At 43.6% G+C, this 144,179-nt stretch overlaps 1 protein-coding gene, 4 long non-coding RNA genes and 2 pseudogenes across 7 annotated transcripts; 4 read left to right on the forward strand and 3 right to left on the reverse strand.

The window, feature by feature from the left end:
• Positions 1-40,477: 40,477 nt before the first annotated feature.
• Positions 40,478-64,943, reverse strand: LOC141370062 (uncharacterized). Its single transcript, XR_012373758.1, has 3 exons — positions 64,830-64,943; positions 45,335-45,427; positions 40,478-40,575 (listed from the first exon to the last, which is right to left on the reverse strand). It is a non-coding gene; the product is annotated as an uncharacterized lncRNA (long non-coding RNA).
• Positions 62,625-71,028, forward strand: LOC141370061 (uncharacterized). Its single transcript, XR_012373757.1, has 3 exons — positions 62,625-62,818; positions 69,545-69,688; positions 70,717-71,028. It is a non-coding gene; the product is annotated as an uncharacterized lncRNA (long non-coding RNA).
• Positions 71,029-77,501: 6,473 nt separating this feature from the next.
• Positions 77,502-79,003, reverse strand: LOC112833211 (C2 calcium-dependent domain-containing protein 4A-like). The gene is made up of 2 exons (XM_025884230.2): positions 78,863-79,003; positions 77,502-78,668 (listed from the first exon to the last, which is right to left on the reverse strand). The coding sequence occupies exon 2, from the start codon at positions 78,626-78,628 to the stop codon at positions 77,597-77,599; it is 1,032 nt and encodes a 343-aa protein (XP_025740015.1). The 5' UTR covers positions 78,629-78,668; positions 78,863-79,003; the 3' UTR covers positions 77,502-77,596.
• A 2,300-nt stretch (positions 79,004-81,303) lies between these two features.
• Positions 81,304-105,576, reverse strand: LOC141370006 (uncharacterized). Of its 3 annotated transcripts, none has more exons than XR_012373653.1 (4): positions 99,799-103,283; positions 96,971-97,041; positions 93,115-93,299; positions 81,304-81,390 (listed from the first exon to the last, which is right to left on the reverse strand). It is a non-coding gene; the product is annotated as an uncharacterized lncRNA (long non-coding RNA). The 3 variants fall into 3 exon arrangements; XR_012373652.1 differs by lacking the exon at positions 81,304-81,390 and adding an exon at positions 104,572-105,576 and having other exon boundaries at positions 91,496-93,299; positions 99,799-99,903; XR_012373651.1 differs by lacking the exon at positions 81,304-81,390 and having other exon boundaries at positions 91,496-93,299.
• A 3,912-nt stretch (positions 105,577-109,488) lies between these two features.
• LOC112833512 (U6 spliceosomal RNA) lies at positions 109,489-109,587 on the forward strand (annotated as a pseudogene).
• Positions 109,588-129,830: 20,243 nt separating this feature from the next.
• Positions 129,831-138,846, forward strand: LOC141370063 (uncharacterized). Its single transcript, XR_012373759.1, has 3 exons — positions 129,831-132,092; positions 137,610-137,769; positions 138,579-138,846. It is a non-coding gene; the product is annotated as an uncharacterized lncRNA (long non-coding RNA).
• Positions 136,015-136,409, forward strand: LOC112833087 (large ribosomal subunit protein eL33 pseudogene; annotated as a pseudogene).
• Positions 138,847-144,179: the final 5,333 nt, after the last annotated feature.

Below are 144,179 nucleotides of genomic sequence, written 5' to 3' on the forward strand. Positions count from 1 at the left end.
ATTTCTTTGTGTCTTCCTCAATTTCTTTCATGAGTATTTTATGGTTTTCTGAGTACAGATCCTTTGCCTCTTTGGTTAGATTTATTCCTAGGTATCTTATGGTTTTGGGTGCAATTGTAAATGGGATCGACTCCTTGATTTGTCTCTCTTCTGTCTTGTTGTTGGTGTATAGGAATGCCACTGATTTCTGTGCATTGATTTTATATCCTGCTACTTTACTGAATTCCTGTATGAGTTCTAGCAGTTTTGGGGTGGAGTCTTTTGGGTTTTCCACATACAGTATCATATCATCTGCAAAGAGGGAGAGTTTGACTTCCTCTTTGCCGATTGGGATTCCTTTGATTTCTTTTTGTTGTCTGATTGCTGTGGCTAGGACTTCTAATACTATGTTGAATAGCAGTGGTGAGAGTGGACATCCCTGCCGCCTTCCTGACCGTGGGGGAAAAGCTCTCAGCTTTTCCCCATTGAGAATGATATTCGCTGTAGGTTTTTCATAGATGGCTTTTATGATATTGAGGTATGTACTCTCTATCCCTATACTCTGAAGAGTTTTGATCAAGAAAGGATGCTGTACTTTGTCAAATGCTTTTTCTGCATCTATTGAGAGGATCATATGATTCTTGTTCTTTCTTTTGTTAATGTATTGTATCACGTTGATTGATTTGCGGATGTTGAACCAGCCTTGCAGCCCAGGGATAAGTCCCACTTGGTCGTGGTGAATAATCCTTTTAATGTACTGTTGGATCCTATTGGCTAGTACTTTGGTGAGAATTTTTGCATCCATGTTCATCAAGGATATTGGTCTGTAATTCTCCTTTTTGATGGGGTCTTTGTCTGTTTTTGGGATCAAGGTAATGGTGGCCTCATAAAGTGAGTTTGGAAGTTTTCCTTCCATTTCTATTTTTTGGAACAGTTTCAGGAGACTAGGTATTAATTCTTCTTTAAATGTTTGGTAGAATTCCCCTGGGAAGCCATCTGGCCCTGGGCTTTTGTTTGTTGGGAGATTTTTGATGACTGCTTCAATTTCCTTAGTGGTTATAGGTCTGTTCAGGTTTTCTATTGCTTCCTCGTTCAATTTTGGTAGTTGATACATCTCTAGGAATGCATCCATATCTTCCAGGCTATCTAATTTGCTGGCATGGAGTTGCTCATAATATGTTCTTATAATTGTTTGTATTTCTTTGGTGTTGGTTGTGATCGCTCCTCTTTCATTCATGATTTTGTTGGTTGGGGTCATTTCTCTTTTCTTTTTGATAAGTCTGGCCAGGGGTTTATCAATCTTGTTAATTCTTTCAAAGAACCAGCTCCTAGTTTCGTGGATCCGTTCTACTGTTGGTTTCTATTTCATTGATTTCTGCTCTGATCTTTTTTATTTCTCTTCTCCTGCTGGGTTTAGGCTTTATTTGCTGTTCTTTCTCTAGCTCCTTTAGGTGTAGGGTTAGGTTGTGTATTTGAGACCTTTCTTTTTTCTTGAGAAAGGCTTGTATTGCTACATACTTTCCTCTCAGGACTGCCTTTGCTGTATCCCAAAGATTTTGAACAGTTGTGTTTTCATTTTCATTGGTTTCCATGAATTTTTTAAATTGTTCTTTAATTTCCTGGTTGACCCATTCATTCGTTGGTAGGATGCTCTTTAGCCTCCATGTATTTGAGTTCTTTCCGACTTTCCTCTTGTGATTGAGTTCTAGTTTCAAAGCATTGTGGTCTGAAAATATGCAGGGAATGATCCCAATCTTTTGGTACCGGTTGAGACCTGATTTGTGACCTAGGATGTGATCAATTCTGGAGAATGTTCCATGGGCACTAGAGAAGAACGTGTATTCCGTTGCTTTGGGATGGAATGTGCTGAATATGTCTGTGAAGTCCATTTGGTCCAGTGTGTCATTTAAAGTCTTTATTTCCTTGTTGATCTTTTGTTTAGATGATCTGTCCACTTCAGTGAGGGAGGCGTTAAAGTCCCCCACTATTATTGTATTGTTGTCAATGTGTTTCTTTGCTTTTGTTATTAGTTGCCTTATATAATTGGCTGCTCCCACGTTAGGGGCATAGATATTTACAATTGTGAGATCTTCTTGGTGGATAGACCCTTTAAGTAGGATATAGTGTCCTTCCTCATCTCTTATTACAGTCTTTGGTTTAAAATCTAATTTGTCTGATATGAGGATTGCCACCCCAGCTTTCCTTTGGTGTCCATTAGCATGGTAAATGGTTTTCCACCCCCTCACTTTCAATCTGGGGGTGTCTTTGGGTCTAAAATGCGTCTCTTGCAGACAGCATATTGATGGGTCTTGATTTTTAATCCAATCTGATGGCGTGTGTCTTTTGATTGGGGCATTTAGCCCATTTACATTCAGGGTAACTATTGAAAGGTATGAATTTAATGCCATTGTATTGCCTGTAAGGTGACTGTTACTGTGTATTGTCTGTGTTCCTTTCTGGTCTGTGCTGCTTTTAGGCTCTCTCTTTGCTTAGAGGACCCCTTTCAATATTTCTTGGAGGATTGGTTTCGTGTTTGCAAATTCCTTTAGTTTTTGTTTGTCCTGGAAGCTTTTTATCTCTCCTTCTATTTTCAATGATAGCCTAGCTGGATATAGTATTCTTGGCTGCATATTTTTCTCGTTTAGTGCTCTGAAGATATCGTGCCAGTCCTTTCTGGCCTGCCAGGTCTCTGTAGATAAGTCTGTTGCCAATCTAATGTTTCTACCATTGTAGGTTACAGATCTCTTCTCCCGAGCTGCTTTCAGGATTTTCTCTTTGTCTCTGAGACTCGTAAGTTTTACTATTAGATGTCGGGGTGTTGACCTATTTTATTGATTTTGAGAGGGGTTCTCCGTGCCTCCTGGACTTTGATGCCTGTTTCCTTCCCCACATTAGGGAAGTTCTCTGCTATTATTTGCTCCAATATACCTTCTGCCCCTCTCTCTCTTTCTTCTTCTTCTGGGATCTCCATTATTCTAATGTTGTTTCGTCTTATCGTATCACTTATCTCTCGAATTCTGCCCTCGTGATCCTGTAGTTGTTTCTCTCTCTTTTTCTCAGCCTCTTTATTTTCCATCATTTGGTCTTCTATATCGCTGATTCTTTCTTCTGCCTCATTTATCCTAGCAGTTAGTGCTAGGATAAGTGCCATTTTTGATTGCACCTCATTAATAGCCTTTTTGATTTCGACTTGGTTAGATTTTAGTACTTTTATTTCTCCAGGAAGGGTGTCTCTAATAACTTCCATGCTTTTTTCAAGCCCAGCTAGTATCTTTAAAAGCATGATTCTGAACTCTAGGTCCGACATCGTAGTAATGTCCGTATTGAGTAGGTCCCTGGCAGACGGTACTACCTCTTGTTCTTTTTGCTGAGGTGATTTTTTTCATCTTGTCATTTTGTCCAGAGGAGAATAGATGAATGAGAAAACAAAATGCTAACAGGTTAACAACGTCCCCCAAAAATATACTCTAAACAAATCAGAAAAGACCTGAAACCAGGGGAAAAGAAAGGGAGAGAAAGAAAAAAGAAAGAGAAAATAAAAAAGAAAAAGAGAAAGATAAAAACAAACAAAAACAGAACAAAACAAAAAAAACCAGAATATGATCAAATATGATCAGACTAGTGCATAGATCAGTGCCACACACTAGATTTTGGGTGATTTTGGTCTGTTAGAAGAAAGTGCCTCCTAAAATTTTAAAGAAAGAAAGACTTATATATGTACAAAATAAGGGTTGATACAATGAAGGGATGGAAGATGACTGTAAAGATGAAAAGTATAAAAGATTTTATAAAAGGACTTGATAAGAAGTTGTTTGAAAAAAGAAAGAACATGATTTAAAAAGAAAAAGAAAAAGGAAAAACAAAAGGGAGAGAATGTGATCAGGCAGGAGACTAGAAGAAAGCCATACACTAGTGATTTAGGGTATATTTTGATCTGTTAGAAGAAACTGTATCTCAAAATTTTAAAGAGAGAACAACTTATATATATATGTCAAAACTAAGGGTAACTACTATGAAGGGATAGAATATGACTCTAAAAATGAAAAATAAAAATTTTTTTTTTAAAAAAAGAGGGATTGATAAGATGTTGGCTGAAAAAGGGAAAAAGAAAAATTAAAAAAAAAACAGTTAAAAAAATTAACTTTGAAAGACTAATGAATCATGGTTAAAAAAAGCCATGAATTCTATGTGCAGTAGTCCCCTAGCGCTGGAGTTCTCCCGTTCTCCTTGATTGGTAAACTTGGTCTTGGCTTGCTGGCTGTTCGTGCTGATCTTCTGGGGGAGGGGCCTGTTGCTGTGGTTGCCAAATGTCTTTTCCGGAGTCGGAAATGCCTCGCCCTTGTTGGTCCAGTCTAAGCAATCTGCTCTGGTTTGCTCTCGGGAGATTTTGTTCCCTGCATGCTTTCCATACAGCTTTGGAGGATGAAAGTGAAAATGGTGGTCTCTCAGTCTCCACCCGGAGGAGCTGAGAACTCGGGGCCCCGCTCCTCAGTGTGCCCACAGAGAAAAGCAGTCAGTCACTCCTGTCTCCCTGGTCTCCGCCGCACTCCGTGCTCACCCGGCCTGTGACCGAGCGTTTCTATCTGTGGCACCCGACCCCGTGTGGAGTCTCCAAACCCAGCAGATCCCTGCGGTGCGCTCCTGCGCCGCTCCTCCCAGGGGAGGAAGGGGAGTCTCCCCGGCTCTGCCGCTTGTTGGGTCCCTGCTGGAGGAGCAGTGGCCCGGCTGTCACTGATCACAGTTTATGGCAACCCTGAGCTGAGAGCCTGTGCCTTGGCTCCATCTCTGCAGCCAGCTTCCCCACTCCAATACCCGGGAGCTCTGCTGCACTCAGGCACCTCCAGTGTTTCTGTGACCCCGAGGATCCTGAGACCACACTGTCCCGCGAGGGTTCCACCCCCAGCTTAGCCACTGGAGTGATGTCCCTCAGCAGAGCAAACTTCTAAAAGTTCCGATTTTGTGCTCCACGGCTCTATCACTTGCCAGATGCGGCCGACGGGGCCCCCTCCTCCGCCATCTCTCCTCCCGAATATCGCCTCGGATTCACTTCTCCGCACGTCCTACCTTCCAGAAAGTGGTTGCTTTTCTGTTCAGAGAGTTGTTACTATTCTTTTCTTCGATCTCCTGTTGGGTTCATAGGTATTCAGAATGGTTTGATCCCTATTCAGCTGAATTCCTGAGACCAGACCTAATCCAGGTCTCCTCCTCCTCCGTCATCTTGCTCCGCCCCCTCATTACCATTTTATATCATCTTTCTAGTTATACTCATTTGTCTTATAGTTGTTCAGTGTTTGTTTTCCAGAGTCTTAAATGCTACTGAGAAGCCATTGTTCTGACAGATCATTCAGCAAATCATTTCATGATGAAAACAGAGGGAATCACACTGATCAGTGTGCAACCTGAAAACCAGAAGTCTACAAATGAAACCACATCTTTTAGGAAAATCAGTGATAGTGAGAAAAATCTGGACATACCTTGATACTCTCTCTTGTAGCTTTGGCTAATGAGGACCAAAAGGGAGAAACTGAGAATAAAAATATTCCCACAATTAAAGACCTAAATGTGAGACATGAAACCATAAAATACTAGAAGAGAGCATAGGCAGCAATTTTTCTGACATTGGCCATAGCAATGTTTTTCTAGACATGTCTCCTCAGGCAAGGGAAATAAACTATAAGCAAAAATAAACTATTGGGATTATGCCAAAATAAAAAGCTTTTACACTATAAAAGAAACCATCAACAAAACAGAAAGGCAACCTACGGAATGGGAGACAATATTTGCAAATGATATATATAATAAGGAGTTAATATCCAAGATATATAAAGAACTTATACAACTCAACACCAAAAAATCAAATAATCCAATTAAAAAATGGGCAGAAGACATGAACAGACATTTCTCCAAAGAAGACATCCAGATGGCCAACAAACACATTAAAAGATGCTCAACATCACTAATCATTAGGGAAATATAAATCAAAACCACAATGAGATATCATCTTACATCTGTCAGAATGGCTAAAATCAAAAACACAAGAAACAAGAAGTGTTGATAAGGATGTGGAAAGAAAAGAACCCTCATGCACTGTTGGTGGGAATGCAAACTGGTACACCCACTGTGGAAAACAGCATGGAAGTTCCTCAAAAAATTAAAAATAGAATTACCATATGATCCAGTATATCCACTACTGGGTATTTACCCAAAGAATATGAAAACACTAATTCAAAAAGATATATGTGCCCTAATATTTATTGCAGCATTATTTACAATGGCCAAGATGTGGAAGCAACCTAAGCGTCCATCAACAGACAAATGGATAAAGAAGATGTGGGGTATATATATATAAATATATATACGTGTATATATATATATATTATTACTCAGCCATAAAAAAGAATGAAATCTTTACCATTTACAACATGGATGGCTCTAGAGGGTATAATGTTAAGTGAAACAAGTCAGTCAGAGAAAGACAAATACCATACGATTTCACTCATATGTGGAATTTAAGAAACAAAACAAAATACAAAAGGCAAAACAAACAAACAAATAAACAGACTCTTAAATATAGAGAACAAACTGGTGGTTTCCAGAGGGAAAGTGGATGGAGGATGGGTAAAATGGGTGAAGGGGATTAAGAGTACACTTATTGTAATGAGCACTGAGTAATAGATAGAATTGTTGAATCACAATATTATACACCTGAGGCTAATATAACACTGTATGTGAACTACACTGGAATTAAAAAATAATAGTAATAAAAAAAATTTAAGTTAAAGAAAATATTTCCACAAACTTGAGAAAGGATTTACTGTTCTCAGGCCCGGTAACAAGAAGGCACCCAAACTGGTTTCAAACCTGTTTAGTTGATCAACAGCTTGCCTCATTGAACAGGCTTCTGCAAGCCAACCAATTAGTGTCAACCCTCACTTCTAAAGGTCAGCCAGTCAGAGATGGACTCACCTCCATCAACATGACTGTGAGTTAGCCAATCAGCCAAGTAACCAAACTTCTGCAGATCATGTCAACAAAAGTTTTGCCTCTGAAAATCCTCCCATTCCTGAACTCCATGCTTCCCCAAACTCCTATATAATATTAGTAGCTTTCTCTGCTTAAAAAGAACGTGCCTGCCTGACATATATGTCCTGCCTTACTATAGGATACAATAAATTCAGCTTTGTTTTTTCATTTCAGATATCGAGTGGTGGTCACCTCACCACTGACCAATCCAGTCATGAAAACAGAAACCTCTCTGGGTATTTCAAACAAAGGTAAGATAATACAGGGAATTGCTTACAAAGGGTGGGAAGGACTGTGAAAACAAAAAAAGGATGGTGAAGTAGGCCAGGGATAAGTAACTCCAGATGAGGTAAAGTTTCTGAACTATTGGTTAAGTGAAAGTATGTACTTAACTCATGACAATCCCTCTTCCAGGCGCTGGGATGCAGCAAGGAACAAGACAGATGAGATCCCAGCTTTCAGGGGGTCTACATTCCAGATGGGGCTGGAGACAGTGAATGAGTTTAAAGGAATAGATAAACGAGGTACAGGAAGGGAAGTAAGGTAAAGATGATAGAACAGAGATGTGATAGATTGGGAAGGTCTGTCTTAGATGATGGTGATGATGCTGAGGCAGCTCAGGCCAACCCAGCCGGGCGTGGCGGGCAAAGCATCCCAGACAGAGAGGGAACAGCCACTGCTAGAGGCCTTGACCACTTGTCCTAGAATGACCACCATTACAATGCTGTGTCCCCAGCATTACTAGCTAAGCCTTTGGGGAATTTTCTTCTTTTTTTCCTTTAAGTTGGAAACAGGGACACCTGGGGGCTCAGTCAGTTAAGTGCCCGACTCTTGATTTCAGCTCAGGTCATGATCTCAGGGTCGTGAGATCAAGCCCCACGTTGGGCTCCACACTGGGGATGGAGCCTGCTTAAGATTCTCTCTCCCTCTCCCTCTGCCCTCCCCCACCGGGTCCCGTGCTCTCTCTCTCTCTCTCTCTCAAAACTAAAGATAAAAAAATAAATAAAAAAATAAAGTTGGAAACAAGACAAAGTCCATAAAATATATCTATGACTCTTGCTGGATGACTGGTCAACTGTTGCCCTGCTAAGATACCATAAAGGAAAAAAGAAGAGAGGGGTAAACACCTTCTGTGGAGGAAAATACAGAACAGATGGCGATTACTTCATTCACCTTTGCATATGTGAGAAATGCTTGCAAAATTTCTAGGAACTGGGTGTTGCCAGAAGAAAAAAATATATCTAAAAGCTAATTGCTAGCAATAACAGCATTAATAAGCCTAATCACACCTGGGGTGGTTGAGCTGGAATAGAAAACCCAGCTTATCACATACTTCACAAACCTGTCACTTGCAGTAATCAGGGCTTGAAAAAGGGAGAGGGGCTGTTCAGAGCACGGCTCCTGCTACTTTTTCTTAGTGGTCAAACTCCTGACTAGACTATTTTTTTTTAAGGATTTGTTTATTTATTTGAGAGAGAGAGCAAGTAGGGGGAAGGGGCAGAGGAAGAGTGAGAGGGAAACTGAAGCCGACTCACACCGAGTGCAGAGCCCAACTCGGTGCTTGATCTCAGGACCCTAAGATCATGACCTGAGCCAAAACCAAGAATCGTTGCTACCCAGGCACCCTGGGAAATGCTGCTTCGTTTAAAAACAGATGTAAAGATTGAAGGCAAGAGTAGGGAGGGCATTTAGGTGGGAATGATGAGTGAACTAGACCGAAGAGGCGGAGAGGTGGGTCATCCTCTGGTTCTGCTTTAACCAGGTGTGTGACTCCTGTGGGCCCAGGCTCCTCCATCTTTATAAAGGGAGCATTGGATCAGAGTTGGTGTCTACATGGACTTTTTAGCTGCTGAATCTTTTCTTTGAATGGAATCTTATGCAGAATCCTAATATCAGAGAAAAATTTAAAGAGGAAATTGCTGTGGTTGATGAAGATGTGATGGATCTGGAAACCCATTCATGTACTCGCTCACTCCCTCACTCATTTATTAATTTATACACTAACTGAAATCCTATTTTTGAAATGTTGTTTATTTGTTTATTTATTTATTTATTTAGAGAGGGGGCGAGAGAGAGGTGGGGGAGGGGCAGAGGGTAGGGGAAAGAGAGACTCTTTTTTTAAATTTTTTTATTGTTATGTTAATCACCATACATTATATCATTAGTTTTTGATATAGTGTTCCATGATTCATTGTTTGTGCATAACACCCAGTGCTCCACGCAGAACGTGCCCTCTTTAATACCCATCACCAGGCTAACCCATCCCCCACCCCCTCCCCTCTAGAACCCTCAGTTTGTTTTTCAGAGTCCATCATCTCTCATGGTTCGTCTCCCCCTCCGATTTACCCGCCTTCATTCTCCCCCTCCTGCTATCTTCTTCTTCTTTTTTTTTCCTAACATATATTGCATTATTTGTTTCAGAGGTACAGATCTGTGATTCAACAGTCTGGCACAATTCACAGCGCTCACCGTAGCACATACCCTCCCCAGTGTCTATCACCCAGCCACCCCATCCTTCCCACCCCCCACCACTCCAGCAACCCTCAGTTTGTTTCCTGAGATTAAGAATTCCTCATATCAGTGAGGTCATATGATACATGTCTTTCTCTGATTGACTTATTTCGCTCAGCATAATACCCTCCAGTTCCATCCACGTTGTTGCAAATGGCAAGATGTCATTCCTTTTGATGGCTGCATAATATTCCATTGTGTATATATACCACATCTTCTTTATCTATTCATCTGTCGATGGACATCTTGGCTCTTTCCACAGTTTGGCTATAGTGGACATTGCTGCTATAAACATTGGGGTGCACGTACCCCTTCAGGTCCCTATATTTGTATCTTTGGGGTAAATACCCAGTAGTGCAATTGCTAGATCGTATAGTAGCTCTATTTTCAACTTTTTGAGGAACCTCCGTACTGTTTTCCAGAGTGGTTGCACCAGCTTGCATTCCCACCAGCAGTGTAGGAGGGTTCCCCTTGGAAAGAGAGACTCTTAAACAGGCTCCAAGCCCAGGGTGGAGCCCAACATGGGACTCGGTCTCATGACCCTGAGATCATGACCTGAGCTGAAATCAGGAGTTGGACACTTCACCGACTGAGCCAGCCAGGTGCCCTGAAATCCTATTTTTGAAATCCTATTATGGGCCAGCCAATGTCCTAACTGCCTGGGAAACATTAGTGAACAAAACAGACAAATATCCCTGCTAGAAAATTTAATTTTCTAGCAAGGAGAGGCAGACAATAAACAATAAACATAGTAAATCAACAAACTACAGGATATGTTAGAAGGTGATATCTATAACAGAAAGAAGTAAAGTAAGCCGCAGGAAGGGGAGTCCAGAGAGCCCGATTGTTGTGGGGAAAACCGTAAGAGACAAGGAAGCCGGGAAAAGCCTCATGGAGAAACTGAGGTTTCAGCAAAGATTTGAAAAAAGAGGAAACAGCCAAATAGATGTCTGGGAGAAGAGCATCCCAGGTAGGGGGGCAGCCTGAGCGAAGACCCTACGTGGAGACACACTTGCATGTCAGAGGAACAGCAAAGAGAGTGCAGCGGCAGGTGTGCGTGCACGGGGAGGGGAACAGTGGGAGAAGAGACTGCAGGCATAACGGGGCTGGACTGTGCAAGCCACAGTCTGAGTCTGGGCACAGGAATTTGGCTTGCACGCTGAGGGAAATGGGGAGCCACTGCAGGGTTTTGAGCCAAGGAGTAGCCTGATGTGACTTCTGTTTTAACAGGCTCACTCTAGCTGCTGTCTTGAGAATAGACTAGATGGTGAGGAGGACGGAGGCGAAGAGCCCAATAGGGGGCTGTTGCCTCATTCATAGCGGAAATGAGGTGACTCAGACCAGTGCGGTAGCAGCGGAGGGGTGAGAAATATGTCTTAGGGTGCGGACATGATTTCAAGGCCCCACCCCCTCAACCTCCTAGCTGCTTCCAGAGTACCTCCTGGAATCCCTTGGTCTTCTGGGACCACAGTTTGCACATCCATGGGCATTTTGACTTGCAAGTCTCCCTCCTGGCTCCCTCCTGGTCCCCATCTCCAAGGGATCTAGAGCACCAGTGTTTAGGGAGCTGCCTAGGGGATGGTGAGACCTGCTGAACCTAATTTTTTCCCAGCCCGAACATTTAAATTTTGGATAATGAGAACTATTTAGGCTGGCAAGTCATTACTAGAGTCTAGTCCAAGCCAACCTCCACGCCAGCAATTCCGGCTCTGAGGGCAGCCTCCTGTGCCTCACCGTAGGGAAGAACTCCTGTGAAGGCTTCAAGCATGTGGTCCCTGGTGGGCATGTTCCATCCCTCCTCCTCCAGGTGACAGAAAGGAACCAGCATCCATTTGGCACCTCACCTCTCAGACCCCTCCACAGATTGCCTCTGTGCTTTCTGCACTGTCCTATTTGTGAGAACTCCGTGGGTTACATATAGCAAGTTCTCAAAGGAAACAGTTTGTGTCGATTTAAATTCATGCTGATAGCGCCACATAAAAACAATATCAGAAGCAGCAAATTTTCAAAGAGCTGCAGGCGAATGGATGTTTGTTTCTGTTCACTTTAGTTAGATTTTATTGGCAGCTTCTTGTTATATGATCTGAGGGGCACAGAAGGCTTACCTTGCCAAAATTACCTACCCTATAGGTTTCTACTATTCCTGGAATTATCCAAATGTAAGCCAGGATGCCAAATAATAATAAGCCAGGATTGATCTGAAATCCCAAATGTGCTCAATTAGTAAAGGCTGTCTGGAGCAGTGTTGAGAAGAATAGAGAAGCCAGTCAGCTTCAACAACAAGAACTGTAATTGGTAAGTAATGACTGTCATGGGCACATGGTAAGGAGGTATTGCTCCATATTTTATCCCTGCTTTAAGCCTTTCTTTTACATGAAAAGGCCCCGTATTCAAGACACCAGCTAAAATACAAACACGAACAGAAGAAGTTACCAGGAATGAAGCCAGTTGAACATTCATTCCGATATTACCTATGTTTTGAGGGGTAAGCGCCATTTCTCAACTATGTATCTTAATTCTTAAATTGAATATATTCCGCCTCAAATCTCTTTGGTTAGGAAATAATTGTTAAATGTAAAGCTGGTAACATTCAACCTAGCCGTTTTGTTCATTGCCTTTGGTATCATACCTTTCAGGAAAGTTACTTTTTGAGCACCCAGGACTCACAAGGCGCAGTTTAGGTGCTTTCCATTTATTATCTCAAATCCTCACCTCAGTCCAGCAGAGCAGGTGTGATTTATTTCCATTTTACATAGAAGACTCCGGAATGTCACACAGCTATGGATGGCAAATAAAGGTTCTGAACCCGGCTCTGTCCACTTGCAACACTTTGCCCTTTCTCTCTTTTAAAAATTTGGAATCAGCCCTGTAAGCTCCTGCACAGCCTCATGCAGAGGAAAATTACTCACTAATGGATATCTCCAGCTGCCAAATGATGAAGCTGTTCTTCTCAAAGATGATTCCAGTAGCTTAAGCCTGGTGATCTTTGTGATTTCACTAAGTAAAGCCCCAAGGGCAATTAACACTGATTCAATAAAGGCTGAAACCCTTACCAAATCATTTGTTTGCATCTCTTCAATAAAATGGAAATGTCAGCTGGACGTGACGCACCTCATTCTGCTGGTGATATTTTGAAAGAGATGACTGTTTTCTCAGAGCTCACATTTCCTTTCCAGTCCCCTCCCTTGCTCACTCCTCTCCAGGCCACCTCCCGTTGGCACAGTTGCTGGGAAACGTCAGGTTTCCAAAGCCTGAGCCATGAGTGGGAAGTTTCCCAGAAAGTGTGCCTGTTTTCAGGTGTGCATTCTGATTTTTAGAGGACAGCGACATTTAATTGAAGGCCGCCACTGACACAGATAATATGAATTTAGGTCATAAAAAGCAAAATTCCAAATGAGCATTCATGTCTTATGCATCTTTAATAATGCTTACAGGAGGGGACACAGAGTCAAAACATGGCAGGCTTCACCCATGAGAATTCAACCCATAAATGCCTACCGTGTGATCCCTACCACACCAGCCTCTTTAGAGGATGCCAGAGGAACCAAGGGACCCAACGTTCATAGAGCTTAAACTCTACCTGGGGAGGCAATGTGGAGAACATGGGGTTGATAATAGGTAACACATAGCAGTTTTTCACATGACACATCCTGCTCTAAATGCCTTACATAAATCAACATGTTTAATACTTCAAACAACATCAGGAGCTAAGTACTGTTTTTTTTTTTTTTAAGATTTTATTTATTTGAGAGAGAGAGCACAAGCAGGGCAGAGGAAGAGGGAGAAGCAGACTCCCCGCTGAGAAGGAACCCCCGACATGGGGCTCCATCTCAGGACCCCGGGATCATGACCCGAGAAGGCAGGTGCTTAACCAACTGAGCCACCCAGGTGCCCCGCTAAAGTACTGTTTTTATTCCCATTTTACAATGAGTAAAGGGAGGCTGGGGTCACACTGCTAGTAGGAGGCCAAGCTAGAATATGAACCCAGACTCTTAACCACAACTCTGTACTACCTCTCATGTTAACCACTTGGTGAAGTGGCCACAAGCATAAATAAGGCTAGGACCTAGGGAATTCAGTGTAGCATGTGTAACGCAGGAAGGCTTCAAAGAGGAGGCATGAATTCCTGTGTCTGCATCTCTCTCACACTGGAAGCCTAGAAACCTGACTGAGGCTCTGAGGTCTGACTTCCTCAGCTTAAATCCCACCTCTCCTTCTTACTAGCTTCATGAACTTGGACACATTTCTTAACCTCTCTGTGCCTGTTTCCTCAACTGGTAAGTAGAGGTAGGGATTGAACCTGTAAAATTCTAGTGGGGTTGTGAGAATAAAACATGACGGGGGTGGGGGGGTGGGGAGGAGGCAAAGGCTTAACACATCATACAAGCTCAGTGAGTGTTCGCCATTATTGTGAGTCTTATTGTTTACAATTGATAAGAGGGCATAGATAACTGACACCGGACACTGGCAAGGAGTATGCACACGGGTACTGTCAGGCAGGGCAAGGACATGGGTCTTCAACAATGCCGGGCCGCAGCAACCGCCATCTATGGTTCTGTTTCTCTCTCCATCTCTCCCTCTCCTACTGTGATAGGCTTCTTGCAAGGAATGGAGAGAATAGTGGGTGGAGGCAGTGACACCTAACAATTTCCAGCACGTGTCAGACTGGCCTGGTGACCCCAGAAAAAGGAAGAGCAACACAATTCCTAGGAAAGCTTCCGATGGGCCAGGATTAGTCATGTGACCCTCCCTGAGCCAATCACCACGGTGAAGGTTGGGCGGCTGGAAGGGGTGCCAAGAACCTAGAGCTCCGGCGAGCTGTCCCAGAGAGAGAGCACAGGGATGCAGAACAAGAACAACAGATGTTAGTTCTCCAACACCCACCCTTAGTATATAAAAATAAGTTTGCTTTGTCACACATGGGTACATAACTTTATTAATAACCAAATAACAGGGGCGCCTGGGTGGCTCAGTCGTTAAGTGTCTGCCTTCGGCTCAGGTCATGATCCCAGGGTCCTGGAATCGAGCCCTATATCGGGCTGCGAGCTCCTTGGGAGCCTGCTTCTCCCTCTCCCTCTGTCTGCTGCTCTGCCTATTTGTGCTCTCTCTCTAGCTCTGTTAAATAAATAAAAATCTTTAAATAAAAAGAAAAATAACCAAATAACATAACTTCTTCGTGATGAAAGAAAAGTTACCATGTATATCAACCTAGAACCTCAAAATCAAAAGCAACAAAAAGCAAAGAGGATATTCTCTCAATAAACAACAACAACAAAAACCAAATTTTAGGAGCGCCTGGGTGGCTCAGTGGTTAAGCGTCTGCCTTCGGCTCAGGTCATGATCCCAGGGTCCTGGGGTCGAGCCCCGCATCGGGCTCCATGCTCTGCGGGAAGCCTGCTTCTCCCTCTCCCACTCCCCCTGCTTGTGTTCCCTCTCTTGCCATGTCTCTCTCTGTCAAATAAATAAATAAAATCTTAAAAAATATAATATAATATAATATAATATAATATAATATAATATAATATAATCTTGGGGGGGGGCACCTGGGTGGCTCAGTCGGTTAAATGTCTGACTTCGACTCAGATCATGATTGCAGGGTCCTGGGATTGAGCCCCGCAATGGGCTTCTGGCTCAGCCAGAAGTCTGCTTCTCTCCCTCTCCTTCTGCCCTCCCTATTCATGCTCTCTCTCTCATTCTCTCACTCGCTCACTCTCTCTCAAATAAATAAATAAAATCTTAGAAGATACATATATAATCTTGGGCACCTGGGTAGCTCAGTCGGTTGAGCGTCCTACTCTTGGTTTCGGCTCAGGTCATGATCTCTGGGTCTTGGGATTGAGCCCCACGTCGGGCTCCCCACTCAGCAGGGAACTGCTTGAGATTCTCTCCCTCTCCCTCTGACAATTCCCCCTCTTGTGTGCACGCACTCTCTCTTTCTCTAAAATAAACTGATAAATCTTTCGTGCTCGTTTGGCAGCACATATACTAAAATAAACTAATAAATCTTTCTATATATATATATATATATATAGTATAATCTTATCTCTTCAGTGGGAGGAAGGTCCCTGGGAGGAGAAACCAGGAGGGCTCTAGGGTGCTTGCCCTGTTCCAGTTCTTGTCTTTTAATATTTAAACTAATCTTACAGTAAAAATGACTATTTTTTCTTTTGGTGTACAGTTCTATGAATTTTAACACATGTGTAGATTTGTGTAACCATCACCAAAGCAGGATTTGGGGGTTCTATCACCCAAAAGGCACGCTCGTGCTAGCCTTTTACAGTTACCTCCTCCCCAACCCCTTTACCCCTGGCAATCACTGATCTGTTCTCCATCACTTCTAGTTTTGTCTGTTTAAGAATATCACCTACAGGGGACACCTGGGTGGCTCAGTCAGTTAAGTGTCTGCCTTTGGCTCAGGTCATGATCCCGGGGTCCTGGGATGGAGCCCTGCATCAGGCTCCCTGCTCAGCGGGGAGCCTGCTTCTGCCTCTCCCTCTGCCTGCAGCTCCCCCTGCTTGTGCTCTCTCTCTCTCTCTCAAATAAATAAATAAATAAATAAATAAATAAATAAATAAATAAATAAAATCTAAAAAAAAAAAGAATATCACGTACATTGAATCATACAGCATGTAACCTTTTGAGACTGGCTTCTTTTACTTCTCATCATGCCTTTGAGATTCATCCAAGTTGTTGCATGTATTAATAGTTCTGTTTCATTACTGAGTAGTATTCCATTATGTGGATATACCACAGCTTGTTTATTCATTCACTCATTGAAGGACATTTATGTTGTTTCCAATTTTGGGTGATAACAAAAAAAGCTGCAATAAATAGTTGTGCACATTACATGTTTTCATGTAAGCATGTTTCATTTCTTGACCCGGGTGGTGGGTTCACAAGTACTTACTTTTTGACTAATCCTTGAGCTGTACCTTTTTGTTCTCTTGCTCATTTCTCTATGATGATATATTTTACAGTAAAGGGGCTTTAAAATATCAGTCTGCTAAGTATAAGAGAAGGGACATTACCTGTTGGAGGATATGGTTGATAAATAAATGTCCATTTGGCCTGTACGTTTATAATATTATATGATTCTAACAAAGACCTTCACATTCTCTTGACTCAAAAGAGGTCAGGTATTGAAGAGCTATCATCGTGACAGTTCTTTATCTTTGCTGATTGTGACAAAGGCTTTTGAGGCCTCTACCTGAAAGGCTGACAAAGTTCAAAGCTCTTCACAGATGCTCTGGACTTATGTGTGAAATGGATGCATGATCTCTTGGAGCATTATAATAACCCAGGTGGGTTATACTCTATCCCAATAACCTAAGGAGTAACTAATGAAAGAGGGGCAGCTTTTGGCAGAAGTAGAGGAAATCTGAATTATACAGGGTAACTCACTGATCCACGTCCATATTAACTTTTTAGTCAGTGCTATATAATTTGGCCTTACAACTGCTCAGCCAGTTAGGAATTAGGAAGGAAGGATTTAGGTTATTGTGCAACTGATGGATAATTGATTACCCAGAGGTCATTAGAGTAGAACATAGATGTGCTTTGACAGTTATGCTGTTTTCCTCCTGTGTTGTCACGGAAGAACAAAGCCAAATCAAAATGTGTACAGCAGGACCATAATGCTGTGGTCAGATTTGAAAGAAAATCTAGCTACAGTTGGTATCCATTCAAGTACAATTTTGTTTCAGGACTAATATAATTAATTATATACTCATTTTAATGTACAGTCACCAATTTGATGGCTATGATTTATACAGTTGAAACATTAATACCACATTGACCTTCCCTGGCCCACAGACTGAAGTCCACACATTGGCTGCGTTAGCCTGGGGACGATTCTGTGGCCAGCTTTCTGTGGGCGATATACAGAGGAAAGCTACCAGAGGATTCCATACCATGAAGGAGTCAGCTCTTTAGCATCTGAAAACTAGTTTAATGGGGCAAGAGTCTCTGACAGATTGCTCAACAAGTTTCCATTCATCTGGGGATGGGGTAGCCTACTAGAACTGAGCGCTCACTGTAAAGAAATGAGAGTGGGGACGCACTGTTGGTGGACAATAGAGAATCACTTTAGGTTCTTGATCAGGGAATGAAATGATGAAAGCCATAGGCTGGCAATAGGAAACCTGGTGCCTCAAGTATTGTCTTGGTTTTTTTGAGTTAAGATATACTTGACATAGAACCTTAACACTATTAATTTTAGGTGTACAAAATAATGATTTGATATATATATATATTGCAAAATGATTACCACAATAAGTTTAGTTAACATCCATCACCATATATAATACACAATTTTAATTTTTTTGTAATGAGAATTTCTAAGATCTAGTCTCTTAGCAACTTTCAAACATACAGTACAGTTGTATGTATTATTAACTATAGTCACCTTACATCCCAAGGACGTATTGACTTATTTATCTTGTGACTGGAAGTTTGCTCCCCACCCCCTGCTGCCCGGTGCCTCCTCCTCACTTCTAGCAACCTCCAATCTATTCTGTTTCTATGAGTTTATTTTTTTTTCCAGATTCCACATATGAGTGAGGTCATACATTATTTGTCTTTCTCTGTTTGACTTATTTCACTTAGCATGATGCCCTCAAATTCCATTTCTGTTGTCCCAAATGCGAGGACTTCCTTCCTTTTATGGGTGAATAATATTCCATTATGTAGCTATCTCACATTTTCATTATCTGTTGATTCGTCGATGGACACTTAGGCTGTTTCCATGTCTTGGAATGTGGGTGCAGATATATCTTCAATGAAATGTTTTAGTTTCCTTCCGGTATATACCAACAAGTGGAATTACTAGATCATATGATAGTTCTGTTTGAAATTTTCTGAGAAAGCCTCACACTGTTTTCCATAGTGGCTGCGCCGATTTACATTCCCAGGTTTTGGCTTCTTAAGCAAGGAAAAAGGCATTTATTTACAAACATGAGCTCTTGGACAAGCATAGCCGAAGTGCTACTTTGGATGTTTTACATTTTTTTAATTTTAGAAAAAAAGGGATACTGATTTTAAAAGTGATGAAGATAATCAGTTGAGTAAGACAAAACACATTCCTGTTCCAATTATTCTCCTTAGTCATTCCATGAGGGAAAGGAATGTTTGTCTGACTTTATGGCCTAGCGTCTGAACCATCCTCCTATGTTTCATAATTCCCTTGAATTTGATGTTTGGTAAGATGCAGAGCCCAGCTGTTACCAGAGGCTGAAAAGACCAGACTCATTTTCCCAGCCCTCTTTGTAACTAGAGCAGGAGTCCCTCACCTGGGTGTAGCCAATCAGATGCCTCCAGATATGCACTCAGAGAAGCAGGGCCAGGGGTGCCCACAGCACCTGCTCTCCAAGGCAGTGGGGGGCAGTGGCAGCATTCGGGCTTATGGTGACTGCATCAGACTCTTTGTGAGACTGACTGAATGGTGGATGTGCCCTTGGCTCTTGTTCTGACTATATAGATCCTCTCCTTCACCCCCTGCCACTCCATTTTACAAGTCTGGTTCTCTAGCCTTCCTAATCCCATAAAAATATTCCATTAATGGGGTGCCTGTGTGGCTCAGTTGGTTAAGCGAGTGCCTTCGGCTCAGGTCATGATCCCAGGGTCCTGGGATGGAGCCCTGCATTGGGGAGCCTGTTTCTCCCTCTGCCTCTGCCTGCTGCTCCCCCTGCTTGTGCTCTCTCTCTTTCTGTCAAATAAATAAATAAAATCTTTTTAAAAAGATTCTATCAATAAATTCCTTTCCTGCTTAAAGGACTACAGTCGGTTTCAGTTGCTTGCAACCAAGAACCTGACTAGTACAGTGAAGCATCCCCTGCCAGTGTTCCTAAGGACTTGTGCATGGCTTGCTCATCTTTCTATGATGGGGACAACTTTATTAGTGCACTTGAATCATGTTGAAGAGTGTTGAAGAGCTCCTAAAGGAAAATATGATTGTTGTATTTTTGTATTATTTCAGACTAATTAAAGCCATCCATTTTTTTCTTATTACAAGTTTGTAGTTTTCCCTGAGAAGGGCACATCCTATGTGCATTATCAGCTAAAAAGCAAAAGGAGCTCACCAGGAAATTGCTAGAAGAAAATTCTCAGTGGACACCCTAAAAAGTGCTATATCTTCCAAATGGCCTCACGACAAAATTGCGTCTCTTAAAATGCAAGATTTTACATGTTCCCAGCACGACTCGGGTTCCAAAGTTGCTATGTTTATGTAGAAGAAAGTCATGTTAGCCCCTACTTTTAAAATGTCTAAGTTAGGGGCGCCTGGGTGGCTCTGTCAGTTGGGCGTCTGCCTCCAGCTCAGGTCACGATCCCGGGGTCCTGGGATTGAGTCCCGAGTCGGGCTCCCTGCTCGGCAGGGAATCTGCTTCCCCCTCTCTCTCTGCCTCTGCCCCTGCTCATGCCCTCCCTCTTTTCCTCTCTCTCTGACAAATGAATAAAATCTTAAAAAAAAAATGTTCAAGGTACCTGTATTTTTTTTTCCAAATCATCATTTCTCAAACAATTACTATGACATTGGTAGGAGAATCTGTGTTGTAAAACCATCTGCTGTCAGGTGAATCAAATGATCTAACATGAAGTTGCTGACCCAAGCAGGAGCCGGGGCAATATACAGCACGCTATCTTTTCACAAACTCAAGTGGTAAGTTTTTTCAGGGGCCATGTCTTGATGCCTTCTAGATTTCCCTCTCGGTGTTGAGCACAGAGCCTTACACATAGTAGGTGATCAATAGGTACTTACTAATTTAATTCAGAATCAGAATGATTACAAACAGCAACCTGAGCAAAACCAGGAGGTAGCAGTGGCCTGAGTTGTACAGAAGAAAAGGTTGGGCAGATTGTGCACTGGGAGTGGGGGAAAGGGAACATTCACGTTGTAGACAGTACAGATCTATACATTTATTATGACAAAATCAGTGCATTAAGGCATTTTTCTACAAAAGTGTCCAGGATGGGTGCCTTGTAGGATCTATAGGAAGGCATCATCACGACCACCGTATGGGCTAGGAACAGCCTGGGCGGCGCCTGGGTAGACGAACTGATGGACAGGCATTTAGATAAGACATCTAGTAATCACATTAAGCATTTATTTTAGGGTTCTGTTTTTTTCATCGTATTCTAATAGTGACCCTGAATTCTACCTCTGAATGACTGTTCTTTTTCCAGTCCACCTTTTATTCTCCATCACCTACTGAAGTATATGGTCCCTGAAGTGTCTTTCATGTGCTAGAGATGGAATTTAAAAAAAAAATAGTCAATGTGTGGCAGGATTTCGATATAGGAAGTATGCTTTCCATGAAACTGTCACTCAGTCCTATCTCATTATAAAGGCAATAATTGATACTATGCTTATAAATAAGTCCCAGCTCATTAAAAGACTGTCATACTTCCTCGTTTTCTCTGATATGTCCGTATGTCATTCGTCTTGCCATGTTAGCCCTACTTCAATTAAGGCTATTTCCTGCTTTTGCTTACCACAGCTAAATAACTCTGGTCTGCTATTATGTATCCTAACACTCACTCCTACTTTGGTGTCCTCCACAGGACCACTGCTCTTTTACTCTCCCTTACAGCTTGTGTACTGAATGGCATCTTACCTGCTTCCTTTTCTTAAAGCTCGACTCATGTATTATGCATGGGTGCAACCAATTCATGGCTTCTTATGGAATCAGACCTCACCATTTACATGAAATAAATGTTATTATTATATTTATTTATTTCTCCATTATATTATGGTTGTATTATATTACTTTTTGTTAAAGTAACTAAATGTAGGTAAGCTTAATAAAGCTTTGAATTTTGTTTCTGGATATATTTCATTTGTTATAAAAGCAAAAGAGACAAATGAACTGCCAAGGCCAGGGGAAGAATATACCTTGGCTGGAAACCCCAGGGTATCCTAGGTTCTTGTCCTTTTCACAACCAGGTAAGACCTTTACTTGGCCCACAGTCACTGGACAGGATTAAGTATGGGGCAGTGGGGATGATGGTGGAACCCTTCCTTCCTTCCTTCCTTCCTTCCTTCCTTCCTTCCTTCCTTCCTTCCTTCCTTCCTTCCTTCCTTTCTTCCCTCCCTCCCTCCCTCCCTCCTCCCTCCCTCCCTCCCTCCCTTCCTCCTTTCCTCCCTTCCTCCCTTCCTCCCTTCCCCATTCTTAGCAAGATCCAGCTAGCCCTGGGCTCCAACAGTGTTGCCTGTCCACTGCATAGAGTCAGACCCGGGGAGCAGTCATGATGCTGCTTGCAGAAATAGGTCATCCAAGATCCAGAGCCTGCATCTGCCACATCATATACACGTCAGTAGGTTCTCAGACACTTTATTGATTATTTACCCACTCACACGGCCATAATTATTTGTCTTCAGATAAATAAGTAGCAAAGAGTTCCAGCTGAACCTAACTGGGGTTCAGAGAATGGCTCTGGGCCAGTGCCCCACCCACCCCACTGTATCAGTCAGGGTCCAAACAAGAAAATAGAAATAACCCCAGATATTTCAAACTATGGGATTTTAATGCAGGGAACAAATTACACAGGCATTGGAAAAGCAAGGAGCCAATGGAGTGTGATAAGGCAGCTCCAAGATTAGCAATAACAGGCAACCACTATGCTATGACCTCTGGACCGGGGACAAACAGGAGAAACTGGAATTATGGTGGGCCCGTCCAACTGGACCTGGAGCCACAGAGGAAATGTGGAGTTGCTGGAGATGCCCCCTGAATTAGAGGAAGATAAAGAAAATACTCCGCATTCTCCCTCCCACGTACCAGTCTTCTGCCACCAGCACCTCCTATTGGTAGAAGCCCATTTAAGAGCCTTTGATACACAAACTGCAGGAGTCAGCTACCTTTCCTAGACCCCCTACTCTGCTCCTTAGGACCCTCCTCCCCAACGGGGGAGAGAACAAGGAAATCTCCGAAGAGCAAGCGAGCCCAGGATAGGCAAACCCACCCTGGTATCTCTGCGTGTGTTGAAAAGCATTGGGAGGGAGAGAAAGAGAAGAGATTAGAGCTAGAGACGGCAATGTATCCACCCTCTAGATTAAGGAATGTATGAGCCAGGGAGAGGGGAGGCTGCTAGAACTTTCCATGACATAGAGCTGTGAATTGGCCCTGGGTGACTATATATGACAGAAATGCCTCCAAGCCTGAAATAGAGAGGACACTTTTCTCCGGTTTCAGAGTTGATGCAGAATGCCTCCTACTTTCATCTTCCTTAGATCATTTGAGTCAGTGGCTAGGAAGTGTGGGCCCCTGTGCATTAATCCTTCACCTCTGTCTTCCCCAGCATTCTCCCAGTAGATCCAGACCTTTATGTGTGTGGGGCAAATTCCCAAACAACCAAGTCCAAACAGTTCCGATCTTCTCCAAACCTAAATCAAATAGATTTTAAGAGCATCTTAATTATCCTTTCATTAAATGCTGCACTAATTTTTTTCATTAAAAAGTTGTGCATAAGGAAAAGAAGGCAGGCCTAGAGGGAGATATTTGCAAGTGGTATGATGTTAGACATACCAACAAACAGTTTTAAACCCTGGACTCCTCAATGTTGAAATAAGGATATTTTTCCTTACCTTGAAATTAAGTTATGTGAGTCACCTTGCATACTATCAGGGATGTAGTGGGTATACAACAAATACTAGGTATTATTACCAAAAATAAGCTGTGACTGTATTCGATTTTCACTGAAATTTGTGGCAATAGATGAAGAGAAACATTTGGTAAAACCATCTTAACAACAGGAGTCCTCAAATCCAGTGGCTTTTCTGTTTCTTTGGTTTTTTTCCTTAAAATGATCCACAGTAAGTAATACATTTCTATCATAATGCATTTCATGTATGAAATGAAAACAAATGTTGCAGGGGACATCCCTTACTCTTACTACATGTGACGGACGCTGATGTTTTCTATGCTCCACATGAATGGAAAATTCTAATTCACTAGATCCTTTTTTAAAAATGTGTTTAGAAGGAAGTCTGGCTAATTCATTGACGTCAGAGGAAGTCAGGCAGCTGTGGACAACTTAAAAAGAAGTGATTGCTCCCTAGGAGGTGAACATGAAGGTAAATCCCAGCCTTGGCTACACTCCGTGGGGTTGGCCACCAGAACACAAATTCTAAATCATGCTTTACAACTGCTTGTCATGTAACAGTTGGCCAAATGTGGAGGAGTCCCATTGACATGGACTTGTCTCTGCCTGAGTCACTAAAAATGGCATATGTCCCAACATCTCTATTTGCGTCCTCCTGGAGAGCATTAGTGATTTTTCTATTTTAAGCAGTGAAAGATGTGCCTTTGCATTCTGAGGCAATTTCTGTGCCCTCTAATTGCCAATGGGTTTGGTGCAATAGGTAGGCACTTAGTGAAATCACATTATAAAATGAGTTGCTCAAATATTTAATCAGCTGTGCCTAGCAGCCCAGCCACATGGTTTCCTCTGTAGAGCATTCTATCTACCAGGGCTAGGAGTTGCTCTGGGTTATAGCTTTCCTGTCAAATATGAGAAAGCTAGATTTGAGAGATGAGTTCCAGAAATGTCTTCCTCTTGACCAAAGAAAGATTGGCACATAAACCTCTTGGGCCAACCGTCCAAAAGTCATGGATTTTTGTCATACCTGTTTTTAATAGTTTACTGGCAAATCAACTTCTTCCTCCATTTCATTTATTCAGAAGAAATAGCATATATTCTGCACCAAGCATGTGCTGAGAGCTTTCATAAAGGTTCAAATAATTTGTTCAAGGATATCTATCTAGTGAAAGAACTAAGATTGCAAACCTAAATCTGCCTAGCTTGCTTTGAGTGCCCATTCTATGCCAGGCTTTTTGGGGGGAAAATATAATATAAGCAAGATCTTTGGAAGGAGCTAAAATCTAGTGGGGAAGATAGATCTGTAATCATCCCACACAGACTGAGAAAAAGGCTATCATGATCGGAATGTGTCTTAGGCTTTCATGATCTCTATGTAGAGATGGGGATGTGCAGTGTCTTGTTTTGAGAAAGAAGATTAATAAAATTACACATCAGACTCCCTTGAACATGCAACTTATTTTTAGTAATGAAATCCTACTATTTTCCAAACCTTGTCTTTTAAGAAGAACCCTTCCAACGCAAGTGTTCTAGGCATTAAGTGTGACTTAAAATATATGGGCCACTGGTTAATGTTTATAAACCTTTCTGGCTATGGAGATACTGGATTGTTTTGCCCTTGGCTGGGCCCATCATTTACTCTTAAAGGTCAAGGGGCTAAATGTCTCCCTTTTCTAAGAAAACCAAATTCCCTTTTTTGTTCATCTTCCTCAGTTCCCTTTTTGGTGTCTTCTCTCCTTTGGTAGTAACCTGATATCTGTCAACCTAACAACAAAACATGGATTCCCTTTTCCCAAATATTAGACAGGTAAATTTAGCCCATTTTCTCCCTCTCTCCAAACTGGCTCACACAGTCCTGAAATTCCTTGGACACTTTTAATACTTTATCAAACCTCACACCTTCTCAGGAGAGAGTAAGCATCTCTTGCCCAAAAGTTTCAACAAAAGACTAATTGAGTATCATGGACTCTGACTGAGTCTCATGCCTATCCCAGAGTCAAAGGTGGTGGCCAAGAGGAATGTAATGTATTTCTAGTCTTCGATATTGGATATGTGCTCCAACCCAAATTTTGGAGGTGGGTCCCATTTAACTATAGAGATTCAGAGTAGGGGAGGGGAGGAAAGACCAAAAATACTGTTGCTAGAAATACAGTGAATAAATGCTGAGCTACCCAAAAATGACTACCATAAGTATATGATACACTACCCAGGGATTGCAAAAATCATGGGGAAGCCACTTTATTTTTTATAAAGCCTGGATCAGGAATTTGAGCCAAGGTCTTACTTAGAGTTTAAGAGACAGGGAGGCATCATCTCATATGTTTATGTCAGGGAAAGGAGTGAGGTAAGAGGTAGATCTATCATGAAGCTAATGAAGGTTATGCTTTCTATATCTGACCGCAATCCTAAAAATGTTAGGTGACATTACCAATAATGAGTTAGGATACTGAAATAAACCTTTCTTTTTTTTTAAATTTTATTTACTTGTCAGAGAGAGAGAGCACACAAGCAGGGAGAGTGGCAGGCAGAGAGAGAACCAGACTCTCCCCTGAGCAGGGAGCCTGATGTGGGACTCAATCCCAGGACCCTGGGATCATGACCTGAGCCGAAGGCAGATGCTTAACCGACTGAGCCACCCAGGTGTCCCTGAAATAAATCTTTCTAAAGCATCAATAGCAAAATATTTTAATCATCCATATTAAAAGAAGGACCATCTTTTTATCCTCTCTATAAAAAATGGTATTACTAAATCATAATATAAAGAGGTGATTAAATAGTCTGCAGCCAAAACCATGGAAAAGTACTTTAGAGGTGTGTCAGATATTAATTAATAAGAATGTACTGTTTACCTGGCTTTTGTGTTGTTTGTGGTGTGGGTCTCTGAAATTTGTAATTTGTTAGGAAGTCTTCCCTCATTCTAGTTAAATAATAATGTTTATACTTACTTATGTATCTGTAATTATGTATTCATTTTCTTAAAGAGATCACCCAAACCATACCAGCTACACACCTCACAGAACCTGCATGCATTCCTGGATTCCCTTTTGGCAGGACCCAGAGGATGGCCCGGAGCTCCCAGGTCATTTCCAGTATCCCAGCAGCTCCTGGCCACACCTGCCCACACCACAAACCCAAGGAGGAAGATGTATGTGTGGTCCTGAATTCCCAGCATAAGTTTCCAGTTTCTTTTTCTTCCACGAGTTTTACTACCCATCCCTTTGAACCAACCACCCTGTGGGGAAGGGTATGTTGACTTGTTTAAGCCAACCATGGCCCATTCCTGGGCTGGGGGTGGGATCAATCCCACTGGAAGTACACAGCGGAGAATAAGAGACAGAGGGGATTGTTTTCAAAGGAGACTTGGCATACTGGTAGAAAGAAGGAGGAGACCAAATGCTGGGCAGAAGCACTAAGTATTCCAGTGGGGGGGACTCCCCTCGGGTGTGAAATTTAAGGAAGCAGCAAAAAACCAACCACAGGGTAAATAATATTTTAATACAATATTGTTAACTGGCCAACTATTGCCTGCAGGCCAGCCGGCTATTTTTATAAGTGCACTTTTATTACAGTGGCTGAGTTACCTCTTTGGGGAGATAGGCCCTGCCCCATCACTGCCTCCAAAATTATTGATGTCTTAAAAGAAAATGTCTGAGCCTGGTGGCCTCTTTTAATCCAATAATTGTGAGATTTTCTTATCCTATGACTCAGCTCTAAATTGGCCTTCTGATTCTGGGCGGTGCAGGAAGGCAGAGGATGCCCCATTTCACTAACAGCTAAGATCATCCCCATATTTTTTTAAAACAGCTTTCTTGAGATATAATTCACACACCATACATCTCACCTATTTCAAGCGTACAATCCAGCGGTTTCTAGTATAGTCACAGATACCATCATCACCATCATCAATTTGCCCGCTACATTTTATGGATAACTCCATCCCAAAGAGGCGAAGTGATGAGCCCTCATCCCCATATTAATCGCACAAGCCATTCATTAACAAATGATTTTGAAGAAATAGGAAGCATATGGAGGGCTCAGACTCAAGCCAAGCTTCTGCTTAAAATCCCTGGCCCCACACCCATGCTGACGAGGGCAGGCTCAGCCAGCTTGCTGTGCGAGCACATGAGGTCTGCTGGAGACACACGGATGGAGAGGCGGGCCTGAGGCAGGTTTTGTTACTCTGCGTGGGTGTGTTGTGGCTTTGGTTACCAAGCCAGGCTTTAACCTGCGTGACAGCTCATACATCATCAGCCCACTCTTACACTGTCAGAAGCTGTGCCTACAAACAGCCCCAAGCATTGATGAAAGGGAGAATGGCCTCTCTCCTTCTGGTCACATGTGTGACCCAAAAAACCAGTATTTCATTCACAGGACCAGAGATAACCAGTAGAAGAGACTAGTAACTCATAGGTAATCCAAACGTGTTCCTTTAAATAACCATCTCTGTTTCCTTCCAAGAAAGGCCTTCCTGGAATTGCCAAGAAGAGCCATCTGTCAGCTCTGTGACACTGAGTGAGTCAACTGGACAATTACATCTCGGTGCTCAGTCTCCCCAGGTGTGAGGTGAGGGGCAGGACTTGAGTGCTTCTCTCTGGGATCCTCGCCAGCTCTGGCATGTTGTAATTCTATCGTGGGGAGGGGGGGGGTCATTTCCCTCCTTCCTCTTTCCCACAGAGGTAGGCATCCCCACAGCAGCTGTAGCACCCAGAGGGCTGGGGCAGGAAACATGGTCACAGCAGAAAACCTGTCTATCCTGGCACGCGGGACTTACTGCCAAATAAATTTGGGCTTATTTTTTTTTAAATCTGTCATCTAGTATAATAACTTAATTTTAAATAATCTCAGGAATATATTGCATTCCAAATAATTTTTTTTCATCACGTTTGTTATAGTTTGAGTCCCTCAAGAAACATACCAAGATGGGCTTAGATATGCAAGAGATTTGTTGAGGGAAGCAGCTGTGAGGGAGAAGGAGCAGGAGTGCCCAAGGAAGTAGAGAAAGCTGTTAGGCTGCATTGCAGGCCAGGGGTATGGGAGGACGGGGGAGGAAGAGTCTCAGAAGGTAGCACAGTTCTGAGAACATTTCAGTTAAAGGTAGTTTCCTAGGGCTGCCATACGAAGGACTATGGACTGGGTGGCTTAACAGAAATTTTCTCACGGTTGGGACTTTGACATATGAATTTCAGGGGGACGTAATTCAGCCTATCACAGCGCAGGGTATCCGGAAGCCAAAGCTGCCCATCAGAGGAGACTTGTATCTCACAGCAGTGGGACTCGAGTATCCCCACCGTGTTCTGTTATTGGCAGGAAGCAGCCCACGGGAAGCATGGCTTTGTGTGAACACAGTGGCAGATCCAAAGGTGGATGCAGCTGGGGCCATCAGTTAATGAACTCCAGTCCGCGGGAGATCTGAGTGGCACATTTCCATGGTCACCACAACATTCAATCTTCATTTACTAAATTGCTCAAGAAAAATAAATTGACCACCTATTAGGTAAACTTCGGGAGTAGCAAACTGGTTACATTACAACAAAATTACCGGGGGAGATTTTGATTTTCAGTTCACTTTTCTGGGCCCCATCTCTCCCAGGGGAAGCCATACTTGAGAACAGGTGTGCCAGATGCTGGGGGCGGGTAGGGCGCTGAACACGACAGCCTCTGCCCACCCACCCACCGGGATGGAAGTGACTTCTTCAAAAGCCTCACACACGGAACAGCAACCACATAACCTTACCACACCCTGGTTAAATCAGTAACTAGAATCAGCTGGATGCAAGGAAGCGTTGTTATGACTGTCAGTAATCAGTAACACATAGAAAGTTTGAGGACTCAGAGACTCAGACACATCCTGCTTTCTCCCTCGGTCTTCCTTGCCAGGAACTTAATTTACATGTCTTCAGGCTAAAACCAGATGTGACTCAGCTCAGACTGCTGGGTGATGCCCTGCAAAAGCCAAACCTAAGGAGTAACGAGTTCAGGAACTTGCTGTCCCTGTTTCACCAGGTGGCTCTCTGCCCTGTCTGTGTGCATAGACCTCGAGTATCACGCAAGCACGATCCGCATCCAGTGTTAAAGGCGCTGTCCTCCGCCTAAAGGTGGAATGTGAAGGCAAGACCCGGCTATCAGTGCCAGTTTGCCTTTTTTCCAGGCAGATCACTTAGGACAAATCGTTTAATCTCTCGACATCTCATCTGTAACTTGGAAATAACCTTGCAAAGTTGTTATGAGGATTAGGAGATCACACAGGTGAGAATGTCTTCTACTATGGTGAGTTCATTGGTGGTATTCTATGGCTCCTCTCTCCAATCACCGGAGAATTATTTTTTCTAGCGTTAGAGCAAACATTTTGTGGTCAGAACCACTGAGGAAATAAGGAAACTCCAGTTTCCTTTGTCTTTGTTCTCCATTTCTTTTTTTTTTTAAGATTTTATTTATTTATTATTTTTTTTAAGATTTTATTTATTTATTTATTATAACAGAGAGAGAGGGCACAAGCGGGGGGAGCGGCAGAGAGAGGCTCCCCACTGAGCAGGGAGCCCGATGAGGGACTCAATCCCAGGACAGGGCGATCATGACCCGAGCCAAAGGCAGACGCCTAACCGACCGGGCCACACAGGCAGGCACCCCTTGTTCTCCATTTCTACTCCATTTACGTACCCAGAGCCTTCAGAGCAGCCAAAACCTACTCTCTGGGAAGGTTCTAATGTCAATCTTTCCCACCTCATGTGATTAACTTCTTTGGACATTTCTTCCAGAAGCGTGGCATGATAGCTATTCAGCCTCATCACGGAAAAGACTTTACATCTTGGTAAAGAAAATCACACCAACAGCAAAAACCCTTCTGGTAGCTCTGAATCGCACCATTTAGGTGTCCCCCTCTCACAGGGGTGGCCTCTGCCGGAATGGCAGCGTAAGTAGGATTATCCTCCCAAAGGGACTGCAAACATTTTTGATAGGAAACATCTCTCTTCATTTAAACGAAATCTTACCTTGGATCCCCATGTTTACAAAACAAATACATACCATATTTTATTAATACGAATTTATTTTACTTCTAATTTAAAATTTGCACATTATAACCTCAAAAATGTGAGCAAGAGACCATTTTGGAATTGGAACACTAGTTGCCAACTATACTGTCACCTTCAGTAACTTGTTTTGTCATTGTCGTTGTTCTTTGTTTTTGCTCAGTATAGAGAAAGCCTTGCCACACAGATAAGTAACTGTTCATGGTTCCAGTCTTTTAACAGCTCTTCTGTCAATCTCAGGAGACACTCGGTTCGATAAAACCACCATCAAAGCATGAAAGATTCTAGATACATAACATATAAAGTATATATTGTATACATGTTATGTAAGAATATATAGACCAGGCAATAAGCATCCAGCAATCACAAAATGGCTTGAATTACCTATAACATAATATTTTCACATTGCAACATGTTCAGCATTCACAAATTATTGCACAAATGAGAGTGAATCAGTAATGAGAGTGTGTGCCAGATGCATGAAAGGCATAGCCTTTAATCCAGCGTGGTACACAGGAGCATTGCAATGCACGTTGACAGCCCTGGTTTTAAGATATGAGCAGTGAGGAGTGGCAGCCTTCCAGGCCAGTATGCATCTACAAGGCATTTAAATACTATATGTATGGGGCAGATGTCCAGACAAGACTTTTCCAAGGCCACAGAATAAGTTCACATGGAAATACAAATTAATGTGTTCAGATAGACCGTGGTTAAAATTAGAATCCAAAAGGGGCGCCTGCGTGGCTCAGTCGTTGAGCGTCTGCCTTCAGCTCAGGTCATGATCCCAGGGTCCTGGGATCCTGGGATCCCCTGCTCAGCGGGGAGCCTGCTTCTCCCTCTCCCACTCCCCCTACTTGTGTCCCCTCTCTCGCTGTGTCTCTCTCTGTCAAATAAATAAATAAAATCTTTTAAAAAATCTTTAAAAAAATTAGAATCCAATGGATTTGATTATTCTTGCTGTCTTTCATTACTTTTAAAGACACTTTACTATTTTCATGAAATCTGACTTAAGAGTTTGCAGATCCCTCAAAGCATCTCTGTAGGACAATTTAAAAGCAGCGCTTTTACCCACTACTCCCAAGTGCCAGGAGGCTGCAGAGCCAGCCCCACGGGGAGGGCAGTGGCAAACGTCAGCACATAGCCAAGCATGAGATCCTTTTCCCACATGGGAGAGAAAAGTCCTGAAATGACCAGTGGCCTTTATTACTCAGCCTGCAGAGCATGGAAAAGGGTTGGTTTGGTTTGGTTTAGTTTTTGAGAAAGAGAGAAGCCAAGACACATCACACCAGGGTGTGGAGGTGCTGGGGCTGCGCTGGGAAGCCCTTCAGTAACTAAGAGGAAAGGACGATGCCCACTGCGGCCTACAGCCCGGGACGGAAGGTGGTGGGGTGGGCACCAGGTCTGCGTCTAGACCGACAGAAAACAGGGTGAGCTCCAGAGGCCTGTGGCAGCGATCTCTCCATCTGCCAGGCAGCTACAACAGCTATTTTAAGTGCTGGCCCCAGGCCAGACCTTTATTGATTTCAGCACTAAAATTATGTGTTCTAAAGCTCATCTGTTTTGGACCATAAATGACAAAGAGAGCTATTACAGAATGTCAGATTTGTCCCTCTGTTTGGGACAATGTCCTCTGTCTTAATACTTGTTTGGCCTCTATAAATGATTCATGTGGGGCAGCAGAATTACTGAGTCCCCATCAGAATAATTCACTCACATTTCTCTCAGTGTTATCGTATGTTCTTCTCTGCGAGAGACGAACCCTATGTTTCCCTTTGTACGTGTTAATACTAATGTCATGGATGAGCTGTGTTTTCCCTCTGCTGAGCTGAGACATGGTAAACACGAGAATAAAAGACACAGCATTTCCAGTGATGGCGAAGCCCTGTTTTTAAAGGATGAGCCCACATTTCCTTATCATGGAACAAAGGGACGATTATTAAACTTTGAATTAACAAGTAAATTCCACTTCCATCCACGCCTCAACTACTTAAAAGGCCTTTCTAGGGCTGCCTCCATGAAGCTAATTCCCCCTTCCCGCCCACAGGCAACTTCTTGCTGCCCCAGGCCCAGGAAGCAACACTGCACCTTCCTTGGGGCTCAGACTCCCCTTCCTTCAGGCAAATAACTGTCATTTTATCCCTGTATAATGTGAGCATCTTAGCCAGGGAACAAAGAACAGAAACCCTCTCACACTAGCTCAACAAAAACAGGGACATTTTGCAGGAACCTGGGGTGTCTCTCAGGAAGCTGAGCTCTTGAGGAGATGGGGCATACCTGGGGGAGCACGGGGAGTGGCCACATTCCTTGGGCTCTTCTCTAAAGAGGTGCATTTTCAACCATTCAAGGGGACTTGTTGGTAGGAATGTCTTTCAGCTTCTCTTAGGTTAGAGGAAGAAGTATGATACAGGGTCGCTGGGTCTAACAACTTACACGCCAATGGTCAGATCTTGATGTAGAGAAGGTGGTCAGATGGTGGTACACAGTGTCCATAGATCTACTAGCCAGTATTTCAGAAGCAGTCCAGCCCCAAGCTCACCATGAGACACTAAGGCTCAGATTTATTGATGTGTTGGTGCCCCCCAGGGTTAGACTGTGGGTACACTCTCAGCTCGAGGAACCCCAAACTGCCTAGAATCCAGTCTCTGGGATGTTCTCCAGTCTGTCAAAGTCCCTTTAACTTGTAGCACCCCAGATGGAACCCAGTGCTCCAGATGCTGTCTGCCTTGCAAAATAAAGGATAGAATATTTTCCATCAAACACCACACTCCAATTTTTTTAAAATGTCATTAACTTATTTATTGGTTATTGGTTATTGAATACTATTACTTCCAACAATATTCTGAGGTTTAAATTTGCTTTTCTGGAAGCCAGAACATAGCTGACTCGCACAGATCTAGTTATCAGTTAAACCCCTACCTCACCAGTACGTGGACTGCTCTCATGCCTTGTCTACTAGGACAGTTAATGTTGAAAATCTAAATGCAGAGATTTATTTACATTTATATCCGTGACATTCCACCTTGCTGAACTTATTTTGTGTCTTCCTTCTACATCAAACTCACTATCTCATTCATCTTTATGACCTCAAATTTGACAAGACATACAGTGTGCATCCAAGTCATTGATGGGAACATTGAACATGACTAAGGTCAAAACTTGACAGAATGCATCTAGAACTCTTCTTCCAATTCTGTCATATACTCTTTAATCAATAGTATTGTAAGTTCCATCTTTCAAAAAGTTAGACTACTTTCTCTCATAATTCAATGTCCTAATCTTGTCCCCAAATTATTACTGAAGAGTCTAATGCCTCCTTACAACCCAGGTATGCCATGCCTGTTGCATACTCCTGATCTGACCTGCAACAGTCCTGTTTAAAAGGGTGTTAAAGATCACTGGGCATGATTTACAATGAATCACTGATGCTCTTGGTGGATTTCTACTCACTGCACTGAGAGTTCACAAAGGATCCATTTAACAGTTAGACTCTGTCTTCTAGACTCCACCTTCTTTCCTTTATTGACAATTAGGATGGTGTTTTCCTATCTCCCAACTTTCACAGCTTTCCTGTTTTCCATGATTCTGACAGGCACGCTAGTCTATTTACATGTTATTTATCTGAACTACAAGATGAACTTATTCCAAACAATTAGGTATTTCTCCCCATTCCTTTCCCTTATCTTGGGCTTTAATTTCCTGGTCCCCATGTTTTTCATTCTGCAGATCATTAACCTAACAGAAAACAGTTTGTGTTTTCTCTTTGTTTCCTATAAGCATTAGATCAACTGCCCTAAGCGATTGCCTTCGTGGTTCTTCCCACTCTGAACCAAATAAAAAGTCACTATGGTTCTTCAAGCCTAAGTTCATCCTGGACTTTAGTCATCCCAACTCTTTCTTCACAAATTTATTTATTCATTCATCAGTTGCACAAACTTATCTTAGGAAATCCACAATGGGGCAAGCCCTGACCTGGACATCCCGAGCTGGATGAATTATAGCCCTGTTCTCATAGAGCAAACACCTTATCGGCAGGGTGACACAGTCTTGTATTTAACTTGCTCATAGTTCAATCAACATTTCTCTATCATTTTCCAGTTAAGATAATTAAGTAATTACATCCTAGTGATGTATTCTCTTTTTGCCAAATTTGGGGATTTGCGTATTTGCTACTACACACTTTCTTAGCAACCACAGAATAACAAATCATTTCTCTGGATATAATTAGGAAAAAACAAACAAACAGACAACAGTTTGCCCAAAGGAAAATATGTCAGGGCAGGAGTAAAGGTATTTACAAAGCATTCTGGGGAGAGATTGAAAATGACAAAGGGGAAGAAAACCATGGCATTATAACTGCATTCCCCCATTCATAAGAAGGAAGAGAGTGAAGGCATGCATTTAAGTGGGTTTCTGGGACAAGTTGGTGTTGATGACAAGAGTCACCGACTTCAAGTCATAAAATCAGACAAGGAAAACAAAACACCTCCAGGCATGCATATAAAGTAAATGCACAGACAAGCCTGTCATTGAAACTGCAGTGGAGGCAGATTCTAAATCATTTCTAAGGAATTATTACTTAATAGGTACAAAAATAGTACTGATGGTTTAGAATGGTACAGTTCTTATTTTATTTTCAGTTAAACATAAAAATGAAAATAAGGATGTTTTTAGATCTGCGACCTCAGTGTCTCCAATTCTGTTTCTCATAGGCCTTAGGTAAGTTACTTAAGTGCAAAATCCTCCCCTCCCATCCCAGGGGTTCCCAGGCGCCTAGTTCTTGGGCTTAAGGAATCCTTCCTGATGAGGGCATTATTGATGGAGGAACTAACGAGGATCAGGTGAGGGAAGAAGCTTCTGGGGGGCCTGCAGAATTTAAAATAGACCTTCACGGATGAGTGGGAGATGACGGCCTAGGGAAAGGGCACCCTGGGCGGAGGCCCCGGCTTGTGCTAAAGCCTGTAGGGTAGTACTCACGGCACATGATGGGAAAGGCCAAGAGCCAACTAAGGGAAGAAGAGGAAGTGGGGGGCGGCCAGGCAGTGGAACTGGGCCAATCTCTGAAGGGCCTCAAACATCACACAGGGAGCCGGGAAGGAATTCTTTCCCAAAGGAGAGGGGAGCTAAACATGGTGAGCAGGGTAGTCAATCAGGAGAGGGCTTATGATTTCAAAAGACAGGGAAGGAGACAATTGGCAACATGGGCTCTCTGGGGAGGTTCTCTGGGAGGCTCTGTCCTCTGCTTTTGTGCATCTCTCCCTCTTTTTTTTTATGTTATGCTGGTCACCATACATCCCTTTTGCATATTGTCTTTAAGACAACATCGACAGTTTATTAGGCTAGCCATAAAATAGGAATTTATGCAGTTCTGACTCTAAGAAGCCACAGATCACTCTTTCGGGCTGCAGTTTGTCTATCTGTTCAACCTGGCCATAATCCCTCCCCTAGCTACTTCAGAGCCCAGAAGAGCTACCGTAGTTTGGACATCTTACAGTGTGTGGACGGTGTAGGCATGCAGTATCTCATTCGATCCTCTCAACAACCTTACCAGGAATGAACTGTTAATATCCCCACTAGACAGAGGCAGAGACCGAGGTTCACGGAGGGGATGTGAGTGCCCTTAGGTCTTACAGACAGATGTATGTGGCATAGCCAGGAGAGCCCTTTGCTAAGTTTCCCCAGTCATTCCAGGGGTGATCCTGGTGAGGATCCATACACCCCTTGGATTCTAGGTATTGCTGGGGTTGTAAGGAGCTGTGGGAAGACCCTTCCATCATCCCAACAAAAGTTTCACCTTCTTCACAAGGTGCTTCCCTTCTCTCTCCGATCCAGCTGGTATTGCCATGCTGTGTTTGGAATATGGGGTTACTGATTGTAATCACAACCCCTCTCAGGCCTTTCCAGAATTCCACAGTTTGGGAAACATAATTAAGCAATGCTGTGACCCCTCTTGCCCTCCATTAGTTGGGTGACTCAGAAATGTGTCGTTCTTATGGTAATTCACGCCTGCGCTATTGTGTGCAGGCCTTGGCCCCAACTTCCTGTTAGTGCACTGCTCTTACTTTTATCTGAACTGGGATTAAATGACTTAGCCTGTAGCAAACACAGAACCAAAAGTCCCCGGGAACCCTGGGGCAGAATTGGTCAAATGGGTTTGAATTTATGGTGTTTTCCTTTGATGGACGATAACGTAACATAATGATACAATTAGGAGGTGGCTGTGGTGTGATGGGAAGAACGTAACAGCTGAAATAAGAAAACTTCCCCTCTTTCTGCTGAATTTGGAGTTGTCTTGTTAATTGAGATATAATTCACATACCATAAAATCCCCCCTTTAAAGGGTATGATTCTGTGTTTCCTAGTATATTCAAGAAGTTGTGCCGCCATCACCACTCTCAAACCCCAGGACATTTTCTCACTCCAAAGAGTAACTCCACACCCATTAGCAATCACTCCCCATGGCCCTTCACTGGGCGCCAACACCCCCATCTAGACTTGTTCGCTCCCCCCTGCACTTCCCTCTCCCTGAGTCCCCCGACTCATCACCAGCTAGGTGACTGATGGGAGATGAGGTCCCTTGGGGCGAGCACAAGGCCAGCATCCCTGTCATTTCATTAACCATGAGGATGACTCCCTGCCAGTGCCACGTCACCCCTGACGGCAAAGCCCCCGGACCTTGCTACCACGGACACCCAGAGGGAGTGGGTGTAGAAGCAGTCAGAGTGGGCCAGGGAGCCCTGAGTGGGAGCTGCCCCGCATGGCTCGCTTCTCTGTAGCCCAGCCATGCACAGGAAACGGGCTCTCCAGGGTATGTAAGGTCAGCCTGAGGGAGGAGGAGTGCTGCTGGGCACCCCACCCAGAGTGGAAGTGTCACCCTCCGGTCTTGCAAACACTTCCTGCTTCCAGCATTGCTCCTGTTAAAAAGAACACTTATTCGCCAGCCCAGGGTTTCACGGAGGGGAAGGGATTCATGCTCTGAGCCTAAGGAGGCACAGCATGCAAGGGACGCGGCTCTCCGGCCTCTCACTGCCTCATTCCCAGGGGAGGAGGGACTTAATGCCACCTTAAAAATGTGTTAATATAATACAATACAATATAATACATATTGTAGTATGTATAATATATATCGTAACATGTATAACATGTATGTAGTAGATATTTCTATCTGTAGTTGTTATTGTCTGTTCTTCCACTAAAACATAGTGTCCAATAAAGCTGAGAGTTGGTTTCTCCCCCTCACTGTTCCAAGCCTAGAATTGTGCTGGCGACAAAGTAGGTGCTGTATCAATATGTGTTGAAGAAACAAAAGAAAGAAGGTCAGGATAGTGGAAGAGTGGCATGAAGTCCAAGGCCAAAACTTAACCCGGAAGTGCTTGTCACTGATTGAGAAGCTTTGAATGTCAAGGCTCACATTTCTTTACAAATTATATTTTTATCACATTTTCAGATTTTCTATTTCATGGACACTTAACAAGCCCAGTCCCACAGCCAGTGGCTGCTTCCATCTGCGGGCCACCCTCCTGGTCTCAGGATTTAGCTTTTGGCCCTGGCCACCCATCCTCAGGTGAACCCAAGGACCCCTCAGAGACTCCAAGCAGACTCCTAGCAGGGACTCCTGGCTTTTCCTCCCTGGCGTTTCTGGTTCTTGTCTCAGCATGACAGGCATGGGCCAGTGAGTTGTTCCCCCTAGGGTAGGCCCCTATAAGGGTACTAAAACCCCACCAGAAATGCAATGCCTCATAGTTACTGCAATTCTGAACTGTCTGTAGTTATAAGCTGCTTGACGTAGGCTATAACACCCTAACGGGTATGCTCTGGCAACAAAAGGTAATAAATACTTGAGCTCACTTCAGAGTTTTGCTTTGCCACGTGAGGCCTACAAGTTCGGATCCGGAGCTGAACTGCCCAAACCAGAGAGGAGGGTCACTTAGTGGTGGCAGACCTGCCTCATTGCTCTTCCTCAGGCAGGCCACTCCTCTAAATGAGCGCTCAACAACTCTTCGAAGGGGCTCTGCACTGTTATCCTGCCCAGGGTGCCCAGGTACCTCAGTTCAACCTTGCCCCCTCCCCTATACTGCATCCCTAAATGTGCCATCCCTCTGAATCCATCTTAACTTCCAAACTTGCCCCCAGCCCCACGGTGGTCTCCAGCATGAAGAGCTACCACTGAGTAAGAATGACGTTTGTTTTAGGCAAATTTCCCCCAAATGGAAAAAGAATCCAATTTATGTGTGATACTATACAAGGGGCATCCCAGGTTCAGCCTCAAATTTCATTTCAAGGGTTCCTAATGGAGCATTTGGACAATTCACACCAAGTCTTTTATTCAATGGGACCTTTGTCTCTTAACATCTGCAGTGACCTAGGCAACCCAAATGTAAAAAGAGAAAGTAAAGGCCATGTGGAAGCTGGGTCACTGTCTCTTAATAGTGTTGATTCAGCATAGAATCTAGGTCAATGACATTTTGCCACGGTTGACAATTGGGGTAGAGCCATTCCTTAGACATGGAGCCCTAGGCACGGTTGATTTTCTTGACCTCTCTAAATGAACACATTTCCCCTCATCCCTGCTAAACAGAGTGGAAAAACACCTTTAGAAGTTGGTCTACCAAGCCTTAACAGGTTGGGCGACCTACTTAGCACTGGGTGTCATTGGCCACCAGTTGCCCAAGGGTATCTGGATGGTTGGTCCATGACCACCACCATGTGTTTGTTTATAACCCGGCATTTTCAGGATAAAGGCTCTTTATCTTTCCCCCTTACCTAAATAGAAGAACAATAACCAGAGTATGCTTAACAACAAAAGAATGAGGGTAAGCAAATTTGATTTTAAGGTCATGACGTCAAACAGGGTAAAGCATCTTGGTCTTGCAGGTGGTTACAAGCAGGTTTGAACCATACATGGTTCACCCAGTGTCAGACTGAACTCCCTGACATCAGCCCTGCAGATATACAAGGAGAGTCTACTAGACTAGGAAGTATTTTTGCCACTCAGGCACATGTACAAAAAAATCTGCTCCTGAAAATGTGATTGTAACAAACATTGCTTTGTGTCATCAGTCTTACAGCAGCCAGCAATGTTACTATAACCCTTCTTTAACAAAACCATTTGGGCTATTAAGAGCAATTTTTAATGAAGCAAGTCCAAGTGCATAAATATTGCATCACCCAAAAATGCAACTTTTGGCTTTCCAGGAAAGGTTACTAACATTTTCCAGGATGTCTTGTTATGAGGTTGCTTTTTTCCTTGATGATTCAGGTCAAGCAGACTTCCTGATTCCCACCCCCCTGGGTAGAACTGACTACTTTGTTCACGTGATAACCTGTACATACCTTTATTGAAGTGCACGCTGCTGATGCATCCAGTTTTATCCATGTCTGTCTCCCCTACTGTTGCTTGTACTGATTGAGAGTCAAGGTCATATTTTGATCATCTTTTCTTCTCAGTGCTTAGTATAGTGCCTGGTACAAAGCTGGCACCAAATATTTGTTTGTTGTATAAGTACATGAATAAAGTCTTGTGGACTGATGCAGCTTGTATGGTTTCTGCACTCAGCTAAATTTCTTACATTAACCAAACCATGACCAATAATCAGGATTAAGAAGAGGTAAAATACAGACAACTTTAACTCCCCAATTCCTGTTTGGCCCGCACATTTTTCTTCCAAACCATTTTCCTTCAAAGAACATTAATTTTTTTAGATCCTTTGGAGTGTTTATATTCTTATAAAGCTGAAGTTATGCAGCAATGAGTATAATCAACAGTGCAAGAAGAAACTATATTTTTGTTCAAGCTTTGAAACTAATAAATTCTGTCACATTAGGAAAGTCTACTTCCTCACCTGTTGAGTACAACTAGGGGTGGCACGTGGGTTTCATTTCAAGGATCAACTCCAATCAATTGGTAGTGATCATATAAAACACCATGTTGAGTTCAGTGGGAAAGAAAGCTGGGATTGATTAGTGATGTCTGCCATGGGTACTGGTGGAAAGAATGTTGGAAAATAGGCTAGGTATTTGCCATCCTGGTGTAAATGATCTCAAGCATCCCTTTCCAGTGCTAAGCTTCTGATTTATAGTTTGGTAGTTCATAGACTACCCAGCATCATTTAACATTTATAGTATGCTTGTTGTATACGGCCAGGATGTGCTTAGGGTTTACGAGACCCTGGTACTGTGTAAAGTGCTTCACATGGATTGTCTCATTTCATCCTCAAAACAATGCTACAGGGCCCATGCTATCATTGTTCACACATACAGGGTGAGGAACTTGAAACCAAAGAAGGTGAATGGCTTGCAAGGTCACATGACTGTAATAGTGAAATCAGGATTCACGCTCTAAGATCCTTTCTCAGAGTTTTTAATGAGTTTCTCAGAATTCTAAACCACTATGTTGAGGTAGCTGTTCCACTTTGGCTCCTTTCTAGACAAAAAGACTAAAAGTCTGCAAAAGAAAAAAGAAATAAGCATACTAAGGGGTTAGCAAACTGCTTGTATTTTACTGACAATGATTTGCAACCATAAGTAACATAGGGCAGTACAACTCTGGACCGTTCCTGAATCACTGATATTATGGGCAAGCTTTTGAAACGCATGGTTCCCTGGGAAAATTCAGACACATAATCATTTTTCAGTAGTATGAATGAGTTAATGAAGTTGGGATATTTTAGATAAAATGGAAAAGGAACTCACTCCTTATCTTTCTTTTATATATGGAGAGAATGGTTAAGAACTTCGTTTGGGGCCTTGATGCACACAGGTGGTTCTTTGAGGCAGTTGATCAGCAACTTCCATTACACATTATTTTTGCCCTCTCTCTGTTCCTCACTCCCTGACACTCAGCAGATGATCTCCTGTCTTATTGGTCCACTCTGTTCCTAGTCCTTTACTCCAAGTAGATTCACCTGTGCATTATGCTCCTGCCAGTCCGTAAAGGCCAGTCTAACCCACCAGCAGCTTTTCTAGGCTCAGATCAGAAGAGACTTCACAGAATTTACCATGATGAGTTTACCAGAGATGGCTATATAGGACCGTCCCCAAATTCAACTGACCAATAGGTAAGGCAAGGGATCTGGTCACACTTCCTTCCACTGAAGGCTGAAAAGCACCTTCCCCCAACCAGTAAAGGTTAGAAAAAGGCATTTCCCCTGATGCCCAGCAGGTGAAAGGATGTGCAAACCATTTCACAGAAAAAGGTAATACCTTTAGTTGTATTGGTATATGAATTTTCTTGTATCTTCACTCCATTCCCTCCTCCTTATCCAAGACTAACTTTTGTATCATCCATGCTCTGGACCTCATCTTTTGAAAGAACTTCTTCCCTTGTATGTTTTATGTTAATTTCCAATTACTCATTAACTACATGAGTGGATTCTCTGTGTAAGAAATTAAGATGCCGCAGATAAGTTGAAGTCAGGTAAGTTGTTGAAAAATACGTATCTTGAAGGAGGGGACCGGGAAGAGCAGCTTGACTGGTAATTGAAGCTGTTGCCATTGGTGAGACTCTAGAGAGAATTTTCTCCTCGATCTTAAACCCTTTTAAAAATGGTATCTTCCCCCTGGCATAAATAGCTCTCAGTCACTCTCATCTTCAGAAACAAAGCCAACCAACAAAACCGAAATAACTCCCATTCCCCTAAATCCTCCCTCAGTTAGCACCTCTTTCCCCCTTAGCCTCCCATTCACTGCTTTTAGGGCTTTCCCTGTGTCCTTCCAACTTCTGCAGTTCCACCACCATATGTCTTCCTATTGCTGGCGTTGGGTTAGGCCCGATGACAAAGAGCACACACACCAAGAGCTGAAGTAAAAACCCAAGCATATCTTATTGCTGCCTTCCACTGAGCCTTGACCCAGAGAGCTGGGAGTAGGGTTAGGGAAGCCAGAAGGCACATGGGCAGTTGTACCTCTGGGGCTGGTATTCTCAGCTAGACCAGCTGAGGGGCCCCTGAAGGTGAGGAATGGCTTCTTCCCTAGGAGACAGGGAATGTTTGCACCCCAAGTTGCCAGCATCGGAAGCACTTACCAAACTCAGAGCTGCTCATCGCTAGGGCACTTTCTTGGTCAAGAGCTTATCTGGTGTAACTGTGACACTAGCAGATGTGCCCAGCAAGCTTGCTTCTCTACACCACCCCAGTCAGTCAGTCACACGTCTGTGTTCATGCTAACATCATCATGTATCCTCTGAATTAAAGTGTTTCTATCTTTAAGCTTAAGATCCTTCTAATTTATTTGGGTGACCCTCTAAAAGCAGTCTCAAAGTAAGCGGTATTAAGCCAGCAAATCCCTGGACCAAAAGGAAAAGCCCAACATTTCCCAACTATATCATTCTATATGCACACAAACAAATCAGGAAGACATTCTCTTCATAAAAGGATTGCAATCCAGTTGTCTTGACACAATTTAATAAATGTTACTCATCCTCCCAAAGATGTAAAATGTTTCCTTTACCATAAACCTCATTTTCAAATCTGCAAGCCTCTGTTTTTGTTTTTGTTTTAGGTTCTTTGATCTCTAATCTAGTCCAGTGTCAATACCACAGTGTTTTACTTGCTATAATTTTTTATTTCATCTTGATATTTATTTGGTAGGGTAAGTCCCCCTTTATTGTTCTTTTTTGCAAAAATATTTTGGAGGGAGAAACGTCCACATGTTTTCTCTTCCATATGAATGAGAGAATTAGTTCATTGATTTCTATTAAGTATTCCTTTGGAATGAGCTAAAGGGACATACCAAATCAGTGAGAATGAGTGGGGCTTTCTAATATTCCAGTATTGGAGATAACTGGATAGTCATATGGAAAAAAAGATTAAATTCTATACCTTTTTCTGTTTATCAGGATACTTGCAACATGGATTAGAGTTTTAATGTAGAAGTAAAGTGACTCAGGCCCTGCCTTCAACCCCAGGGGGCAGACAAATGCCAATGTGTGTGGATGCAGCAAGAGCTATAATGCAGGTTTGTACCAAGCCCCATGGGAACCCATGAGGGCGTGCCAGCCCCACCTGGGAGCACGGCGAGGGCTTCATAGCACCTCGGCGTCACCAGTAAGAAAGGCTTAGGAGAGGGGAAGGTCTGGCAAGCAGAGGCAAAGATGTGGAGATGTAAAGGACACCTGCAAGGTCAGGGAACGGCAGAGAGGGAAGAGCATGTGGTCGAGAGGACAGAGGCGAGGTGGAGAGAGGGTTAGGCTGGGCTAGCTCCCGAAGGGCTCTGAGCCCAGACTGAACTGAAGAGCTCATCAGCAAGCTGGGTCCAGAGTCTGTGTCTCAGCATTCACCCAGGAGGCCTTGGGAACATGGGAAAACCTTAGCTGTCCCCCCGATCAGCTGTTGCAGTTAGTTCAGTGCAGATCAGAGAGAGGAACGGGCTTCCACCCTGACACTCTCAGGGCTCCCCCTACCCGCCCCCTGTTTGGTCTCAGTAGAAACCCAACAGAAGTGACAGGGCCTCTGCAGCATCCCTACCACCTCCTCGAGTGGGTACAACCTGGCCTGAGCGCTTGTTCCCTCTGCAGACTTCAGCACTATACCGATAATCAGGAGACACTGGGGATTTTCCTCTGGGTTAAAAACACTTCAGTTTCACCTAGTACCAGCACTGGCCAGGTCTCAAAGTCTGGAGCCATTCACAAACAGGTCCATTCAGATAACTGCTCTGAGCTCCCTTCACCCCTTAAACTAACAAAAACACTCTTATCTTCCAGCCAAAAAAAACCCATCATCATCCAAATGCACCAACTTCCTATTTTTCCTGGCCGGCAGCCCCTTCTTCATCACCTCGTCCTGGCTTCCCAGCAGCAGTCAGCCGGCTCGCACCGGACGGCAGGTAGGTTCTACCCAGGTGAGCGCAGGACACAAAGCGCAGGCAGAGAGGCGCTGCGGGCAGAGCGGGGCCCCTCCGAGTTCTCGGAGAGCCAGAGGCATTTCTTTCAAACCTTGGCTGGAGTAATTGCGTGTCACCTGTGCTCAACACGTCAGAGCTGACAAAGCTGTTTTCGTATGTATGTATTACTTCTCTTCATCCTTGCCACCGCCTTGGGAGGCAGGATCTGATTTTTGTTTCAAGGACGAGGAAACCAAAATTCAGAGAATTTGAATGGTTTTCTCCAGATCACTCAGCAGAGTCTGGAATTGAATTTATGACTTCTGACTAAATCCTGGGGTGCTGGCCCTATGCTGGGCATCCCAGAAAGGATAGATGGCTTTGAGAAGCCCCAGAAGATGTGTGTGATTGTACTCAGACATGCACGCACCTGCACGCGCACACACACGCACCCCCCCCCATACACACACAACAATCGTGGGGCCTAATTCACTTTAAGAAACTCATCAAATAGCCAAAGCACTTAGCAATGTACCTGCCACCATACAGTGCCTCCCCCTGGGAAGGAGACTACCTTAAGATCACCGTCCACTTTTGTGAATGAACTTGACAGCAATTTGTCACTCTGAATAGTAATAATTTGCTTGCAAGTTTGTTGCTCTCATCAGGCTGTGAGCTAGGCAGGTCTCCACAGTGCCTAGCATACAGTTGATCTTTAAAACACATTTTGGGGGCACCTGGGTGGCTCAGTCGTTAAGCATCTGCCTTCGGCTCAGGTCATGATCTCAGGGTCCTGGGATCAAGCCCCACATCGGGCTCCTGGCTCAGCGGGAAGCCTGCCTCTCCCTCTCCCACTCCCCCTGCTTGTGTTCCCTCTCTCGCTGTCTCCCTCTCTGTCAAATAAATAAATAAAATCTTTAAAAAAAACACATTTTAAAGAAAAATAATGAGTATGAGAGGCATCAGGACAGAGAAACTCCCACTTTGGTCACCTTGTTCCAGCACATATGCTGATATTAATTCTGCTCGGTTAATAATATGCTCATGACTCGCAAGTCAGTCAGGCTCTGTAGGAGGGGGGACATAAAGCAAATGGGCAGAGATAGTGAGGTGCATCAGGTGCATCCTCATTGGCGCACTAGGTGGCACAAATGCTGGTGGGAAGACAATATTGAGACAGGTAGTTCAGCAGGACGCATCTTGGAGTGAGCAGGCAAAAGCCCTAAATGGAAATGTGGCAGAGCTGATGGGCAATGCTAAGAAGGCAGTGGTGTGACAGCATCTGGCCTGGAAATGGACAAGCTAGGCAGTCTGCCCTGACTGACTAAGTTCCAGTGGGCTCCCCTCCAAGAGGGGTTGGGTTCTATCTAGTCTCCTCTTACCGCGCATCATCCTGAAGGTGTTCTGCTCCCTCCAGCCCACTGCTCTATGAGCAAACGTGTGCATGCAATGAAGCCATTAGGTAGGAGGAGAGCCTGGGATGAAGAGAAAAGAAACAAATTCTTGATAATCCCTTCAAATTGCTCTATGCATTGTGGCCTGTCCTGTCCTCTCATTGAAGTTATGGCAGCAACAGTGAGTGGGAAACTAAACAATTAAAAAAAAAAATAGCCAGCTTAGGGATGGCTGGGTGGCTCAGTTGGTTAAGCATCTGCCTTCGGCTCAGGTCATGATCTCAGGGTCCTGGGATCGAGTCCCACATCGGGCTCCCTGCTCAGGGGGAACCTGCTTCTCCCTCTACCTACTGCTCCCCCTGCTTGTGCTCTCTCTCTCTCAAATAAATAAATAAAATCTTAAAAATAAAAAAGCCAGTTGGGAGCAAAGCAGAATAGAAATCAGTTATACCTTGCTAGGTAATTAGGGGGGTCATTAATTTTTCCTTCATCCCGTATGAAAAAGAAATGCCTCTGCCAGTTGCTTGGTTAGTGAGGAGTCATGGAGACACACGCTATAAGTGCCTGAGACGAAGTCTTCTTGTCAGATTCCAGACCCAGAAGAGAATAGCCTGGGAGGACTCCCCCTGAGCCACCAGGGGAGGCTCCATTTGGTGAGTGGGTGTACTGCTGATCTGGCACAGTCCAGGCAAATATCGGCAATGCAGGAGAAGCAAGGATGCTCATGTGAAACTGTCTGCGCATCCCAACTAGTAAGTGGAGTCTGGAGACCAATGAGGGCGCACATATGAGACAGGCAGAGTGTCTCCTCAAGTTCTGGGTCAAAGTCTCTTGAAGAGAACAGGGTTCTGGGCAATTTACTAGGAGGTTCATATATAGAGGCCAAGGTCAAGGCTCAGTGATAAGAACAAAACATATGGGAGGGGGAAGGCACTATCTCATGGGGGTAGGGGTGTCTCAATGCCCAGAACACAAAGCTAAAGCTGATGGAAAATCACCTGCCTCCATCTGGATTGGACCAGGTAATTGGGGGTGAGGTGAGTCCTGTGTGTAGGAATCAAGGGAGCCCCAGCTATGGAGGGAGAAAGAATTACAGAGGCTGGAACCCAGGTAGGAACTGACATTATTGGATGATCTCATTGTCACCACTGAGCTAAAACCCATTTGTAAAATTCGGCTAGTACTGACTTACTTTTCTTCCCAGAATTCAATTTCTTCCATGGCATCACACATGATGGGATTTTAGGGACACTGGGAAAGCTGCCTCCACAACCTCCTTCCCTGAGATCAGCTAAGGAAATGGAGGCATTGGTGACAACACCTTCCATTGCACCAGGAAAGATGAAAGTCTCAACACAGACTAAGTAGGGAAGCCAGGGCACTTTATTTTTTTTTTTAAGTTTTTATTTAAATTCCAGTTAGTTTTAACATACAGTGTGATATTAATTTCAAGTGCACAATATAGTGATTCAACACTTCCATACAACACCCAGGGCTCATCACAACAAGTGTGCTCCTTCGGCCCCATCACCTGTTTCACTCATCCTCCCCCGGCCCCACCCCGCCACCGGTAACCATCGGTTTGTTCTCTGGAGTCAAGAGTCTATTTCTTGCTTGTTTCTCTCTTTTATTTTTTACCCCCTTTGCTCATTTGTTTTGTTTCTTAAATTCCACGTAAGAGTGAAATCATATGGTATTTGTCTTTCTCTGACTGACTTATTTCACTTAGCCTAACACTCTCTAGCTCTATCCATGCCGTTGCAAGTGGCAAGATTTCATTCTTTTTTATAGCTGAGTAATATTCCGTTCTATACATATACCGCATCTTCTTTATCCATTCATCAGTCGATGACACTGGGGCTGCTTCCATAATTTGGCTATTGTAGATAATGCTGCGATAAACATCAGGTGCAGGTATCCTTTGTATTCTTTGGGTAAATACCCAGTAGTGCAATTGCTGGATTGTAGGGTAGTTGCATTTTTTTTTTTTTTTTTTTTGAGGAATCTCCATGCTGTTTTTCACGGCATGGAGATTCCTCAAAATGCGGCTGCACCAGTTTGCATTCCCACCAACAGCACATGAGTGTTCCTTTTTCTCCACATCCTCACCAACAATTGTTGTTTCTTGTGTTGTTGATTTTAGCCATTCTGACGAGTGTGAGGTGATATTTCACTGTAGTTTTGATTTGTATTTCCCTGATGATGAGTGATATTGAACATCTTTTCATGGGTCTATTGGCCATCTGTATGTTTTCTTTGGAAAAATATCTATTCATGTGTTCTGCCCATTTTTAATTGGATTATTTGTTTTTGGGGTGTTGAGTTTTATAAGTTTTTTTATTTCTTTATTTTGGCGGGAGGGGCTGATGGGGAGGGAGAGGGATAAGCAAACTCTACTCTGAGCACAGAGCCCAAAGTGGGGCTCAATCCCACGACCCTGAGATCGCAATCTGAGCCAAAATCAAGAGTTGGATGTTTAACCAACTGAGCCATTCAGGCACCCCAAGTTTTATAAGTTCTTTATGTATTTTGGATACTAACCTTTTATTGGATATGTCATTTGCAAATATCCTCTCCTATTCCGTAGGTTACCTTTTACTTTTTGTTAATTATTTCCTTCACCATGCAGAAGCTTTTTATTTTGATGTAGTCCCAATAGTTTATATTTGCTTTTGTTTCCTTTGCCTCAGGAGACATATCTAGAAAGAAGTTACTACAGCTGATGTCAGAGAAGTTACTGCCTGTGTTCTCTTCTAGGATTTTTATGGTTTCAGGTCTCAAATTTGGGTCCTTAATTTATTGTGAATTTATTTCTATGTATGGTGTAAGGAAATGGTCCAGTTTCATTCTTTTGCATGTTGCTGTCCAGTTTTCCCAACACCCATTTGTTGAAGAGACCGTCTTTTTCCCTTTGAATATTCTTTCCTGCATTGTCGAAGATTACATGACCATATAATTGTGAGTCCATTTTTGAGTTTTCTATTCTGTTCCATTGCTTCATGTGTCTATTTTTGTGCCGGTACCAGACCGTTTTGATCACTACAACTTTGTAAAATACCTTGAAGTTCAGAATTGTGATTCCTCCAACTTTGCTTTTCTTTTTCAAGATTGCTTTGGATATTTGAGGTCTTTTGTGGTTCCATACAAATTTTAGGATTGTTTGTTCTAGCTCTGTGAAAAATGCTGGTGGTATTTTGATAGGGATGGCATTAAATGTGTAGATAGGTTTGGGTAGTACAGACAGTTTAACAATATTTGTTCATCCAATCCTTCAGTATGGAATGTCTTTCCATTTCTTTGTGTCTTCCTCAATTTCTTTCATAAGTGTTTTACGGTTTTCAGAATACAAATCTTTCACCTCTTTAGTTAGGTTTATTTCTAGGTATTTTATTCTTTTTGGTGCAATTGTAAATGGAATTGATTCCTTAATTTCTCTTTCTGCTGCTTCATTATTGGTGTATAGAACTGCAACAGATTTCTGTCCATTGATTCTGTATCCTGCGACTTTGCAGAATTTATCAGTTCTAGCAATTTTTTTGGTGGAGTCTTTCGGGTTTTCCATATAGAGTATCATGTCATCTGGAAATAGTGAAATTTTATTTCTTCCTTGCCCATTTGGATGTCTTTATTTCTTTTTGTTGTCTGATTGCTGTGGCTAGGACGTCCAGTACTATGTTGAATAAACGTGGTGAGAGTGGACATCCCTGTCTTGTTTCTGAGCATAGAGGAGAAGCTCTGAGTTTTTCTCCATGCGTATGATGTTAGCTGTTGAGTTTTTCATATATGACCTTTATTATGTTTAAGTATGTTCCCTCCAAATGTACTTTGTTGAGGGTTTTTATCATGAATGGATGTTGTACTTTGTCAAATGCTTTTCCTGCATCTTTTAAAAGGATCATATGGTTCTTATCCTTTCTTTTATTAATGTGATGTATCACACTGATTGATTTGTGAGTATTGAACCACCCTTGCATCCCAGGAATAAATCCCACTTGTTTATGGTGAATGATTTTTCAAATGTATTGTTGGATACAGTTTGCTAGTATTTTGTTGAGGATTTTTGCATCTATGTTCATCAGAGATTACTGGCCTATGGTTCTTTTGTGTGTGTGTATGGTGTCTTTATCTGGTTTTGGCATCAGGGTAATGCTGGCCTTATAAAATGCATTTGAAAGCTTTCCTTCCTTTTCTGTTTTTTGGAATAGTTTGAGAAGAATAGGTATTAACTCTTTAAATGTTTGGTAGAAGTCACCTGTGAAGCCATCTGGCCCTGGACTTTTGTTTGTCGAGAGCTTTATGATTATTGATTCAATTTCTTTGCTGGTTATCAGTCTGTTTAAGTTTTCTATTTCTTCCTGTTTTGGTTGGTAGTTTATATGTTTCTAGGAATTTATCCATTTCTTCTAGGTTGTCTAATTGGTTGGCATATAGTTTTTCATAATATTCTCTTATAATTGCTTGTATATATGTGGTGTTGGTTGTTATTTCTCCTTTTCCTTTTGTGACTTTATTTATTTTAGTCCTTTCTCTTTTCTTTTTCACAAGTCTAGCTAGGGGTTTATCAATTTTATTAATTTTTTCAAAGAACCAACTCCTGTTTTCATTGATCTGTTGTGTTTTTTTTTTGTTTTTAGTTTCTGTATCATTTATTTCTGCTCTAATCTTTACTGTTTCCTTCTTTCTGTTAGCTTTAGGCTCCATTTTTTTTTTTTATCCATTCTGACACTTATGTCTTTTGATTGGAGTGTTTAGTCCATGTACATTCACAGTAATTATTGATATCTATCTATTGCCATTTTATTGCTTGTTTTGTGGTTGTTTCTGGAGATTTTCTAGTCCTTTAGGTATAAGGTAGGTTGGTTGAGATTTTCTTGCTCTTGAGAAAGGCTTGTATTGCTATATACTTCCCTCTTAGGACCACTTTTTTAAAATTTTTTTCTCTCTTTTTTATTGTTATGTTAATCACCATACATTACATCATTAGTTTCTGATGTAGTGTTCCATGATTCATTGTTTGTGCATAACACCCAGTGCTCCATGCAGAATGTGCCCTCTTTAATACCCATCACGAGGCTAACCCCTCCCACCACCCTCCTCCCCTCTAGAACCCTCAGTTTGTTTTTCAGAGTCCATCGTCTCTCATGGTTCATCTCCCCCTCCGACTTACTCCCCTTCATTCTTCCCCTCCTGCTATCTTCTTCTTTTTTCTTTTTTTTAAACATATGTTGCATTATTTGTTTCAGAAGTACAGATCTGTGATTCAACAGTCTTGCACAATTCACAGCACTCACCATAGCACATACCCTCCCCAATGTCTATCACCCAGCCACCCCATCCCTCCCACCCCCCACCACTCCAGCAACCCTCAGTTTGTTTCCTGAGATTAAGAATTCCTCATATCAGTGAGGTCATAGGATACATGTCTTTCTCTGATTGACTTATTTCATTCAGCATAACACCCTCCAGTTCCATCCACGTCGTTGCAAATGGCAAGATGTCATTCCTTTTGATGGCTGCATAATATTCCATTGTGTATATATACCACCTCTTCTTTATCCATTCATCTGTCGATGGACATCTTGGCTCTTTCCACAGTTTGGCTATAGTGGACATTGCTGCTATAAACATCAGGTGCACGTTCCCCTTCGGATCATTACATTTGTATCTTTGGGGTAAATACCCAGTAGTGCAATTGCTGGATCGTATGGTAGCTCTATTTTCAACTGTTTGAGGAACCTCCATACTGTTTTCCAGAGTGGCTGCACCAGCTTGCATTCCCACCAACAGTGTAGGAGGGTTCCCCTTTCTCCGCATCCCTGCCAACATCTGTCGTTTCCTGACGTGTTAATTTTAGCCATTCTGACGGGTGTGAGGTGGTATGTCATTGAGGTTTTGATTTGGATGTCCCTGATGCCGAGGGATGTGGAGCACTTTTTCATGTGTCTGTTGGCCATTTGGATGTCTTCTTTGGAAAAATGTCTGTTCATGTCTTCTGCCCATTTCTTGATTGGATTAGTTGTTCTTTGGGTGTTGAGTTTGATAAGTTCTTTATAGATTTTGGATACTAGCCCTTTATCTGATATGTCATTTGCAAATATTTCCTCCCATTCTGTCGGTTGTCTTTTGGTTTTGTGGACTGTTTCTTTTGCTGTGCAAAAGCTTTTTATCTCGATGAAATCCCAAGAGTTCATTTTTGCCCTTGCTTCCCTTGCCTTTGGCGATGTTTCTAGGAAGAAGTTGCTGCGGCTGAGGTTGAAAAGGTTGCTACCTGTGTTCTCCTTTAGGATTTTGATGGACTCCTGACTCACATCTAGGTCTTTCAACCATTTGGAGTCTATTTTTGTGTGTGGTGTAAGGAAATGGTCCAGTTTCATTCTTCTGCATGTGGCTGTCCAATATTCCCAACACCATTTGTTGAAGACACTGTCTTTTTACCATTGGACATTCTTTCCTGCTTTGTCGAAGATGAGTTGACCATAGAGTGGAGGGTCCATTTCTGGGCTCTCTATTCCGTTCCATTGATCTATGTGTCTGTTTTTGTGCCAGTACCATACTGTCTTGATGATGATAGCTTTGTAATAGAGCTGGAAGTCCAGAATTGTGATGCTGCCAGCTTTGCTTTTCTTTTTCAATATTCCTCTGGCTATTCGGGGTCTCTTCTAGTTCCATACAAATATTAAGATGATTTGTTCCATTTCTTTGAAAAAAGTGGATGGTATTTTGATGGGGATTGCATTGAATGTGTAGATTGCTCTAGGGAGCATTGACATCTTCACAATGTTTGTTCTTCCAATCCATGAGCGTGGAACGTTTTTCCATTTCTTTGTGTCTTCTTCAATTTCTTTCATGAGTATTTTATGGTTTTCTGAGTACAGATCCTTTGCCTCTTTGGTTAAATTTATTCCTAGGTATCTTATGGTTTTGGGTGCAATTGTAAATGGGATCGACTCCTTGATTTGTCTCTCTTCTGTCTTGTTGTTGGTGTATAGGAATGCCACTGATTTCTCTGCATTGATTTTATATCCTGCTACTTTACTGAATTCCTGTATGAGTTCTAGCAGTTTTGGGGTGGAGTCTTTTGGGTTTTCCACATACAGTTTCATATCATCTGCAAAGAGTGAGAGTTTGACTTCCTCTCTGCTGATTTGGATGCCTTTGATTTCTTTTTGTTGTCTGATTGCTGTGGCTAGGACTCCTAATACTATGTTGAATAGCGGTGGTGATAGTGCACATCCCTGCCGCGTTCCTGACCTTAGGGGAAAAGCTCTCAGCTTTTCCCCATTGAGAATGATATTCGCTGTAGGTTTTTCGTAGATGGCTTTTATGATATTGAGGTGGGTACCCTCTATCCCTATACTCTGAAGAGTTTTGATCAAGAAAGGATGCTGTACTTTGTCAAATGCTTTTTCTGCATCTAATGAGAGGATCATATGATTCTTGTTATTTCGTCAATGTATTGTATCACGTTGATTGCTTTGCGGATGTTGAACCAACCTTGCAGCCCAGGGATAAATCCCATTTGGTCGTGGTGAATAATCCTTTTAATGTACTGTTGGATCCTATTGGCTAGTACTTTGGTGAGAATTTTTGCATCCATGTTCATCAAGGATATTGGTCCATAATTCTCCTTTTTGATGGGGTCTTTGTCTGGTTTTGGGATCAAGGTAATGGTGGCCTCCTAAAACGAGTTTGGAAGTTTTCCTTCCATTTCTATTTTTTGGAATAGTTTCAGGAGAATAGGTATTAATTCTTCTTTAAATGTCTGATAGATTTCCCCTAGGAAGCCATCTGGCCCCTCTTAGGACCACTTTTGCTGCATCCCAAAGGTTTTGGACTATTATTCTTTCATTTTCATTTGTTTCCATGTGTTTTTTTTTATTTCTTCTTTGATTTCCTGGTTGACCCATTCATTGTTTAGTAGCATGTTATTTACCTTCCATATATTTGTGGTCTTTCCAGATTTTTTTCTTGTGGTTGACTTCTAGTTTCATAGTGTTGTGGTCAGAAAAGGGTATGGTATGACTTCAATATTCTTGTGTTTGTTAAGGCCTAATATGTGATCTATTCTGGAGAACATTCTATGTGCACTCGAAAAGAATGCATATTCTGCTGTTTTAGGATGGAATGTTCTATGCCTGTTAGTTAAGTCCATCTGGTCCAGTGTGTCATTCAAAGCCATTGTTTCCTTGTCAATTTTCTGTTTAGATGATCTGTCCATTGATGTGAGTGGGGTGTGAAAGTCCCCTACTATTATTGTGTCATCGATTAGTTCCTTTATATGTTATTTATTGTTTTATATACTTGAGTGCATAAATATTTACAACTGTTAGCTCTTCTTGTTGGATCATCCCCCTTATTATTATATAGTGCCTTTCTTTGTCTCTTGTTACAGTCTTTGTTTTAAAGTCTAGTTTAGGGGTGCCTGGGTGACTCGGTTGGTTAAGTGTCTGCCTTTGGCTCAGGTCATGCATGATCTCAGGGTCCTGGGTTTGAGCCCTGTGTCAGATTCCATACTCAGCGGGGAGTCTGCTTGTTGCTCTCCCTCTGCCCCTCCCCCACCCCCGCTCATGCTCTCTCTCTCAAATAAATAAATCTTAAAAAAAAAAAAGTCTAGTTTGTCCAATATAAGTATTGCTTACTCCGGCTTTCTTGACATTCATTTGCATGATAACTATTTCTCCGTCCCCTCACTTTCAATCTGCAGGTGGTTTTAGGTCTAAAATGACCTCTTGTAGGCAGCATATAGATGGGTCTTAGGATCTTTTTATCCATTCTGACACTCTATGTGTTTTGATTGGAGTGTTTAGTCCATGTACATTCACAGTAATAATTGATATGTATTTATTGCCATTTTATTGCTTGTTTTGTGGTTGTTTCTGGAGATTTTCTCTGATCCTTTCTTGCCTTTCTTTCGAGTTCTGCTGCTTTTCTTTAGTGCTGTATTTGGATTTTTTTCTCTTTATTCTTTACATATTTTTTCGTGGTTTTTGATGTATGGTTATCATTAGTTGCATATATAACCTCTTCTGCAAATAGCAGTCTATATGAAGTTGATGGTCATTTAAGTTTGAATGAAACCAGGGCACCTTAACTCCATAATAGCTGGGACACCCAAGTGTGGTGGAAAACGGACTGGCTTCAGATTATCCAGCTTTGAATCCCAGGCTTGCCCCTGACTCATGGGCCAAGATGAGACAAGAGAAAGATGTTGGTTTCAGTTTTGTCTGAGACTCCAAGACCATAGGTGCCTGTCACTCCCACATTCCAAAGTAAAATACTAGCAGCCTGTGTAGGATTTGAGAATAGAAGATTCAGAGACAAAAGCACTTAGGAAAGAAAAGAAGTTCACTTTTTCAAGGGAGTCAGACTTCAGAAGGACTGACTGACAAAAATATAAAATAAAATCCATGAGAGCTATTTTAAGGGAAAAAAAAAACCCTCAGTATGAGCAAGGTTACCTTGTTGACATTAGCCTGTCGTGGTAGAAAAGCAGCAACTTTCTCACATGATTATCATGTCCTCCAAAGTGATAACATACGGTCAGATATCAACACTGCAAAAGCCAGGGTAAAGTTTTTGATAGAGTCAGGTAGGAATCAAATGACAGCTCCCACCCCCATGGGGAGAGGTAGGGATTATAGAGTCTGGAAACCTATTTAGACTGGAGAAGGTCAAGGCTTCATTTATTGAGGGGACCAGAACCAGACTCGGTGAGCTTATTATTTTTGGCTTATCTCCCGGTGCAATCTGGTTTAGGTTTTTTCCCCTGTCTGCTTGTGAAAAACTCACATACACATGACTTAAAATGGCAGCAGGGCAAAGTGTCAATTTTATTTTCAGAGGTAGCTGAAACCCTGTCACCACTTGCAAATCTCCGAGTTAAAATCGGAGAGCTGGAGGGAACATAGAGATTGGAACATGTCTGTAGAGAACTGCCAGTGAGCTGTGGGTCCCAGCCCTCACTCCAGAGAGGGAGGGGTGTGTGTGTGTGTGTACGTGTGTGTTGGGGGGTTCCCCGTCATGCTCTCATCATGGGCATGAAGGGCTTACTCAAAGGGCTTCCTCTGTGGGCAAGACAGCTAGATAGGGCAGGCTGGCAGAAGCAGCCTGGGCAGCAGAGTGGACTTTTGGGGTGTTACTGCACTCCCAGAGGTCCCAGAGGATGTGCTAGTGTTTGCCCAGGACCAGATGGGGGCCCCGGCAGAAAGGCTTGCCTGGCCAGCTTGAGGCTTTGCAACAGGGGCTTGCCTTGGAAGAATGAAGGCCGAATGCACTGAGAGACAGAGGGCGGAGGGGGCAGCTACTGAGTGACCAGCCAGAAGGTACATATCCTTCCCCAACAAAGGAATGGCAGGGGGAAAATCTTCAACTTGGAAGCACATTGCCAAGAAATCCATAAAAGAGAAAATTGTCTCTAAACACTTGCTAGGTCAGAGGAGACTAAACCAGAAAGTTGCTGGTCAAATAAGACCTTTCCTGTCCTTTCCCTTGCCTTCCTCCCTCCACAGCAACTCTGCAGTCTTTGGAATTTATAGCAAGTCTGGATGAGGGAAGGAGAAGCCAGAATTATCAGGAGAGCCAAAGTGGCCACAGCAGGCTTTACTCCTACAGGAGGTCCTGGCTAGGGAAAGGGAGAAGCTTGATGTTGGAAGTTATGGCTTATTTGTGTTTAAAAATTATTTTAATTATGGATCTGAGACCACTGGAAGACTAAGGTGACTGGAGACTTTTATTACACGGGAGACGTTATGGCACTTGCATGAGATTTTATGTCAGGCCAGGAAAGGACCAGCCCCACAGCGGGGCACAGAGCAGCAGTGAGAAAGGACTAAGCTGCTGTAAGATTGTTACGAGTTCTGCCCTTTCAGTGATCAGTTGTGGTGGTGTACTAGCTCCTGTCGATGCTGTAACAAATGACCACAAACTTAGTGGCATAAAACAACACACATTTGTAACCGACTACTCGAGAAGTTAGAACTCCAAAATGGGTTTATAGGCTAAAATCAAGGCTGTGTTCCTTTGGAGGCTCTAGGGGAGAATCCACTTCCATACCCTGTCCAGCTTCTGGAGGCTCCCACATTCCTTGCTTGGTGGTCTCAGATCACATCACCAGTTCACATCACCATTGGTCCCATTGCCTTCTCTTTAGCTGACTCTCTTGCCTCCATCTTAAAAGGACCCTTGTGGGGGGGCACCTGGGTGGCTCAGTTGGTTAAGTGTTCGATTCTTGATTTTGGCTCAGGTGGTGATCTCAGGGTTGTGAGACTGAGCCCTGTGTCGGGTCAGGCTCTGTGCTGAGCATGGAGTCTGCTTAAGATTCTCTCTCTCCCTCTTTCTCTCTGTCCTTCCTCCCATGCTTGAGTGCTCCTTCTCCATTAAAAAAAAAAAAAAGACCCCTGCAATTGTATTTCTCCCCCTCCCCCGGCCCTCCTCGAATAATGCTGGATAATCTTCCCATCTCAATATCCTTAATGCAACATATCTGCAAAGTCCCTTTTGCCATATAAGGTAACATATTTGTAGCTTCTGGGAATTAGGATGCAGACATCTCTGGGGAGCCATTATTCAGCCCACCACAAATGGGTAGATGAACTTGAAAAAAGTCACTATATTCCCGGAATCTTCCTTTTTTTCCTCTGTAGAGTAGGGATAATAACACCTTGCAAGGTTACAGGACTTAAAGGAGGTCTGGTGTGAAACACTTTGTAAAGCATCTAGTAAGTGCTCTCTGAGAATCAATACTTTTCATTTATTCACCTGATAGATTTACTGAGTACCTACCACATTCCAGGGGGTGTTCACAGTGCTGAGATGTGTATTGCTAAAAAGAGGGGAGGGCACGAGAGAGCAAGGGCTTTGGCTGCTCTAGAGAGGAGGGCGCTGGGAGGGGTGGGTGTCTAAGTTGGGAAAATGGTTCAGAAAAGTGAAACCACCTCCGGTCATCAAGTACTGGTGCTAATTCATCTAAATGGTGGATGGACCTTGTTAAAATACATGGCTCATGTCTGCTCCTTCATTCAGGAGATACCGGCCTAAGTATGTGTATTAACAGGATACAGAAATAAAAATGCACAATATTGGCACGCCCTAAACATTTGTAGGGATTAATTCAGAGGCCTGAAGGAACTCAGGCGGACCACTGGCTGCAGTCTGGAAGCTATGTAGTGTTTAGAAGTACAGCACTAAGTTTAAGTTCTGGTCTCAGGTCTAAGGGGATTGTGTCAAACCTTCCTTAGGTCCTCTCAATCATGTTAAACTAATTAAACAGGAGGCCATTGACTGGCGGGGCTCTAACACAATGGTGGACATACGTAGACAAACCCAAATCTAAGCCTGTAAATGTCTCAAGGTTACAGAAACAAACCCTAAGGACAACCAATCACAAACAGCCAAGTAGGCTTTCTGTTATAGCTGCTCAATAATTTCCCTACTTTGATTCCACCTTCTTTCTATCAAATTCTCCCCCTGAGCTCTTGTTGATGGAGCCTTCCTAACCACTTCTGGTTTGGGTGCTGCCCAGTTGGAACTGATTTTTTGCTCCAAGAAACTCAAACTTTTTGATGTGCCTCAGTTTATCCTTTAACAATGGGTACCTATTAGATGTTGCCTTAGAAAGTTGAGGCTATGACTTTATAGATCTGGCTCCTAGGGCCGAACACGGAGACAATTTTTCATTAGATTAAGAAGCAACACGGGGAAGACAAGAAATCCTAAGGGAAAGAGAAAGCTGCTGAAGAATTGCTAAGAAGAGCACAACAGCTTTGCTGCTGGTAGAGTTATAACCCTTCCTAACAAGAGGACTCTCAAAAAATCAATACGTGCTCTAATCAAAGAGAATGGCTTACTTCTAAGGGCCAAGCAACATTCCATAGACATTTTTTTCCTGAGCTCTGCTTTTTTTTCACTTGACAATACATAATGACTCTATTCAAAACAAAGAGATAAGGAAGACTTTTTTTACAATGAAGAAATAGGATTGGGTTTAGGAAACAAGGGGGAAAAAGCAGTGAAGAAGGCAAAAAACAAAATGTGTCCGTTTAAACTGTAATTATGAAGACTGGCACAACATGGAAATGTATAATGTACCAAGTGTACAACTGCAATCTTGAAAAGTAAGTAAATAGATAAGGATGGGGAGGGAATATGAAAAGATTCTAGTTGTTGTGGTAAAATAGTAGAACTGTGTGGCTGGTATCTCCTCTCGGTTTTTCTAACTTTCTGAAATATGAGCATAGTCTTCAGATTAAAATAACGTCAGCAAGTTATTTTTGATAAAACAGTACAGATAAAAGCATATTACTTATACCTGGGGACCCCCAAAACTTCTGATCCCATTTCGTAAGCCTTTCTACTGGGTGTCCTCCCCCGCACTGCTACCTCAATTTTTAACATGTTTACTGGGATTCTTGGTCTTTATATCAGATCTCCCCCTGGTGTCACATTAAACATTTTTTTCTCATTCATGTTAACCCTTACACCTCTCTTGAAGAACTATTTTTAATTGTATTAGTAGACATCTTCTTTCCCTCTCTTTAACATTTTGACAATTTGTGTTGGAGCGCCGAAGCCCCTCTTGGATCACAGACTCTCCACTTTGATACAGGTCCACGCCATTAACACTGGCTGCACAACGACGTCATCAGAATTCTTTGAAATCTTTGTAGTTCAAAATATACCACAAAGATCCTATTTATAAAATACTAAAAAGAGGTGGGGTCATGACAGGCTTGGCAGGATAATTAGCAAAAAAAAATCAATAACACCCAATAGCAGCAGATTTCTTGTTTTTCTGGACAGGCAGAAATATACTTAGTTAAGACATGTAGTTCAAGGAGACTGTTATCAAGGCCTGGAAAGCCTTTTTTTTTTTTTTTTTTCTGTTAAAACACATGTCCATTAATATCCAGTGGAAATGTAAATATCTTATCAGGAGATTGGGTTCTACTCACAGTCTATCAAATATTTCACTGATGTCTTTCTTACCTTTTAAAAACTTGGCCTTAGAGGCCCCTACTATTATCTAACACAAAAAAGAAAAAAAATGTGAAATGAATTAAAAACATCAGTGTTTTGTGTAGCTCTCCATGTACCACAACCCCTCCAAATCCACATCTTCCCATAGCTGGGAAAATCAATAATTATAACTCTTTCTCTTACAATGGTTTTGGCCCTTGAACTTCTTAAGAAATACCTTTAATTACTTTATTTCATCCCATCCTCAGAGCACACTGAGAGCAATGTTATTGTCTGATTATTTAGAGAAAAGCTGACTGAGCCTCAGAGAGAGAAGTAGCTTTCCAGTGAAGAGACCAGGCCCCCGGAACCCTGGCTAGAATCCTTTCTACGTTGCCACACTGGGTGTTCACAGGTATCATCATGACAACAACACAGAGGCTACAAACAGAAATCCATGCAGCGTCACCCTTGCTCCCAGCTCTCAGGCCCTAACTTGACCCAGGGCAAAAAAGATTTAACCAGACCAGCCACCTAATGTGGTGTTTAGCAGCAAGCCTTCTTAGCAGCTAGATTAGCCCCAAGTCTGATAACTGGGGTACTGCTGGTGTCAGCCAGTCCGCTTTTGGAACACCCTAACTCTTGCTCTGGTCTCATTTCTTGTATATTTCCTATTCCACTCGGGAGGCCTAGAAGTTTCCCCCTGCTGAGTATTCCCCTGCAACCCAGATTCCCTACAGCCGAGTAGCGATCCTGCGGTGCTCTTGTGGGAAAGCAAGGGCAATAAAATTATAGGCTGCGGCAGCCATTGAGAGCCAAGGGTCACGTGTCCCCCATGTGAGCATCATAAACCCGCTGCAGCAGCTGAATGTCATTGCCTTCAAAGTCATAATACCCCACTGAAAGCAAAGGCAGACACTGGCTCATGTAACTCGACCCTGGATTTTCACCCAGCCACCTGCTTCTCTGGAAACTACCAACCCAGACCAAAGTTCACCCGGTTATAATTCCGACAAGCAACTGCATTTCTGATAAATAGTTACCAAATTAACTGTGACCTTGGCACCTGCCAGGCAAACCACTTCACCAGGTTTTTAGAGAACACACTTTTCACAATTTTGTTTTGTTACTCATGCTATTTTCGAAATCACATGGTTTTAAGCACTTGACTTTAGGTATCATAAAAGCTTTTTGTCTGGCCAGATTCCTGTATAAAGTATGTATACACATGTGTTAGGTTGAAGGTAATTCAGTAATTCCATATTTCAACATGGTGAATTCAGAGTTTAAACTCCGTGCAAGGTTTTCCACCTTTCCCCACCTGTCACCCCTCTTTCTAATGGGGAGTTGTCTGCACCAAGGGCCATTGTCAAGGGTGGCTGGCCCTGCTGGGCAGTGCCTTAGTGGTCCTTATCTGGCCCTTATCCTTATGAACTGGCCTCACTGTGATGGTCACACCTCACTGTGGCCTCTGGAACTGGGCCCCTTCACTCTGCTTCTTCCCGGCGCTGATGCCAGGCCTTTCTGGGTGGACTATTTCGCTCCCGACCACTTCTGAGCCCCTCTTCAGGTGCCATGGGGGAATTCTGTGATGCTTTCTTGTGCCTCCCAGGGCAGCTCGCACACACTGAGCTTTCCTTAAGTTCACAGACAGGCACCCCTCCCTCAGCCATGGCTGTCCTTCCATGCAGGCCCCAAGATGAGGATTCATCTAGTTACATTTAGTATGATTATCAGTGTTGTCAGAGATCTAAAAGCAAACAACAAAAAGGATGTCGATCACACTGATGAGTATTTACCCAAAAAACACTAATTCAAAGGGATACATGCACCCCTGTGTTTATTGCAGCATTATCTACAATAGCCAAACTATGGAAGCAACCCAAGTGTCCATAGATAGAAGAATGGATAAAGAAGTTGTGGTATTATACACAATGGAATATTATTTAGCCATAAAAAAGAATGAAATCTTGCCATTTGCAACAACATAGCTAGAACTAGAGAGTATAATGCTAAGTGAAATAAGCCAGAGAAAAAAATACCATATGATCTCAATCATGTGGAATTTAACAGAACAAATGAGCAAAGGAAAAAAGAAAAAAGAGAGAGGCACACCAAGAAACAGATTCTTAACTATAGGAAACAAACTGATGGTTACCAAAGGGTAGGTAGGTGGAGAGATGGGTGAAACGGGATGGGGATTACAAAATGCACTTGTTGTACTGGAAAAAACTAAAGAACAAAAATAAAAGAAAGACATACAGATACATAGATATAGACAGACACATGTTTGCTTCCTTAAGCAATTTACTGGGAATAATCTGACTATACATTTATTCACTGGGAAATACTTTTTGAGTGCTTACTACGTGCCAACCACAGTTGACCCTGAACAACAGGGGTTTGAACTGTACAGGTCCACTTATACACAGACTTTTTTTTTATGAATACGGTACAGTACTGTAAATGTATTTTCTCTTCCTTATGATTCTCTTAATAACATTTCCTTTTCTCTAGCTTGCTTTATGGAAAGAATACAGTACATAATACATACAACATTCAAAATCTGTTAATCGACTGTTTATGTTATTGGTAAGGCTTCCAGTCAACTGTAGGCTAATAGTCAAGTTTTTAGAGAGTCAAAAGTTATATGCAGATTTTCAACTGCGTAGGGGTCAGCATACCTAACCCACACATTGTTAAGGGGTCAACTATACAGGGGCGCCTGGGTGGCTCAGTCGGTTAAGCATCTGCCTTCGGCTCGGGTCATGATCCCAGGGTCCTGGGATCCAGCCCCACGTCGGGCTCCCTGCTCAGTGGGGAGTCTGCTTCTCCCTCTGCCCCTCACCCCACTTGTGCTCTCTCTCTCACTCTGTCTCTCTCTCAAATAAAAAAAAAAATAAAATGTTTAAAAAAAGGTCAACTGTACTATTCTAGGTACTGGGGATACAGGAATAAGCAAGAGGAGACATGAATCCTGATCCTATGAAAATTAGATTCTAATGTGTCAAGTCAGACAATAAACAGGATCTCATTTCACAATGAAACATGAGCTTATTTTCTTACATCCCAATACCCCATGAAATACTAAACTTCCCCCGCAAACAGGACGTGCCTGAAAGCTCTGTAAATGCTGAGCAGTTCTCACGATGTAAGAGCTACAAATTCCCAGGATTGTGCTGTGGGTTATTTACCAGGGTATTAAAAAGTACACAAATGACCTCTTTGAAGACAACATAAATAGTTATTCATTACCGGATGCTTACGATGTGCCAAGCACTATGCCAGTTTCTCCACATGAATCATCACTAATTCTGAGCTCAATCCTAAATTAGGTGGATGTGCTGTGTTATTAGTAGCCCCACTTTGTAAATGAAAAACTGAGGCTGATATAATTTAAGTAAATTATCTGAGGTCACGCAGATACTAAGTGGATGAGCCTTAATGGGACTCAGATGGTCCGGCATCACTCTGCCTCTTCACAAATAGTGGGAAATCCATAACAAGAAAAGCAAAATTGTAAGTAGGAATTCTTAGAGTGTTCCTATAAACTCAAACTTGGCCTTTACATTCAAGACTGTATACGTGTAAGCTGGAGGAATTAGGGAGAAGATTAGCTTGGGGAGGAGAGGTAGAAATAGAGAAAGTTTGTTAAAGCTAAAGTTTGTGTGGGGCGCCTGGGCGGCTCAGTCATTGGGCATCTGCCTTCGGCTCAGGTCATGATCCCGGGGTCCTGGGATCCAGCCCTGCACTGGGCTCCCTGCTCGGCAGGAAGCCTGCTTCTCCCTCTCCTACTCCCCCTGCTTGTGTTCCTTCTCTCATTGTCTCTGTCAAATAAATAAATAAAATCTTAAAGAAAGAAAAAGCTAAAGTTTGTGTAAACACTGACAATTGAGGACCAAACAGAAATAATAAAACACCTCAGGAGGCATAATACAGGAAGGTGTAAAAATAGAATCCATTTTAGGAACGTTCGGTTGCCATATAAACTTCTGGGAGGATATCTCGAGGGGGTGGGGGGGGAGACAGGGAAGCAGACTGGGTGCAGCCATTGTGTGGGCATAGGTCTGATACTAAGACCCTCCCCCCCCCCCCCCCTCGGGCAGTCTCCTCTTGTTCCCCACACACTGAAACTGAACACAGCCTCTCTGGCTCCCAGTAAGCCAGTCTTCCACCAGGATGGCAACCTCTCTCCTTGCATCCTCCGTCTTGGCCAGGAACCAGCCTCCCAGGCACAGGCAGGTTACCCCAGGCCTCCCCAAGCCCTGAGCAGGCCCAGACCTCTGTCTGGCTAAGCTCTAAGAAAATCAAATTCTCCGCCTGCATCATCTTCCCTCATAGTGCCCTTGAGGTGTGCAGAAGGAAAGCACCCTGTCAATCGAGTCCAGCTCCATTAGGGGAGTCCCAGGTGCTGTGTTCCCACTTGGGGATCCAGGAGAGAGAAAGCAGATGCCAAGAGCAGCCCATCAGCCCTGCCCTTGAGGGGACCCTTGAAAGTCAGGTCTAGTCAGCCTTTCATCTCTGCACCTGCCTCTTGTGGACAGCCTCCACTTTGTCTTGCCTTGGAGACACATCTTCTCTTTCACAAGATTTCAGTTCCCTGAAGGCACCACAAAGTGCTCCATAAACCTCTAACGTTGCATAAACATTCTTTCCTCATTAGAAGAGGAGGAACCCAGAAGTGGCCTGTTCTTACAGGAAAACAGTGAAGTCTAAGTCCCTCTGTGGGAAGCTCAGAGCATCAGATAACATCCTCTCCTCCCCTCCCCGCTCTCTTTTTCTCACCTAATCCTTTCCCTTTCCGGCTTTCTGTTCATTGGAACAGAAATCACTGTGACCATGACCACATTATGGTGAATGGAAACATAAAGAACAGAACTGATTGAGCTGCTTGGCGTTTCCTGTCACGTGATCTACCTGGACCCAGAATCACATCAGCTGTTCCATTCACAGCTCTTAAAGTTTTTTTTATCCTCGGCTTCTGCTTGTTAGTTACTTGACCAGTTATTTTTATTTGTCCCCTTTCAAAGAATGTATCTACTTACTTTTTAAAAGAGTCCTTAAGATACCCGCTTCAGGAAAGGTTTCTGGAAGGTGGGCATATATTTGATTCTTGGTGTGCTTATAGCACTAATAGCTCAGGGTAAACTGCATCAGGACATTCTCTCTAAGCCTTGATTTGTGCAGGATTTATATTTTCAGGCTAGTGCCTTGGGGGGAAAATGCAAGACAGATGGAGTTTGTTTTCAAATCCTCTCTCCTTTACCATCTCGGTGTCCCTCATGACTGGAGGCTTCTACAGAGAGGAACAGTGTGAAGAGCTTGACCTCTCATGCTAGCCTGCCTGGGTTCAAATCCACGGGGATAAAATATCTTAAATTTAAAAGCACTTAGGATAATGCCTTGCACTCACAATGAGCTGATAATAACCCTTCTAAAAACTGCAGCTCCCCCGCCCCCGGCAGCCAGGTCAAACCTCCCAACGCAGTACCAGTAATTGTCCACCTTAGCAGAGCCCCGATCTTCCTACCCGAACCACACTTTCTTCTCCTTTCTGTTCTCATCCTGCCGCCATTTACACCGCCCGGCCGTTGCATGGAGACCCTAACAGGTACGGGGCTCCTTTACTCTGCGCGTCAGCCCTGCTCTTTCCGCTCCCCTGTCCACGTGCACCACGCACTGCTCCGCCAGGGCCCCCAGTTCACTGGCCGCCCCCCTTCCTTTTCCCCCGCAGCAGCTCAGGGCGTGGGCCACACCCACCAGCGGCAGCTTGGCCTCCCCTGCCCGACTGGCTGAGAAGCCCATCTTAAAGTTGCCTGCCACACAAGGCCTTCAGCCCCCGCGGGCATTTGGCAAGACCTCCACACAGGCCTCTACCTGGCAGCGGGGAAGAAGATACGCTACAAGCCTGATCCTCTGAAGCCAAGCTTGGTTCTGCTCAGAGCCTGAGAGATGGCGTGGCTCCGCCATTCTTGTCCTAGAGGACTTCACTGCCAGAGGCAAAAGCTCTGTGGGCCTTTACCACGTACGACAGAGTCCACACCTTCCCAGCTGAGATGCCGGGGAGAAACTAGCTCCTTGAGCTCCTTGCGGAGGGGTGCGACCGAGGACGCTGCAACGGGGCAGGTGGTCTCTTATTTCTAGATCACACCCCTCCTCCGTGAAACTCCGCCCCTCACCTGGCTCAGTGGTTTTCTCTAGCAACAACCTGTCTTCTCCCAGCCCTGCTCCCTAGCCCTCTGCTCAGCGCCCCAAGTACAGCTTGGGGTGCACCCGTTTTTTTCTCCCAAAGACAGGACCATTCACTCATTAGGCGTGAGTGAGACCTGCAGTCCCCAGCACAGGCCGTCGCTCCAGGGTCAGGGACTTAGAAGGTGTGCAGAATTCGCCTCAGCCTCTCCGCAGTGGGCCAGGGTCAGGCAGGGCAGAGTTCCCCGAGTCGGGGGGTGGGGGTCAACACCTGGACAGGGGCAGGCGCTGAAACAGAAGTCCACCTCCGGCAAAGTCAGCCCGAAGAGCTGGGCATCTAGACTTCCAGCTAAGAATGAGGCCGCACTCTGCTTTGGGGTTCTTCAGCTGTTTTCATTTCAGTCCTGGTGGAATGGAAGCAACTCAACCAGGTGCTTGGTGTCTGTATAAAGACTGGGAATAGGCTAGCACTTTACACATGAACTGACTTAATCCTCACCAGAACTCTCCAAAGGGGATGATGCCACATCCCTGTTTCAAAATGAGGAAACCCAGGCACAGAGAAAAAAGTAAATTTCTGAGTCACGGCTCATCAGTGCTAGAAGAGGACAGTCAGATTCGGAAATCCCTGCTCTTAAGGACTCCCCTGCACAATCTGGGTTAAAGGCCCACTTCTGCAATTGCCTCCCTTGAAAATCTAGGCTTTTATTTCTGGACATTAACTTTTTCTTCATGTTCATCTCACAGGTATAGGAATGTTGTGGGAAGGAAGTAAATATATGCACGTAAAGTCCTTGGCCTGGCGCCTTGATAGTAAAAACACAATCCGTGCTGGTTCCCAACATGACCATCATTTCTATTATTAATGCCCACGAATCCCTGCCACCAAGTTGGCCTGCCTCCCACCCCTACTCTTGCCTGTTTCTCTGCCCTGGGGCAGGCCCCTGACAGCTCCCAGCTCTCCCAGCTGCCCCACCTCAGTTCCCAGGCTCTTATAGACAGACCTGCGTCTCCTTTGGTCTTTAAAATAATCTTGCAATGTAGGTAGAGCTGAGGCTTAGCCAGTTAAGTACTTTGCCCAAGGAAAATTTTTTTTCAGGTTCTAAAACAGATCTCTCTCTATAAATTTAAGTGGAGTGTTTTAGTTCTGTAAATTGTAAATGCAACTTTAAAAACCATTATGAATAGAGAAAAAAATGAGGTGGCTCAGTCTGTTAAGGGCTTGCCTTCGGCTCAGATCATGATCTCAGAATCCTAGGATCCAGTCGGAGTGGGGATCCCTCCTCAGTGGGGAGTCTGTTTCTCCCTATGCCTCTGTTCCTTCCCCTGCTCAGTCTCTCAAATAAATAAAATCTTTAAAAATATATATAAAAAATTTAAAAGAAAAAAATGATCACAACCCCACCATCCCAACACAGTAACAACATTTTTGTGATGAATTACTCACCGGGCATTGTCCATCTCTGTAGGGACTGAGTTTTCTCCTGATTCACCACCTCCGGGGAGCAGCTGAGAGCACTGTTTACCCCAGTATTGCGACGGCCTCAAAATATCCATGGAGGGAGTCTAGCGTGAGCACCCACTAAACCCAGAATGACTCATTGGACCCCACCAGAATAAAATACAATCAAATTAGAATAAATAATGAGTCAAGCAAACATGCCTTTAGAGAGACAAATCAGAGGCTCTTTGAGACATCATTTAAAAAGACATTTTATTTTTTACAAGTAAAATTTGTGTACATTTAAGATGTACAACACGATGTTTTGGTATTTGTATACCATATTTGTATACCAAATATACATTGTGAAATGCTTGCCACCACCAAACTAACATATCTATCGCTTCCCATAGTTACTATATTTTGTGTATGTGGTAAGAACACTTGAGATCTACTCTCAGCGAATTTCAAGTGTATATTATTATTTAAGGCACCATGCTGCACATTAGAATTTCAGAACTTATTCATCTTCTAACTGAACGTTTATACCTTTTGACCAGTATCTCTGAGCCATGAATTTTTTTTAAGATTTATTTATTTATTTATTTATTTGACAGAGAGAGAGAGAGACAGCGAGAGAGGGACCACAAGCAGGGGGAGCAGCAGAGGCAGAGGGAGAAGCAGGCTTCCCGCCGAGCATGGAGCCCGATGCGGGGCTCGATCCCAGGACCCCGGGATCATGACCCGAGCCGAAGGCAGACCTTAACGACTGAGCCACCCAGGCGCCCCAAGCCATGAATTTTTAATCTAACTTACACTATATCCAAATTCTGTGGGAACTGTTTAAATCATATAGACATATAATCCAGTCATATATTTATTAATTTATTCAGTAAGCCAAAGCCAAAGCCAAAGCCAAAGTCAAAGTATGAACCTTAGTCCTGTTCCTTTCTTTTTCCCTCCTATATCATTAATCATATCAAGTCTGGGTTTTGGGGGTTTTTTGTTTTGTTTTGTTTACTTTAACAATCTTTTTTTTTTTTTTAAAGAGATTCTCAGAAACAAGGACCTACTATAATAAATTTTACAGAGTGGTAGAAATATATGACTGTCTAACTGTCAGTCTAGGAATGGATACCCAGAACACCCTTTTATGGAATATGGGTTATAGAAAGGTGGAGGGAATGGGGGAGGGGAGGCTAGAGATGACAGAACTCTAATCTGGTTTGGGACCCCTGGGTGGCTCAGTGGGTTGAGTGACTTGATCTCAGCGCAGGTCTCGTCTCAGGGTCTCAGGGTCTCAAGGTTGAGCCCTGTGTTTGGCTCCACAGCATGGAGTCTACTAAAAAACAAAACAAAACAAAAAAACCCTCTAATTTGGTTTGAATGTCCTTCTACTTCTCGCCAACTACCTGAAGCTCTGTATGACCATTCTCTATTTTTCCCTTTTTATTTGATCACCAAATGCTCAGTGCTGACATATCCCACCTATGTTCCTTGCAGATTTACCTCCTGCACATACAGCTTGGTTGGGAGGTATTGGCAGGAATATAAAAAGAATTGTAAGAAATGAACCCTGATTCAGGTCCGAGAACTTGCAGTTGAATTGGGACATGGTGTTAATAATCAGAAGACCTGGGATTGATTCCTGGCTCCTTCACTTACTAACTGGGCTACCATGAAAAATTTATTAAAATTCTTTATCAGTAAAACAGGACAGATAGTATTAATAATAACAGTACCTATACGCAACCTAAAGGGTTGCTCTTAGGATCACAAGGAGTAAATTCTGTGAAAGCACTTTACAAACTAGGAAGTGATATTCAGGAAATTATTATTAATATTCACATAAAATGTATACACAACTTAAACAATACCTCTCAGGTTTTTGTCACTTTGTAAGTTCGAATTTTCCAAGATTATTCTCTCAGAGACATATTTCCTTTAAGATGGGATGCCAGGCACAGTCTTACTTGAAAAGTATTTGACATTTTAACACAGCCATCTTGATGTGGGCACATTTTGACATGTCTCCCCCAAAATCTTTCAGATTTTAGTTACTCTTTTTAGTGACCAATCAATGTGTGAAATACACATGCTTACCCCGTCCTTGAGCCTTGCTCTATACATCACCTCCCTCCATCACTGACTTTTTGGGTTAGAAATCAAGGATATGAATGGGATCCACAATGAGTGGGAGGTGGAAAATGAAGTGAGCTCAAATTCTAGTGTATCTAGTCAAGGCTCTTTTTTGATGCAATGACAGAAAGGCCAACTCAAACCCAATTTAGCTTGAAAAGTTTAGGGGTAAGCTGGCTATAGTTACAGCTAGCTTCAGAATGCAGGAGATGTCACGGGGACGCTGACTCTTCATTTATTACTCTGCTCTTCACGTTGGCTTTATCCTTGGATTCCATGTATTGGCAAGATGGCTCCTGAGAGCAAATGGCCTGTGTCCTGTCAGGTGCAAATTCAGCAGAAAATTGTTCGTCTCCATCTCAAAAATTTAAAAGCAACTCCTAGGTCTGAATCTCAGTGGACTAAATTAGGTCACATTTACATCCTGTACTAATGAATCACTGTGACCAAAGGTATGAAATACTCTTATTGGCCAGGCCTGCGTCAGACCCACCCCTGAAACTTGATATGGAATCAACACCACCTGAAACATACGGACTGATGAATGGGAGGAGTGATTCCACATAAGAAATCAGATATTGTTACCACATAGAACAATTACTACCAGGTGATGAAAACCAGTAAGTATCATTACGGATTTGGATAAAGATTCAGAGAGTCAGTTGGAAGAGAGTGGTCAGAAACCAATTGTCAGACAAGGTACAAGCACAAGGACTCTTCCATTTACCATGTTTATTCACCTCAAAAAGGGCCAGGGTTTACCTAAAGTATCGCTCATTCTCAGTGAAATCATCTGTTCAGATCTCAGATTAATAAGCATCTAAGCCCATTTGTTGAAAATACGAGAATACAGGGCGCCTGGGTGGCTCAGTCCGTTAAGGACTAAATATTGTTGTGAGATAGTTTCTTTATGTATGACTGCCATTAAAATAAAAAAATAAACTTTGAACCAGAATTTTTAAATTGCCGTATCACAAAGGGTTAAAAATCACATTTTCAAAATAAAAAATGAATAAATAACATCTATTTCCCTTTTCTTTCTTTCTTGCATTAAGTTAAACAAGGAAGCCATTAGACTGCAATGACTCTAACGTCATGGTGGCCTCTACATAAACAAACCCAAATCTAAGCCTGTAAATGCCTCAAGGCTATAAAATTGAAACCTAAGGACAAGCACTCACAGAGCCAACTAGACTTTACACTATTAGCCAATCAAATAATCTCCTTTTTTTGTTTCTGCACCTTCTCCCATTCTGCACCTTCTCCCAATAAGTCATCCCCCTAGCTCCTGACCACTTTCAGCTGGGTACTGCCCAGTTGGAATGGATTTTTGCTCAAATAAACTCTTTTTTTTAAGTTTTTATTTATTTAGTTATTTAGTTATTTAGTTATTTGACAGAGAGAGACACAGTGAGAGAGAGAACACAAGCAGGGGGAGAGGGAGAAGCAGGCTTCCCGCGGAGTGGGGAGCCCCATGCAGGGCTCGATCCCAGGACCCTGGGATCATGGCCCCAGCCGAAGGCAGACGCCCAACGACTGAGCCACCCAGGCGCCCCTCAAATAAACTCTTAAAATTGGTAACATGTCTCAGCTTATCTTTTAATATTTTCTTCCTTCTTTCTTTCTGTCCCCGGCCCTTCTTTCCTAGATCTATTCATAGGAGGGCCGGAAACACAACACCCAGGCGACTGTGGGGGAGGAGGAAGACTGGGAGAGAGAATGCTCCCCTCGCCACCTGAGGGGACGTGATGGACAAGTGGGTGACTGGCAGCCCGAAGTAGGATGCTGGGTATCATTGTCATACCTCTCCAAGAACCAAGTCTTACTTGTAGCCCTTTCAGACGCTAAGGGCAGAGCAGAGGGATTGCAGCTCTAGCAAAGGTGTCACAGCTCACAAACTCCAGGTTTTTCTAGTGTGTTTTCTTCAAGATCAGCCTTTTCCAATCAGAATAAAGCTTCTTATGTGATCACCTCTACTCCCTGTCTGCTCTTGTATATAAGCAATTAACATCAAATACTTACTTTAATTGATTAATCATTTCTTTTAGTCATTCTATAAGTTCAATGTCTTGTTACTAAGATTTTAGACAGTTTCATTTTATGCTCATAATGAATTCTAACAGCACAAATCCGTTCAGGGTACCGTAAACAGACATATTCAAGGTACAGCAAGTAGATACTCTCTTCATGGCAGAGGAATACCAGGGAAGGAACATTCGGGGGGGTAAGGCTGGAGGACTTGGGTTTGGGACAAACTACAGTGCATCTTAAATCTTAATGCTAAGAATTTGGGTAAGGTATAGATATGGAAGGATTTTGTTTATGGTGAAAGCAGAGTCTTAGGAAATTAAATCTGATGATGGTTCGGTTTAAGTTCATCTTTTAAAAGATGTGCAAATATAGATGGAAGAGAGAGAGAGAGAGAGAGAGAGTGTGTGTGTGTGTGTGTGTGTGTGTGTGTGTGTGTTCTAGAGCTTAGAGGCAATGACACCCCAGTAGCCATGGGCACACTTAGCACTCAGATCTTGGTTTCTAAGTACCATCAATCAATGTAAGAAATCAAGATGCCTTGAGAAATGGTTGATTCCAGGACTGGGGTATCAGGAGTGCAAGATGAACCTGGAACAAATTTTAGAAACAGAAAATAAGTAAGTGTTCAGTGAAGATATAACAAAGACACAAGAGCCAGCTTGAAGAGCTTCCCACAGGTCAAACCTGGGACCAAAATAAATAATTGCAATGGATTATAACCCATAGAATAAAATTAAAAACCCATGAGTCCATATAGATATAAATAAACTAATAAATAAATAAGTAATGGGAAAAGCAAAGTTAAAATTTCAACTAACAAAGACACAATTCTAAAATTACCGTTTGGCAATCTCTGCAGTAATAAATGTTTCAGGCAAGAATCATCAATGAATGCTTAAATCTGGGAAGTAAAAGGATGATGAGAGGATATTTACATGGTCTCAAAGTATCTCTCACAAGAAATTTATTAAATATAAAGAGGAAAATAAATATCTTCACAGTAAAGGAACCTGGTAAACACCATCACTCTAACCACATAATTAAAGTTAATGTCACTAGTAATGAGAGAAGATGCGTCACTTTTGTGCCATTTCTGCCAGGAATACATAACCTGCATCTAATCACAAGGGGGTATCAGACAAATAAACTTATGACCTTATAGAAAATGTCAAGATCATGAAAGCCTGAGATTAAAGAAGATTAAAGAGACATGCCAATTGAATGCAACTTATGATCCGGGATTTTCTTCTTCTTAAAGATACCTCCAAACATTATTGGCCAATTAGAAAAATTTGAATAGGTTCTGTAGATTATCTGGCAGTGTTGAATCAATATTAATTCCCTTACTTTTATAAGGGAATTATGGAAGAGAATAGCTTTATTTTTAGGAAATACACAACTATTTGGGGATAAAAGGGTCATTCTCAAATATTTCAGGAAAAAAAAGATAGATGATAGATAGGATGATAATGAAATAAATATTTAGAGAGTCTGGTTAAAAGGTATACGGGAATTCTTTGCACTGTTTTGGCAACTGTTCTATAACTCTCACATTATTCAAAAATTAAAAAAAAATGATAACGGTGAAGAGAGCAGTGCAGAGCCAATTGAGTAAAGGAGGAAGATATGGTGGCTCTGGTCTAGGTGACTAGGAGGAGAAAGAGATGAAACTCCGGAGCGCTGCATGGACAGTTTAGACAAATCAGGCACCATCTCCTGGTGACAGAGACAGGAGACTGGTTCTTTTTTAAATCAGGAACTGTTGCCAACCCGGAAAATACATCCTGTTCTTTTTGGCAAAGAAAATAAAATATGGATTTTCCATGTTAGGATAAATACCAGTGTCTGGTCACATAAGGATATCTTATCAAGGCCTTGCTATTCACAAAGGATGAAAAACTCCTGGTAGTAATGTTTGGATTTTGGCACACATCAGCTGAGCTGTTGTTCCTCTCTCTGGAACATGGCAGATGGAGTCTGAAATATACAACCAGTGGAATGGAAAGATGTAATTCTTTGTGTTTGTATCATTTAGTGCAGTCACCCAGATATGTTCCTAGTAGACTGCCCTTTGTAAAGACTTAAGATTGGAACCACAGATGTGCACAAAGCCATTCAGCAAAATTATATTCATTTGCAGGAATGAAAGAGGAGATACTCAAATTATATTTAAAGAGTGCGTCCCCCTGTTAATATGAATCTTGCTATAACTAAATGATCTCTTTTAACCCTTGCCATCTTCACACCTAATATTTTAGAAAGGAGGAAACTGAGACATAAAGAAGTTTAAGCATTTGCCCCAAGATCACACAACTACCCAGTAGCAGAGCATAGATTTGAAGCCAGGTTTTTGTGGCCTCAGACTTTCTACTCTTTCTAGTACTGCACCGCTTTCTTACTTAAAAAGAGAGAGAGAGAGAGAGAGAGAGAGAGAGAGACTTATTTATTTTTTTGAGGTGGGGGAAGGGGCAGAGGGAGAGGGAGAAAGAAACTTAAGCAGACTCCGCCTTGAGCATGGGCCCCGATTATTCCATGTCTCTACTCTGCCATCCACAGCATCATTCCATCCCGAGGCAGGTCACACTTGCAGTCTTAGCTTGTTGGCCAGAACAGCTGGGACTACCCCATGATTTCTAATTAGACTCCAGGCTGGAGAAAAGGCATTGCTCCCTATACGACTGAGGAAGAATTTCCCTAGAAAGCCCCAGAAAACTCCTCTCTATATTTTATTGGCCTAAATCGGGTTGCAATCCCAGTTATGAACCACTCCCTGCAAGGGGGAGAGTGGTTAGACTCAGGGACATAGGGTGTCTCTCTGTAGCAGAGTGTGAAGTCAGAATTGGCTGAGGCAGGTGCATCTGGGACGGGGGCCGAGTAGGGCTCAATCCCATGACCCTGAGATCAGGACCGGAGTAGAAACCAAGAGTCAGATGCTTAACTGACTGCACCACCCAAGCGCCGATTCCCCTTCTTACTTTTTTTTTTTTAAGATTTTATTTATTTATTTGAGAGAGAGAGAGAGAATGAGAGAGAGAGCACGAGAGGGGGGAGGGTCAGAGGGAGAAACATACTCCCCGATGAGCAGGGAGCCCGATGTGGGACTTGATCCTGGGACTCTAGGATCATGACCTGAGCCAAAGGCAGTCGCTTAACCAGCTGAGCCACCCAGGCGCCCCTCCCCATCTTACTTCTCAACAGGAAGATGCACCTGCCTCAGCCAATTCTGACTTCACACTCTGCTACAGAGAGACACCCTATGTCCCTAAGTCTAACCACTCTCCCCCTTGCAGGGAGTGCTTCATAATTGGAATTGCAACCTGATTTAGGCCAATAAAATAGAGAGAGGAGTTTTCTGGGGCTTTCTAGGGAAATTCTTCCTCAGTCGTATAGGGGTGCCTGTAGGAGCAATGCCTTTTCTCCAGCCTGGAGTCTAATTAGAAATCATGGGGTAGTCCCAGCTGTTCTGGCCAACAAGCTAAGACTGCAAGTGTGACCTGCCTCGGGATGGAATGATGCTGTGGATGGCAGAGTAGAGACATGGAATAAGATATGGATCAGGAACATGAGTTCTTGATCACTGCTTCTACCCACATATGTTCTGGACCCCTCTCTTCCTTTTCCAAAGACTCTCCTCCTATAGTTACTCCTGGTTTTCTTTCGCTTCACTAGCAACATCTCCCTCTATTTTGGATATTCCCAACATGCGTTAGATTCGTTCATATTAAAACAAAATAAACTTTGATTCTGGAAAGCTCTGATTTTCTTCCAGCTATAGGCCCCTTCTCTGCTCCCCCTTTTCTAAAACTTCCTGTGTATACTTTCTCACCTCCCATTCACATGTTAACCCCTTCTGGTCTAGCTCCTGTTATGACGACTGCAGGATTTCAATGGGGTGGACATCTCCTTCTTCTAAATACTTCTTTGGCTTCTATGACTCCACACTCCCCTGGTCTTTGCTCTGTCTCATTGGCTGCCGCTTCTCTTTGTCCTACACTGACGTTCCTCTTGTACTGAATTTCTAAATGTTGATTTGTTCCAAGGCTTGGTCCTAGGTCCTCTACTCTTATTTATTCTATCTCTTTCTATATTTGTTCAACCCTCAATCAATTTTATTGAGAGTCTACCAGATGCCAGACGCTGCTCTAGGCACTGGAAATAAAGCAATGAATCAACAGAGTTCCTACTTTATAAAGCATACTTTCTGGTGGGAGAGCAGGAAACAAACAACAACAAAATAAGGGTATAATATAATGTCGGGTAGTGATAAGTGCTACGAAGAATGAAGCAATAGCAACAGTGATGTCTTTTAAGATAGGAGGGGCAGGGGAGGATACTCTAAGGAGGAGACATTTGCACCGAAGAAAACTGGAATGTGGGAGAGAGAAGTTAAGGATGATTCCAGGTTCCTGGCTTGCATAGAAGGAAGAATGATGTTGTCATTTACTGAAATAAGGAAGACTAGAGGAAGAAGAGATTTGGGAGGGGAAAATCAAGAATTCTGGCTTGATGTATTAAGGGGTCATTTGGACACAGTAAGTGGCTGTTTGTCTAGATTAAGTTTCTCTTGTGTATGATTCCTTCCTCAGGTCTTAGGGAGACCTTCCCTGACTGCTCTATCTCTGAGAGCATCCCACATGCCACTTCTCTCTCATCCTCCCTAGTTTATTGTCTTCATGACAGTCACCACAATCTGTAATAACCAAACTTAGCTATTGTTTGGCTACCCCCACTAAAACCAAGTCCTGTGAGATCAGGAATCTTGTCTTTTTCATAGCTGCGTCGCCTGGCCTTGGTATTGTGCCTGTCACAGAGAAAGGGCTCAACAAATCATTATCAAATGAGGGACCAAAGGGAACGTCAGTCCTCTGGAGAAGTCAGGACAAGTTGGTTCTTATCTGAGCTTAGCCAGTCCCTAGCTGTTCGATTTCAGGCAAGTCACCTCTGGGGTATGTTCTCAATTTCAGAAGTAATTTGATTAGATGATTTCTAAGGGATAATTTTTCCACCTGGAAATTACGTTTGAAATCCAGGATTTTTATTGACTTATTCTGACCAAATTTGTACCTCAAACCTCATTTCGGTAACAGCGCTGAGGGGTTTTTAATGCAGAATGAGTGCAAACTATTGCTTATTTGCCACAGGAATCCTGAAGGATTCTATATTCCCACTCCTGGCTCCCCTAAATCCTCGGTCTCAGGTAGCCATCCATTCTGCTAGCCTCCACTCCAGGACCAGGGAGAAACAATTGGAAAGAAAGGAGAAGTGAAGGAGTTCATTTTCTGGAACATTATGGAGCACCTATTCACCAGTACAGTTCAAGTCTTTTCAGGTAAGCTATCATATTTCACGTGTGTTTAAGGGTTATTTGGATATTAAACCATATTTTTACAAAACCCTGTGAAGTAGGTATTAACAGCCCCCATTTCACTGATGTAGGAAATGAGGTTCAGGGACATGAACTGATCTTCCCTAATTCAGACAAGTGGCAGAAAAAAGATTGGACTCTAAGTCTCCCCCCACCCCCTCACTGTGCTTTCCACCACACCATAGATGCCTACCGTCAAGGGCAAACCTTCTTGGATACGATCAGTTTCCAGTGGACTCAGGTCTATTTGTTGAATCAACAGATGAAAATAAATTGGATTAATAAACCCTCTCTTAAAATCCAGTGTTCAAAAAGTTGACAGTTTCCCTTTCCATTCATCTAGGAAATCCTATTACAGAGGCATTAATTACTATGTAACTTAAATACATAGCTAGGTGGAAATAATGCCACAAAAATATCAATATGTTTACAGAGGCAGGAAGATTTGTCTGCTGAAACAGCAAGATTTCCCAGGGCTCCTTCTGGAGAAGGAAGAAGGCGGATGCCAGGCTGATCTATTCCCTACATGACCATCCTTTGAAAGATCCTTCACTCCCTTTGTTTTACTTTTCCTTATAATTTTTTTTAAGACTCCACTTTCAAAAGAATCCTGTTTTCATAATGAGAAAGAAATTCTTTTCCCACCAAGTTATCCTTATTACAGAATGTCCGGCTCTGATGTGTGTGCATGAATGAGGATATGAACCTATGCCACATCAAATATGTAAAGTTGCATATGCGAATCTTAGCATTGGGCAGGATTCTGAAGGACTAACTTAAAAAATAATAAGCCTTTAGCGTTGACGTAAAGCAGGGAGGATAATCAAGGCAGATTGGGTGTAGTTCCTTTTTCTCCCTTCCATCCACAAGCCAACCCTTTTTGCCTTTGAATGTAAAAAAAATGGTCTGGAAAAACAGGATTGGATGTTGGGAATAGAGAACTTCATTTTTTTCCTTCACTACCAGTAATGGCAAAAACAGACATCTAAAAACTAAACTTTCAATAAAGCAAGATCATAAATAGAAAAATGAATAAATAGCATTTATTTTGTACGGAGCGGCTGTCCGTGTCCGAGTTCCCAGCGGGCGGAGAGCGCCCCGAGGGGACAGACGGCCCGAGGCCCGGGCGCCCTCAGGGGAGCAGCAGGGAGCCCAGCAGCAGCTCCCCCTGGCCCAGCAGGCGGCCCCGCTCCCGGCCGCGGCCCCGCTTCTCCGCCTTGACGCGCACGGCCAGGCGGCGCACCTGGTCCTCCGAGAGCCCGTCCAGGCACACGTCCTGGTCGAAGGCGGCCTTGCGGCTCGGCCGCACCACGGCGCTGCGCTGCGGCCGCGTCTTGCCCGGCGGCCGCAGGACGAAGCTGACGCGGCAGCCGACGGCGCGGGGCTCGGCGGTTCCCGCGGCCAGGCCCTGGGCGCCCAGCAGCCGGACGCGGAGCCGCCCGCTGGCCCGACTGTACTGGGCGGCCAGGCGCAGGGCCTCCCCGGCGCCGCCCAGGGCCACGGTGCCCTCGGCCTCCAGGCACTCGGGCCCCGGGTCGGAGGCAGGCGGCGGCGGCGGGGACGCGGAAGGGGCCCGGGCCGGGGGCCGCGAGCCGGCGCCGCGCTGCTCGTCCTCGTCCCGACCGGACGCGCAACGGGCGCGCGCCAGGCCGCGGCTCCTGCGGGCCCGCAGCGCGCGGCTCAGCAGTCCTTCGGGGGCGCGCAGGAGGCGGTGGGCGCCGGGCGGCGGGGCGGGCGCGTCGGGGATCGGGTGGGGGCCGGCGGGGAGCGCGGGGGCGGGGGCGGGGGCTGCGCCCGGGGGTAGGAGCGGGGCGGCCCCGGGGCCCCCGAGGAAGAGCGACTCCTTGCGGCGAGTGTGCGGGCTCTCGAGCAGCGCGCAGAAACCGTAGGTGGTGCGCGCGCGCGGCAGGTGCGGCAGCGAGAGCGCGGCCTGCGAGCGCGGGTCCCAGTCCGTGTGCCCGGCGGCATCGTCTGCTCCTCGGGGCCACAGGTCCGGCTCGGCGGCGCAGCGCTGGGGCAGAGCCGCGGCCGGAGGCGGAGATTCGGGTACGCAGGGCGCGGGCAGCCGCGGCGGGATGCAGAACTCGGGGATGCGGGCCGGGGTGAGCACGTTGGTGAAAGCGGGCTCCGGAGCGGAGGCGCGCAGTTTCCCGAGGAGCCGCATCCTCCGAGGCTAGGGCTGGGAGCAGTGGCAAGAAGTGCTCCTGCGGGGGAGAGAAGTTGGCGAGTGTGGGCACCTGGGGCCCCTCGGGAAGTGGCTGGACCGCTCCCCGGGGCCCTCCGAGGGTACCAACGGGCCTACGATCCCTGGCCAATCCACGCCGAGCTCTCCCGCACCCACAGACCTGCCCGCCTTCCATTCATCGGTAGTAAATAAACGAACAAATCGAAATCAGACCTTTCCTTCCTTCTCCAGTCACTCTGGGTCATGAATTTCAAGTTCAGTGCCGGCTGCCTCCCGGTCCCGGATGGGGCGCCAGCTTCAGCACTCTGGCTGGGACAGTGGCGCCCCTGCCTTATACTGGCAGCCTGAGTCCCGCCCAGCCGGCCGGGAGCCCAACCCCTGGAGGCACTGGACAGCCCGCCTTCCAAGCCAACCCTGCTCGCCCTGCTCGCCCTGCTCGCGGCGGCTGGGGGCCCTGCAGCGGGTGCTTGGGCGTGACCCTCTGGTCAGTCCTGGGACCCGCATCCGCTCGGCGTGCACGGAGCCCCTTACACAGGCCTGGAGAAAGTTGCAGGTGAAGAGAGGATGCCTGGTGGCTCTGCCCAGGGAGAGCTGGCGGCGGAACATGCTGGCGGCCTCTTGGAGAAGATGAAACAGGGTGAGGAACCAGGAAGTTCCCTTTTGCTAGGAACTAAATCCTGTCATCCTGCACGTGACGGACATGCTCTAGGTGCTTCTATTTTACTGCCTCCACGCATCCGCCATGTGTAGATCAATACGGTTTCCATGATACTCGTGTACTTACTACCAGTCTCTCTCTGCTGGTTGGTGGCCTCCTTAATAGCCTGCTCAATGCCGTAAATACTGATGAATTGGGTGGATTATGCAAACATTTCTGAATGACTGCAGCCTGTCATCTTTTGTCACAAAAGGTGGGGCCTCTGGCTCATACTCGAAAAATAACACTTGATATTCCCAAAACTACCCCTTTTCTCTCTGCTGCAGCAGGGAGGGACCAGTTAGAAAGCCCCTTACAGAAAATCTATGTTGCCTCTTTCCACGCCTCCCATCCCCCCCAACCTTCGTTTTCTAATATGAGAAAAAACTGGAAGCCCAGAGGGACTTGAGGAAATTCCTTAAAGGTTAAATAAAGCCAGTTAATGGCAGAACCTGGAATTAGCAACTTCCTGTTTACTTGGCTTTGCATGTGATGCTTCCTGCTATCTGAAATGCCCTTCCTCAGCTTTGTCACTCTGTAGGAACTCCTGTTTATTTCCCATAATTTAGCCAAACAGCATCCCCTTCAGGACTCTACCCAACTCCCCCTCTACAGTTCATCAGTCCTTCCTTATTCCCTCCACACACCTTTTAATACCACCATTGCTGCGTTTAGCATGCTGCTTTGGAATTTGGGGTTTACGGATTTGTCTCCCCCAATAGACTATGAGTTGAGGGCAAAGACTGGGACAACTCATTCAGGGTGTTTGGGGGACCTCTTGAATGTAGCTAAAATAAAATGAGTGCTATGATTCAGAATCTTAGTCTGCCTCCATCCCAGTTGCCCTATACAAGGGACAAATCTAGCTGTCTTATTAATCTTTTATCCAATTCCAGCACCCGGAATACAATGCCAGGAAAATAGTAAGTGCTCAGTAAATATTTGAGTGAATCGTACTGTGTGGAATTGAGCTTGACCTACGATCCAGGTCTTATGACTGTCAGGTGCTTTTAACCACATAACCCTCTAACTGCATTATTCAATTTCTCACGGGCAAACCAGTGATGTGGACATTGCTTTTCAGATGAGAAACTGAGGCTTAGGTTAAGAGACTTGTCTAGGGTCGTTCAAACTATGAATCACATGCTGTTCCCTTAGTCCCAGCTTTTTGCTAATTTCTTCCTTCTCTTTTTTAGTCACTCAGTTCAAGATAATTTGCTAAGTCTGTTGTGTGTCAGGCATTGTGTGTGTGTGTGTGTGTGTGTGTGTGTGTGTGTGTGTGTGTGTGTGGTGTGTGGCTTGTATTGCACTTTATACCAGAATGTTAATTCTTAAAGCAACTCAGTCTACTGTTAAGTATTTTCCACTATCCTTGCTTTGGAATAAATACCATTATTTCCAAATCCTTAGAGATAAGGAGAGTGAATGTTTCCCCTTGGTAGTAATTTATATTTTCTTTCTTAATTGATTGCTGTTCTCCTTTAGTATATGCTTTTTTGATGGGACAAGCATGAATCATGCAACCAGGGAGCAGTAACCATTCCTGCCAAAGCCAACTTGGAGGCAGAGGAGTCCCTGGGGTCTCTGAGTGCATCAATTCCTCTGATTCTTCAGGCCAACCAGCAAATTAGTGGGCAAATGGTCTTCTCTCAAGCAGAGCACACCGGCATTATGGCTTGCCAATGTGCCAGCTCACTTCAAATCAGACCCCAATGAAAATGGCTCTTCCGCAGGCCTTCATGACAGGAACACATTAACCTCTCGTCAGTGGTAAATGCCACCAAAAGCAGGATGTGGGATTTGAGTCATTATGCTGCCAGCAATTCATGTTCATAGGACAACATAAGCAGGGCTGGAAATCCAGTCTCCATGGAGAGCGTTTTCCAAAACCACTAGTTTTCCATGAATCAATATTCTACAGAAGAGACAGTAAGATACAGGGAAATTAAATTACTTGCCCAAGAATACACTCCAGTCATTCATTCATTTAAGCCCATCGCTGCAGGCCGTATCCACAGTTAGAGGCCTGATTTTCTTCCTGATTCTGAAATCACACTGGGAAAAAGTGAAAAACAACGCCTCAGTAGAAACTCTGATCACTCCAGTTGTTTCATTGTTTTGTGCCTTATGACCATATAATGTCCACCATCATCTTGTATTCAAAGCTTTGAAATTGTTATTTCAAAGAAACTATCCCAATGATAATGTTTACTGAATGCTCACTATATACTGGGTCTTATTTAATCCCTAAACAACCCTCTAAAGGAGGTAAGGATGTAGAAACTATGGCTCATAGAAGAGAAACAACTTGTCCAGAGGCTCACAGCCATGAAAAGCAAGGTTGGGAGTCAAACCCATATCCATCTAGCTCATTCTGCTATGTGCTTATAACCACTTCCCTAGAGTGCCTCCCTCAGAGCTATTTTTCCTGAATCCATGACCTCTCTGGGTGGTTAGATAAAAGAAAAAGAGAGCTTTATTCCAAGGCCTTGGGTTGAAACTATACAACTATTGTTTATACCAGCGCCTAAGAGCTTAACACATGCAATTGTCATAAGCAGGAAATCACTAGTTTTGCACAGTAGTGCTGTATCATCTGTAAACAGAATCCTTATCCTCCCCAGAAGTGTATTCCCTCTCTTTATTTATACCCTACCTTTTTTCCAAAACAGGATTTGAGGGGATTTATGTAACAAAGACCCAGGGAACTGACAGATTAGAGCCTGATGGTAAAAATGGAAAAGACATGCAATTGACTGAGTAAGGAACCGTGAATGAGGTCCCAAATTGACGTGTACCAACACCCATAACCCTAGAATGGGATGGACAAGATGTGAAGGCAGTGAAAGAGACTGCAGTGGGAAGGCTTGGGGGTGGACCCTCACAGTCCACTAGCCTTGGAAAACCAGAAGAACCAGTCTGAATGTCCAGTGGTATGGGAATGGCCATGTCTCCTTCACAGAAAAAAATACAGTCATGGAAAATCATCATCAAGAAGACTGTAGCAACACAGAAACATATTTCTGTTGGAGTGTTCGATGAAGTTAACAATATGCAAGACTATATATCCCTTAACATCACAGTTGGATAAAGGTGTGGTTTCCTAAAGCCCAGAACTAGTTGGGAATATAAAACATTGACACAATTTCTTTTTTGTGGGCATTGAAGTTTTTATCAATTTATGCCCTGGTTCATTGAAAGTTAGTTTGAGCAAGCCTACAAATATATGCGTGACATGAGGATAAAATGAAAAAGGAGTGCGTGAAGTAACTGACACAGAAAGAAAATAAGGGTACGGATGATATGATAAAATCGGAAACGAAGTTATAATGGAAACTATGTAGTGAAATTTTTTCTTTGTAGCTGCCACAGCACTAGAGCATGAGCCCAGGATCTGGTGTCACCAGAGCGGACTTTGAACTCTAGTGCTGCACTTTCCTTTTTCTGTGTCCTGGAACAAGTCATTGCACCTCCAATATGACTTGTTCTTATCTATTAGATGGGAAAGATGAACATTGTTTCCTGAAGACAGAATGGGAACTTGCTCATGAACGTACTTTGTAAGTCATAAACTGCCTCAATCTTTTACTTGCTGTTCCCTGCAAGCTTCCCTGTTTCCTGTTCTTTTCATGTCTCCCCCCGCCGCCGCTGCAAGATTCCTAATCATTTTTCTGGAACTCTGTTCAAACATCACGTCGTCCTGAAAGCCCTCTAGGACTGCCGAGGTTTGGTCATGGGCCCCTTTTCTGTGATCTTCCTTCAGAGCGAAGGGAAGGCATGGCAGTGAATTTTGGAGCCTCTGAAACTTGGGTTCACAATCCCATTCTGCCACTTTCCACATGTGTGACCTTGAACAAGTGAGTAAAACCCTCTGAATCCAATTTTATGTATTAATCTTATCTTACTTCCATTTTGGGAGGATTAGAGATAGGACATAGAAGGCACAAAGGACATAATAGGGCTCAGTAGATTTTGGTTATTATTACTGAAATAACTTCCTTAGATTAAATTTCCCATGTAAAACTTTCAAAATTTCTTAGTTTGCTAAAACATATTAAGTCCATGTTTACATTTGAAAGCTTTCGAAGACATCTAATGAAAAACATATGTAACAACTTAAAACAATTCTTGGTCCACACTGAAATAATTGCAGAATATTTAATATTATTCCCGCTAAATGTTTATCAAGCTAACAAATGAAAATCAAGGTTAATTTTATCAATTTCCTTTTTTTTTTTCCTGAGGAGTGTCTAGATTCTTCTTATTGTTTGATTCTCTCTACAGATAACTGTCTAGACTTGTGGTTGGTTACCTTTTAAGACTCTTCAGCTCATTGGGCTTTCTCTCCTTTCATGTTAGAGATTAGTCTCCTGTATGTACACATTAGATACTCAATGTGCGCAGTACTTCTAGTCATTTTTACAATTATCGTAGTTGTTTACTCTTCATAACAATCATGTCAATCTAATATTCATTTTACAGATGAGGACATGGAGAGTCAGTTGTTTCCTTCGAGATACTAACACTGGACTGAGTCATTACTCAACCCCTGGTCTTGACTCCGTAACTTCTGTTCTTTTCCCAAAACAATGTTTTCCGTTGCTTGTGACCAGGGTTTTATAAAATAAGCTGGAAAATTTCTTAGTGAAAGCAGCTTGCATACAAACTGTCATGAGGAAGTGAGAAGTAACTCAAGAGTTTTAAGCAAATTTGCTTGTATCTCCTTCGGGCTATTCTCCTCTGCTTTTGCCCACCTTGAAGTGCTGTTGTTCCCAGAGTTTCTTCTGCAGTCCCCCTTCTGCTTTATCCCCAGGGATTCAATTTAATCTCTTTGTGCGTGCCTCTCGGGGCTGCCACGCTCAGCGTCCCCCACCCGCAATCAGCCTGCCCTCCCCACTCCTCCCCAGAGCTCAGAAGCAAACCTGATCATGTCACTCCCTGATTTCCAGCCTTCCGTGTTGCCTCACTGCCTTTAAGATAAAGCCCAAAGTGCTCTGCCTGGAGTACAAGAGTCCTCACCCTCTGGCCTCTCCCAAGCACAATCTCCAGCCTTGTCTCCAGCTATTCCCACCACGCCTGTGACTTCAGTCCCTGTACGTGCTGTTCCCTGAAAGCGCATATTCGCTCACCTCAGATCTTTGTTCATGCTGTTCTACCTGACGAGCCCAGCTACCATCTGCCTTCAGAAGCCCTCTTCATTCCTTCACCTCCTCCTGAAAGCCTTCCCTGACCTCCCCAGGTTGGGCCATGCCTTCCGCTCTGATAGCGCTTCTCCTGTGGTATTCAGGATGTTTGCTTGCCTGTCTGTTTCTCCCGCAGAGAGTCTCCTTCTCTTTGAAGGAGACGATTTCACCCCCATACCACAGGCACCGCACAGGACTGGCACGTGGCTGGTCAGAGTTTGCTGAAATTCGGCACAGTCTCGCACTGCTACTTGGTGTTTTTCTGTATGCTCATGTCGTCTTTTCAAATAGAGGTTTAAGTTCATTTGAGGTGAAGAATCACTTTTTATATCTATTCTCTTCCCCTTTTGAGAGTTCACCCTAATTGTTCATATTTTTGCCTCAAAAGGAACCAGGTGAGAAACTAGTATTAACTTTTCTTTTCCACTCTAAGGAAGTTAGTACATTAATTCCTATGATGCTTGTCTTAAAAGAACTGTTATTGCTTAACTCAAGTTATGTACACTGTCGTTAATGTTATTTGAATCTCCTTAGGTCAAATAGTCTTTTAAAAATTCAACCATGTAGGTGCATTTACATTATGCAAGTGATTTATTATGGTAACTGATTAAATCAAGTAGTTGATGTGACTTATTAAATTGATGAACACAGCAGTTAACATGTAGCCACTTACACCTTTCTCACGGGCTGTCTAGAAAACAAACTTCCCGTCTTGATCCCCAACCCACTCCTTCATTCTAGGTGATCACTGATTTATTAGTCTTTTCTCTATGAGCAGTAACCAAATTTTTAAGTATTCCATTCTCTTCCCATCACTAACTACAAGATTGACCAAAATCAACATCCTTGTTGAACATTTACTTTTCTTTTACGGTCCACAAGATCTAGACCCCATTTGCACGTTCTTCGATTTTTCCTTTTTAGGTCTTTTTAAAAAAAAATTATGTGACATTTGATGAATGCAAAAAAGCCCTCAAAACATAATACAGCGAACACTTGTTTATTCACCAACCAGCTTAAGAAATAAGCTATTTTCAAAACAGTTGAAACCCCCTATAATCCTTCTCAATCCCCCTTTTGTCTCTTTGCTGTCCCAGAACTAAGTATTATCCAAATGTGGGGCTTATTGTTGTCTTTCTCCAAATATTACTTTTATGCCATATGTATATATCCCTACAAATTGTTTATTTTGTTTTTTGAACTTTATAAAAATGGTAAGACTACAAATATTCCTCTGAAGTTTTTCTTTATTCTACATTCTGTTTTTAAGATTCATTTACATATCTGTGTACAGCTGTAGCTCATTCATTTCACTGCCAGAGAGAATTCCACTGTACGAATGTACTTTATTTCTCTTGCCCATGAACGTTGGGATTGTCTCCAGTGTTTCCAGTGCTGGTATGATCATCTGTATACATGTCTTCCCAGCCACCTGTACACAGATTTTCTTGAGTACATCTCCAGGAATAGAATAGCTGGTAATAGGGTATTTGCATGTTCAGTTTTAATGCAAGTCGCTTTTCTCATCAGCAGTCGGTCATATTTTCTGCTGTTCCACATCCTCAACTACATTTGTATTATCAGCTCTTAAAAGATTGCTAATATGGTGAGTGTTGTGGGCTAAACTGTGTCCTCCCCAAAATTCATATATGAAGTCCCAACCCTCAGTACCTAAGAATGTGACCGCATTTGGAGTTAGGGTCTTTAAAGAGGTAGTTATGGTTCAATGAGGTCATTAAGGTGGGCCCTAATCTGATAGGACTGGTGTCCTTATAAGAAGAGATTAGGACACAGGCAGGCACAGGGGAGGACCGTGAAAAGACATGGGGAGAAGACAGTCATCTGCAAGCCCAGGAGAAGGGCCCTCAGAAAAAAATCAACGCTGCCCACACCTGGATGTTGGACTTCTAGTCTCCAGAGCCATGCAGAGATAAAGCTCTGTCACTACAATGTACACCTGAAACTGATATTACACTGTACGTTAACTGAAATTTAAATAAAAACAAAAAATAAGAAGTCTCTGTTGTTTGAGCCAGCTAGTCCGTGGTGCTTTGTTATGGCAGCCCTAGCAAACCAATGCAACGAAGTTAAAAATCATAGTTTTTTTTTTAAAGATTTTATTTATTTATTTGACAGAGAGAGACACAGCGAGAGAGGGAACACAAGCAGGGGGAGTGGGAGAGGGAGAAGCAGGCTCCCCGCCCGATGCGGGGCTTGATCCCAGGACTCCGGGATCATGACCTGAGCCGAAGGCAGACGCTTAACGACTGAGCCACCCAGGCGCCCCAAAAATCATAGTTTTAATTTGCATTTCTCTCGTTTACAATTGAGGTTGAGCAATCTTCCATATGTTAATTAGCCATTCGGATTTCCTCTATAAAATTCTTTTTTTTAAGATTTTATTTATTTGAGAGAGAGGGAGCAAGCACAAGCAGAATGGGGGCAGCACAGAAGGAAAGGGAGAAGCAGACTCTGCATTGAGCAGGGAGCCCAATGCGGGGCTCAATCCCAGGACCCCAAGATCATGATCTGAGCTGAAAGCAGACACTTAACCAAGTCACCCAGGCACCCCTATAAAATTCTTTTAAAAAAGTCTTTCACTTTGTATATTTTTATAGTGCTGTTTCCTTCTCTTATACATATATACACACATTGGACACTTCTTTTTTGGTCATTTTTAAGTGCTGTAAATACCTCCCTGTGACTTGCTTTTCATACTTTTATGATGTCTTTTGAGAAGTAGGGAGTTTTAAAACTTTAACGTAATGAGATGTATCAATTTTTTCCTTCATAATTTTGCTTAAGAGATAATTCCCTGCCCTTAGGTCATAAAAATATTTTTCTCTATTTTCTTCTGATGTTTTAAAAGTTTTGCTTATTCATATTTAGGCTGTTAATCCACCAATGGGCAGAATTTTCAGCCAGTGTTCCCTAAAGGTGAGTAGGGCTTTCTTAGGAGGTGATGTGCTCCCCATCTTTGGGGGTATTCAAATAGTCTGGACAATCATGAGGTAGAGATCTTATAAGGAGGATTCCAGGATCATGTTGATTTATAAACCATATTGACTGGTCATGGATCTGAGTACAACAGGCATTTTTGCCTAAAGATAATTAACATTTTAAATATAGTCTCAGAGTACTTGGTTATCCTATCTTGGCTACACTTCACCTACTGACTCTTATTTGAAAGCACAGCCTACTCTACCAAGTCGTTTAAGGTTATGGACAACTTAGCAAATGCTATGAATGCACAGACTTTGGTAACTGTAAAGAATTAGATGTAAACAGCCTATGGTTTCCTCCCTTGCAATATGACTCTGCTCTATTTTCCTGGTGGACACCCAGGACTGAATGTGGCTCATTTTGATTTTTCGCATTAGTCACAGACTGGGTCCATCTCCATCACCCTCTGGCTATGTGAGCCTGGGCAAGTTTCTTAATTTATGTAAGCCTCAGTTTTGTCATCTATAAAAGGGGGTTAAAAGTTGTAACTACATCCTAGGGTTATGCTGATTAGTAATCCATGTAAAAGCCATTATGAGACAGTATCTGGCATCTACTCAGTAAACCTTATCTATTTTATGGTAGTAGTAATAGTAGTAGTAGTAGTAGTAGTAGTAGTAGTAGTAGTAGTAAAGGTAACAGTTGTATTTTGTTACTATACTCTTTGTTCTTATATCAGGTTAAATTTTTCAGGCACAAATGAGAACTTAGAAAGGAACTAAAGGAGGAAAAACAACTCATTTTGGTAGGTACCAATTCTGACCCAAGCCCTTTGCAAAAAATTCCTTATCTGACCTTTCGTCAATCTTGCAAGGTTCCAGTGACCTAGCTTTTAAAGATAAATCCTGACTGAGAGAGTTTAAATAATTCCTCCTAAAATTATTTGGTCTGTAACCACAGAGCTAGACTCTAAATGCTGTTATCTGATACAAAAGCCTAAAATCTGTTTGTGATGTTAACACTGTCTTCAGAAATCACTTGAGGCCCAAACAAATTGGTGGACCTGCCCCCAAAGCCCAGGCTGCCAACCTTAGTAGCTTTGAGAAGTCAGTACAGAGCCTCCTCAGAGTTTCTTCAGGACCTTGCACAGTGTTTTGACAGACCTACAAGGGAGTCCAGAGCTGGGACAAGCACACTGGCCTGCATCTCAGAGTGCTTGGGGCTCCAGGCCTATCTCTACTGTTTATAAGCTGGCCCCTGGGTAAGCCACTTAACCTCCCCAGATCTTGTTTTCTCCACATGAAACAGGACACTCAGTGATACCAGGGAATCTTCAAATTCCTTGGCAGGGCTTCATTCTCAGAATCTAAAAATTCTACAAAGCAGCTACATAAGGTCCTACAAGGAAGACCCTCCCGGGCCCCAGCCAAATCCGGAGAGTGACTTCACAGTTCCCCAGCTACTCTGTTAGCTTTTCTTTCAGCCTCACTAAGCTAGAAATGGACCTCTCAGCTCCTAAATCATATCCATGGGTTCCTGTAAGGGAGAATCCTTCCTTGCCTCTTCCTCATTCTGGTGGTTGGAGTTCCTAATCTTGCACTGCAGGACTCGATGTCTGCCTCGTCATCTTGTGGTGTTCCCCTGTCCTGTGTCCGTGTCTCCCTGTCTTTCCTCCTCATATAAGGACACCAGTCCTATTGGATAAAGGGCACACCCTACTCCAGTAAGACCTCATCTGAACTCATTAAAACTACAAAGATTTTATTTTCAAATATAGTCACCTTCTGAGGCATCAGAGGTTAGGTCTTCAACACAGCTTTGGGGGGAGGGCCACAACTGAATCCACAATGGTGGCTAACTTTGTCTGATCCATCGTCAGCAATGCCCCCCCCCCAACCCAACGTAATATAGGGAAGAGGGGGCAATTTCAGAACCTAAACCAGGAAAAAAGTTAGGAATCCTCATAAAAATTGAGTCACCCATCCCCAGCTCAGGAATCAGAGGTCACTTCTCCACCTTTGCTTCTTGAGTGGAGCGATTTACAATTGTTTCCTCTCCTAGGGAAATATTAAAGTTAGCCAGCTCAGCTAGGGCTTTGCCACTTTCCTGAGGCTGCTCCAGATTGGCGGACAGCCAGCAGTGGCTGCTGAAGAGATAAAATCCCCTCATCATGAATAGGGAAACTGCTGAATAAAGCCTTTAATGTCAAGAGAGGAAATAGGTTGTAAAACTATTTTTCCTCCTCCATAATGAGAAGGGCATGTGTGGCCACACAGGGGTCTGTAGACCCATATCAGTACTGAGAGGAGCCCTGAGGGTCCACAGTCAGCGCACGGTGAGGGGCCCCATGAGGAGAATGGCCTGCCTTGGAGAGGCCTGCTAAGGCCTGAGCAGGGACCCACCCACCTCCCCATCAACTGTGTCTCACACCCGGGATGCCCAAATGGTGGGGTAAGAGTCATAGGAAATGACAAACACAGAACACTTCTTGTTGACTTCCTCAAGGGAGAGCTCCAAGACAGATTTGATTCAACTTAGAAAGGAAATGTGAGCTATCTAGAGACATAAGTATTGTGGAGAAACCTGTAACAATTACAATTAGAACTCATGTTATTTAACTTATATTATCTCTGTAAGACATACTATGCACATAAACTCTCTGTCAAGCCAAAAATGTGAACTTTTAGTGCCTGCCACAGATTGGGTTCCCAGGGAAGTAGACCCTGAGCTAGCGATGCACATGAAGGAAGGTTATTGGAAGGTCCTTGTGGGAGATTCACCAGTGGGGGTGAAGAGAGGAAAGCAGAGTTGAGTAGGGGGAGCAGAGCTGTTGTGTGGTCCCAACACAGGCCTCAGCATGGGTCACGCAGAGCTCTGGAACCAGAAGAGCCCTGAAGGGTTGTCCCAAACTGGGGGTAAGGGGGCAGGCAATTATAGCCCCCCATCAACCAATCATTGGATGAAAACTCCCCCAGGGGGAAAGGGCCATGACCTTGATCATGGTGGGTCCCTTTAGCTAAGGAGGTCTCTGGAGAGGAATTTATCTGTGACTTGTGGGCTGCGAAGGGAATGAGTGCCTAGGAACTGAAGGCAGGGGGGTGGGGGTCAGGATAGCACTCCACAGCCTCCACTGTGACAGTGTTCTCACTCCAGAGTGACACGGGATGATGCTCCAAGCAGGGTCTGGCCACTCAGCACCAGCCGGCATCCTCTGCTCCATTAGCAGAAACATCTAATCCCAAAGATTCCCCTGTTTGACATAAGGCACCGATCCCTCATTTAATCACAAAGGCACTCATGCCCCGCCCCCAACAGGAGACAAGTGAGCATCACACTGTGGGGCTGTTAGGGTGCATCCAGGTAACAACCAGTGCCCTTCTAGTGACAGGTTCTTGGGTACCCGTGGGCAACAGCACAGTGGTTAAATAAACTGAGGCCCGTCCACAGGGTAGATCATTAAAATGGAAGTTGTAGAAGACTGTAAGAGAATAAAACACCATGCACTGTATGATCCCATTTCCGGGAAAAGACAAGACATATGGAAAGAGTCTAGAATAATGGCCATGAAAACCGAGTAATGGGATTATAGATTATTCTAATCTTTCTTCTTTTACTTAAATATATTTTCTGGATCAATCCAATACGTTACTTTTATAATAGGGAAAAAATTAGTTTTTCTCTAAAGATTATAGAGGATTTTTTTTTCATAAGATACACCTTGTAAGAAGTAGGCCTGGGGCGCCTGGGTGGCTCAGTTGGTTAAGCGACTGCCTTCAGCTCAGGTCATGATCCTAGAGTCCTGGGATCGAGTCCCACATCGGGCTTCCTGCTCAACAGGGAGTCTGCTTCTCCCTCTGACCCTCTTCCCTCTCGTGCTCTCTCTCATTCTCTCTCTCTCAAATAAATAAATAAAATCTTAAAAAAAAAAAAAAAAAAAGAAGTAGGCCTGTGGTTACCTTAACCAGGTATTGATTTGCTTAACCCCCAGGGCCAGAAATCAGAAGAGGGACTTTAAATAGAGTTTGTAGGTTAACAATGGCCACTTCAGAGCCTGGGAGATTTAAGAAAGAATAAGTTTGGACAAAAGGAGGTTTGAAATACCTCCCCAAAGTAAAAGCAATATCACAAAGTAATGGCCATGCAGGATACCTGCTAAGCTTACGGTTTTGCTTGGTGCTTTCACAGGACAACCACTGAAAATACAGTCAGCGGACAAATGAGCACACCAGATGAACTCTGAGTGCTGCGAGGCAAAATGCACCCCACACTACTTATGCACATGTCAGTCTATATCATTGAAATCTATCAACCCAGGGCAAGTTAAGGAAACACAGCCTTGTAGAAAGCCATTAACATCTTCCTCTGGGAAAAGCCCTTAAGCCTGTCACAGGCACGCACAGGAGGTGCCCCATTGCACCTACACGCTAGCTGGTGACTTCGGCTCAAATGAGCATTTGTCAGGATTCTGACCCGTTCCCAAGAAAGAAAATCAGTGACTTTGGGAAAGCACCTACAAGGAGGAATGGTTTACTCTTAAGTGACATACATAGTTTTGTCTTCGGTGTTTGTTTCTTAAATTGTTTCTTAAATTTTAATGCTGGTCAGTGTCCAAAATTAAGATGCAATCAATGGTTGCTCCAACCTGAGTTGTGTGTATGGAAAAGCACAAACTGGCTTACAGTTCATGCAAATCAATCTAAATCTTCATACCCTTTTTTTGTATTGGGTAACGTATATAGAGCTTCAGAAAACACTAACTACATCTCAGTTACCATTTTGTCTTCTCAAGCTGTGAGGTATTTTTTCTATCAGCAGTTAACAGAGTGAAACTTGGGCTTCAAGTGTGTCTCAAATCCCTGTCGGTAACAACTGTTTGTTAGGCAGATTGTGCCCCAAATCTCCTCATTTCCAGGCTTCAGAGATTCCTCCTCATGGAGTGCTCTCTGCTGTGCTCACGATGAGCTGTAATTAGCACCATGCTTCTCAAACTACCCTCTCTGGAACTGTGAAGTCATGTACGTTTTTCCAAAGTTTTAGGAGAAAACTTTTTGCATTTAATAGGACATACAAAACATAAAATGTAGATGGTTTTTTGAGAGGAAGTATGAAGCTCCAAGAAATTTCAACTCCCACCAGATCTCCAAATTTTTAGTGGTACAAGCTAGCAATCCTTTAGTATTTCTGAAGTCTCCATAGGAAGTCCAAGAAGCCCTGACCAAGAATAAGAATCTAGGAGCAGATGGTCACCGGCATTTGGGGGGAACAGAGCATAAGGTAAAGGGTAGTCCTGGGGGAACTACCTCCCGCAGACAAATGTTATTTATGTTATCATCTTCCTTGGTATTAGACAGATTTCAACAATTTAGTTCATAACCTGCCACTAGGTCCTGTAATGCCAGAGAGGAGTCTCGGTTTCTGCTCTCAAAGAGCTCAGTTTAGGAACTAATAAATCAAGGCAGGAAGGCATGTGACAAGTCCAAAAAGAGTCCATTTTTTTTCTGGGGAAAACAAACAGTACAGGACATAGTGGTATTCGATCTGAGCTTTTAGTGATCAAAGAATTCACCGGGTTCAACTGTGTGGCAGGCAGAGATGGAACGTGATTCTCATGGCTCTTACTACCGTCAGCAATGTGCACTCACTGAGACAACTTCAGTGCTCGGCCACCGACAGGAATCCTCACGGAGACGAAATCACCTGTCCCCACCATCGCAACAAGTGGGTCGCCTTTCCACCTCTGCTTCTCGCGTAGGGGATTCTTCAAATCTGTTTCTTTCCCTGGGGAAATGTGAAGGCTCACCAATAGCGCCAAGGCCCTGCTTCATCCCTGATTTGCAAAGAAAAACAGTTGTTGCTTAAGGAAATTATAAGGGCTCTGAAAAAAATTTTTCTTCCCCATAACAAACCTTATGAATGACAAAACTTGGTTCAGCTCAGAGAAATTTTTTCTTAAAGTGCTAGATGGTCTCCGCAATCAGTGTTTCCCTTAAAAACAATTTCTTAAAAACAATTGGCCATGTCCCTGTGCCTTGTATTCTTAAAAGTTCCATGTGCTATTAAGGGGCTCTTTAAAAGAGCAATGGGCAAGGGAATAGGCTTCCCAGAGGGCTGTGGTCAAAGTTAGTCCACCAAGAAGGGAAAACCAAGATTATAAAAATTTGTTCTTTGCAGGAGGAGTAGGGAAGCTATCTTCCCCATGTTTTGCAAAACTTCCATGTGACTTCTAAGTTCTAGAACTAACATTTTGAAATTACCCTGAACTTAATTTTCTGGCTTACCCCACCCTTAAAAAGATAACAGATAAACAGCAAAACTTTAATTCATGAAGATTATAACAGAAGTACTACATTTTATACTCTTTCCCAAACATTTCCAATTTTATAATTATATCCCTCTCATTACACCAAAGAGAAGTTTAATAACCATGTGTTCTTGAGCAAATAATATAACCACAGTACCTCACTTTCAACATTGGTAATAACTGGGGTAAGAATACTTAGTGCCAGGTTGTTTGAGGGCTAAAGGCATAAAAACATATAAATTATTTAGAATCCTATTGCCTGAGACATGGAAAGGGTAAGTAAGTAAATAGGAGCTAGTGTTAGGTGAAGGAGAAATATTGACATAGTAATGTATGTGATGGGGTAAGAGGTTTCTTTTCAATGATAACTCGGGTGCTTTAGCAAAGTGGAAAGCCTTTCTTTCATTATAGAAGTGCAATCAGACATTTGTCTTAAGTCATAAAGAATCCCCTTTTCCACTATGTGTGATTAGATGACAGAGACCTAACAAGACTTTAAAGATAAACTGTCCATGTTGAAGAAAAGATGGATTCTGGATCTACTGGGGTAGCTGGGATTTCCATTTCTACTCATATTTGGCATCCCTGAGGCCAAGCATCTTGGAAAGGAGAAAGCATCATGGCTGCATGGGGAGGCTATGTACCGAGCCCATAATTACTGAGAACAGCGGCGAAGTAAGTTCACTGTAGCCAGGCCAGCCCAGGCCGAATGAAGCCACTGGGGCAGTTGCCTGAACTTGACATTGCTGGGCCTAAACAGAGGCATCTTTAGAGCAAACCAATGGACTAAAGAACAAACCTACCCACATTCCCCTGACCCTTTTCTTGGAATTAAGACTTGGGGTCCTGGTACAGTTTATAACCAGGGAAGGAAGCTCCAGTAATTCCAGTAAGAACATTTCTTGCTGCCTTTTACAAGTGAGGGCTCCAAATGACACTTTCACACTCCAACTAGTATGTTGTCTATTACATATAGAACTAAATATTATTCCATTTTTGTTGTCTTTGAAAGAGTTTCATACAAAAAAAGCCTTGTCAGATCATATGTCATCAAAAGTACACTTTATTATAATGCCCTAGGATCACTTTGAAGTATATAACACTGTGATACAGCAAATGCCTCAAGAAGGCTTGTGTGCATTTATGTTTGGTGCTAGGCATATAGTGACACCATTTCTTGCCTGAGTGGAAATGCGCAATTTCAAAGAAACCTCCACATGACCGAACCCATCTATCCCATATTTAGCCACAAAAACAATCTTGCCCTCCCCATTAAGAGAGAGCCAAATGCTATATCATGAGGCCCTTGTTCTCCAGTGTCTTTAGGTTGTGTTCATTCATTTTTTTACATAAAATTCCTCCTAGAATGGGACCCGTGGACAAGAGCAGACTTGTTAATGAGTTAAAGCACACTTATGGGATAGATCATTAAAATCAATGTTGTAGAAGAGTGTGAGCTCAGAAAAATTTAAAAAGTTTGTAACACAGAATTGTACTAAGTTATCCTACTTCTAGAAAAAAAAAATGTGCACATGGGCAAACGCTGTGAGAAAATCTACTAAAATACCAGCAAGTTGACTCTGGATGGTTGGATTACAGATGATTCTGGTCGTTCTCTATTTGCTTATCTGTATTTTCTGGATTTGCCAAAATGAAGATGTATTACCTCTACAGTTAAACCCCTTCCCCCTCAAGAAATAGATAATTCTGCCAGGAGACAGAACTAAAGCAACTTTAAGTAGACAACAAACTTGAGTAATCAATAGATGAAGACATCAGATGACACTTTTAAGTGGAGTTAGTATATTTAAAATTGCCACTTCGGAGACTGGGTACTTGGGAAAGGACAAATCAGGGTAAAAGAAAAAGGCTTTCGAAACCCAGGAGGGTAGGAGTTGCCTGAAAGCTCAAGAAAAAATGAAAAGACTGTAGTCTGTTAACAATGTAGCTGTCCCTGGCTCCCTCACATGTCAAATGCTGGGCCCCTTGCCAGGCAGAAAGAGACCCACACTACTTAACTGGTCTAATATATACAAGAAAGTAATACATTTGTGTAAAAGGGGAGAAACCAAGAACCATGAGCCGGTGGGCGGACTACATCAGGACCAACCCAGGGCTGCAAATGGGAACTAGCTGCAGGAGGAGCTCAGCTGCAAGAATCTGTGTGGGACTGAGCACTGGACAGATGCACCTCTGCCCACTCCCAAGGAAGAAAAGCAGTGTCCCTGGGGATGTGCACACTAGCAGGAATAAATTTGAGAGCTAATTTACAATGAATGACATGTTTTGATTTTGGTTATTTTACTTCTTAACCTTTAAAAGTAGTCAGTGTTGGGGAGCTCGGGTGGATCAGTCAGGTGTCTGCCTTTGGCTCAGGTCAGGATCCCAGGGTCCTGGGATCAAGCCCCACGTTGGACTCCTTGCTCAGTGGGGAGGAGTCTGCTCCTCCCTCTCCCTCTGCCCCCCACCCCACCCTCGGTGCTCCTGCTCTCTCTCAAATAAATAAAATCTTTAAAAAAAAAAAAGTAAAGTAATCAGTGTAATTATTAACATGCAGTCAATGGTTATCCCAGAGGGTTCATTAGGAACAACCACAAACTGGTTAATATTGATCCAAATGAAGTAAAACTAGGGAAAGCTCTTTACTACCTCCAAATTTCAAATCTGTTTTCATGTCAGAGGGAAAGAAAAGGAAGGAAACTTTCCTAGTTCTTAGTCTCTAGTTTTATTACTTCTTGTCTCTCTCTCTCCCTTTCTCAAACATTCTGGACCCCTCACTTCTTAAAAAGTGCTATAAATTTTCCAGTTCACTCGAAAGGGTGTCAAATGGGACTTTTCAGTCTTATCTCACTTCCATCAGTCTTTATGGCAACTAGAAGACCTGAGGAAGAAGACCAGATGGTAGAGAGGAGGCTGAGAATGGACAAGTCCATGTACTAGAGAAATAGCACGGTTGAGAGTAAAGCGCAAGATTCTGGCCCCACCAATGTAGGAGTGTCTTAGACAAGTCACTGAACCGCATGTAATCCTTTCAGTAACTTGCTATGAGCAAGAACTTTTTGGTATCATTAGGCAAGGAGAGAAGCCCAAAGGATAAAACCCTTAGAACAACGTGGGGAACAGAATTACTGCTATATTAGTGTAGTTAAATGCACTTACGGGAGGGGTACTCAGCACCCAGACAATCAAGACCATACCTTGTCTGTTTCCAAAGAACCATGCCTCAGCCAGTGCTGCTTCTAAACCAAAGAGCCAAGTCTTCCAAATTCTGAGAAATCAAGCATAGTAGCCATCAATTAATTTCCAGATTGACATCCTCAGTTGCTTCTTCGTATGACGCATTTTAATAATCACACTCTTATTTAAAAATTCCCAGTTTAGGGACTAGCAGTGCAAATGGAGAGAAGCTGCTACCCATGGCTTAATTTAATCTGAGCCAGATACCGTATATGAAAATGTAATCTTCCCTGCGAAGTATTTTATGACAATATTCCAAAATAGGGAGTTGGCAAAGTGTTTCTGGAAAAGAGCCAATTGTAGATATTTGGAGCTTTGCTGGCTACATATGTTTCTGTGCCTGCTGCTGCTGCGTCTTTTTGCAACTCTACAGCCAACTCTGTAATGATGTAAAAAATCATTTTTTAAAAGATTTTATTTATTTGACAGAGAGAGAGCACAAGTAGCTGGAGAGGAGGCAGAGAGAGAGGGAGAAGCAGGCTTCCCGCTGAGCAGGGAGCCCAACGCAGGGCTCAATCCCAGGACCCTGGGATCATGACCTGAGCCAAAGGCAGACACCTAACTGACTGAGCCACCCAGGTGCCCCTGTAAAAAATCGTCTTTTTAGCTCAGGTGGCAAGGCCAAAAATTTTAAAGGTAAGCTAAGAATAGTTTCTTTTTTAAAGAAATGTTTTTAAAACAGTAACAACAAAGAGTAAGTGGCAGACACTTTGGCCTACAAAGCTTAAAAGATTAACTGAAATATTTACTACAGAAAAAGTTTGCTGACCCCTATTCTAGAGAATCACAAGGTCAGAGTATTATTCTAAAAAATGTAGCCCTCCATTCCCATTTTTCCTAGTCCATAGAGCCAATTTGTTTTTTCAGAACAACCACAACAACACATAACCATCTCAGAGGATGCAGAAAAGGCCTTTGACATTTGACAAGACCAATTCCTGATTGAAAATTTTCAGCAAACTAGTTAAGAGAGCTTCTGTAATCTGATAAAAGACATCTAAACAATCTATACATCATACCATATTGAATTATTAAAGACTGGATGCATTCCTTCCAAGTTTAAAAAGAAGAAAAACATGTTCCCTCTCACCATTTATATACAGTACTGCACTGGAGTTTCCAACCAGTCCAGTAAGGCAAGAGAAAGAAAAAACATCCATCGTGGAAAGGGAATGAAACTCTATTCACAGGTGACAAGGTTGCATATACGGAAAATCTGATGCAGTCTTCAAAAAAACTATTATAATAAGTGAGTTTAGCACATTTGCAAGATACATGATCAATATGCAAAAGGCAATTGTATTTGTAAATATCAGCAACAGACAATCAGAAATGGAAATTTTAAGGAATACTATTTATATCAGCATTAAAAAATATGAACTGACAAAAGATGTGTAAAACCTGTAACCAAAACTACAAAATGTTGCTGAAATTAAAGAAAATCTAACTAACTAGAGGGCTATTCCATGTTTTATAATTCAGAAGACTATTAAAATGGCAATTCTCCTAAAATTGAGGTATAGATTCAACATAATCTTAATAAAAATCCCAGCAAGCATTTTTTTGACAAGTTTATTCTAAAATTGACAAGTTTATTCTAAAATTCACATGGAAATGCAAAGAATAGCCAAACAACTTTGAAAAAAGAAGTCAGAAAACAAATAAATACTATGTGATTTCAAGACTTCTTATAAAGCTACAGTAAATCAAAGCCAGGTGGTATTGACATAAAAATCAACAATCAGTGGAAGACAATAGAAAGTCTAGAAATAGAACCACACATAAGGGAAAAATGATCTTTGACAAAGTTTCAAAGCAGTGTAGAAACAAGAGTCTTCTCAATAAATGGTGTTGCAACAGCTAGATATCCTACGCAAAACTGAAATTTTTGAGCCATACTTTGAAGTACCATATACAAATTTTTGTGCCATATACAAACACTACCTCAAAATGGATCATAGGCCTGTATATAAAATGTAAAACTATAAAACTTCTAGATGAAAACAGAAGAAAACTTCATGACCCTGAATTAGATGACAACTTTTTTAGACATTACACCAGAACACAATCTATAAAAGAACTGATAAAATGTACTTTATCAAAATTAAACAATTCTGTTCTTTAAAAAGACACTGTTAATGAAAAGACAAGTCTCTTACCTGCGAGAGCATATTTGCCTATTATGTATCTAATAAAGGGGCTTATATCTAAAATATAAAAACTCTTAAAACTCAATAATAAAAGATGGAGAGCAGGAGAACAGACTGTACAGATACTTCACCAAAGAAAATATATGAATGGTAAATAAGTACAAGATGCTCAACGCCACTAATCTTAGGGAGTTGCAAATTTAAAGCCCAAGCCCAATACCTATTACAATGGATAAAATTTAAAAGACTGTCAAGTGTTGGTGACGATAGAATGCTCATACACTGGTAGTGGGAATGTAAAATGGTACCACCACTCTGGAGAACAGTCTGATAGTTTCTTTGGCGGTTAAATATAAACCCAGCATATGATGAGCCAGCCACTCAACACCAAAATAGCCTCAACCCAGTTTTTAAAATACACACACACACACACACACACACACACACACACACACACAAATAGTGAATCTAATATAAACTATGGAATTTAGTTAATAATAATATATCAGGGTAGTTTAGAAAAATAAGGATCTTTCCCCTAAAATTCCTTCTGTGGGGGTGAGGATTCCAATACCCCTTACAGTACAGATAGTGGTTCTGTTAATCCTTCCATCAGCCTCTGCATCTGTGTGACTTACTTGTGCCTTGAGGCATTTGTAGGGCAGCATTCTCCTGAAGTAGCCAGACCACCTGATGTGGGAAGAGTGAAGACTCCAGGCATTTGCCCCTGAGAACTGGAAGTTCTGTGAGTGCAGAGAAGACAGGGTGTTTGCTCACTGAGGGACAACTTTGTTCTGGCAAGTCAGGCCCAGGGTGAAAGTTGGAGGTTGAGTCTCTGGTCCACCAGAGTCCTGGATCTTCAGGAGTAGCCCACCAGCTCTCTTTCTGCCCTGATGATTCTGGCTCTTCACCTCAGCAGGCTCTTGTTTCCCACGTTTATCAAGAATGGGTTTTCCCAGGATGCTCTGCCCCTCCTCCTCTCCCTGACGCTCCCTCTTTCTCCTCTTACACAAAACCTGATTCATTTCTGCCACAACAGGACTTCATCCAAGTTCAGCTTTGATCTCACTTCCCTAGAGAATTCAAACTAGGAACTTTGGAACCAATCTTCAAGGTCAAATCCTTCACTTTACAAATGAGGTAACAGACTCCATGAGGTAAGGTGACTTCCTTAGAGCCACATAGCTAATAATTTGTTTTACCTCCACCTTCACACTGTAGACAGTTGGATAACCTAATGCCTACCATGACCATATGGCCAAGAATTTTCTGTCCCAATTTCAAATGTTCGGATCAACCAGTCATTAGGCCACATTAAAAATTTCACTATCGAAAAAACATTGCAACTACTACTACAAACATGTTAAGAAGGGATCTTTTGGAAGCAATACATTTATACCCATCACTGAATCCCACTTTTCAATCTAAAGCACTGGATTTCACCTTTTTAGGATAATAGACCCCTCTTTAGAAAACCAATGAAAGCTATGGACCCTTTCCACACAAAAATGTTTATGTAAAAATGTAAAGTTTTGCTCCAGCGATTTCAATATGCAACACATGACCATGAAAACCCTTGATCAGATAGTATAAGTGTTAGCATGACTGCTATGTGGCCAGGGAATACTTTCAAATGGCTCTTAAATCATAACAAAAATTCATGAATATTTATATAGTACAACAGATTACAGAGCACATTTAATCCTCACAACAACCCTGTGAGGTAGGTATTAATATCCCAATTTTACCCATGAGGAAACCACAACCCAAAGAAATCTGGAGACTTGCCCAAGTTCACATGGATAATAATGGCAGTGCCAGGACTAGAACACAGGCTTCTTGTTCCTTGTTCAAAACATCTTCACACCCAATATTTTCAGTTTTGACACTGGGATCCTTGCTAGCTACCCAGGGGAAACTCAAAGCAGTTCTTCTAAAAATTAAATAAGTGTGAGGGGACCGTGAGAGATACAGATAGGAACCCATCATGGATCATTCCCAGGCAAGCATACCAGAAAATAGGTCATTAGAATTGCAGGCCTTTGGGTACACAAACTGACCACCAATTAAAGGAAAACAAAGCGAAGCAAAACAAAACCAGATGCCAGAAGTGGTAAGACACACAGGTTTTGGGGGGGTTTGTTCTGTTTTGTTTTTTTCACTGTAGTTGTAAATTGGCCTTTTCCCAAAGAACAGCTGAAAGTCAGTTGGGAGAAGAGCCAACATCAGCTGAGAAAAGGCAGTACACACACCAAGAGGGAAATATGAGAGCCAGAAAACAAACTTCCAAACTTTATAAAAGGTTAAGATGCTGTGAAATCTGTTAACTGGCCATAGACAAACATCCCTCTAGGGGAAAGCAGAGTGAGAACCCCTAATCAATCTATAAGCCAGAGATTTCAGAATCTCCACAAAGTGTCTGGCCATATTCTTGATGACGCAGAACTCCTTCCTAGGCCATCTGCTCACAGAAGCAAAGACGGGGAAGCTATTGACTTCATGCCCTTGTTGCTGAGGCTGTAAAGCTGAGCTAGATCAGTGGAAATTAAACGCTGTCCAAGGACTGTGGCAATTTTGTGAAAGTATCTAATGGCCCTTGGCAAATGAGAAAAATATGATGCTGTTGTTTAGTAAAGGTATCTATCCAACTTAAAGCCCTGACTGCCATTACAAGACCTCGGTACACCAAACACTCTTCAAAACATTTGGCCAAATGACAGTAATAAGAGCTAATGTTCTTCACCCGGCCTTGTGTCTACGGGTTAGGGTATCCATCCAGCCAGTGCCTTAATTCCAGGTTCTTTAGGGCTGTGGCCAGGCAACCTTTAAGTCCCTCCTCCAATTAGCTTCAGCAGAAGCAAATGCTTTCAAAATAAACCACATAAGAAAGGTCTCCCAGGTCCAGTTAGGACCTACCAATCTGGTTACCCCCAAACTCTGGACACTTACAACTACTCTTTAATGCCTGTTTTACAAATCAAACCTAGATTCATAACAAACATGACTCCCTCAGAAGGCCTATATTCTGGGAACTCTCTGTACCCTGCACCTGTAAGAAGTTTGTAAATACCTGCACAAAAGTACCTCCCCCAAAGAGGTTCTCTCATCAAGAGGTGAAAACCTAGGAGTTTTTTGTTCCCCAAGCCTCAGCAGAGACCCTTAACCAACACTTAAATGCTAGTAGAATATTCCCTGATAAGAGCATTATTTGTTCTCTGGTCCTGGGGCTGGTCCTTGAGCTTCCTGCACTTCAGAGACCCATAAACTGGATACCAAAATGTTTTTCTTGTTTTGCGGCTGTTGTCGTTATTTGGGGATAAGGATGTTTCTTCTTTCTTCTTTGTTTTGTATTTTCCAAACCTCTCACAACTTCCTTGTTCTCCCTTTTGCGCATAACATGATGACCAAGAGAGAACTCAAGGTGAGTTGCAGCCGGACAACCCACAGCAACACAAAGGCACTTCAGGGAGAGGAGAGGTGATAACATTACCCCTGCCACTGTGCCTGAGTGTGGCATGGGGGACACAGGAAGCATCCTAGCCCTGCTTCACTTCAGACCCCTGTCCAGTATCTGTACCACCACCCAAAGAGAAGCCATAATGATGTGGGGTATGCATCCTTAGCCTACATGTGTCAGCTGGTCCTCCACCCTCAGCTTTGTGGCAATTACAAAGGTAACTTCAGAATCCATTCTGAGGGTCTCTATTTTCTTAGCCCCCTCCTTACCGACACACAGACAAAGCAGGCCTTGGAAATCCATGGCCTACAGTCAGCCATGACATTAGCTCCCCACTACATATGAGCTCTCCTGGAGCAAGGAATGAGTCTTGTTTTATCCTCAGTAGCTAGCTAGGGCTTGGCATGTAGGAGACACTCAAATGTTTGTAGGAAGGAAGAGAGGGAAGAAAGAAGGAACACACAGAGAGAGGGAAGGAGATGTAATCATTCCGGTTTTGTCTCTGGTTTCCTTATAAGTTTCTGCCATGGCTTTCTCCTCCTTCTAAGCTTTTGCCCTTTCCTCAATGTTAACTTATCTTGTATATAGTTTCTGCCCAAGTAGAAAGCTAAGAAGAAGAGTTATCACCTGACTACCCACAAAGGCAAGATCCACAGATCCAGTAAATAGAAGTAATTAATGTCTACAGCCATACCACCCTGAACGCGCCCGATCTTGTCTGATCTCAGAAGCTAAGCAGGGTTGGGCCTGGTTAGTACTTGGATGGGAGAAATAATTAATTCCCTTTTCCCTCTTACCTTATCCCAAAGGACAAGCAATTTCTACTCCTATGATTTCTAACCTATTCTCTAACTTCTTGAAAGTCACCCCAAAAGCTCTTCCAGTTACCATCAACCTGGGAACTGACACTCTCAAGGGTGTGTATCCTCACCCTACATGGGAACAACTGGCCTTTTGTCTTTCAGCACTCTGCTCCAAAGAGGCAGCTCCACAACCTTTTTTCAGAGATTGCAAAAGCCCCAAGCAGCACCCACAGACTGGGCAAAAGTCTTTGCTCCACACCACTGCCAGTTCAAGCCCCTGCCCCATTTTCTGATCATAATCCAGCCTCCCACAAGACTGATACCTCTGCACGCTCCCTCTTGCCAGCGCTAACTTGGGTTACAGAGGCTTTTGGCCTCATCAGATAATCTCACAATTGGAGGAAGGGACAAAACTTAGGGTACTCAGGAATTCAACCCCAGGTTCCTATCAGAATCCAGCACTCTTTACCATCTATTTAGTCTAGCAGCACGGAGGGCAGGTTTTCAGTGCAGAACAAATAGCTCATCCAAATTTTAGGCACTTTGGTGATGCTAACACGGAGGGGAGAGCTAAGAGATGAACGAAGCAAATCACCAAAGAGGACTTTTCCATTTTAGAATATGGATCTATAACTGACATTATCCACCTAGTATCCTTCCTTAATTAGGAAGAGCATCTAAGCAGGCTGTGGAGATGCCATTTACAGTGACTACCCGCCTAACAATGAAGACTTGTATCATCCTCCACCAAAGACTCCTCCTATACTCTGATACCACTGCCAGACCTTGAATACTGAAGGGTATTCAGCCTCAAGATTGGATCCCAAATTCTTAACAGCCCTTAAAATTAAATGTGGACTGCTTTTTAGTTATTTCTGCAGTATTGTTTCTATTTTCCAGGCCCCTTATAGACAGGATGCTAATTCAGGAGAAAAGAAGAAATAATTTTCATCCTAATTCCACATGTGTCTCTTAGGTCGGGAGTGACTATCCAGTGATGTCCCACCTTCTTCCTCTGGGCCCCCAACAACTGTGTTAAGTCTTCTCTAATTACTACCACGGATGTGAACATGCATTTACAGGCTTAACCTATTTTAAAATAGAGTTTAAGAGTGCCCCCACCACAGAACCATAAAAGCAGCCTTTCTTACCATCCCAGTTGGTATCTATTTCATTCCCGAGGTTCTGACTTCAGGAAAATATCCACCCGATCCCACAATACCCAGCAACTCTGGTGAGCCCACATCCAGATTCAGCCTAATCTCATCTCATGTTTCCAACTTAGGACCACCACAAAGGTTTGCCTCATTAACAGATAAACTCTGGAGCCATGTGCAGCTCGAACACCCTGCTTAACCTTATAAACCAGAATGTCTGCATTAGGGAGGGAACTCAGGGCAATAATCTTTTGTTTAATCCCTTGAACTTAACAACACACCTGTTAAGTTACTTCTCTAATGACATCAAAATGATTTAAAGGTAATTTTGGGAATTTTCCCGAAATTGTGGGGACGGGGATACACAGTTTTATTACAGAGTTGAATGAGAGGATTTTGATGGGGAACAGAAAGGAACAGAAGGAAAATAGGTATGTCCCGGATGGTAGTAACCCCTATGCTTGTCTGGTGGTGACAGGAATCTGTGAGCTGGGTGCACAGGCTGAGTCGGTGAATCAGTTGCAGGCTTTACTGAAACGATGACTAGGGTCTCACAGAGAGCAAACAACAGGAAACACGTCTGCTCCCCTCTTGCAGAGAAGCTGGCCACAAATCCTCAGCCTGAGCTGAAGAGAAGTTATCTGCCCAGTTCAATCTGCCCAGTTGGCCGCTTGAACTCAGTATTTATGGGTCTAACTATAAATTTCACCCAGTTTAATATCCACTCTATACCCCCCTCCCTTCCCATGACAGAGTTTGAAATTTCCCCACGGTCCCTCCAAAGGCCACTACATAGGTCAGTTGCATTATTTAGGAAGGTTTGTGCAGCTCTGACCTAGTCACCCAGAGACAGAATTTTTTTTCCTAAGGCCACTGTCACCACAAGAATATATGGCTCTGCTACAGTTCAAAGCCTCGGCAACAGTTCAGGTTTGGGGGGGTGCAAAGCCGCTAACCCTCCCCTTGGGCCTGCGGGAGTGGTAACACGCCTGTGGGCGTCGAGCCCAACGGCAGGAAGCCGAGTGGGGAGTGGCCAACGCCTTCCAACGGCAGCCTGGGGGGCGTGGCCTTGGGCACCGGGGTCTCCCGGGAGACTGGGCAGGGGCAAGCCGGCGATGACAGGGTTTCCAGGGCTTCCCGGCAGGGGCCCGGCCAATGGCAGGGCTGGTGGTGAGCGGCCACGCCCCTTGGCAGCCCCGCCCGCGGGCGTTGGTGCGTCCGGGTTCTGCACGCCGAGCCCACCTCCCCGCCTCGCACTGGCTCTGCGGCAAAGGTTGGGCGTGTCCCCGGGAAGCTCGCTGGTGGCAGCCCTGGGCTCTCAGACCTCCGTGGCAGCTTGCTCCCCATCTCCCCGCACCGCCACACGGGCCGGCCCCACGTACGCCCTGTGGGTGCCCGGAGGTTAGCTCCACACTGGCTCCAAGGAGGCCCGCTGCTACAGCCCTCTCCTCCCTCACTGGCCATTCCAGCCCCCTTGCCTTCGTCTGAATTGGTTGGACGCTCGGACTTTTCTGGATCCTGAGGGCGGGCAGGCAGCCATTTCCTACCTCTCATTCCGCCCTGGAAATGGAGTGATCGCTCCCTTTCCGTCTCCACTCGGTTCAAAGGCCCTCCTACCCTGCTTCCTGTTTCCAGCCACCCCCTTCACCTCCTCTGAGGATATAGAGGCCATCCTGCCATCTACCCTGTCCTGAAGCATCGGAGGCATCTGTTCTCACATGTTTCTGCCCCCTCTAGGTCTTTCTGGTACTTTCTATGCTGTTCTTTTATCACCCTCTCCCGGGTCTCCATCACGTAACCACATATCATTTACTTTGCTCTTTCTCAAGGTCCAGAGGGCTTATGCTCAGAGATAGCAATATTCACCACTTTATTATAATCTTTTGTGGTTGGTTTATTAAACTCCGGTATGTCAAAAAAAGCCTCATGTTTCTTAACATACCATTTTTAAAAACATTACCTGAGAACTTACTCATTGATGACGGCTTTATTTAAATTACTGTAACAAAGTTAGGACGGTTGAGTCTGTTGAACATTTCAATGGTTTAAATAGACACAAATTTCTTCCGAAAACTGTAATAACTTTACAACCCCCCCTGCTCCCCAAACAATTAAGCTTTGTTTCTTACACTTAATTCTTTGCTGGGGTGGAGGGAGAGAGAGAGATGTCAAAATGAGGCCAATGGTTATTTATACATTATGAGATGAATGTTTTCCATTGTCCTTTTTATTAACTGTATGTTCTACCGTCCGCATATATTTTAAAAGATATTTTCAATTTAAAGAGGATCAGAGACATGAAGAAACCGTGGGAATCAGGAAGAACAGACCAACCCCTTTGACAATCTGATCAAGGGACTGTCTACTCTTTGCGGGAACCTCCCCTAATACCCCAGGCTTTTCTCACAGTATGGTTCAAAGAAAAAGAAGAGGCATGGGCAGCTTAACTTAGGGCAGGGTGCAGGAAGCTGGTGTGCAAAAGATTAGTGGGTATTCTGACCATGGTTTGAGGGCAGAGGAACCTGAATGATTCATTGTACCTTCCCACGGGAGCAACTTGCCAACCCACCTTGCACACTTGAGTGTGTGTGCAAGAAAAGCAAATACAGACATGAACTGCGAACGTATTGCCCTGTTGCCATATTTTATTGGCTCAATCTTTGGGCTGCTTCCCCATTCATTGGTAAGTGTAAGGCCAGATTCCAAATTAAGGCTACCGAAGTATTCAGAGTAATTTGGGAGAGTCTAAGAGGTTGTTAAGCTTTGCAATCAGACAGGACTGGTTTCATCTAAGCTTGCCCACTTGCTAGGTATGTAACCTTGGGCAAGCTATCTAAACACAGAGAACGTCTGATTTTTCATCTCTAAAGGAATGATAACAATACTTGTAAGGATTTCCATACATCACGGTGCCTGTCAATTAGTCAATGCTACACAAGTGAGAGTTGGTAGCCCTCTTTCTACTTTCCCACCATTACCTAACCCAGGAGCCCAAGGCCTCCTTTACCATGTGCCTTATTCTCATCTGTACCCCCATCTCTTTGTGTGTACTTTGTATGAGATAGTGGAGCTAGGATGTTTTCCTGAAAGCACCCTTTGCAGACCCTGAGAAGGGGTGCCTCCTTACCCCCATAGTCCCTTCACGTGTGCCAGAGTCTAGGGCCCTGGGTTTCTGGAGGGGTCTGACCAGAGCTGGGGCCATGGAGAACCTCACTCAGGCTCTGACCCAACCTCCCAGTGCAGTGCCCCGCTGAGGGCCAAGGGTAAAAGGGCCTGCCTATCCCAGCCCGTGGCTGACCTGGCTGTCGCCAGTCCTTCGTATGCTCCAAGAGGAGATGCTTCAGTTGCTAGACCCTGGGATACTATCCTCTTCTCCCCGTTCAAAACTCCACCTCTTCCAGAGCAGGAAGCTACCTGCTGTGGACCCAGTCTGTCCTGGACATCTGCCTCAAGTTCTGCCTCCACATCAAGGCCCTTCCTCTACCCTCCATGACCACTGCATCCTCCACCATCTTCCCCTCTCCCTGCGGGATTCCAAGCTGTGCTCTTCCTCCTCTTGCCTTTACCCTTCTCCCCGTGAGTGCCTAGGTCCAGAGTGCCCATCCTTCCCAACACACACACAGGCTTTGGTGCCGGGGAACTTCTGTACCTGCCAAGAGAGATTCCCTTGCCAGGCAGAGCAGCCTCAAGGTCAAGTGACATCCCCTCAACTTCCCTTCAGCACACTTGCCCTCTTCCCTCATCCTCCTGCCCAGTGTCCTGGGCAGCCCCAAATCAGCCCCAACTGGCCTATTCTAAGGGGTCCGATGACTGGTCCCACAAGGCTGACAGAGGGACCTCCAGCTTTAAAAGTGGGGTTTTCGGTATCAGTCACTGGAAATGGTCAGATCTAGGCTGTCTGTAGAGAAAGGGACTTGTTGAGGCTCTTGGGGTCCCACTCTCAGGTTTAAGCCCACTCTGCTTGCTTGCCTTCCACCCCCAGCCAGGTATGCCTGAGGAGCTGGGAATGGTCATCTCTCCATGACAAAATGTGTGGAATTGGAGGGGGGGGGGATGGAAGAATATTTAGATTTTTTTTTTTTTTTATCCAGAAGTAAAGAAACATGCATTTGATCATGCATGTCAGGTACTGGCAGGTAATGGCAGCAAAATGGAAAAATACAGAATTTCTAAATTAACAGGGGGAAAGGGAAGACTACATGGAAAAAGAAACATGCAAAAAAGAGATACAGTTAAATAAATGGTAAGCATAAAGTAGAATAAAAGGAATAAAAGGGAGTGTAGCAGTATAACAATTATTGTGCGATGTTAATGGGTTGAATTTTCCTATTAAAAGAGACTAGGTTTTAAAAAATAACCCTGTTATATGCCATTAAACAAGAAATGTACCTGAAACAAGATGCTTCCGAAACCTTGAAAATAAAGAAATGGACCAATGCAAATATTTATATAAGAGAGCAGAAATAGTAGTATTACTATGGGCTAAGTTGAATCAATTGTCAAAAATTTGTATACACTTAGCAATACCGCAGCTAAGTGTATCAAGCAAAAACTATTCGACAGGCAAGGAGAATTTGATTTAAAATACAGTTATGGGGGGGCACCTGGTTGGCTCAGTCAGTTAAGCGTCTGCCTTTGGCTCAAGTCATGATCCCAGGGTCTCAGGATCGAACCCCACGTCGGGCTCCCTGCTTTGTGGGGAGTCTGCTTCTCCCTGTGCCCCATACTCCACTCATGCTCTCTCTCTCTTAAATAAATGAATAAAATCTTTTAAAAATAAAATAAAATTCAATTAGGTGGAGGATTTAAAAATAACCTCCCGATGAATCCTTTTGTTTTGTTGTTCCAAAATTGGATGTGATGACCCTAGGATTCATGTGGGAGAGGAAATGTTTAAAATAGCTAAGAAAAGTGGCCAGCACATATACTCAAATCGGAACCATACCGAGAAGATGAGCATGGACCCTGCGCGGGGATGACGTGCAAGTTTGCGAAGCGTTCCTTGTTTTTAAAAAAATTAAAAATAAGTAAATTAAATAAAATAGCTAAGAAAAATCATGTAAAGGAAGACGATTGAAGAATTTACCTCATGAGATGTGGCGTAAGTTCCTCGAGAAAGCTACTGAAACTAAAGGCGTGGAGCACAGGAGGGTCCATAGGACGACTCAGCCAGGGCACTGTTGTGCCAGAACAGAGACAATTCTGAGCTCTCAGCTGCTGGAGAAGGGACGTAAGGGTCAGCTGTGGGATGCTGCCTCTGCCAGGAGGGAGTCCAGAGCAGAATGGGCCCTGCCAGAGGCTCTGGTTGGTGCTGAAGCCAGCAATAGAAACTTCAGCATACCGTGGCTCACATTCCTTCTCAAGGGTTGGGAAGCATGCAGAGAAATGAGAGGATATGAACTGACTGGACAATACTCAGATATTCATTTAATAAACAGATCCTACAGGCAGAGCATTGGGGTGTCACTTCTGCAAGGCAATGATGTAATTTTTCTTTGGCAACAGCTGCTAAGGAAGCTATTTTCCCTTAAGAGACTGTAAATGTTCTCAGCTCAGATTTACAAGTGTTTGAAACTGACTGGGTCCTCAGAACCCAACGCATGGCCCATATACAATTTCTCAGGTGCATCCAGAAATATACTCTGGAGGGAGTACTGTCATCATCTGGGACCTATATCCCATCCCTCTCCTATACTCCTAAACTGTGTGTGTGTGTGAATGAAACCGGTCTATGTAAAAGAACTACCTATACGTACATACAGATAGTGTGTATATATGTATATACACACATTATATGGACACACATACACATATACATACGAATGAAGCATTTCGACAAGGGTTTCTCAGAGCACTGGGCAAGGGAGGAAAAGAACGCAGCGTGGTGCTTGCCTTGGAGGAACGCACACTGTTGTTAGAGACAGTGGATCCGGCGACTGACATGCGGGGGGTTTCCTCCAGGTTTCCTACCCCTAAGTGGAGCCACCAACACAGTTGTTGGAAGGACTCCACAAAATCGCTACCTAACCTCACTTTCTTCCATGATTAATAAAAGGGGAGGTTGCCATGAGAAGCCCCAGAAGAAAGACCCCCAGGGGATCAAAGTCTCCTGAGACTTGGGTGGAAAAAGCAGATAGTATTTGAGCTTGTAGAATCCCCAAATCTGGCAAAAATGAGCCAGTGTTCCAGAGGATGGTATGGGGAGAGAATAGCTGGGAGGGAGGGCTACCGGAAGCAGCCTTTTTACTGTACTGCGTGGAAAGGATGTAAGTCTAAAAGTAAATCTGCCTTCAGAGATCTAAGTCTAAGGGAGAAAGGTATAAGCCAACAGGCAGTCCATGTGATCGTTGCTCTAGCAGTAGAAACACAGGAGGGAGGAAACACTCACACAAGAGATGCCTCAGCCAAGAATGCCTCCTGGAGGAAGTAGTGTCTGAGGTTTAACAAGGAACGGGAGGGAGTTCGCTGAGCACTGGGTTCGGGGTGGTAAAGTCTCTCCAGCGGCAGGAAGGACCACCTGTGCAGGGCAGAGCATATTTCGGGAAAAAATGAAGTTCCTCATGGCTACAGTGCCATGTTGGGGCACAAGTGGCCAGAGTTGACGCTAGAGACAGATGCATAGGCCTCTAAACTATGTTAAAAGAGAACAGCTTTTATCCTGGGGTAGTGAACTCCTGTTCCCCTCTTGTGGCTGGCCTGAAGGAAAAAAAAAAGGCAATAAAGACAGACACAGATATATCTTCAGCAAGATATAGAACGAGTAAACTGAGGAAAAAAAATATTCCAGAGATTGACCTGTAGCAGAAGGAAAGGAAGGCCGATAAAACATAGATACAGCAGCAAAATGTGTGGGGAAGGACAGTGGTTGGGGTGGGACAACCAACAGGCCAGGAGCAACAATGTGAACAAAGAATGAGAGGCGAGGTAGGGGGCAGCGCAGAGCCCCAAGAGGCTGGCGACGCGAGCACACTCACACCCTGCTCTGCTCTGACCGTGTGGGTTGGCTCTCTTGCCTCTGAAGACTCCGTCTCAGTTTTCAGCTCCAAAGAAGGGGAGAGAGAGGTCCCACAAGGCTTCAAGTTTGGGGAGGGGGGAGCAGAGCAAAGGCCAAGTTAGAAGGGATTGGCAAAATGGGCCAGAGATGGAAAAGTGAGAAAATTTTGTCCCGGGACGATGAGGGGACCAAGAGTGGTTGGTCTTCAGCAGCTAAACTCATACAATGGGGCAAAAACTGAAAGGAAGAAAAAGTCACGGGAAATAAGTCTTGTTGTCAGAGAAATGCCCAGTCACCATGGAGAGGTGTAGGCTTTAGAGCTGAGTCAGGGGCGGGACCGCCAGCAATCGAGTCTTGCTATTAGACCAGCTGTGTGACATTGGACAAATTACTTAAAATCTGTTCCTCAGTTTCCTCAACAGCAAAATGAGAATGAAATCATAGGTAGTACCTACCTCATAGGGATACTGGGTAGGTAAAGTAAGTTGAATATGTGGAATGCTTAGCAGAGTTAGGTGTTGCACCACTGTGGAGCTTAGCTCCTATTCTTCCTCTACTTGAGCCTACCTAGTCTCTCCTGGTGATAGTGCCGTACTCTGTGTGATGTCCTACGCTTTCAAAGACTCCCTCAGGGCTTTTCTTGTCTATTGGATAGAAGAGGTGTGGAAATACACAAGGAGCAGAGAGGCGTAATCACTATGGGTGTAGGGGGTCCTCGTACTGGGTATTTGGAAGGAAGAGACAACCAACTACCTGTTTGGAAGGCTGCTGTGCAGTTTGGGCCCTGGGTTGGCTTCTCTCAGAGAGTGTGCCCCTAGTTGTAGGCATTATATCACTTCTAGCACTCACTTGGATCTTGTTTTCAGGGTTGACCCAATGGCCGGCTATTAATAGAGAAAGCTATCTGGAGTCTTTTCATACCCCCTCAAGACACCTCTTTCTTCTTCACAGGTACCCAGTGCAGCTTGTTTCCCCCCCCCCCCCCCACCTTTCAAATGGCTTATCTTTTCACAGTAGGAGTGTGAAATAGTCTGATGGAAGCTGGACATCATCTGGGGATTTTCATTTTAATAGGAGTCAGTCCCTTGAATCGAGTCGTGAAGCTTGCTGAAATCTCAGCTGTGTGGAAGAAGGTTCTGGCTGAGCAAAACTCCTGAAAATGGGAGGAGCTTAACCCCACTCCCCATGTGTTTCCTTAGAGAACATATTCTTTGGGGAATAAATTTGAAAATGTGGCAGAAAGTGTTGCTACCAGACCAACAAAGTATGGCTGGGTAGGGCTGGTCCTAAATGGCCTAAATTCTTGCTCTTTGGAGAACCCTACCATTGCCTCAGATTGTAGCCAAGAAGTGCCGGAGGGCCCAAGAATTGTAGTTGGTGGGCTGATTTAGATTTGCCCTCCTCGTCTCACTCCATAGGAGGTTTTAGGAAACTTTTTGAAAGAGCTTGGAAAAAAACTGCTGCTGGAGACTCCATGCGTAGCTCCTCCCCAACTCAAAGACTGGTACCCCTGAGCTGTTCAGCTTGGAAGAGAACCAAAGCTTTAAAGACTAGGAGTCTCGTGGGAGCTGAAGGCAGGGCGAGATGGTGGCAGCCCCCACCAGCAGGAGAGCCTTAGGAGCAGCTCTATCTGTGAGTTCCTTGACATTGATGCTTTGTGTCATAAGTTTGATCCAACTCAGTGCCTAGGACATGGTAGATTACTCTCTAAATGTTTGCTGAATGAATGAATGAAAGGGCGTGGCTGAGGAAAGCATATGCTGATAGGACCCTCTAGAAGCCTCCCTGACTATAAAAATAATCACCTCCTCCCTGCGTCTTTGAAGACAATGCTATAAGCTGCTGTCTGCAACTTCTGAATAGTCCAGAGAAGAAGTATATGGTCTTTTCCAGGGAGCCCTGTAACTCCTTTGCAGAAGCTTTGGAAACTTTGACAAGTCTTATAGTTCCTACGAAGAGTGTCCTGAAATCTCAACATAAAATCCTAAATCTTCCAAAAGTAAGTCTGGAAGCCCCCATTTGAAATTTTTGGAAACCCAGCCGGAAAGACTTGGAGCCCTGTCTGGAAGCTGGGAAACACTGCCGGGAGCGACAGAAAACCTTTTGGGGTTGAGACCGCAGCATGCACGTTATTATATTATCTCTGCCTTTGCAACAATAATTCTCATTGGAGTAGGGGATGGGAAGGAAGTTTATTATTGTTTTGTTCTAAAACAAAACAGTGGCTGTGTCTAAGTCACCTGGACCCAGAGGGGCCAGCCAAAAAGGATAGGGTGTGTGCTCACTTCGGCAGCACATTTACAAAAAGGAAAGGGTGTGGAAGTCTTCAAGTCTTTGGTCAAGATGGTGGGACTCTGGGAAGGTTGGCCCTTGTCACTGGTCAAGTGTAGGACTTAAAATCACTTCTTGATGTTTTGGGTTGAAGGACGGAGATCTTCGCCTGTGTGTAGCAGTGTGTTGGGTCAAGATGTAGACCCCCTATATAAATATTCACTTCATTGCTGAAAGTGGATGTGTTGCAGGCAGCCAGGTTGCAGCACAGATTTTAACAGGAGCAGGTACTATCTACATAATTGTTTCTCATCCAGCGGGGCCCAGCAGTGAAAAATATCATTCTGGGTTTACAGAGAGATGATTCAAGTAGTTGTACTCATGTACTCAGAAACTCAGATGGTTTCTTCCTCTAGGCTTCCCCGGAAAAAATTCGTTGAAATGAATTTAGCTGTGTGAAAGGAAGACACACAAACATTCAAGAATTGAGACTGTATCAGAGATAGAGACAGATTTAGGGACAGCTGCAGAACAGACCAAAAACGTAGATGGACACTATAGCAGAGGGAAAAACAAATTTAAGAGAGGGAGATTAAAGTAAAAGGCAGTGAAGACTGAGAAATCAAGGCTCACAGTATCAGAAACCAACATACAGGAAGTACGCTGTCAAACTGGAAGATAGTCCCCAGAATGAACAATACCTCAGGCATCTCTGCCATGGTTGACAAGCTTCTTTAAAAGAATTTTTCTGTAATTCTGAGAGAAGGAGATGTGAGAAAAGATAAGCAACTTAAGGGGTATGTCTGAATGGAGCAGAAATGGAAAGGGACAGCGGGGAATATATTGGGATTGAAGGCTTAGAAATGTTTCTTCCCCTCCTCTCCCTTCCCACCCCCCTGCAAAGTGTTTCTAGGTATTAGAACTAATAGAATAAAGGAAAAGAAGAACTGGATAGTGTATTGAGGGTCCCCAAGACCAACTTCGGGTTTGATGAATCTCTCAGATTTCCAGGACTCAGCATACAGCTGTACTCATGGCTGTGATTTATTACAGTGAAAGGATACAAAGCAAAATCAGCAAAAGGAGAAGGTGCACGGAGCACAAAGTCTGGAGTTTTCTCCCAGTGGAATCCCACAGGACATGCTTAATTCCCCCAACCATGAGTTGTGACAACACATGTGAAATACTCTCTACCAGAGAAGTTCATTAGAAGACTCAGGGCCCGGGGTTTTTATTGAGAGCTAGGTGTATAGACACTTTCTGCCTACTGTGTACCCAAATCTCAGACTCACAGAAGGGAAGCAGGTGTTCAGCACAAAACACATTGTTTGTGCAAACAGTTTAGGCATAGGGGACCACTCTTTTATCAGTTAGGGTGGTGGGAACCCTAAATCCTAGTTCTCAAAATACACATTCCTAGGTGCCTGCCAAGGGCCAACCTTGCACACAGGCCTTTCCAGAGAGCAGTCTCAGGCCTGCTACAGTAACTCTTTTCTGTGCAGGTTGTTTTGGGTGAGTGCTAGCTGGTGTGCTCCCCACATGCCTTATTCTCTAGTCAAGCTAAAAAGTTGAAATCTAGCCCTCACTTTGGGCACAATTTAAATGACCTGAAACAATGCAGGTGCTGCTAAGTGGCTCTGCTGTGGAGAAAATGAGGCTTGGTGATTGTCAAGAATGTTCCCAATTAGGCTTAAAATGGAGAAAAGTCCTGGTGTCACTTCTGGATCCTGACACCCTTCCCTACCTGCATGGTGGGGTTGAAATAGGCCTTGGTCTTGGCTGCTTCAGAGAGGGCTTCCTCTGGTTGTTAGTAGTACCTGCTCCACATGACTGGAGGCCTCCTCCTGGTACCATCAGCTGATGGCTTGGAGAAATGAGGGACTTCTTCTGTCAATGCCCTCCTGCTGGTTCCTTCAGTACCCTCTTTCCACTTCTTAGGCACCCATGGCCACCCCTTTCCTCTAGATCTCCATTCTCAATCATCTGAAGGAATCTAAAATCACAATGAGGTAAACAAACTTGAAGGCTAAGTGAATAAGGTATTTTTTTTTAAACACTGAATTAAATTCATACATAAGCTACTTTAGAGAGCAATTCCCAAATAATGAGCTCTGGAGGTGGCTTACCTTCAAAACAGAAGGATTCAGCCATTCCAGTTTCTTACCTGAAGATCACACATGGACGTGGGATAATTTTGGTTTCTCCATCTCTCCCTGTGGGGATGAATGTTCATTCCCCTGGTTGACAGGGGCTTGACAAAGATGGAGATATCATGGCATTTATCACTGAAGTCATCCTTCAGCCCAGATCCAATTGTCAGCAGAAAAATAGCTCAATAATTTAAAATCAGACAAGAAATGACTGCAAATTAGAAGCTAAAGGCAATTTCAAACAGGAAAACTTGACAGAAATGTCATCGTTCTGATATTTTTTAGAGCTGATATATTTGGTTTAGGGGTTAGTATTTCTCCACACACAACAATTTTATAAGAATCTGAAAGGTTTTAATGAGAACCAAGATCAGGTTTTAGAAAAAAAAAATATGGGACAAGAATTTCCCATAGTAATCACATTTGTGGGGGTGTAAAGTGGGACCTAGGATGGGAGCCAGAAACGGACTCCTTAATGGGTTTATATTGAAAGGCTGAGAGCTGGTAGCACTTATGATAGGTGAGAATTTAGAATTTTGAAAATACTTTAAACTACTTTCCTTGTTAATAGAAACCGAAAAAGCCTTAGTGTAACTTAGCTGGAACATGGAAACTAAATTGTTTCTTATTCAGAAGAGAGATTTTTTTCCTGTGTCCGTTCTGAAACCTGTGTCTCATGACTTGTCCTGGACAAATCTGGGCATTGACCTTCTTTAAGGGGAACTCACATTTTGATTCTAGAAGGTAACTTCTGTCTTTTGGATCCTTTTCTCAGAATTCACCCTGGGCCCATTTATACAATGGGCAAGTATTTTTACAAATTTCCCAAACTACTCTTTTGTGCACTCTCCTCCCTTTTCCTAGACCCTCTTGTCATGGACACCTGACCTTCTGGCTCTCTCCCCCTCTTTGAACTTGTTCATGTACATTTACAAAATATCTGATTTGTCTGCCAGAGCATTAAATTTCTAAGAAAGGAAATGAAGCTCCAATGGTGTACTGTAATGCATTATTAGCAGGGGTTGGTCTTGTTCTTTCAGGGAGTGAGGCTTTCCTGATGCTTCTAAACTTCCCCAAATGTTGTTATGTAGACATCTTCTCATTGGTCAAGGAGACTGTCAGTAGTCCATAACAAGACCCTAAAGATGGTAGCTTCCGCCCACCCTTCTTCTAGGGCAAAATCTTAAAATATTCCAGTTGGATCAATATTCTTGATCCATAAGGACTGGGCACGGACAAGGTGGCCATTGTGACCTCATCTTGACTTGGGTTAGGGGGGCTCTGCCTCTAATTGGTCAACGGTGTCCTCTTCTTTAAGTCCCTCTGCCCCACGTTCCTAATTTGGTTCTTATCTGTCTGTGACACTGGAATATAAGGCAATTATTTGAGACGATGATAGCAAAACATACAAGTAATAAAAAAGAAACAGAATAATGACTGAGGGAGTGACAAATGTGGAGAAGGATGGTTGCAGAAATAATATACAAACATACAGCTGGAAATAAATAAAATAGGAGAAATAGAAATGAGAGATGAACAGCTTAGAGTATTAAAAGTATATAGAGACTTATCCCAGTAATGCAAACATTTGTCAACACCCAAAACTCAGGGTAATACACCACATTAATAGGATAAAGGGGGAAACACAAAATCATTGCAATTGATACAGAAAAAGCATTTGACAAAATCAAATACCCTTAGTGATAAAAAAAAAATTCAGAAAACTAGAAATAATAGAAGGAAATTTCCTCAACATAATAAAAGACATTTATGGAAAAACCCACAGTTAACAACATATTCAATGGTAAAAGACTGAAATCTTTTCCACAAAGATCAGGAATAAAACAAGGATGCTCACTTTTACAACTGCTAGCCAACATTGTACAGGAAGTTCTAACCAGAACAATTATTCGAGGAAAAAAAAGTGTATCCAAATTGAAAAAGAGGAACAAAAACTTTCTATTCACAGGTTACATAAAGAAGTTACCAAAAAAAAAAAAAAAAACCCACCCTCAAACCCCCAAGATTAGAGGAGCTCATAAATTCAGCAAAGTTTCAGGGTACAAAACCAAAAATCAGTTGTATTTCTCTACACTAGCAACGAACAATCCAAACAGGAATTAAGAACACAATTTCATTTACACAGTATCAAGAAAAATAAAAAACTGGGAAATAAAGTTAACCAAGTTATGGTACAAGACTTGTATCCAGAAAACTACAAAACATTGCTAATAGAAATTAAAGAAGACATCAATAAATGGAAAGACATCCCATGTGCATGGATTGGAAGACTTAATATTGTTAAGATGGCAATAACACCCAAAGCAGTTCACAGATTGAATATTAATTTTTACCCAAAAAACCAAGAATATTTTTTGCAAAAATGGAAAAATTCATTCTAAAATTCATATGGAATTGCAAGGGGTTCCAAATAGCCAAAAATTCTTGAATTTAGAAGAACAAATTTGGAGGACTAGTGCTTGCTTTCTGATTTCAAAACTTACTACAAAGCTTACTTCAAAACAATGCAGTACTGGGACACCAGGGTGGCTCAGTTGGTTAAGTGTCTGACTCTTGATCTCAGCTCAGGTCTTGATCTCAGGGTCATGAGTTCAAGTCCTGCATTAGGCACCACCCTGGGTGTGGAGCCTACTTAAAAAAAAAAAAAGTACTGGAATAAGACTGACATACAGATCAATGAACTAGAATTGAGGTTCCAAGAAATATAACCATAAGTCTAAGGTCAATTGATTTTGACAAGTATGCCAAGACCATTCAATGGTGAAAGAATAGTCTTTCAACAAATGGTGCTGGGACAACTGGATAACCATGGGCAAAAGACTGATGTAGGACCTTTACCTCACACTATATATAAAAATTAACTCAAAGTGGATCAGTGCTCTAAATAGGAGCTAAAACCATAAAACTCTTAGAAGAAAACAGAGGGGTAAATCTCAGTGATCCCAGATTTGGCAATGGTTCCATAGATATGACCCCAAAATACAAGCAATAAAAGAAACAGATAGAATTTCATCAAAAAATTAAAACTGTGCATCAAAGGACACTCTCAAGAAAGTGAAAAGACAACCTAGAGAATAAGAGAAAATGTTTTAAAGTTATATATCTGATAAGAATCTATTATCCAAAGTATAAAAACTCTTACAATTCAAAAAGAATTTAAAAATGGGCAAACACCAGAGCAGGGGAGGATATATATTTCTCCAAAGGGTATATACAAATGGTCATAAGCGCAGGAAAGAGTGCTCGACATCATCAGTCATTAGGGAAATGCAAGTAAATGCCACAATGGGGGTACAACTTTGCACCCTTTAGGATGGCTATAATTTAAAAACAGACGATAACAAGTGTTGGTGAGGATGTAGAGAAATTGGAACCCTCACACATTGCTGGTTGGATTGTAAAATAGTGTAGCCTGTGTGAAAAAACAGTTTGGGGGGGGTGCCTGGGTGGCTCAGTCAGTTGAGCATCTGACTCTTGGTTTCGGCTCAGGTTATAATCTTAGGGTCCTGAGATCGAGCCCTGCACAAGGCTCAGGCTCAGCGGAGAGTCTGCTTGAGAGTCTCCTCTCCCTCTCCCTCTGCCCCTCCCCCCACTCGCTTGTGCACACTCAATCTCTCTCGCTTGCTTGCTCGCTTGCTCTCAAAACAAAGAAATAAATCTTTTGAAAAGTTTGGAAGTCTCTCAATAAGTTAAAGAGAATTACCATATAACTCAGCAATCCCACTCCTAGACTTCTACTTAAAAGAAATGAAAACAGGTATTCAAACAAAAACTTGTAAACCAATGTTCATAGCAGCACTATTCATAATAGTCGAAAGTTAGAAACAACCCAAAAGTCCATCAGTTGATGAGTGGATAAACAAAACATGGTATAGCCCTAAATAGGACACTATCTGCCATAAAAAGGAAGGAAATGGTGACAAATGCTATAACATGGATGAACCTTGAAAACATTATGCGAAGGGAAAGAAGCCAGACTCAAAAGGTCCTATTGCATGATTCAATTTTGGGGAACTATCTAGAACAAGCAAATTCAAAGAGACAGACATCAGATTAGGGGTTGCTGGGAAGTGGGAAGGGGAGAGAGGGGACGGCGGGGAGGAAGACAAAAGGGAGGAGGGAGGAGGAGGGGGAAGCAGGGGAGGACAGGGAGGAACTGTTATTAATTAATGAGTACAGAAGTTCCTTCTGGGGCGGGAAATGGTCTGTAACTAAATGGTAGTGACAGATTGCACACTATCACTGCGCTATACGGGGAATGTCTTATGTCACTGATGGTAACTTTTATACTATGTGTACTTTACCCTAATTTAAAAAAAGGATCTAGGAACACAAGGCAGCAAGAAGTTAGGCAAGGTAGGAACTTAGGGTTGTTTGAAGAGGCAAGAAACACTGTAGACATTGTGAACTGAAGAAGGAAGAGTTTCCGGAAACCACCTCGGGCAGGAGAGAGCCCTGGGTGCTGTTGCTAGTGACGACCATTAGCTCCTTCATTTTGTCCTCTTGTATGGCCACTGCCGAGCTCAGGGAGCGGTGTGTGATGTAGGTACTCTCATACCCTACAAGCTTTATGAATGACAGAGTGAACTGTTAGAGGGGCTGGGCCTGTCCTTGCTGAATGAACCACCATGCCCAGAACTCCAGTCGAGAAGCCCTGAGACCCTAGCAGGAAAATTTGGCAATACCACTAGGATATTTGATGGCCCTTGCCAGGAAACCTGTCAAGAGATAATGTAAACTCTGGACTCGGACCTTGTCAGACCTTAAGGAGTGGTATCCTCCAGAAATGTGTCTGTTACTTTAGTTACTCTTGGTTCAAAGGGGATGGTAAAGGTGATTGACTTTTTAAAGGAGCCCTACTGTAAAGGGAATCCCCTAGAAAATATCAAGTTGGAAACCAAAAACCGTGGTAGCTGAAACCTTGAACTGTAACTGGCCCCACACTTTGCTGCGTAGGATGTGGTCTGCAGGAGATTCTGACCTTGGGGTGAGAGTGGGTGTAAGCTGCTCGAGTCTGTGAAGCCTATTGTAGAGTCAGTGTGTGGTGGCCTCAAATTTAACCTCCAAACTCAAACTTTATTATCAAAAAAATACGTATAATAGAATTTAATAAATGCTGAATATAGGCCATAGGAAGGGGAGATGATGTGTTTAACTCCATATCGAGGTCATTTTCTCCCCTAATAAGCAGCTCTCTGGAATATAAGAGAGTAACTGGAGAAAAACCTGCTGCTTGTTTTTTTAGGGATCTCCAGGTCACAGATTTCTTTATCCCCGGTTGCAGTTGAGATCATCAAAAATGAACGTCTGTGCCCTCCTCACATTCTGTTGCAACAATGAGTATCTTCTGTGTGGGGTTCCCCTGATTCCCTTCTCTCCTATTACTATCTAACCAAGTCCCACTCATTCTACGCTTTGGATCATGTGGCAGCAGCCTGTGTTTTCCCCCTTATTTCTCACCAAACCCAGCTAAAACACTGCAGAAAATGAACTTTGATTTTTTTTTCTTATGCATTTGGAGAAATCATTTCAATCAATTACAGAAATTTTACTGGGGTCATTGCAAGGCATGAGGGGTGAAACAATGATTTTTGGCCTCAGAATTCCCTGTCTAGTGGAGCAACTAACTTTCCTCTCTAATAGGGTAAGGGATTGGGCATTAAGAGTTCACTTGGTTTGGGAGTAGCATAAAACTCTGAAGATTGTTTATTTTTAGGGCTAACATCTGATGTGGCCTTCAGATTGGTCCTTGAAATATTTCATACCATGTAATCCTTTTGCTGTGGGGCAGGGTGTGAGAATCAGCAAGGGAGGCCAGTCTGCTGAACCGGGGTTTGGGGTTGGGCAAGAACTGGGAGAGATGACACCAATCTTAGAGAAAGGAGAAAGATACATGTGAAGAAACCGGCCTTTAAGTAGACAGATCTTGTGGTACCTCCTAGAACGGAATTGAATGTTCTTCTTTCAAGGACAGAGATTAAGGTCATTGTTTCTGAGGACAGTGGACTCCCATGATGATGGAATTTGGAAGGGACAGAAATCAACTTGAGGTAAGCCCAAAGGAAATGACGATCGAGCAAGAAATACAGAATCAATGTGGCTCCAAGGGGCAGCTCATAAATTAGAAATTAGTTCCTTCCTCTTGCTGTCCTTTGTTCTTACAGGTGTGAGTCATGGCACAACCTGAGAGAGCATGAGACAGCCTGAGGGTGAGTGAGGGGAACCTTGGAGAAGGGAGGGAGAGTCAGCGATGAAGAGAGGCGTCTGAGAGGCAAGGAAAGGGATGACACCAGAAAAGATTGCCCGAGAGACAGGTCAGGTGTGAGGTATGAAGGGAATAAAAATAGAGGGACTGGACTAGGTCCGGAAGTAGCTGACCAGGCCCTCTGTCCTCATGGCGCTGTTCCCAGGAGCCAGCCCCTGCTGCCTTGTGACAGCTTTCACAGGGGCCTGGAGCAGGGACAAGGGCCATGGAGTGTCAGCTATGCTCTCGCCTCCTGGGCACTCCTCCTCTGTGTACCTACTGTTCTTCACCCCTTTCTTTCCCTTTTAGCCCACAAGCCAGCTCTTAGCTGCCTTTCTTGTCCTTTCGTTTGCTTCGATCTAAAGGGCAATAGCTCCATCTTGGGAAATTAGGTAATGACGACATTTCAGTTAGTCACAGGCCATTGCATTTGGGACCCTTGCTATGGGGAAGGAGGGAAATTTTGTTGGTCCTTCTAAGAGCTGGCCATCAAAGCACATCCCCATCCTATCCAGTGCCCAAACTGAACAGACCCTGAAGGATCTAAGGAAAGGTCAGGAAACGTTTTAGACTCAGCTGACTTGAAAGGAGCTACTACTCACTGATTAGAAAACAACCCCATGTGGCTAGCCCCAGCGTCTCCCCACTTTTGGGGTTCAGGACCAAAGAGCAAAATGACAGAAGACTGTTTGGAGTTTCTTCAAAACAGAAGCAAATATGAGGAAGATGGAAATGCAGAGGCCACTGAGATTTCAATAACAAAGGACAAGAGCTAAGTCACAAGGGTCTGGGAGTGGTAACCCATGAAATGGTCATGTCCTCCCTCCCTACGTCTATAAGGGGCTGTGGGACACCCCTGAACATCAGGAGAACCAATGTGTGTGTGGCAATCTAAATAACAGTGCAAGAATGAAACCCACAAACATCATCTCAGGAAATTCTGAAAACAAACAGCTACTCAGGTGTCTTCTTAAGAGCTGGGAGGATGTTAGACTGTTAATTCCTTTCAAGGGGTTGGTGTTTGAGCAGCAGGACTCATTGGCTAAGGGTAATAGCAGACAGGTGGTGGCATTTTTCATATCTGCTAAGATCCTCTTCCCAGCTACAGGTCCAGGGTTCTGAAAGGGGGAAGACTTCCCCCTTTGCGCACCTTCCTCCGCGTCATTGGAGCCCAGACGCATCGGCGTCACCAGCGGTCAATGATGGCAGTCGGAAAACCTGCCGTTGGAGCCTCTAGGTAAAGCCATGCCTTTACCTCCATCTGGGACTAGTAGCCACAGTCTCTGCCTCCCCCCCCCCCCGGCCCCCGCCACCTCATTCTGTATTATAATGCTTTAGAAAATGAACTTTAAATGTTCATGCCTTTAGGGAAATTACACGACTCTTCAGAGAGAACTTAGTGTGGCGAGGTACTCCCCGGTGAGGCTGGGATTCAAAGATGAACAAGATAAAGCTGCCACTCTGTCAGCGTTCTTCGGAGTCAGATGTTGCTATCTCAGGGCGAAGCGGGACGTGGAAGCTGGAACTCGGAGTCATCCCTTCATGAGAGGTAGCCTCTGAGCCTGTCTGACAAGGTCGCCTAGAAACTTCTGAACCGAGGCTAGGTGAGGGCATGTGAAGTTCTCAGATGTCAGCTTCTGGGGAAGCAGACTGGAAAAAAACAGGGAGCTCTCTTCTCTTGGCTTTTGTGGCATATGGGTGTTCGTACTGCTCAGAAATAAGGCATGGGGCTGTCTCCCCGAGGTGGTCCAGTGGAAGACAGAAGGCCAGGTCGTGCCTGGAAGGGTTAGCTCCTCTGTTGATGGTAACTGGTAGATCCTAAGGGCAGCCCAACAGAGCCCGGAGGGAGATGGCGGTAGGACAAGCCTTGAATGGTCCTTTCTGATGCCAAGGGACCAGCAGGCGGAGAAGGATGACCTGGCCCTACGCCCTTGGGAAACTATTCGATGATGCCCTTCTCTTAGCCACTCTTTCATCCCTTTCACTCTCCTGGGGCCCCGTCATTGCTATTTAACGGGGGAAAGAAAAGAGTCATCAGATGATAGAACACAGCTCAAGGAGGAAAAAAAATCAGAGAAACAGATGAGATACACAGAGAATAAAAAAAAGTAGAAGTATCTAGAGAGCAAATAGGGGTAGAAATAAAGCAAATACAGGAAGAGATTAAGTGACCTTGAAAGTTAAAAGAGAATTTGTCACTGGAAGAAGGATAAGGGCAAGAAAGAAAGAAATAGAAGGCATGGGGTCTACAAGAGCCCTTTAAGAGGGGAAGGGCAAGCTTAGCAGAACCCCCCCGCCCTTTTGTTATTTTAGACATAAGTCTCTGCTCCCCAACCCTCCCTCCCTCAACCTTCCTCCCTTTATTCCTTAATAAATAGGTATCAGAGCCTGATTAGGCCATGCTCTAGGCTAGAAACAAGGTAGGGAAAGATGAATGAAACCATCTCTTTGCTCTTAAATTCCCTGCTAGCAAATCACAGGGTACCCTGCAAAGGGCAGGAGGTGTAATGCTGCTGTACTTGGGCTTGGGCTGTGGTGGGGGGCAAGGCTGGGTGGGGGCAGGGCATTCTGTGTGTATACTGGGGAGAGATAGATTTTGATCACCCCAAACTTGGGTCCACAGCTGCCTTGCTGGTTGAGACTATGCTGGGGACTGAGTAGCTAAAGATTCAGACCCTTAAAGTTTCCAGCTCCCCTGAAAGTGGTCTATTAATTGCATCTTTTAGGACCGCTGGGCAGGTGGCTACTGCATCCTCACACACATGTTGTGGGAGAAATTTTGAGATTTCCTCCACTTTTCCTGACTCAGTATCTATAAAGGGGATTAAACAACACACGCGCGCGCACGCGCGCGCGCACACACACACACACACACACACACACCTGTGTAACTGTCCTTGTCATCTGATAAAAGAAAAGACATTTCGACACCAAATTAAGGTCTGCATCCCATATTCCTTGGAGCTCGCCCGCTCTGCTCTGGATGGCATCTCTAGGGCCCATATTTGGAGCTTTCCCCCCCAAGATGTGCCCTGGAGTCTATGAGGTTTGGGTGTTGTATTCCGGCTCCTGCTCTGTGTCTGTTAGGCAGTCAGCATTCTCCATGGCAGGCTCCTCTGTGGAGCCCAGTTCCTTGATCTTTACCTAATGCCTCCTGCCCACTGGGCTCTCCGCCATCCTTGGCAAGAGGCCACATAACTCACAGTGTGTGAGAGAAAAACCCTAATCCGTGGCTGCCTTTCCAAACTGCTGCCCCAGCAGGACACAGGGACGAAGACAAAGGTCTAGGCCTCACAAGGACATGGCTTCCCCTTCTCAGGAGAGGGGCAGCTGATGCCACTTTGAACCACTGGCTATGAAGCCTTCTCATTCCCCCTGGGTTTTGATGTGCTGTCTTTTCCTGCTGTTGGAGTCTTGGGGCCAATTATAGACAGAGGGGTCTTTTTTTTTTTTTTTTTTTTTTGTCTTGAGCCTCTGCAAAGTGTGGCTGTTTACTTCCTAGTTCTCCTGGGTCCCTTTTCAATGCTGGAACATTCTTCAAGTCTTCCTTTTAATCAACAAGTGCCTTCAAGTTCTGTCTCCTCCTCCCCTATCAAAGCCAAAGGTCAGGTATCCTTTGCAAGGGGCCAGGTGCATCATCACACCAAGGTGAAGAAGACCCACAGTCCCTGCCTCTGACATTCAGCCTAAGGGCCCACGTGAGGGCTCAGTGGCCAACAGGAATGCTGCCTGGGTTTATAGGGATCTACACATATCCCCTTCCCGGGGAGACAGGGGACAGATGCATTTCTGAAATCTCTGAAACACAGATGGACTGTTCTTGTCGTGCCTGCTTTGTGATATGCCATATTGTATCCATACAGTATGGTTAGATCTCTTCCCAGGCGTTTCCCTAAATTTCTTTCAGGAATGTGCAAGGCTGTTTTCTTGCTCCCTTTCTCCTTCCCTCTGACCTCTCTCTTCCATCTTCTTAGCAGCCTCCTCCCTCATGCCCAGTGCCTCGGTGTCCTCCTGAGCTCCAGTCTATCAAAATCTACTTTAAGCTCTTTTGATAGGAGGCCAGGTAATTAGCACTAGGGTCCGAGGGACCCTCAGGTTTACGTTTTTGCTCACAACCTGTTTCCCAGGGGAAGAGTTCTCTGGAGATTAGGAATGTCACCAGAGGCTAATGGGGATCTACACATTTCCCCCTTTCCTAGAGAGGAGTGACTGGTGTCACTTCTGAAACCACCAACTTGTGGACGGACTATGGGTTCTCATCCTTTCTGCTTTGACCCCGGTCTTCTGTGGCGGATGGCGCCCCTCACAGCTGTATCTGGAGCATTCCCCAGGGCCTGCTGTAGACTTCCACGAAGTTTGGGTGTTTGCCTTCTGGCTTCCCCACCCCCTGCGCCTCAACTGATCTCACTGAGCTCTGCTCTTAGGTGTCCAGAGCCTTCGTGTTACTCATACCAGCCCTCGGTTATCCTCTGGGATACAGTCATATAAAACTCGTATTAAAGTAAAAAATACAGCTTCTTTTTCTTCTTCTTCTTCTTTTGTTATTTTTTTGTTTGTTTTTTGACCAAGGTTGGAGCTGGATGCCCACCCCCCTCCATCTCAGGAGAGGGGCAATGTATTATCTCTGAGATCTTTGGCTTTTTGATGGCTTCAGGCTAAGCTGAGAATAAGAATATGGTAGAGGGAGGGGGCCTTTTCCAAGATGGCCCTTTTTGTACGTGTGTGTCAGAGGTAGAAGAAGAACTACAGGTTAACCACACCCTAGAATGAAGCCTGTGTTTATCCTCTTAGGAGATAGAAGTGTCTGGGCAGGATGTCAAGGGATACAGGTGTTCGCTGCAAGGTTACACCTGTGGAGGTGCTGACATTTCCCTTGGGGTGACTTTTAGGGCTGTTGTGTAGGGGCCTGGGTAGGGAATCAGGTGATGGATGTGTCCTGCTCTCCTTCCATATCTAAAGACAGAGGGGGAGAGGGAAGGGGGAGCCATGTCCTTTCCTTTTCTGATTCTGTGTCCCTTTGCTGGAGGGCCCACAAAGCTCTAACCTCTCCTCTGGCCCTTTCTCTTTTGGCCATTCTACTGTCTGGTCTTTCCTGAATGAAGGAGAATAGGGGAGGGAAATTTTGGAAAACCTGGTGAATATAAAAAAAGAAGAAAATAAAGATCAGTTGGACCCAAAGTCACAGAAAGTAGTACTCCAAAGAGAAAAAGAAGAAAATACGTATATATGCTTGGAGCCCTATTTCCAGGCCCCTGACTAAGAATCTTTGCTCCCAAAGGGTCTTGCCTAGGGTTGTGAATACTCTATTAGGGTGAAGTGTGTGGTGGGTAGGCAGTTATCCTTGATTTCACCCCTCTAAGAGAAGGATCTTGGGGAATGGAGTTATTATTGTGAGTCTCCCCTGTAGACATCTATGCAATTTCATGGATGGCTTGGGACGGTGTGAAGAAGATGTTCAGACAAGTCCATCTTCTGAGAGACTCAAATTTTGTGTTATATTTTGGTTTGAGGTATAGATCCAGGCCACAGTCAGGAACTGGGGTGGGGGAGGGTGCCTAAGGAGGCTCTTTTGAGAAACAGAGTTGTAAAGCCAGGCAGTCAGATCAGTAACTCCTTCCTTAGCAATCTCTTGAGGTTATCTGCTCCTGTTGACAGTATTTGAAGGCACCTCAATGCCCTGAGCCTGGCCTGCACCCCAGCACAGCTGGACGTGGATCAGTCCCTGGACCAGCCCTTCAAACCCTGGGAGCAGGTCCAGGGAGGGACAGGAAGGGCTCTGCAATGCATCAAGGCGTTATTCTTGCAGGTAGTTGGTTGCTCTTCCTTCCCTTGGTTCCTGTGTCTTTTTATCTCAATCTCCAAATAATCCCATTGTCCCTGTGAAAAGAGAAAAAATGTTAGGCAGCATCTGTCTCCATATTAACTGTAGAGAGAGCAGTGATATAGGGCAGGTTTGGGGGAATAATTTGGAAATGCGGTACAGTTTTTTGTGGCAAGGGAGGGGAAGGAGTGAGTCTATACCTGGGTGGCACCCTCGGGGACTGAGGGACCAGCAGATGCTTCCAAACCAACCCTGGGCCCAGAAACCCGTCTGTTACAGGACGGGAAAAACAAAGTGAAGCGCAGGTGCATGTTGATATGGGAGAAGTTGTCAAATGTTCCCTGCTCCCCCACAACCTTTTTTCTGATGTCATGTTAAAATTCAGCTGAAGATACTGTGAACTAGCTCGGTTCACATCAGAGTTCATGGAAGAATGAAATTTAAACATTAACAAAACAGAACTATTGTGGGCTTGACAGCTTTTCCTCTAGCCCAGTAAGAACACTGTAACAAAAATCCAGAAAACAAAGCCGCTTTGCATTAACCGGGGGTCATTTTATTAAAAAAAAATTTGATAGCCCCCAAACAGGAAGGACTGTCAGAACACAGGGAAAGCCTGCTTTCCTCCTTTTGCTTGCACCAAGGGAACCCATTTTCCCGGACCTCTTCATTCTTTGGCTTGGGATTGACATCCACCCCACTCATCCCACCCCAGCTCCTCAGGAGCCACCTCAGCGTCACACAGTTCTCTGTGCCTCTCACCCAGCACTTTGTGCGAAACAGAGGTTCAAATTCACGATAGGCTTACACAGACCTCCTGTTGCTCCTTTCTGGGGGCAAGGTAGGTGATGCCCCTTCAAAAACCTCTGACTGACAGAACAGATATTCTGCGTCCTCCTCCTGCCCTGCTTCTGGAACACACCCACCCTCTGTCCTGTGGGAGGTATTTCTGTCCCACGACTTGCTCTAGACTTTGCCAGGAAACACAGGAACTTGGCTGTTTGCTCTCCCAGCTACGGCCTGTGCACCACCTGCTGCTTCCTTAGCAGTCACCTCCTAGGAATAATCATCCATTCCCTTGATAGTCTCTCTCTTCTACCTGTGCAAAATCAACTCCCAAGCTGTCATTTTTGTAAGAGGCTGGAGAATTCACTAAGGTGAAGACCGTAACTCCCTCCCTGACCCCTTGGGATTTGTTGAGCTGGCTCCCAAGGGCGAGATGGATGGACCGGCAAGAATATAGCCCAAGGCTCCTGGGGGTCTGCACTTTTCTCCCATTCTTGGGGAGGGGGGGCAGGTTAACCGGGTCATTTTTGAGATAATCTGACTTATTAATGGATTATAGGATCCTGTCCTGCAAGCTTAACGCCATGCCATGTTCTATGTAGAGGGCGTTTCTAGAATCTGTTATGGAGCCTTACTGCAGCCTGCCCTTGACCTTTTGAGGAGGTTTGACTTAATAGCTTTCCAGCTCTTCCACCTCCCGTTTTGATGCTGCATTACTCGTCACAGCCCTATTTGGGGGCCCAGAGCCTGTCTCCCACTCCCCCAACAAAACCAATTCTCGTCCACTGTTAGAGAAGTGACCAGATAACTAGTGAAAAAGACTGTCGAAGTCCTCCATCCCCGTTCTTTCTCCCTTTCCAAGCTGTTGCCAATGGAGAGCGCCATCACCGAGAATTCGGCCCGAAGTGTGTGGGAACCTGTGCTTTCCCCCTTTACCAGATGCGACTAATGTATCCCTTCTGAGATTGCTCACTCTGGGTAAACTTTCCGGGTCCTCACCCTCTCTGCTTTGGGACCTGCCACCCTGTGCAGGAAAGGGAATCTCTAGGTTTGTGTAGAATCTTTATTCAGGGACTGCCCTTGACCTCTTTCTGAAATAAGGAAGCTTTGTGTCTTCTACCTCCCCATAAAGCACTGCTTTCCATTCTCCTAACAAGGGTTTTATAGTAATTTAGTCTGCTCACTACTTCCTGATAAAACTCTCAGCTGTCCTTTGGCATAAGGCCAGAATAATTCACACTCAGGTGAAAAAGGCATATAGCTCCCCGTTTTGTCTATTCGAGTTACTGTCCAAGCGAGGGGTCCAATGATATAAGTAGTGAGACCGGAACTTTTATAAAGGACTTGAGCTTTTCCCACTTGCCTGGGGTGGGTGAGCAGTATTATAGAAGAGGTCACTGGTCCCACTCTTGAAATCTCTCACTTAGACACGGACTTCTGTGTTGTCCCACTATCCTGTTTTAGACTCCTTTTCCCGTACGAAATAATTACACTTTATTTTTTTGTCCTCCTACCTCACCTTCTTTAAGATTGTGGCAGGTGTTCTGTCTCCTCTCCACTTTTAAGTCCATCTCTCTCTTTTCCTTTGGGGAAAAGAGTGAGATAAGTCAGAATATGATATCAAAGTTCCACTTTTTTTCCTTTCAAAGCAATGACAGTTCTCTGGGCCACAGTAATAAAGTTCTAATGCCTACCTGTCAGACACCACTGCTTGGGATAACTCTTGAGAAAAGTGCACTTGTGAGGAGGATCCTAACTCACTTGCCTTGGTAGAAGCTGCCCTGGTGACCGCAGAAACCCCTCCTGAGTCCTAACCAGCTGGCTCTGGGAACTGCCCCAGGGTCTTAGAGAAAACGAGCCCAGAGGGTAGCCACAGGTCTATTGTCCTTTGGGTTGTTTCATCAGCCCCTTTCTGATACTGCTCTTTCAAGGATTTTTTGAAATAAGACCTTAAAGAGATCTGGATCTAAAAAAGGTTGGCATTCAGGAAGATGCTCAGGAAGGATCCTGAGACAAAACTGCGAGTAGTAGAGCTGAGGAAGCGCTAGATTGGGACAAAATTCTGTTTTAGCTTTGGTTCTGCCATTTTCCAGCAAAAGGGAATAGTCCCCTGAACTTTTTGATCCTCTCTTTTCTCATGGACAAAATTGGTGTACTACAACCCACCACACAGCGGTGGGTAAAGGTTCTGTATGGGGTGTGAAGCAGGTAATGAACGTTACTTGTCATTGTAGTACTTACGGCCCAGACTGCTGCCAGCTCCCACTTGCACAGCCCTGTCTACCATGGCGCTTCCATTCTTTCCCAATCAATAGCAAAATGTCTACTTGGAGATCAGGCCTTCTGAGCCTGTACTTTGTGGACTCCGGTTTATAAAACTCTTGAAATCGCATGCAAAAGTGCATTTGCACATATGAGTAAGATTTTTCTAGGGAAAAGATTCATAAGGTTTATTCAGATTCCCCATGAAGAGTCCAACCTCTACAAAGTTTCAGACGTGGAATTTGAGAATTAAACCTTTGATTTCATCATCACCCTCCTACAGTGGGTCTAAGGTTCTAGCAAATTTAACAGTGTTGTCTGATGGTAACACAGAGTATTGGAAAATGCAACTATTAGGGAAAATCAGTGACGTGCAATTAACTGCTTGCCTGCAAGCTGGAGGAAGGCAAAGCGGCAACTCTGCCTACATTATTGTCAGCTGTTTGACACTGAGCAAGCCCCTCCCCCTCACTGACCTTCAGTGACCTCCTCTGTAAAATGAGAAGGTGAACTATGGTTTCCCAAAGTCCCTCAACAACTCCAGCATAGTATAATTCTCGTAGGAAGCAGGATGAAAGCGGACCTAGATCCCTATAGTAAATGAAAAAGAATGGGGAGAAAAAGGTGCTGTGTGCCTATGATTTCTTGATTCCAGGGACTTCATCCCTGATAATGTTCTGAGAGTGAGTCTGCTGCTCAGAAAGTCCCAAGGTGAAGGAAATAGAAGAACTGCTCCACGAAACTTGGATAACCCGGCCTGGACTGCCCCCCACCCTTCCAGGATCCACGATCAAATTATCAGCACTCCTCTACAGGGCCTGGCCTTTCTGGCCCTGACTCATCTCATACATCACCATCCAGTCGGTGCCAGATCCACGAGAGGTGCCTGCTTGTGTCTTCAGGCTTGCACGATCAGTGAACAGCTGTGGAGCATCAACACCTCCCTGCAAACACGTCAGTCCTCACGTAAGTCAAAGGGCACCACTCAACATAGCAGAATGGGAGATGGGGAGAGAAAGCAGAGCTTTGCCTTTGCAGGATCTGCCACGTACCCTAACTCCCCAGGCTGGAGTACGGGGGGGTGGTGCAGAAACCTTTGAGAAATGCATTCATTCTGGGTTGGGTCAGTTGCATTTTCTAAGAGTAATAATAAGTTACCTAGCTTATTTCATTATTTCCCTTTTTATAACATATTCATGGATAATTGCTATCTATTTCTGAAAAGCTACAAAGTAGCTCTTGGTATATATTTCTACCCATCTTCACTTAATAAAACACCCATTTCAGGGGAATAGGATAAAGGCAGATAAAGGCAGTATTAGGAGAAGAGGTAGGGGCGGATCTTAACATTGCCCGTTACCCTCACTAAGGTAGGACATCAAGGTCAATGATTTTTGGATGCCAAAGACAGTTGAGTGGAGTAATGTGCTTGCCACAACTTTTCTGAGAGGGAGTATGAAAAAAAAAAAAGGGCTTCTGAAGAGAGAAGAAAGGAAAATGTCTACTCCATTGTGTTGCCATCCATGCTATACCTAGACCAGAGGTATGGGGAACACCTTCATCCTCCACTTTTGAAGGCCTGGACATTTTTTAATAACAAAAAACAGTATTCGTGTAGTCTCATATAGACCTCCAAGAAATTAGGAAGAATTTAGAGTAAAAGGCAAAATGTCCCAATAATCGCCTACCTGTCCTTTCGAAGTAGCAGTTGCCAAAACCTCTTGTTCATCTTTCATTTCTTTTCTTTCTCTGTCTTTATATACACGCATGTATGTACACATGCTCCATTTTTCACTCATACTTTTTAGGATGATTGCATGTTTGTATATATGAGTTTTTCTCCTTCCGTGGCAGCTGCATGCTATTCCATAAACATGGTGATGGTTTGTTAGGTTGTCACCCTATTACAGTCATCACAGTGACCATCCTCCTAGAGATAGTCTCTCTTTTTGCACACGTACAAGTTCATTATCTCTTAAAAAGGAGTGGGAAGCTATGTGAATTTTAACTGCTCAATATACGCTTTTCCTTTATAAAGGAAGAATTCTAAACTATTCCACTCAACACATGCCTTTTGAATTAAGAACACAGAACTCTCCTTATTTTCAGTCATTAAGATACCTAATTTAAAAAATAGAATGTATTTGCTTATTTCACATAGGGTAGATAGTAGAGAAACAGAGAAGAAAACAGGCAAGCGAGGGAAAAATTGGTAAGACCTTCATGATTTCTAAAGACCTATGAGGCAAAGCTCTAGTATATTACCACTAAATACAAAAATACCTTCTCGGCTTTTAAATTTACAGATAGGTAAATTTTAATACATATAGTAACTCTGTTCATTGAAAAAAGAGAGACTACACCACTTCAAAGGTCCTTGAAACAGTCATTAACAAAATTGATCATTTATCATACCACAAAAAAAAAACCTCAGTAAATTCCCCAAAGTAGAAATGTTATAGTGAAAATTTTATAGACAGTATTGTCTGGATATAATTAACAAAACTAAAACTCGAGATTAAAAAAGACTATCACATGGAAAAAAATTCGAACTTTCTTACCTCTTGAGTACACGGGAAATGAATACCAAATTGTAGGATATCCATAAAATAATAATCATGAAAACATCAAATATAACCTATGCGATTCAGCAAAAACCTTTTTCAGAATAAAATTCCTACCCTTAAATTCTTCTATTAAATAAAAAATAATTAAAATTATCTAATGCGTTCGGCTCAAAAATCTGGAAAGCAGAAAGAAGTAATTCATTAATAAAGATTAAAATGGAAGAACACAGGGGCACCTAGCTGGCTCAGTTGGTGGAGCATGTGACTCTTGATCTCAGAGTTGTGGGTTTGAGCCCCATGCTGGGCATAGAGCCGACTCAGAGTAAATAAATAAATAAATATGAAAGAGAAAAGCATTATATTAAACAGGAAAAGGATAAATCTCAAAGCTGGTTATTTGAAAAGTAGGTTAACTCTTTGAAAAATGAATTCGACAACCTAGTGAAGGAAAAGGAGCACAAATACTACCCAAAATAAGAAAATTAACCACCAATGGAAAGAAATGATAACTAGAATTACAAGTGATTCTTTTTCTCACCTCTAGGCAAACATATTTGAAAATGTGGACAAAATGGATAATTTTCCAGAAAACTGTCAGAGAGCAAACACTATCCTCCAAAAATGCACTGGGCCTAGATGGGTTCATGGAGAGGTTCTATACAAAATGTAGAAAACTGTTTAATAGACCCACAACTTAGAAAAAGAAAAGCTACCAATTTTTTTTTTTTGGAAGAAGAATTTTAACAGCAGAGAATCTAGGATGGCCAAAATTATTTTTCAAATTGGAGGACTTACCCTGCCTGATTTCAAGACAGTGTGGTATTGGCATAAAGATAAGCATACAGATCGATGGAATATAAAAGAGAATATAGAAGTAGTTCCACATAAGTATGGGTTAATTGGTTTTCAACAAATTTCCCAAGGTAATCTAATAGGGAAAGGAAAATCTCTTCAACAAATGGCTGAAACAAGCAGACATCTATGTGGGAAAAAAAACGAACCTCTTAATTCACATCAGACACAAAAATTAACTCAAAATGTATCTCAAACCTATTTGTATGTAAGTGCTAAAACTATAAAACTTCTAAAACCCACAAGAAAACATAGAAAATTTTTGTGACTGGGCTAGGCAAAGATTCCTTAGATATTTCCAAAGAGTACTAACAATCAATGAACATTCTTAATAAACCAGACTTCATCAAAATTTCAAACTCGACACTGCTAAGAAAGCAAAGGTAAGCCACCAACTGGGAAATAACTATTTGCAGAATATAATATTCAACAAAGGACTTGTATATAGAACACATAAAGGACTTTTACAACTCAATAATAAGACAAACAACCCAATTTAAAAAGTGGGCAAAAGATGGTGATGTATGGAAGTGTTGAATCACATGTTGTACATCTATAACTAATATAACACTGTACGTAAACTAGCTGAAATTAAAAGTAAAACTTAAAAAAAAAAGCGGACAAAAGATGTAAACAGACACTTCATTAGAGAAGATATATGAGTGGCACATAAGCGTAAGGAACAGCTTTGCCATGGCACCCTGCCAACCCCCCCAGACAGAGGCTTGAACCACAGCCTGAATCTTGACATAATGCTTCATGATCCTCCCAGAATAGGAAATGATTGGAGGCTTGTGACGGGCTCAAGGCAGTCTCCCCTGAGAGGCTTTCATGAGCACACTCCCCCCCCCTGGGATTTGATCTGGCTTTCTCCCCCCCCCCCCCCCCCCCGCCCCCCCCCAGAATAGAGCTGCAGAATATAAAGCCTCTTAGCTGGAGTCTAGATTTGGCTCCTCAACAATGTGGTTTCCCACATCTCACGCTGTGGTCATCTAGCATCTTTGGCTTACTCTTCTATTCACTGTCTCTATAAGTAGAGGTCTAAATTAAAAAGTGCCTCATTGCATCTTTATAAGCTGAATCATCCAGGCCTGGGCTTTGTCACCTGCCTGTGAGCTTGATATTAAGCACATGAAAAGATGCTCAACATCATTAGTTACCAGGGAAGTGCAAATTAAAACCATAGTGAGATACCACAACCCACCTATTAGAAAGTCTAGAATGAAAAAGACTGACCATACCCACTGCTGGAGAGCATGTGAAGCACCTGGAAAGCTCAGACGCTTCAGGTGGGAAGGTAAAATAGTACAACTATTTTGGGAAATATTTTGGTAATTCCTTAAACAGTTAAACATACATCAACCCTATGACCCTGCCATTCCACTGTCCGGTATTTACCAAAAAGAAAGAAAAGCATATGTCCAGTTTTTCTTTTTGCGCCATCTTGGAGCCTGCGGAGGCCTGCTGGGAACAGGACTCCTGTAACGCCAAATCATGTCTGCAAGGCTGTGGTCCAAGGCCATTTTTGCTGGCTATAAGCGGGGTCTCCGGAACCAGAGGGAGCACACAGCTCTTCTTAAAATCGAAGGTGTTTATGCTCGAGATGAAACGGAATTCTATCTAGGCAAGAGATGTGCTTATGTGTACAAAGCAAAGAACAACACAGTGACTCCTGGTGGCAAACCAAACAAAACCAGAGTAATCTGGGGAAAAGTAACTCGTGCTCATGGAAACAGTGGCATGGTTCGTGCCAAATTCCGAAGCAACCTTCCTGCTAAAGCCATTGGCCACAGAATCCGTGTGATGCTGTACCCCTCAAGGATTTAAGTTTAATGAAAAGTAAATAAAGGTGTAGATTTGTAAAAAAAAAAAAAAAAAAAAAGCGTATGTCCACACACGTCTTCTACATGAATGCTATAGCAGTTTTATTTGTAATAGCTAAAAACTGGAAATAACCCAAATGTCTGTCAAAAAGTAAATGAATACACACAGGGTGGTATGTCCATATAAAGGAATACTAGTCAGCAATAAAAAGGAACAACTATCGATGGCGGAATGAAGTCGTTAAACCATACCAGATAGTACATATTATACAAGTCCACTTACATAAGATTCTAGAAACTGCAAACAAGTCTATAGCGACTGAAAGCAGATTCGGGATTGCCTGAGGATGGGAGGTGAGGGTCCTGATGCAATTTGGGGGTGTGATATGTTCAGTATCTTTATCATAGTGATGGCTTCATGAGTGTGTACATATGTCAATACTCATCAAATTTTACACTTAAAAATGTGCAATTTATTGTATATTAACTATAACTCAACAAAGACATATAAAAATGCAACCTGATCTAATTTCAGGTGTTTTTTTAGTGCACTCTGGCTGCCATGAGAAGGGACTGTGGGAGGTAGGAGTAGAAGCACAGAGTCCTTAGGGGCCTGGGGCAGTCATCTTCAAGAGAGATGCTGATGGCTCTGGTGACAGTGGAAATGGAGGGGAGTGGACAGATCTGAGATGTATTTTAAGACCTAAACAATAATAATTGCTGGCAGTTTGACGTCTCTTCTTGAGGAAATTCTCCCTTGGGTCTCTGGTCCAGGTCATACAAATGTGTGATATAATTTCTCATGGTTCCCTATACTCATCAATGTTTACAGTTGTGTACTTATTTGTAATAATATTCCATTAGTGTTTCTCTTTACCACTAGTCCCTAAGTACCATCAGGGCAGAGTTTGTAGGACTCACCACTCTGTCCCAAGGGCCTTATCCAGTGCCTGGCATGCAGAAGGGTTATATGGTAGTTTTAAAACTTGTCTGCATAGTCTTTAATTTTTCTGCCATCAAGAAGTGTCCTGTATCTTCCAAAGCTAGGTCTTAAGAGGTAATAGAACTTCAACCCAGCTTTCTATTGCTTGTTCTGGTTTTGAGTCATTACGTTTGGGGGCAGTCTGTCATGCAGCAATAGATAATTAGAAGTTTAGTAAATGTTTTTTGAATGAACGACAAGCTCTGTTTTCTTCAGCTCTGTGTCTTTAGCCACAGATCTGTCTTCCCTTCCTCATCAGGTCCCAAAGATCCCGGAAGCTCTGATGCAGAAAGAAAAGTCTGAGCTCTTCAGACCTATCAGGAGGAGACATGGAAACTCTCTGCCTGCAGCCCCACAGAGAACACTGCAAGGCTATGGAAAGTCGGTCCTGACAGGGATCTCAAGAGAACAGCTTGCTTGTGAGTTCTCAACCTTGGATACCTTCAAGGGAATACACATGCACACACTGTGTGTGTGTGTGTGTGCGTGCATATACATTTTCCTGGAAAGAGAGTCAGTCCCCAGACCCTAACTTCTTTCAAATTTTCTTTTTTTTTTCTTTCAAATTTTCAAGAGTCCATCCCCAAAATGTTAGGACCCTCTTTTCCAGTCCAACTATCTCAACTCCTAGATTAAGAAACTGAGAATACTTCTTTTTCTGCTAGTAAGGTAGACTAAGTACCCTGAATAAGCTTCCTTCTGAAAACAAATTCTGAATAAAATTTTTAAATTTTCTTAAACACACTGATGAGCTAGGGAGAAGATAAGACATATTTGGGCCCAAAACCCAAGAATCCAGAGAGATAAGCTAAGCCTTGAAACCAGCTTTTATCTTTAGGACTTTGTCAAGTCAGCAGATCAGTGATAGACCTCCCAGTCTTGAAAGTGAACTTGAACTTCAGTTTTCACAGCCTCATGGAGGTAAGGTGATAGGAAAGAAACTAGGACACTCAAGGTGGAGGGTCTAAAAAAGCCCTACTCCCCCCCCCCCCACCGCAATAAGATTGGGACTCAAGGACTATACCCTCAGTAAATGGATGAACTATACAGAACCACCATTACCTCCCAACAGCCTGCAAAGAAAAGTACCTGCCTTAAATTGTCTATTTTCAAGAGGGAATAAAATATCCCTTGAGAATTCATAGCAAGAAGTCATCCCTCATAAGGGTTTGAAGCCCCTTCACAACTTTCCCTTCATCTCCCTCCGTCTCCTTCCTACCCTGGCCAGGAGCCGGGCCTCAGGGCCGCAAGGCAGCCTCAGAAGAGCCGCTTCTCCAGCGAGCGCCTGAGGAACACCAGCCACCTCTGCGGGGGAAGTCGCCCATGGGGACTCGGGCCCCCAGGCCTGTTCGCTGCCCTGCGGAACAACCTCGGGCCTCTGCTGGGGGCCTGGACGTCGGATGGACGAAGCTCCTCAGGCAGGCGCTCTGCCGCCCCCTGCAGAGAACCTGTTCTCTCCTCCTGTGTCCAAACGCACGCTAACTCTGGGATATGGCTCTGGGGGTGGCCCGGGGGGGTGGGGGGGCTCTGTGAGAAGACACACTGCTCTCCACTCGCTTTCCCCAAAGGGCCTGGCTCTCCGCTGGTTTCTTCCTCTGGGCTGTGGAACCTTCTGGATGCTCGCTCCTCAGGATGAGGAAAACAGATGTCACTCTCCCCTCCCCGCAAGCCCCCAGACACCCTCTGCTCCCCACAGGGCACTGGCTCCCTCCCCGTTTAATTTGCAGTGACTGCTGGTACCCCAGCATGCAGTGAGGGGGTGACCTCCGCCTCATACTCCCACGCTCAGGTTCAGGGCCTGGGTCTGAGAGGGGAGGCTGGCCATCCGCCTCGAGGCTGGGTCCCCCCGGGGAGGACCTGGCCGGCCCAGCAGAGGGGTCACCAGGGCAGGTGTGCTGGGTTCGGGCTGGGCCGGGGCTGGTGGCTCAGACGCATCTGTCTGTGGGCAGGGCAGGCTTGGAAAGGCCCAGAGCAAACCTGCAGGACCCCTCACCTGCCTTTCCAAAAGTGCTTTCCCTCCACCCTGTCTGTGGATTTCAGGCACCCATGGGATTGTATTTTCGGGAAAACCGGCGGTGTGGTGCCCTGGCTCGTCAAAGCAGCAATTGTCTCTGGAACGAGTCCCCACAGACAGTGCATTCCCATCAGAGCAAGGGAGGGAATTGCTGAGAGCTTTTAAAAAATGCCCACATCCTGGGCACCTGGGTGGCTCAGATGGTTAAGCGTCTGCCTTCGGCTCAGGTAGTGATCCCAGGGTCCTGGGATCGAGTCCCGCATCGGACTCCCTGCTAGGCAGGGACCCTGCTTCTCCCTCTCCCTCTGCCTCTCTCTCTCTCTCTCTGACTTTCATGAATAAATAAATAAAACATTTATAAAAAAAAATGCCCACATCCAGGCTGCACCCCATACCCATGAAATCAGTGTCTCTCAAGGTGGGCCCAGGTGGGGTGTGTTTTAAAGCTCCCCAGATGACCCGAAGGTGCAGACCTCGAGCCTCACAAGGACCCTGAAAGCCAGGCAGCATCGTTATCCCCACCGTGCAGACGGGGTCCTTAGGGCTCAGAGGGGTAAAGCTGAGTTGGAAGGGGCCTGGAGTCCCCAGATGGAAACCAGCAGGTGTCCCCCCAGCTTGCGGTGGATCCAGGCTTCCCGTGGGACCGTGAGGCCTCTGGCTGGCCAGGGAGCTTGGCTCTCTTGGCTGGGAAGACATTTCTGCCACTGCTTCTGAGACAGCTGCTCTGCTTCTTTCTCAAAGCACTGGGCGGGGGCCCCTCCAAGCCCAGAACACAGTGGATCACCTCCACTCACCAGCCCTGGGTTCCTCTCACTGGAAAGGCGTGCCCTTTGGTGAGGGGGAGGATGCATTTTTGAGGTGAAATGTATAAGAGCCAGGAATGGAAAATATTAAAAGCCCACTGGCGCCAACGAGGTTCACTCCAGGGCCAGAAAGTCCAGAAAAGAGGAAGATTCCCTGTGGTGAGGGCCCTAAGACTGGCTTAGGATCCACTGAGCATCCACATCCTGTATCCCAGGCTGTCTCCGTTTTCAGGGTTAGAGCAAGCTTCGCCTGGGCCAGAGGAAGGTCCCGGGGTGGTGACCCCAAGGTAGGGTTGCCAGATGTTCTGATATATATAGGATATATCCCTATATTTAATGATTTCATCCCAGACCCTATGTTGACCTTGTCAGAATGCCCTAAATGTCTTGTATTCAGTTTTTTTTTTCCAATAAGATTTCAGCAATTCAAGCTTTTTTCCCCCTGCCAGTTTTTGGTGCATACAACACTTAAAGAGGAACACTAGCTGAAATCATATACCTCCTCCTACCATTTGGCTAAAGGAAGACCAACAGAGGGGAACAGCAAGTAAGGCACTTATTTTTCATATTCACCAAAGGGGAAAACTATGCTTATTTTAAAATTTTGAGTATAGTTGACACACAATGTTATTACATTAGCTTCGGGCGTACGACATAGTAATTCGACTTCTCTCTACATTGTGCTGTGCTCCCCACCAGCGTAGCTACCAGAGGTCACCATACAACACCCTTACAATATCATTGTATTTCCTATACGGTGCCTTTTATTCTGGCAACTTATTCATTGGGAAAACTATCAGCCAAAGTCCCAACTCTAGAAAGCAACCACCACTAATTAGAAATAATTTCGGATCAATACACAAGGAAAGTCTGAGACACTTTTCAGTCAGGAAGGGCTTGTGGAGACATGACCACTAAATACAATGCGTCTTAGATGCGACCTTTGAACAGAAAATAGACATGAGTTAAAAATTAAGGTAAATTTGAATAAAGTATGGGTTTTAGTTAATAAGAGTTTGTCAATCTTGGTTCATTAACTGTGACAAATATACCATACTAGGGTAAGATGTAAAGAGAATAGATATATGGGGAGTCTCTGCTAGCTTCATAATTTTTCTGTAAATCTAAAACTATTCTAAAATTAAAACTTTTCCCTAAAAAAAAAAACCCCACTGGGTACTGAGACACCAATGGCCTTCCCTGAGCAGAAATGTTGCATATGCATTGCTAGTGGTAGAGTGCATTCTGGGTGGCGCCATAAGAGAAAGAGAGGATATGGAAGCCTGTGCGTGGATTCTGCCAGCCTCCATTGGTGCTTTTCCCCATATGATCTGGCTGTGTATATCCTCTGTATGTCCCTATAAGCCTTAGTAATGAATACAACTATACGTGGAGTCCCATGAGTTCTGCGTGCAAGTTTCTGAGCCTGGGAGTGGTCTTGCACACCCCTGACACACCTGTCATTCAGTGTTCTTCAGTTCTCCAGGAATCAAAACCCCATTGGCTCTCTTAACAAATGTAGTTGAGAGAATGCCAGTCTGTTTAAAGCACTGAAATAATAGTTAAGTGCTAAAGAAAAGGCTCCAAAAATCCACTGAGCCTACTTTTTTCTTGCTCATAATTTTTAATATCTCTTCAGCAATAAGACTATGCATGTTGAGAGAAGAGCAAACAGCTTTATTATAGAACTCCATTGTTAAATGCATTCATTGTTGAATGCATTAAAATATTGGCAAAATAGTAATCCATTTAAATGTCAATGCTGCTCTTAAAAGGAACCAAAGTATATGTGAATAGGTAAAGAAATTCCTACTTGAAGTGGATAAGTATTGTGCTACTTGCCATGACTCTTTTTAAAAATTATTTCATCCCTTGAAGAATTTTATTCTAAATACTTTTCCAGCATGGGAGCAAGTAAAATTTTCATGTGTGGTGTTGAAGAAGAATGGAATAAAATTTGATGACAGTGCTCTTTTTTTGTCAGTGAACATTTTTAAAAGTCACTGATCAAAAGATCTGATGCAATCCTGAAGAATGGAAAAGAAATGTATGCCAGAAAGGATAGTATTATGTGTCTCATCAAAATAAATTCGGAGGGCAGTTCTTAGATGTATTAACTCTACACGCTAGTATGTGCTCAGTAAACTGGCTCATACCACAAATACAGAGTGTGTTTGCTCATTAATGTTCAGTAATGTTCAGTAGACAAAAGAATGACAGGCATTAACTGTGACCACAGTAGAAGCTATTTTACAATGCAGTAGACTTAGACTGGGCCTGTAAGGAATTTTTTTTTAAGATCTTATTTATTTATTTGAGAGAGTGAGCACAAATTGGGGGGAAAGGCAGAGGGAGAGGGAGGAGCAGGCTCCCCACTGAGCTGGAGCAGGGAGCCCGAGGCCGGCGGGAAGCGATCCCAGGACCCTGGGATCATGACCTGAGCTGAAGGCAGACACTTAACCAACTGAGCCACCCAGGTGCCCCTATAAGGAATTTTATAAGCAAATTCTACAAAACAAAGATCCATCAGAGAACAGGCAAATCATCAGGGAAATATAATTAAAGAGGCACGTAATTTAGATACTTCGGATATTTCAGATAGATAAAAAATAATTTTTTAGTTTCAATACACTCCATGCAATATTTCTCTTTTATCTCCATGTACACTGCATAGGCAATTAGAAATAATTTGCTTGTAACCAGGCATCTTGCATTTTTGTTAAATCTGGCAATCTTTGACACATGGGTCCTTGTCTAGAGACACAGCCAGTTAATGACTGAGCCAGGATTCGAACCTTGAAAATCTCACTTCAGAGTCTGTCTGAAACTACAAGACTATACTGATGAAAAATAAAGTTCAACCTAGAATTATAGTGCTAACTAAACTATCATTAAAGTTTGAGGATAAAAGAAAGACAAGTTTAGACATGCAACGAATCCTTTGGCTGTAATTTACAGAGACACTGATTCAGGCTAGAGTAATCAAAAATAACTTTTCAAAACGATTATCCGGCACAAAGGAAGTGTACAAGTAAGGTTGGCTCCAGAATTCATGAATTCCCTGGCTCAACAATGACCTCAAGGATAAGGGTTCTTACCATCCCCTCACTCATATCTTTGTTACTGATTTTATCTTCTAGCTTGTAGCAAGATAAACACAGGTGCTCCAGCACATCAGTATCCACTGTGATGAAGCTGGTACTCTGTCTCTTCTTGTGATTCTCCATTAGAAACTAGAGAACTTTCACCAGTATCCCTCCTGAAGACTTCTTACAGCTCATTTACCCAGGTTGGGTCCCATGTTCATTTTTGAACTGGTCACTGACACATGGGTGGAATTAGCGTTATTGGCTTGGACTAATTATCTGGAGTAGAATGGATGTTGTCTAGTCAACCACAATATCCACAAAGTCTAAACAATTTTATTTCTCACACTCCTACTTTTTCTCAGGAAGCTTCTCATGTGGAGTTCCACCAGATGTGGGTGTGAGCCAAGGAAGTGCTCAGGACCCCAGCAGGAAGCGGACTGCACACTCACACTGGGCGATTTGAGTAGAATTTAATAAAGGAATTATTTGCAAGTGTGATTGCAAAGTTTAAAGAAATGTGCAAGGTACAGTGCAGTAGCCCTGGAAAGTTACTACCCTTGGGTCTGAAAGAACAAGACAAAGGAACAGGTCTTGGAATCCTGAGAGTGTATCTTTATGGAGAGGGCCACCCAACAGGCGCTGTGACCTTGGTAGAGGGACGGACGCAGCCAGTCCCCAGCAACCTGTTCAGGAAGTACCTGGGGCAATCAACACCTTATTTCACTCTCCTCCTGCCTACAGTCTCTTCCCTGTGCTTCCCACTGACTGAAACCGGCTAGAATCTGGGGCTCGAGAAGGCATGTAACCATCATTCTTCCTTCTGTTTTGATGAATGTGACTACCTTACTTACCTCATGTAAGTGGAATCACACAGTATTTTTCTTTCTGTGATGGTTTCTTTCACTTAACACAATACCCTCAAG

This window comes from Callorhinus ursinus, unplaced genomic scaffold (assembly GCF_003265705.2).
Source record: "Callorhinus ursinus isolate GAN/ISIS: 27379988/994484 unplaced genomic scaffold, GSC_fseal_2.0 scaffold25, whole genome shotgun sequence".
Lineage (NCBI taxonomy): Eukaryota > Metazoa > Chordata > Mammalia > Carnivora > Otariidae > Callorhinus > Callorhinus ursinus.

Bases quoted from the DNA above. Each gene is read 5' to 3' on its own strand.
- LOC112833211 (XM_025884230.2), bottom strand. From the start codon at position 78,628: ATGCGGCTCCTCGGGAAACTGCGCGCCTCCGCTCCGGAGCCCGCTTTC.